General features: G+C 33.3%; 15 protein-coding genes, 1 non-coding gene and 2 pseudogenes across 29 annotated transcripts; 8 read left to right on the top strand and 10 right to left on the bottom strand.

The window, feature by feature from the left end:
- Positions 1–1,245: 1,245 nt before the first annotated feature.
- Positions 1,246–1,812, top strand: LOC100809855 (uncharacterized). Its single transcript, XM_003523683.4, has one exon. The coding sequence runs from the start codon at positions 1,246–1,248 to the stop codon at positions 1,810–1,812; it is 567 nt and encodes a 188-aa protein (XP_003523731.1).
- Positions 1,813–2,397: 585 nt separating this feature from the next.
- On the top strand, positions 2,398–6,765 carry LOC100807180 (uncharacterized). Of its 2 annotated transcripts, NM_001254996.3 has the most exons (13): positions 2,402–2,570; positions 2,670–2,743; positions 2,816–2,902; positions 3,013–3,144; positions 3,253–3,339; positions 4,027–4,080; positions 4,227–4,317; positions 4,398–4,468; positions 4,558–4,627; positions 5,036–5,088; positions 5,333–5,426; positions 5,692–5,789; positions 6,419–6,765. In NM_001254996.3, the coding sequence occupies exons 1-13, from the start codon at positions 2,483–2,485 to the stop codon at positions 6,506–6,508; spliced, it is 1,089 nt and encodes a 362-aa protein (NP_001241925.2). In that variant the 5' UTR covers positions 2,402–2,482; the 3' UTR covers positions 6,509–6,765. The 2 variants fall into 2 exon arrangements, with proteins under 2 accessions (XP_040870472.1, NP_001241925.2); XM_041014538.1 differs by having other exon boundaries at positions 2,398–2,570; positions 2,670–2,902; positions 6,419–6,748.
- Positions 6,766–9,789: 3,024 nt separating this feature from the next.
- LOC100806291 (protein PEROXIN-4) lies at positions 9,790–13,882 on the bottom strand. 3 transcript variants are annotated; one of them, XM_003522651.5, is made up of 6 exons: positions 13,612–13,882; positions 13,485–13,522; positions 13,097–13,216; positions 12,887–13,015; positions 10,859–10,988; positions 9,790–10,156 (listed from the first exon to the last, which is right to left on the bottom strand). In XM_003522651.5, exons 2-6 carry the CDS (start codon positions 13,488–13,490, stop codon positions 10,068–10,070), a joined length of 474 nt encoding a protein of 157 aa, XP_003522699.1. In that variant the 5' UTR covers positions 13,491–13,522; positions 13,612–13,882; the 3' UTR covers positions 9,790–10,067. The 3 variants fall into 3 exon arrangements, with proteins under 3 accessions (XP_003522699.1, XP_003522698.1, XP_040870801.1); XM_003522650.5 differs by having other exon boundaries at positions 13,485–13,506; positions 13,612–13,865; XM_041014867.1 differs by having other exon boundaries at positions 13,097–13,506; positions 13,612–13,867.
- Positions 13,883–15,557: 1,675 nt separating this feature from the next.
- On the bottom strand, positions 15,558–22,719 carry LOC100805762 (TOM1-like protein 9). 3 transcript variants are annotated; one of them, XM_041014864.1, is made up of 10 exons: positions 22,515–22,719; positions 20,515–20,593; positions 19,897–19,995; positions 19,687–19,800; positions 19,272–19,432; positions 18,241–18,322; positions 18,020–18,105; positions 17,667–17,864; positions 16,577–17,058; positions 15,558–16,277 (listed from the first exon to the last, which is right to left on the bottom strand). In XM_041014864.1, exons 1-10 carry the CDS (start codon positions 22,613–22,615, stop codon positions 15,679–15,681), a joined length of 2,001 nt encoding a protein of 666 aa, XP_040870798.1. In that variant the 5' UTR covers positions 22,616–22,719; the 3' UTR covers positions 15,558–15,678. The 3 variants fall into 3 exon arrangements, with proteins under 3 accessions (XP_040870798.1, XP_040870799.1, XP_040870800.1); XM_041014865.1 differs by lacking the exon at positions 22,515–22,719 and adding an exon at positions 20,691–21,293; XM_041014866.1 differs by lacking the exon at positions 22,515–22,719 and adding an exon at positions 20,802–21,293.
- Positions 22,669–29,524, bottom strand: LOC121174820 (D-amino-acid transaminase, chloroplastic-like; annotated as a pseudogene).
- A 7,851-nt stretch (positions 29,525–37,375) lies between these two features.
- Positions 37,376–40,729, top strand: LOC100805225 (uncharacterized). The gene is made up of 3 exons (XM_003522648.5): positions 37,376–38,142; positions 39,823–39,903; positions 40,055–40,729. Exons 1-3 carry the CDS (start codon positions 37,764–37,766, stop codon positions 40,471–40,473), a joined length of 879 nt encoding a protein of 292 aa, XP_003522696.1. The 5' UTR covers positions 37,376–37,763; the 3' UTR covers positions 40,474–40,729.
- Positions 40,730–41,828: 1,099 nt separating this feature from the next.
- On the top strand, positions 41,829–45,885 carry LOC100804691 (eukaryotic translation initiation factor 3 subunit L). The gene is made up of 6 exons (XM_006578151.4): positions 41,829–42,841; positions 43,663–44,002; positions 44,625–44,773; positions 44,888–44,981; positions 45,462–45,533; positions 45,635–45,885. The coding sequence occupies exons 1-6, from the start codon at positions 41,997–41,999 to the stop codon at positions 45,677–45,679; spliced, it is 1,545 nt and encodes a 514-aa protein (XP_006578214.1). The 5' UTR covers positions 41,829–41,996; the 3' UTR covers positions 45,680–45,885.
- A 3,333-nt stretch (positions 45,886–49,218) lies between these two features.
- LOC100804162 (aspartate aminotransferase) lies at positions 49,219–53,913 on the top strand. Its single transcript, NM_001369271.1, has 12 exons — positions 49,219–49,411; positions 49,838–49,909; positions 50,116–50,177; positions 50,276–50,359; positions 50,459–50,558; positions 50,666–50,786; positions 50,900–51,063; positions 51,333–51,470; positions 51,684–51,805; positions 52,174–52,268; positions 52,573–52,693; positions 53,500–53,913. Exons 1-12 carry the CDS (start codon positions 49,325–49,327, stop codon positions 53,582–53,584), a joined length of 1,251 nt encoding a protein of 416 aa, NP_001356200.1. The 5' UTR covers positions 49,219–49,324; the 3' UTR covers positions 53,585–53,913.
- Positions 53,914–55,380: 1,467 nt separating this feature from the next.
- On the bottom strand, positions 55,381–62,110 carry LOC100803634 (transcription factor MYB3R-1). 2 transcript variants are annotated; one of them, XM_003522645.4, is made up of 12 exons: positions 61,900–62,110; positions 61,006–61,204; positions 60,526–60,580; positions 60,085–60,142; positions 59,718–59,812; positions 59,474–59,577; positions 59,139–59,267; positions 57,334–59,062; positions 56,979–57,256; positions 56,513–56,627; positions 56,200–56,433; positions 55,381–55,729 (listed from the first exon to the last, which is right to left on the bottom strand). In XM_003522645.4, the coding sequence occupies exons 2-12, from the start codon at positions 61,080–61,082 to the stop codon at positions 55,607–55,609; spliced, it is 2,997 nt and encodes a 998-aa protein (XP_003522693.1). In that variant the 5' UTR covers positions 61,083–61,204; positions 61,900–62,110; the 3' UTR covers positions 55,381–55,606. The 2 variants fall into 2 exon arrangements, with proteins under 2 accessions (XP_003522693.1, XP_006578213.1); XM_006578150.4 differs by having other exon boundaries at positions 56,200–56,370.
- A 2,916-nt stretch (positions 62,111–65,026) lies between these two features.
- On the bottom strand, positions 65,027–68,827 carry LOC100803099 (la protein 1). The gene is made up of 10 exons (XM_003522644.5): positions 68,588–68,827; positions 68,416–68,494; positions 68,152–68,301; positions 67,785–67,924; positions 67,190–67,338; positions 66,699–66,800; positions 66,149–66,620; positions 65,750–65,897; positions 65,397–65,475; positions 65,027–65,273 (listed from the first exon to the last, which is right to left on the bottom strand). Exons 1-10 carry the CDS (start codon positions 68,636–68,638, stop codon positions 65,177–65,179), a joined length of 1,467 nt encoding a protein of 488 aa, XP_003522692.1. The 5' UTR covers positions 68,639–68,827; the 3' UTR covers positions 65,027–65,176.
- Positions 68,828–70,797: 1,970 nt separating this feature from the next.
- LOC100802228 (coiled-coil domain-containing protein 25-like) lies at positions 70,798–74,137 on the bottom strand. 3 transcript variants are annotated; one of them, XM_006577772.4, is made up of 7 exons: positions 73,824–74,137; positions 73,156–73,283; positions 72,783–72,886; positions 72,539–72,626; positions 72,251–72,312; positions 71,998–71,999; positions 70,800–71,397 (listed from the first exon to the last, which is right to left on the bottom strand). In XM_006577772.4, the coding sequence occupies exons 1-7, from the start codon at positions 73,934–73,936 to the stop codon at positions 71,328–71,330; spliced, it is 567 nt and encodes a 188-aa protein (XP_006577835.1). In that variant the 5' UTR covers positions 73,937–74,137; the 3' UTR covers positions 70,800–71,327.
- Positions 74,138–76,465: 2,328 nt separating this feature from the next.
- On the bottom strand, positions 76,466–82,204 carry LOC100809318 (sulfite exporter TauE/SafE family protein 3). The gene is made up of 12 exons (XM_003523682.4): positions 81,373–82,204; positions 80,048–80,207; positions 78,912–79,112; positions 78,770–78,834; positions 78,494–78,521; positions 78,325–78,392; positions 78,163–78,249; positions 78,018–78,071; positions 77,623–77,844; positions 77,178–77,271; positions 76,927–77,067; positions 76,466–76,822 (listed from the first exon to the last, which is right to left on the bottom strand). The coding sequence occupies exons 1-12, from the start codon at positions 81,583–81,585 to the stop codon at positions 76,737–76,739; spliced, it is 1,419 nt and encodes a 472-aa protein (XP_003523730.1). The 5' UTR covers positions 81,586–82,204; the 3' UTR covers positions 76,466–76,736.
- A 6,133-nt stretch (positions 82,205–88,337) lies between these two features.
- LOC100801697 (signal peptide peptidase) lies at positions 88,338–94,033 on the bottom strand. 2 transcript variants are annotated; one of them, XM_014774537.3, is made up of 12 exons: positions 93,888–94,033; positions 93,529–93,636; positions 93,125–93,240; positions 92,868–93,019; positions 92,696–92,781; positions 91,806–91,933; positions 91,485–91,535; positions 91,011–91,097; positions 90,808–90,877; positions 90,042–90,178; positions 89,836–89,913; positions 88,338–88,569 (listed from the first exon to the last, which is right to left on the bottom strand). In XM_014774537.3, the coding sequence occupies exons 2-12, from the start codon at positions 93,566–93,568 to the stop codon at positions 88,489–88,491; spliced, it is 1,026 nt and encodes a 341-aa protein (XP_014630023.1). In that variant the 5' UTR covers positions 93,569–93,636; positions 93,888–94,033; the 3' UTR covers positions 88,338–88,488. The 2 variants fall into 2 exon arrangements, with proteins under 2 accessions (XP_014630023.1, XP_003522689.1); XM_003522641.5 differs by having other exon boundaries at positions 93,741–93,888.
- Positions 94,034–94,847: 814 nt separating this feature from the next.
- On the bottom strand, positions 94,848–102,350 carry LOC100808772 (proline-rich receptor-like protein kinase PERK1; annotated as a pseudogene).
- Positions 102,351–102,485: 135 nt separating this feature from the next.
- On the bottom strand, positions 102,486–111,548 carry LOC100801153 (beta-adaptin-like protein A). The gene is made up of 11 exons (XM_003522640.5): positions 111,213–111,548; positions 109,974–110,490; positions 108,822–108,946; positions 107,971–108,169; positions 107,132–107,360; positions 106,824–106,990; positions 106,451–106,660; positions 104,832–104,942; positions 104,553–104,729; positions 103,597–104,052; positions 102,486–103,218 (listed from the first exon to the last, which is right to left on the bottom strand). The coding sequence occupies exons 1-11, from the start codon at positions 111,266–111,268 to the stop codon at positions 102,928–102,930; spliced, it is 2,538 nt and encodes an 845-aa protein (XP_003522688.1). The 5' UTR covers positions 111,269–111,548; the 3' UTR covers positions 102,486–102,927.
- Positions 111,549–113,888: 2,340 nt separating this feature from the next.
- Positions 113,889–119,698, top strand: LOC100800610 (GTP-binding protein At2g22870). 5 transcript variants are annotated; one of them, XR_005891128.1, is made up of 7 exons: positions 113,889–114,543; positions 115,072–115,141; positions 115,602–115,764; positions 116,875–117,122; positions 117,373–119,228; positions 119,384–119,412; positions 119,516–119,698. XR_005891128.1 is itself a non-coding variant. In XM_006578147.4 (5 exons), exons 1-4 carry the CDS (start codon positions 114,114–114,116, stop codon positions 117,091–117,093), a joined length of 882 nt encoding a protein of 293 aa, XP_006578210.1. In that variant the 5' UTR covers positions 113,927–114,113; the 3' UTR covers positions 117,094–117,122; positions 119,516–119,698. The 5 variants fall into 5 exon arrangements, 2 of the variants coding, with proteins under 2 accessions (XP_040870797.1, XP_006578210.1); XR_005891127.1 differs by lacking the exon at positions 119,384–119,412; XR_005891129.1 differs by having other exon boundaries at positions 117,373–119,412.
- Positions 119,699–122,769: 3,071 nt separating this feature from the next.
- LOC100800084 (uncharacterized) lies at positions 122,770–127,328 on the top strand. Its single transcript, XM_003522638.5, has 7 exons — positions 122,770–123,874; positions 125,136–125,186; positions 125,271–125,378; positions 126,319–126,414; positions 126,585–126,683; positions 126,758–126,817; positions 126,916–127,328. The coding sequence occupies exons 1-7, from the start codon at positions 122,861–122,863 to the stop codon at positions 126,979–126,981; spliced, it is 1,494 nt and encodes a 497-aa protein (XP_003522686.1). The 5' UTR covers positions 122,770–122,860; the 3' UTR covers positions 126,982–127,328.
- A 6,490-nt stretch (positions 127,329–133,818) lies between these two features.
- TRNAF-GAA (transfer RNA phenylalanine (anticodon GAA)) lies at positions 133,819–133,891 on the top strand. Its single transcript has one exon. It is a non-coding gene; the product is annotated as a tRNA-Phe (tRNA).
- Positions 133,892–140,612: the final 6,721 nt, after the last annotated feature.

Raw genomic sequence — 140,612 nt, 5'->3', positions numbered from 1 at the left:
TCGAGGGTATTATTTGGGATGTTATAAAAGAAATTCCAAATTTGGATGACATAACGCGTTTCAAGACAGCTGAATTGTTAAATACTAAAGCAAAAAAGGATTTTTTCTTGAAGATGTCACCGGAAGAACGCTCATCTTGGATAAACTTTAAGTTAGGGAATAATTAATATTTTGATCATCTATTATTAACATATTATTTTAAACATCGTGAGTTTGTTGAACTATATCTTTTGGGTCTCTATTTTGGTTGAATTATTTGGTTTGTTTTTTGGTCGAACTATTATGGTTGTATTTTGGTTGAAATATTTGGTTTGTTTTTTGGTTGAACTATTATGGTTGAAGTATTTAGGTTATATATTTTGTGAAATTGTTGTGGTTAAACTTTAGTTATATTTATTTTATATATGAATTTGTATTAACTTTGATATTGACTTATAACCATGACCATGACATAAAGAACGAAGAAATGGATGGAGATATATATAATGAAGATACAAATGATGAAGATATAGATGACGAGGAAACAAATGAAGAATTTTATGAAGCCACATACACATATGTGATGGCAATTTATGCTTTAATAGATATATTAAATCAGTTTTTGAATATGATGCGTGGTGAACATATTGAACGTCCATTACTCGACGACAAATTACTAGTCGGGGATATGACTATATACACAAAGCATTAAACGATGATCCTGCAATCTTTCGACAAGTATATAGGATGTATCCTGATGTATTTCGAAAGTTGTGCACGATTATAAGAGAAAAAACACCTTTGGAGGATACAAGATTTATTTGTGTTGAAGAAATGCTTGCATCATTCCTACAGATTGTCGGCCAGAACACTCGATATTGTGTAATCCGCAATACATTTGGCCGATCACAATTTGCTACAAGTGAAAATTTTCACAAGATTTTGAAAGCTCTGAACTCATTAGCACCTGATTTAATGGTTAGACCAGGCTCAACTGTGCCTGCAAAAATAAGGGAAAGCACAAGGTTTTATCCTTATTTTAAGGTATGTGATCATTATCTAATTATAACAAAATTATAATTATAATTGTGATTATTATAATAATATTTATGATTATTGATACACACACTTTAGGATTGCATTGGAGCTATTGATGGTACACATATTCCCGCATCAGTAAAAGGACGAGATGTAAGCAGTTATCGTGATCGTCATGGAAATATATCATAAAATGTATTAGCTGCTTGTAACTTTGATTTAGAATTCATGTACGTTCTTAGCGGGTGGGAGGGTTCAGCACATGATTCCAAGGTGTTAAGTGATGCTTTGGCAAGGAAGAATGGACTTAAAGTGCCCCAAGGTAAGTATTATCTGGTGGATTGTGGATTTCCTAATCGACGCAAATTTTTAGCCACATATCGAGGTGTACGATATCATCTACAAGATTTTGCAGGTCACGGTAATGACCCTGAAAATGAAAAGGAATTATTTAATCTTCGGCATGCATCCTTAAGGAATGTGATTGAGAGGATATTTGGTATTTTTAAATCGCGGTTCACAATTTTTAAGTCAGCACCTCCATTTCTATTTAAAACACAAGCAGAGCTTGTGTTGGCATGTGCAGCACTTCATAATTTTCTTCGCAAAGAATGTCGTTCTGATGAATTTCCAGTGGAACCTACTGACGAGTCTTCATCTTCATCTTCAGTGTTACCAAATTACGAAGACAATGATCATGAACCCATTGTTCAAACACAAGAGCAGGAACGAGAAGATGCTAATATATGGAGAACTAATATAGGTTCAGATATGTGGAGAAATGCTAATAATTAGGCGAACATGAAGTGAGAATCACTTTGTTATTATTTTTTTAGGCAATAATGACTTTGTTATTAAAAGGTTTAAAATTTCTATCGTTTTTATTTTCTTTATTCAAACATTATAATTTATTTATCATTATTTTCATTCACTTTTGTAACTTCCGTTATTTTTTTGTTTAAAATGTATTAATCTTTCAAAATCTTAAAAATCCATAAAGTACTTTGAAATCTTAAAAATCTGTGTTAGAAATCCATTAAAATCTTGGGTTAAGAATTCTGATTGTAAAAAGTCTTTTAAAAAAAATCTTTTAAAATCCCACAAAATCAATACAATCCCACATAATCTTTTAAAATCTTCAAGATTGTTTTTATCAAAATATTCTCTCAAAATCTCAATCCAATACACCCCTGTAGTTAACTAGTCCTCTATTCCTAATAAAGAATTAATTGGGAGGCCGGGTCGGGAGTACCCTTCCCGTCATGACCTATTTCCGTTGACATCCCTACCTACGAGTGCTGTTCCCACGAGGCACGTGCAGATTCTGTTTGACCACACGTGCCTTGAGCATTCAATAATCACCACCAACCCGCCAAAGTGACTTAATTATAAACGCGGAACACATTTCACAAGGAGAAGCAGAACCATCGCTCAAGCTCACACTCACAGTAAAATCCAAACCAAAATGGCGGAAAAAGAAGCCGTTGAAGAAGCTCAGAGCAAGTTCCGATCAGAGTTCCTTCAAGTCCTGCGTAGTAGGCGACCCGCTCAAGGTGTAGAAATCGAAGTTCACTCACTAACTTCCCTAATCTCGCTATGTATTGCGCAACGATTCTTTTAGTTAAATCTCGTTGGTTATATATATGTTTCAGTTCCACTAACAGTCGAACTCGCGAAGCCAGTTGCGAATCCTTTGCATCAGGACTCTCCTCCATCGATCGAAGGGGTATCGTATCAACATTTCTTTTTTCAATTTCTACTTAATTTGCTGGTTCAATCGCATGAGAACCTTTTACAGATCGAGATAATGGAGTCGTGTCCGAAGGCTGATATAGAGAACCTTGAAGACTTGCTCGAGGAGGAGAATCTCTACTTGAATACAGAGGTAGGTCACTGATTAATTCGATTTTTCCTGGAGTTGAATGTTGCATCGATAATTTTGTTATTCCGATTCGATTTTGAGCGCCAGAGAAATTCGTCGATTTTGAATCGTAGGAAGGAGAGCAAGGACGGTTGCCTTTGTTGGTTTTGAAGTTGAAGGAAAGCGATAAGCAGAGAAAAAGGCCTGCGGTTGTTTTTCTTCACAGTACGAATAAATACAAAGAAGCCGTGCGTCCATTGCTTAAGGTTAACTGTTAACACTTAGCACTACGTCTTCTCTGCAACTGTACTGTTCTTTTGTATGCCTGTTTGAAAACGGATTTTCTTTCTGGCTTCGGTTTCTTGGTGTTTTAGGCATATGCTTCGCGAGGATATATAGCAATTTCTGTTGATTCTCGTTACCATGGAGAACGTGCTACCAGCGCAACCGCCTATCGCGATGTATGTGTTTGCCTTGCTCTGATTTATTTTTAGGTCTAGTCCTCCTGATAAATTGCGCAATTTTATTTAGGGAAAAGTTTTAGTCTGAACTCGTACTTCAAATTCTTTATTTGAAACAGCAAAATTTTAGGAAATGGTTTGCTTTTGAAATCTTTTTTATTTTAGGTTGTGTAACTCAAATTTATTTGGATTTGATTGCAATTCAGTTTTAATTATTTAACTATGCTCCCCTTATTAGTTGACTCATTTACATATCCAGAGTGATGGTAATAAAGTAAACTACTTAAATAAAAGGAACTGTAAGTTAAAATAGAATTCTGGTCTGTAAATTAATTCAAATAATTATTTTTAATGAATTCCAAACATAATAATTTGATTGTTAAATCAAATCAAACTTGTATTTTTTTTTACAGGAAAATCAAATTTGTATAGTGGTTCTGAATAGTGTATGCAATTGGCCCTGAAGAATGTAGGTTAAGCTTTAGGAGAAGTAATTTGTTTTATAAATTTATTGGTTTTATGTTCGTATTGTCCTTATATGAAGAAGAAATGGACTTTCTTCTGCTTACATATTTATTCAAGATTATTAGGAAAGTTAAAAATAAGTCATCTATATAAAATGCAAAACTGATCATGTTTTGTTTTACTTTTGTTTTGGCTACAACCTCCCCGACAAAAAATGCACAGGCACTTATTTCTGCATGGAAAACCGGTGAGACGATGCCATTCATATTTGACACGGTAACTTATTATTTATCATGCAGATTTACCATATGGAGCCACTTAATGCTCCAACTGATTTGTTTGAATTGTAATTATGAGTTATGATAGTTTAAACTTACGATTAGTTTGGTTCAGAAATGGTGTATTATTCCTTGATCTGGCAGGTCTGGGACTTGATTAAATTGGCAGATTATCTAACACACAGAGAGGATGTAGACCCTTCTAGGATAGGAATCACTGGAATATCACTTGGAGGTTGGTCGAGAGAAGTTGAAAATAATATGTCAGATGGCATGTTTGATGTGACTCATCACTTATATAATTCCTTGATGCAGGAATGCATGCATGGTTTGCTGCAGTTGCTGATACTCGCTATGCTGTGGTTGCTCCTCTGATTGGCGTTCAGGTGGCTTTGAATGATTGAGTGAAGCTTTTATTTAGCAAAATGTGTTTCTGAAACAACAATTTGAAAACTTTTGTGCTAAATGCTTGCAGGGATTTCGATGGGCCATGGACAATGATAAATGGCAGGCTCGAGTTGATAGTATAAAGCCTCTTTTTGAGGGTAACATATTGTCAAATGAGTTTCTGAAGTTTCTTTCATGTTTTACTTGTTTTTTTATCTTTGCTTAAGTTACTTCTCCTTGTAGTTCAATTTTGGTTTATATAATTTTGGAATCACTATTCATACAAATCCTGTAATCTTGTAGGTAGCAGTTTATACTTGTCGTCTATAGTGTATGATTTCATATGCAACATTAAATAAATTCTTAAAATTGATGATGCCAATGGATTAAATTAAATGGTGAAGTTGGAACGGTGTTTCAGATCTATAAGGGAAAATATGATATGAATCCTAGTCCTATCTGTTGGGTTCTGTTCATTCAAGCATGCTAACAGTGGAAAACTGAACATATATTCTGAAGATACTTTGGTATATCTATCCCTAATGCTGTTAGTTTTGCGGATGCAGTGGCTCGTGATGATTTGGGTAAAGGTGCTATTGACAAAGAAGTGGTGGAGAAGGTCAGTCAAGTTTTTATGAATCCAACTATGATTCCGTCTCCAAATGAATCGCTATAAGCTTTGATTTATTGCTTTAACTAAACATGATTACAATAATGGGTACCATGATACGTATCCCATAATTGCTAGTTATTCACCCACTGGGCACAATTTCCATCTAGAGAGCTTTGTTCTTGTTATTCTACAGTGTTTGCAGTTGATACTTGATACTATATACTAGTCTCAATTTTATATTTCTGATCAGGTGTGGGACCGAATTGCTCCCGGTTTAGCTTCCCAATTTGATTCACCTTATTCAGTTCCAACTATCGCACCACGTCCTTTGCTTATTGTTAATGGTAAGACCCTTGTATATATAGTACATTAAACATTTTCAAATTGAATCGTGCTATCTTATTCATATTCAACTGCATGTATTGACAATTCAGGGTAACCACTCTGCTGCAACGTAAGTTTTTTGCTTCTTTAGGATGTATCAATAATATCATAGACCCCTGCATCCATCCGTATTGGTCAATTTAGTTATTTCGTTCATTTAGTTTTTGTGAATTTTTTTAAGCTAACTTGGAATTGAAGTATTTGCTTGGGTTTTGGGAACTCTAGGTGCGGAAGATCCTCGGTGTCCCATTGCAGGCTTGGAAATTCCAAGGGCAAAGGCAAGCTGGGCATATGGAGAGTTTGACTGTTTAGATAATTTCAAGGTATGAACTTGTGTAGTTTGGTCACTTTGGTGAGAAATTTAAATTTGCTAGTGATCTTCCGTAATGAGTTTAATAAGAATAGATTTAACCGTTGGTTGAAACGTGCAATTCTCCAGTTTCAACAAAGCACCATTTCATAAAAAACCTCTCATAATAGAAGTGGAAAGGTAGTCCCTTGAATTTAACATGCGCTTTCCAAAGTATGGCAAACACATGAGAGTGCATGTCTATTGTTGACTTTATTTGTTCAGCTTGATTTTTAAGATTTAATCGACATAACATCTCAAGTCAAGTCAGAGGCTCTTAAAATTTATATTTAAGTCTAACTGAATCCTACAAAACTACTTTGTAAGGTGAGAGTTACCTCTCATTTATATATACTTTAATTTCATCATATCACTAGTCGATTTTCATGTGGAATTTCCAATATGAACACCATTGAAGGTGCAGCCTCTTATATTGGATGTGATTGTGAGGAGCGCTTAGTCGGGTGTTTGGTTGGGGATTCTTTTTGGGTATGTTTGGAATTAAGTTTTGGAGGGAAAGAAAAGAGAAATATTTTAGTTTTATATTAAGATGGTGTTGATGAGTGATTGTCCTAATTTATGATTGGTTGCTTTGAGATGCAGATTATTACAGAACCTGGAGTTGGACACCAATTAACGAGGCTTCAGGTGAAAGAATCATCTTATTGGTTTGACAGGTTCTTGAAACCTTAGCCCGTGCCCTCATATGTGTTCTTCAAGCCCTGTGTGGTTGTTGCTCTAGCTCATTGCCTCATTTCTGTTGTCTTCGTATGATTGTGTCATGATATCAAAGTCAATAAATTGTCAAATAGAAATCATTAGAAATCATTATTAGGATGACTCTTAACATAATTATTATAAAAATCAATAAATTTATTATGTATAATGGTGTATAATTGAGTGATAGTTCAAAAAATTTGTATATTGTCATTACATAATATTATTTATGTCCGCCCCATAATCAATAGCATGTTAATTTATCATCATTGTTCGAGGACAAAATCAATTTTCTACAAATTTGTCAAACATGGTAATACTGGTATTCAAAGCCCGTTTTTATCAGAATCAATCCTCCAGAAGAGGCGGAAAACAGGGTACTCAAAGGCCCAAGCCAATTCACACTAATTATCGTAATTGCACTTAGTATTTTCCAAGCACTTTTTTTTAAGGCTTAACTACTTTTTTTATCCTATAATTTAGTGTTTTTTTATTTTCATTCTTTTAATTTTTGTAAAATATATTTTTTATTTTTCGTTCTTAAAATGTTTTAGATAGTATTTTAAACTGTAAAAAAAAAGTGTTTTGAATAGTGTAAACAAACACATTTTGTGATCACATAAAACCATCCAATTAAATGAATATTGCTACTCAAAATATTTTCTTTTATAAGCATCTACTTAATTTGTTTTAAAAAATTTCGCAAAAAGCGAAAAATGATAACGCAACGAGAAAAGCCACTGCCCACTGGTGAGTACCACCGTAGCAGCTGGAAAGCAATGATGAAAGTTGCATTGCACCTGCGATGCGAGTCCGCTCCCTATGAGGCACGTGCGGATTCTGTTTAGCCGCACGTGCCTTGAGCATTCAGTAATTACAGCTAACCCGCCAAAGTCACTTACAGTAAGTAGAACCATCGCTCAAGCTAACTCACAGTAAAATCCAAACAAAAATGGTGGAAAAAGAAGCCATTGAAGAAGCTCAGAGCAAGCTCCAATCAGAGTTCCTTCAAATCCTGCGTAGTAGGCGACCCGCTCAAGGTAGTTTAACAATCAAAATTCACTCACTAATTAACGTCCACGATTTCGCTGTGTATTGTGCAATGATTTTTTAAATCGTTCGTTGTATATGTTTCAGTTCCACTAACAGTCCAACTCGCGAAGCCAGTGGCGAATCCTTTGTTTCAGGACTCTCCTCCATCGATCAAAGAGGTATCAACAACACTCATAGCATTTTTTTTTTCAATTTCTGCTTCAATCTTGTAATCTTGTATGTACCACTTTATATATGTATCGCATGGTGTATGATTAATATGCAACATCTAATAAATTCTTAAAAATGATGATGTCTTTTAGAATTGGTAATTTATAATAGATTGCCTATGGATTAAATTTCACGGTGGTACCCTCGGGGACATCCGATATATTTACATGGTGAAGCAGGAATGGTTTTTATGTAAGAGCTAGAAGGGAAATAGGAGCTAGATGGGACAGGATTATTTTAGTCTCCATCAATATCTGGGACAAATTAAAAAATTTTGTTATATGTTATGTGAAGATTAGTTGAGACTATTGATATATGATGGTCTCAAATCATGTAATATTTTCTTGTAGCAAGGGTTGTCTTACAAACTAAAGTGCCAGAATTAAGTCATTATGGCCTTGTCTCAATCATGTAATATTTTCTCGTAGCAAGGGTTTTCATGAGTGAAATTACAGTGTGTTCGAAAAGGAATAGGATGCGAGGTAGCAAGGGTTTTCATGAGTCAAATTTCAGGGCGTTCGAAAAGGAATAGGACACGAGGTAGCAAGGGTTTTCATGAGTGAAATTACAGTGTGTTTGAAAAGGAATAGGACGCGAGGGAGCCGGTCGAACAATGATCAAGGTTGCATGTGAGGCTCACAAAAACTCAAAATGTTGGTGGCACAAGGATGGTTGGTTTGGAGGAGGGTCATGATAACCTTACCAAAGGAAGGGACTAGAAGAGGAACTGGAATATGTTCATAATGTGGTGGCGACAGCCGGATGGAGGTGGTGGCAGGCAAGGTGGTCATTGGTGAGAAAGAGGGGCATTGTCCAAGGACAAACGGGAAAAAGAAGAGAAAAACAGAAAAGAAAAACTTCAACCATTGATTTAAAAATTAAGAAATCAAACAGTCCTAAATGGCTTTTCCCACGTGGGAGACATAAGGTGGCTTCGCACCTAAGCCTGCGTCTTGATGGTAAAAAGTAGTGATATTTTATTATGTTGTATTGTTTGAATTGATAAAATTGTAATGAAACAAAGTAGGTTTATGATGAAATGGATTCCATCTAATCTCTTTATTTTTGTCTCCCCCTCCCTACCAATTTGCGGTATAAGATGGAACCAAAATCAATAAATTATTAATCTAAAATGATTTTTTTAGTGAATCCAAAACATATCCCAATTAAAAGTGAGAAACTAAGGAGGTGTTTGATTTGCCTATCTTCTGTGTTTATTTTCATTGAAAATCAAAAATGATGATAAAAATGTGTTTGATTGAATTTTTGAAAACATTTTCAGTAAAAATAAAAATAGAAAACAACCAAAAAATGAAAACAACAAAATTTCGTTTTCAGTGTTTTCAATTGAAAACATGAATCTCATTTTGGGTAAAATGAAAATGAGATAACAATGAATGTAATTTTAAGCAAATTTAAAAATACAAAAAAGACAAGAAGTCAATATATCATAAATTTTCAGTGTTTTTATTTCCTAAAAATAGAAAACAAATCAAACCAAACATATTTTCAGAATTCTAATCTTTTAAAAATAAAAACAGTTTTCAAAAAATGAAAACAAGAAATGAAAATAAAAAATGAAAATCCAAACCAAACACACCCTAATGTTTCTAGATACTAAATACACTAAGACTGAAAATCAAACCCCTAATCACATGCTTAAAAGACATGATTAGTTGCAATGATCCCCAAGAAGCTTCTTCCTCCTAGATCACAGCCATCAGATATAAATGAATCCCAGTCCCAGTTATATTCAAATGGCTAGTCCACAAGGAAGAAGTAAAAGACTTCCACCAAAAGAAAACAAAAATTAGATCGTGAAATATATAGGATCAGTCAAGCCATTAAAGAAATTGCACAGCACAATATGCTACTACTTACTTCGTACCCCATTACCCATAGGCTCTTCGCTATGCGAAGGTATGGAGGAGGAATATTGTACGCAGCCTTACCCTTGCATATGCAAAGAGGCTGTTTACTACGAACTCAAATTATTGAATGCAACCTCAAGATATGGATTTCATAAAACTGAAGCAATCAAGGATTATTTGAATATTTGAGATCATTCTGGCACGAATCCAGATATGCGAGGTCACACCAACACTTTGTACATTGTGTACAAGTCACTACTTTAATACAAATCATCAAACAATTAATATCATGTCTTAAAATGTATACATTTCAAACAAATTAAGATTGGAACACAGAACTGATGTATCTACTGCTAACTTGTTGCCTAGACTAACATAGGAAACAAGTTATCTAAAATCATTCAGCCTTTCTTTGGCATAGCCGCGAGTCTCGTGTACATTCTTGCCATGGATTGGTACCCTCTAACATCCCCTGAACGCAGAAGATTGCCTATAACAACAAATGAATATAAGTGGCTGAAAAAAGGTCTCCTTTCGTACATGCACAATCTTTATGTTTCAGTCCCTACACCTAGAAACTATTTGTTTTAGTCCTTACACATTTTTTAACTCACTTTAGTCCCCCCACAAATGCACTTTAATCCTTTTAGTCCCTACAATTTTGGAAATAAAGAGTGTATGTGTAAAGACTAAAACGAGTGGTTTTTAGGTGTAGGGACCAAATGAGTAGTATTAAACCTTTCATTAAGAAAAAAGGGATGAGGGCATAGATTTGGAATGGGCTGACGGCGTAAGGATTTGAAGTTCTTTATTTTCCCAACAATATCAAAATTTTATTGTAGATAGTTTTATAATCAACAACAAAAATCTAGAAATATATATGTAAATTCAACCATCACACACAGTTAAAGACAACAAATGAAACACCAGATTCTATAGCACCACCTCCCCATCCATTCTCTCAAGCACGATCGATAAGCATGTGGTTGTATAAAATAGTTAATTGGCGTATCTTTGGCATTTCCTCAATCCTCAAATCCAGCTTCAATTTGATCATCCATAATGAGGTAAAGTATATAATATGAAAGAGTATCATATGAATTCAAGTTTCTTTTTCTTGCATTCTTTCTTTTGATTCCATGCAACTAGAGACAAATGAGAAAACAATATAAAGTGGAAAAAGTTAAACAACCTGAATCACAATTCAGTGGGCTGTCAGGTTCTGGATGGGCCATCAACGCAATTATAGCCCTACAGACAGATTGAAGTGTCCAAGCGGGGCTCCAAGCATTTTTCAAGATATCTAGGCAAATCTCCCCAGTCTGGAAAATTACTAGATGTTTAAACAATTGTCATGAAAAATTGTCAAGAACTCCAAATCTAAGAGAAAAATGTTATCCATCAACTTATAAAGAACAGGCAATCAAACTCAAATCAAAGACTTCCAATTTTCAATGAGTTCCTTATGAAACTGAAAGGGGCTAATAGTAGGCATACAGCTTAGGTTTCATTTACTTATCAGCCTTCCATAAATTGTTGACATTATTGCACTTTCCACCATTGAGAAGGTAATCATTTTCAAACTGACACCAAGCACAAACATTCATCATTTTCAAACATCATACATAAGCACTAAGTATATCTATAATAAAAGTGATAGAAATTATTTCATTTCAACATTGATAATTCATAGCAGGGCTGCTACCAGGATATATAATTCCATCATTCCCCATGCAAACAACTATTTGTGTCTGTTAGATGCACAGAATCAGACATTGAGTTGCGGCTTGGAATTGGAATTATGACATTTTTAAGTTCATCTAGAATGTTCAATTCAATGGAATTCTAATAAAATTAATAGTTAAAGCTAACAATTCTCAATTTCTAATCTCTGCCCTCTGAATTACAATTCCTAACCTCATTCTCACTATTCAGTTGTTCTCCCTGTCTTTGTTTCTCCCGGCAAAGTTATCAAATCAAGAATCAAATTGTGAATCACCAAGCTTATTTTTGAATCATGAATCTTAATTTGTATCGAATAGTAAGATTCCAAGACAACAAAAAGTTATTTCAAATATATCATATAGATGATATATGGTGTTCAATGTGGTAATTTTAAACCAGAAATAGATAAAACTTAACCATAAGTCTTATAAAACAAAATTATTAGTTATATATGAGTTTGGGAAGCTTTTATTTTAGAAGAATAGAAACACAGCAATGAAATAGCCAAATAAAGTGCATGCAATGAACGATTGGATGACAACTAAAGTAGAGGAATAATCAAATAAGTAAGTTCAAAAGTGCTACTTCAATTCCTTCTCATTTAACAATTTAAACTTATATGATTTTCAAAAAAAAATCATGACAATTAGTGAAAGTAAACAAAAATAATAATAATGAATCATGCGATTTGTATCAATGATACAAAATTGCACAGATTCATTCATGTACCAAAAATACAAAGTCATTTGAGATTCATCTTATGATGCAAATCAATAGGTAGCCAAATGGTATCAAATCATAGGATTTGAATCATGAATTGTAGGATTCTAGTAACTATGCCTCCTGCTACCACCACTGTCATTGCCACCCCCACCATCACAACTCCTACCACCAATTTTTGCCACTGCTATCCATCACAACTGCCACCACCCTTGCCCCACAGCCCCAACCTCACCCTCACACCACCTCTGTTGTTGCCACCAGTGCCATAGCCATTGCCGCCGCCACTACCACCACCCCGCCCCATTATCCCTGCCACCATTGCCACAGCCGCTATCATCACCAATCACCATTGTTGTCACCTCCATTGCCACTACTGCCGCCACCCCTTCACCATTACTGCCACCATCCCTTTGCCCACCGTCACCACTGCCACCTGAGGACGACATAATCCTACCCATAACTACCACCCATTTAAAATGAAGGTGTCGAAATGGAATTGAAATTCAACTTAGAATAATAATTCTAAGCTCTAATTCCTTACACAATCCAAACATAGGATATATAATTCTCCAAACCAATCAATATTGGAATTGCAATTACAATTTTGAAACAATAATTCTAATTCCATTCACAAAACAGACACAGATACTTTTTTAAACTGTGCATCACTTTAAAAAAATCAGAAACCATTCTTCAGAGAGAATTGTGAAATAAATTAGGATAATATAACTCTCTTCAGAAATCATACAGTTTACATGGGGATCCATCCTACCTTAAAATGCACATTTGGGTGAAATATTTTAGTCAAAAACCGGACTTGAGGTGGCTGTAGAGGATACTGCTCCGGAACAGAAAACGCAAGCTGGAACACACCACCCTCATAAGGAGTCTCAGAGGGTCCCTAATTGTGAACAAAACAAACCAGAGCAAATTTCAGAATCATCACCAACAAGTTGTAATTGACAAGCCTTAGTTAGCATACCTTGATAAGAGCGGTCCATTTAAAAATGTTTGAATCATCACAAACTAGTTGAATATCAAGATCAACAGCCTTTTCCCGCTGCACCTCTTTGTACTCCTTGAACAGCCTTGCCCGCGATGCCTGCATGAAAGACACAATCCAAAGCCAAAATGGCCTTATTGAAGAATCAACCTCAATACAATTGCAAGAGAAGGCATCAAAATCAGGAACAAACCACCACCTTGCAAAGTTAATAATTCAAAACACCTAGTCCTAAAGATAACCCACAACATAACAGTTACATCCATTCAGATTCATGACCCATAAGACAATTGCGTCCATCGCATCAACTCTTAACAAAAAATAATAATAAAAAATTAAAACAGAACAATAGTGAGTGGCAACGAACCTGCATGCTGGATATGCGCAACCTGGAAAACAATTTAACTGCAGTTTTAAGAGATATATTTCACTATACGTTTGTGTGAACAAAATTGAGAAACCGTAAACAAATTTCAAGGAACAAAGAATGGTACCGTGTCGCAACTCTTTGGATTTCACGAGATGAAAGGAAGGAAGAATTGGTGTATCGCGTTGGGACAATTATGGATCGGAAATGAAAAGTAAAATGGAACTGTGCAAACCCTAGAACAGTGGACCCACCAAGAAGATGATAGTCTCTATAGCACAGTTGGCACCCGCGTTTTTTTCCCCCCGCTGAGATTCAATGAAGCCTTTAGTTACCAACACCGATGGGAACTAATCAGTAATATTTCCTTATGAGATTAGAGCGTCCTGGTTAGAAATGGTACAAACACTCAAACACATTCTTTAATACTAGTTTTTTAAAATATATTTTTATGATTGGCCAAAAATTACTAATTTTAATAAACCTCACTTCGTCTTTCTCCAATACAGTGTGATCAAACAAAAAAGTTTTGATAAAAAATGTATTGCTAACATTCTCATAATTAGATTAGTTTGGATAAATGTCAACAACACACCCATATATGTTTATATTTATTGAATGAAAAACATTAAAATCAATATGATAAAATAATTAATAAAATAAGTTTAATGATTATGCATTAATGATTTAAAATAATTTATTATTATTTGATTCTATAGGATAATTATTATATTTGTGTGTATAATAAAATATATATATATATAAAAATTACATAAAATAAAAATGAAAATATTTAATAATGATATAATTTAATAATTTATCTGTATGTAAATAAATTTATTTAATTTAACAAAAAAATTGTAATTTATAAATTTATATAATTAAATTAAAACTATTTAATAAATATGTTTAGCATTTTAACTTATTTTTCATACAATAATTATAAAATACACTTATTCTCTCTTTCATCTTCTTTTGTTTTTCATTTTCTTCTTATCTTTCTATTCCTATTTCATCCCATTACTCATATAATATTATTTATATTATTATGATTTTTATGTTATTTTTTAGTTTATAAATTACAATAATAAATATTTAATATTAAATAAAAAATAATTTCACACAATTATGATACTTAAGAAATCAAAAGTATAATAAACTCGTGCAGAAATAATATTATATATAAAATATAAAATATTTTAAATCGAATAAGCAAAATAGTTTAATAGTTGTTGGAGAGGTGATGTAATCGAGTCTCAACTCTCACCCCTGCACTTTTATCATTTTCTAAATTTCCAATGTTACAACTTACACGTCAATGACACCTAAGCTACCCACGTTAGTACCATATCAGTGTCTCGGTAGCATTATCATCAGTTGTCCATGTTAGCATAGAGCATCACGTCAACCGTCCATGCCAATGTCAACCCATCATGTTTAAGTCAAGTACTAAATTTTTGAAATTAGGAAACTAAATTCGCCCATTTAAAAAGGTGACCAAAATCACGGGTTAAATAAGAACAAAAGTGTAATTTAAACCTATTTAATTTTCCATGTTGTCTAGATACTTAAAAAGTAGTGGTATCTTAATTGTTTGTGTTGTAAATCATTTTGGAATTAATTAACTCTGTAATATTCTTCAATATAAATAAGACCATTATGCTGGATGGAAAACTAACTAAATCAAATTCAAAAAATATTTATTTCTCTCTTCTCACACTCCACATCTTCAGCAAGACCAGACCCATCATCCGTTAGTTACTGCAGCCACAATCCCTACTAAAAATTTTCTATTCGACTCAATATTCATTGTTGTGCAAGGCATGCTTTTCTCCACATTTCAGTCAGCATGTAGGGTTAACTCCTCTTTTCCTTTAAAAATGCAGGCGAGAAATTAGGGAATAGAAATATTGCGTGAAATATATTTCACGTAATTTCACTTAGGGAGCACAAACTTCAGTTCAACCCATAGGATGTTATCTCTATTTTTCTCCCTATGTTCAGTATTTTCTCTAGAAAAATGTACATAATTTATTGCCAATTGCCAAACAAGCAACACTATATGGAGCAATAACAATAAATAATGTACATATATTATTATATTTTAATATATGTAAAACTAAAATGAAAAGAATGAAGAAAAAAAAGGAAAAGATTTAGCAAACAGGTGAAAAATGCAAACCCAATCACAGTTTTACATGCTACCAGTTGGATCAGGAGTAAATTTTGGTTTCACTTTTGCCATGTTAACAAGGTCCCCAAATAACTCATCTTCTGGCTTGGAAGGCTTCCCCGGTGGCACATAGGATGTAGAAGAAACCTGGTTAGAATTTCTCAGAGCACCATCATCTCTGACAGATAAACCATACATTTGCTGCTCAACATACTGAACCCTTGGTTGCTGACCATAGCCATATCCTCCGAATTGGTTGCCATACATCTGTTGAGGATACATGGAAGCCACAGGACTATTATGCATTTGATGTGAAACCATATCCATATAGGAACCAGCAACACCCTGAATATTTTGCGGGTACAAGCCTAATTGATTGCTTTGAACATGGTTATTGATGGTTGACATATGGACAGCATTTGGCTGCATATACATTCCAACAGCTTGGTCATGCCCCATTGCTTGAGGTCCCTGAGGATGTGCACCGCTTTGTAAACGCGTCATAACCATTTGAGTGACTTGCAGTGGTTGTGGGTATTGACTGCCTGCTACTGGACTATCATTGTCTGTAGATTGTGCTTCCCAGGGTGGTGGCGGAAATGATCCACCACTTGCTGTACCTGTAAACCAGAAAATAAAAAAGGGTGAATGATGCAAAAAATCCCAAATAAGAGAGCACAAATGCTATACATTGACATTCTCCCTAATCCAATCAGTCACCAACCCAGCAAATTACAGCCTGTCAGTTGGGAAAGAAAACGTTGAAGACCTATGAATTTGCCATGAACCAACTTAAAAGCAGCAATCAGGGATCAGAAATCAAAATTCATCACAGCAACTGCTAAAAAGAAGAGAATGCAATTGCAAAAGGATTTGAGTCAAACAGGAATTAAACACAATAAAGAAGCATAAAGTGCACCATAAACTGGTGAAAGAGGCTGTTGCTGTTGCGCAACCTGGCCATTCCAGGAAGGACCTGTGCTCTGCACAAAAGGTGATTGCTCATACCGAGGTGACCCCACATTTGGCACACTTCCGTTGGGGTAAAACACCCCTTGAGATATGAAAGTCTGTTGTTGAAATTGAGGAGCTAACGGACTGGTTTGGCCAACAATATTAATTGGCTGGGTATTAACAGAAATAGGTGCATTGCTTCCATTAGAAAACATATCAAAAAGAACAAGGGCATTCTGTTGAGACATAGGGCTGGCTGGCTGCTGTTCTCCAAGAGGAACAAGAGCAAGTGAAGTCTCTGCTTTTGGTGAGTTATAGTCGTCACCACTGAGTAGGTCCACTTTGGGATCAACCTTTGCAGGGGGGGCTGATCCATTTGATGTTGGGGGGGCAGGAAGCATTAGCTGATTTAATGTTTGCGACCCAGCTTCAGCACTAGAAGACGATCTGCAAAAATATATTAAGATGAAAAGCCATAAAACCAGAAGACACCAGACAGGTTAAGTCAACTTGGAATTAATTTCATACACCAATCTGTTTCTGCATGTTTATACATGAGTAAATAACATAAGCAAGTCTGCAGCCAAATCTAGGCTTATTACTTAGTTCAACAAAGACAAGAGATTCAACAACCATTACCAATATATGAAGCAAAACACGTTGATGGAAACTTCTGAAGATGGCATATTACACTCCCAACTCCCAAGAATGACAAAAAACTAAAGCATCCGAGATAAAATAATAGCACAAAAATTCACAAAGGTTAGCTTTAAAGCTTACAGCAAAAATTCATCTTCAATATGACTCCTAACAGCAAAGACACCATTCCACTAGAAACAATACAAACAGGTTTCCAGGGTTCCATTGGCACAAAGTTTAGAATTTATTTTGAATTATAAAATTTACTGGGTCAAACATACCAAATGGTAATGAAATACATGGATTCCAATCGGGTATAAAAGGAATTATTTGAATTTTCATTGGGTAGGACTCATAAAATCATATGCCAATGAATGCAGAGCAGTAGTGCAGAACAACAATAGACAATTGACAACCTCACATCTGTTTGTTTACTTGTGTCTCCAATATCAACCAAAGGACCATCAACATCTACAAGTGCTCCAGTAGGAACAGGCTTCGGTTTCTCAGTATGATTTTGAGCAGAAGTTCCTGAAGCAATGGATTCATGCTTGGCCAGGACACGCTGCAGATCATCATTCAGAGCTAGGCCTTGGCAAAGCAGTGACTCATCCCTGTAAAAGTACACAAAATCATTCATGATTAATGGTTTTTGGTTTGGATTAAAAGAAGAAAATTTATTGAGAGTAGAGTTAACATGAATCAAACATGTAAAGAATATATAATATGACAATAATTACATCGTAATGAAAAGGGAACAAGGCCTTACGAAGTTGAATTAACAAGGTGCACCACTCTCTGCTTGTATGTTCGACATTGCTCCACTAAATCAACAATAACTTCCTGCTGAAGCCCCTGAAAATAGAAGGTCATAAATGAAATGTCATATATTCAATAGAATCAGTAGTTCTGTTGATAAAAACCTTAAGCTTCACAAAATATTTTTATTCATTTACATCATAATTTGAAAGTTTGGATTGAACAACTTACTTCTTTGTTACCAGGGTCTAATGCATTGAGCATTTCTGCAAGAACATCCATAATACCACGTGCATTCTGAATTTCGGACAAACTGGCAATAGAAAGTTCAATCAAAACAAATCAATGCATGATTATTGACGGTAGTCTGTACCATGTAGCCTAATTTTGCCATCAACATAATAGTAATTAGAGAAATGATGACAATATACACTCTATTATTGGGTATATTTTATGAGTCCCATTGAAAAACCTTGGCCCACTCTCTAGTTTCTGTTTTGCGAGACCCACATGAAATTCTCTAAATAAAAAAGAATAGGGTCATGCTAACAAGCACCCTAAGGACACTAGTTAGGGAGCATTTAGTACACCCTATTAAATGCTTTCAATTACTTTAAAAAGCAAGTATCAAATGAAAGATGATGCAACAACCATCTTAATTGATAAAAACAGTACCAAGGCTATTTATAAAAGAAACAACACATGGCTTCAAAATGTGACATCTGAGCTACAAAGAAAACCTAGATTGGTAATAGATATGGTTATGGCACTGAACTATACCAGATTTATACCACCTCCGTTCCTAAAAATAATACTCTTTTAACTAATTTACATCCTTTAAGAAAGTTGGTTTAGTTAGTTAGTAGCATTAAATTTGTTAACAATTTATATTATTTTTCTAAAATTACCCTTAAAACTATTGGGACTCATCATCTCATTCTTTCCACTTAATGATTTTCTATCTAATTAATTAATGTGTGTTGGTCATCTTCTCCAATCCTCATAAGAGAGATAATGAATTTAACAGTATTTTGGTGAAAAAATAATTACTGCAAGAGGCAATTTGAAAAAAGTCTTACAGACAAACAAATTCAAAAGAGTCTTATATTTAGGGACAAATATAATTAACACATTCCATCAAAGAAAAATCTGAAGATAGCATCGAATTAGAAGCCAAGAGATAAGTATCCATCAATATCAAGTTATCAACAATGAAGTCAACTTCCTTATACATGATGACAAGAAAAGAGATAGAAATATACCTTAGGGCTGGAAACTCAGACTCCACTGAGGACTCAGCTGTGTCTTGCCGAGCAACAGTGTCTCGTATATTTTGAGGGTATGATGACAATGGCTGTGTTTGTAGCGGTGTAAATACAGGTGTAGATTGCTCATACCTCTGAGGGAATGCTGTGCCAGCATGCTGAAACAAACAAATCCTTTATAGAACAAAAGGAATAGATAAACAAATTAAATTTAAAAAATTTATGAAAATACTGAGTGTAACCATCAACATTCAAAGTCAAAAAACCCATATAAGCAATCAGATGATGAGCATTATGTCCAAAAGAAAAGTGGCAAATGCTTCTTTTAAGAACTGTATCTTTCCTGTTTGTAATGAGTGGCGATGAAATACTTGGTAAAAAAATCTCAATGCAAATAACTTGATTAACATACCAAAAGCTCCTGGTATGCTGCATAATACTGTGGATATCTTGCCCTTGACCCTCCAAAAGCTTCTTGCCAAGTATCTATAAGAATCAATATCTTCTCTCTGACATGATAATCAGGCTACAATTTGCGTGATAAATATGATAAACATATTTTTCATGATGAAATCAGGTATAAAATAGGAAGGCTATGAAAACATCCAAGAAATATCAATACCTTCTTCTTTACTATTTTCACCATCTCATGAAGAACATCTCTCTCGGCAACATGCATGTGGACAATGTCCCCACAATTCTTTATGATTGTCTCCAGCAGCTAAAATATAGCAGTCAAATGGAAAACAAATGAGCTTTCTCAATTATTAAAGATGATACAGAAATTTTCTTTATACACAGACTAGACAGAATCCTCCCTGTCTGAGCAAACCTAATTTATACAGATCTAAGGTATTCTCAGACGGAAGTAATGAACTAAAACATCCAGGCAATCTGAACAAGGAACAGCAACTGCATTATGGAACATTCAATTTCCATATAAATCACACTACTGACTTTACTCCAAACTAGTTCAGAGAAAAAACTTCTATTTCAAACATCAAAAAGAAAATGGCACACTAATAGTCAATAGATAACAAAATCTTGTATTGACTTTACTCCAGCTATTTATCAATCAACATTGAAAAGATTAATCCAAGGAATCAAATAAGTTAGTTTCTTCTCTTCTAATAATTTTTTTATTTAATCCACAGGCATATATGGTAGTTGTGGAATGTTGCATCTATTATTCCTTAAATATATTAAGGAAATGTCTATTTCAGACAAGCAGAGAGCTTACCGTCAGTGCAAGAATTTGAACTCTAGGAACTTTACTTCCAATCCGCTTCTTTATACCTTTAACAACATCCTTTGCTTGCCTGATAAATCATAACCAAACTGAGTTAGCAAACTCTCAAAGACAAACCAGGAAACAAAATTATACTTTTATACATAATATTCCAGTTAAACATTTACATATGTTCCAGCCCATCCCAGATAAGCATAAATCGGTGGGCCCCACGCAGATGTCCCCCACAATCGAGATACAATGCCTCAGTTAAGACAGAAGGAACCTGGAAACCCGACCTCTAGTTGGCTCAAGCAAACATCTCACTACGGATCATCTAGAGGATTCATTCCAGCACATGGTACGCAGGAAGGTACAGATTGCATTTATGAGGTATTGCCCACGCAACAACATGAGTTACGCCTTGTCATATAAGAACCTCTAGATGGCCCCTGATCGTTGATCTTAACTAGGACAACATTAGTCCCCCATCTTTATCGCCGAAATATGGCTGTCTATCACCCCCAACCCACTGGATTTGGTAACTATAACGCATCCGAAACCCACCATCTTCACCTATAAATATGTGACTCCTCCCCTTTACTAGTAAGATCTTAGATTCAATATATATTGTTACTCAGCCAGAATCACTCTTTAATTCGAGCATTAGAGTCTTTACAGGCACTGCACCACCTTCATGGTGCTCTGCCATGTCCAACCTTCTTGAAGCCACTCGCCATCAAGAGCGGAATTGATCTGAGCACGAATATACATACCCCGTTCTGAACCACCCCAGACAATATCCATTAAAAAAATAATTTTGATTTGCATTTTCATTTTTGTTATTTTTTTAAAATTATTTTTTTTTTAAAATATTAAAATTTTGAAAATATGTTTAGTTTTATTTTTTGTTTTCTTTTTTTAAGAAATAAAAATACTAAAAATACATTAAAAATATGTTTTCAAAAAGAAATATATTTTAAGATTTATTTAAAATTATATTTTTTGTCACTGTTTTTATTTTACTTAAAATAAGATTTTTAAAACAAGATTTTATTGTTTTCAGAAAATATTTTCATTTTCAATGATCTAATTAAACGTATTTCAATCATCATTTTCTATTTCCAATAAAAATAAAAATGAAAACAGAAAATAACCAAATCAAACACTCCTAAAAATTCTAATTCCAAACTGTATAAACTCAGAAATGCATAGAAACGTAAATAAAGAAATAAAATAAGATGTTCCACCATTTTTTCCCATTAGCAAAAGACTGAAACAACTCACAATCTCTTGGAAACAATAAATACTATAATCAGATATAAGATTTCCAAATTATGAAACTTAACCTAATGGACACAAACATAAGTATTAGCTCCTAGAAGGCTCATAATGTCCTATAGAAAGGAACTGGCAACTTATAGTGACCAGAAGCTAATTAGACATCACAAGCATCAGCATAAACAAGTGGATCATGCACGAATTAGTATAATCCATAATAGCCATCTACTATCCCTATTCCCTAATTGATCAATGGAACAACATCACTCAATCCCCAATATCACCAATTCAAAAAGTAAAAACTCAAGCCCAGCCTCTGGCTCGAATTTGAAATACCTTATTTCAAATTTTCTCTGTTCCATTGCTGTTTCAGTTAATAAAACAATGAAAAAAGTGAAATCACAACCATCAATATCATCATCATGAAACAAATAAGAGTATAAGAAACGCAGAAGGAATTAGGAAACGCCAATCTTCATCCATCGACACTAACTCCACTCCATAACCCAGCTACCATCGTCAGAATTAATCCATAACATAAAACCAAAGAAATCTCACTCGTGCATTTTTGTCCGCAACAATTCCGCCATAAACCGCAGAAACAAAAACGAACTGTTCGATCAAAACACACAACGAGGAGAAAGAAGAAGAAAATGGCGCATAAAAAAACACGTGCACTCTCGATTACGTCAAAAAAAGAAAAAGCCGCGAAAATCCGAAGGTATACGCACCCAAGGTCACGATTGAGTATGTCACAGATCTCCATGTTCAAGGCCCAATCAGGGCCCACGAGCATGCTGCTCGTGGCACGTTCCACCAAGGGATTCACCATGGCCTCTCGCCGGCGAGATGAAAGAGCGATTCTGGCGATAGCACAGAGAGATATTATAAGTAACGGTCTCCAACAACAATAACAAAGGTTGCTGCTACTACGTCGCTGAATGAATTCCGTTGAGGTAAAGTAGGGGTAGAATTGGAATGAGAAATAAGGGACCAATAATTGGAGTGCACGTGGTAGTGTGAAGGCTATGCCACATCGTCACCTGGTAACAGTCCAGAAACAAGATTTGCATCATATGCAGTCAAACAGGATTTTAATATAAATGCGGACGTTGTTTCCGCAAAACCGTAAAATAGGAAACTGAATCAAAATTTAATCATATTTTTATCATTTTATTAAGAAAATATTTCAACCAAATCTTTACCCTTTTTTTCCTGTATTTCAACCAAAACAAAATAACTACGTAATGAATCAAAGTCACATTAGGCCTAAAAAAACATTTGGTAACACTTTTTTTTCTTTTCAATCCATATAGAAAAATAAATAAATTAGTTTTTATACATATCAAAACACAATGCAGTGGCCAGAAAAAAAAAACAATGTAACAAAATTGAAAATAAATAATATATATATATATATATTTGACAAGCTATTTTAATACAGTAAGTTTATTTAATTAATAATTTGATTTCAGCCAAATAAAACAAGTCAATCCGATACACAACCATTTCTAAGTAAATTTTAGCTTATTTTCTTACATAAATTTTATAATATTTGAATAAACTTCTCAAAACATAGTTATACTAGTAAACAAAAATAAAAGTGTAATGATTAAATTTATCATACTAAGATGAAAAAAGTGTAATTATAAGAAAAAAACTCTATAAATATATTTTTCGCGTAGAGATTAAGCATTGATAAAATTTCTTGATAGTATAAATCACTTTTAACTTCAATCATAATTCGTTATTAATATGATTTTTAAAATAATTATTATAAAAATTAATAAATTTATTATACATAATAAATATGTTATAGTTAGATAATAATATATAATTTTTTACACATTGTATATACATAAATTAAAATAAGATAACTTTTACAAATTCACTAATAAGAGAGAAATTTATTTCATTCCCCTTTCTTATCTTCTCTCCATCGAAACAAAGCCTTTAACAAAGTGTTTTATTTTAGAAATTACTAACTTCTTATTTTGCTTTTCCATATTTTACCAGCACTAATTTACTTGAAACCTTTTTTCACTTTTTTCATTTTATAAAGAAAAATAATTATTCTTTTTAAAATGGTACTGTATTATTAAAAATTATTCAAACATTAAAAAATTATTTAAAATAATATTATAAGTTTTTTGTGAACAAGAGGAAGCACATCACAAAAAAAAAAAAAAAAAAAAAAACAACAACATTGAGCGGTCAATTGCCCATTTGTTTCAAAAGTAATATATTGATATACTTGAGAACAGTTAAGCAAAATAATCAAATTTTCATCGTTCCTTTGTAATATGAAATTTAAGATTTATTGCTCTAATTTTTAAGATGATGAACTATTATAAATAAATTCAAACATGGAAAGTGATATATCCATGTACCTGACGTATAAGTGAAATTTTTTTATCATAAATCTGAAACACATAATGATACATAAATAATCAAAATTAAAAATTATCAATCATATGATAACTTAAAAAAGTATGTATATTTTTCTTCTTTTAATCTCAACTATTTAAATGCGATTTAATGATATATATTTACCATTCTGATTTTTCGTAATAAAAAAGTCCTCATTATTATGAATAAACAAAGTTCTCATTTGATATATTGCATATATAATCATACATCATATATCATATATTATTTTGTAGTTATCCGTTAACTTAATAACTAATTTCACTAAATAATTTCAATTTAATTAACCACCTCTTAAAAAAATTAACTTTTTAACTCTTAATTTTAGTTTATAAGTTTCCGGTTAGTTTCGTCAAATGCACCACAGAAAGCAAATTAATCAAAGGTTTTGTCCTATAAATTAAGGCAAAGTACTTCCATTATTTTCTCCACCGGAAAACATCAATGGCTTTGACACTCGAAAGCTAGTTCAAATTCTCTTCCTTTGATGTTCTATAATGAGCAAAATCAAACATTTATTACTCATATTTCAAACACTTTTTTTGGAATAAATAATTTTCATATTTACCTCAAGTTACAACAACTTTTTCGAAGTCAACCTTCATAACATGTCATGAATCACCGTAATCATTAAGCAAAACTTACCATATGATTAAGACAATGCAACTGTCACGAAGAAAACATACTGTACCTTTTTTTAGAAGAAAACAGATACGATCACCTCTTTCAAAGCAAATCGGCTTAGAGATAACCATCGACCATAGCCAAGCGTATATTCTCTGCTAGGATAAGAAACCTCAGTATCGAATGAATTGTATTTATTTTGTATATTTCTTACTTGTTAAAAAATTTAATTAATTACTTTTAATATAAAAAAATTCTCCTAATAATTTTTTTTATATACAAAACTTCAATCTTACATTTTAATTAAGAAAATTGAGTACAGACCATTCACTTGTTAAGACTGTTTTATATAATGAAATTTGATGAGATTTATGTACGTTAATTATAATTTACGCCTAATCCCCTGAAAAACCACAAAAAAATTGATGTAAAAACACCACAAATTAACATATTTAGATTATAAACATCCTCTTTTTTTTTTACTGCAGATTATAAACATCCCACAAATCTTGTGATAATAATTTTTTAAAAAAAATCTAGATAAATGTACTATCTAGTTTGTAGATAAATTGTAGTGATAGAGTATGGTTAGAATTCTACACCAAAAATTGCCAAAGTTATCACACAACGATCATAATTTCTGTCAACTACTTTACATTGGTGGCTCCATCATGTCGCTATTGCCATCGTCATTTTGGTGCCCTCGCTCAGCAGGCAAACCGGCCAGCTAATGGAAAGGACGCCGCCATGTGAATTTTTAAGGATATTTCTACTGATAAACAACGCTCTTGGTCGGTGCTTCAGTGGCAAATAGCATGTCTTGGAAAGGTTGTGGAAAATATAATTACATAAACTAAAATAAAGAGACTGTGCAATTAATTAACCAATAACTTAATATTTTTATCAACAAACTAATTATATTAACTTTATTAGTGGAAATGATTAATTCTATGATTTTTTTTCTTTTTTCTTTACTCTTAATCATCCAACTCATTTTATATCTTCAAATATTTAATATAACTATATACTCAAAATTTGAATTTAATGTCTCTAATTAAATTAGAATAGTTTTACATTCTGTAACTTGATTTACGATTGTCTTTAATTAGACTACCTGTCTTGTGATTATATGCTGCATAGTAGTATTTGCTACGCAAATTCTCAATATTGATATTAGGTCTCGGCAAAATAATATGCAAGTAGTTGTTTATTGTTACTTTACTATTCAATATTCTGTTATGATGATGTTTGATTATGGATTATACCTTTATACAATCTTTGTTTTGCCCAAGATATTACTCCAGTTTTCGAATATTTATTTCTTAAATTTAACTCTTTTAAAATGAGAAAGTAAATTTTAAAGAATAAAAAATATTGATGAAAAGATTAATAGTTAACCAGTTTTAAAATTAGATATTATCTCAATCTTTATTTTTTAATCAATAATTAGTAATATATTTTATTTACTTTCAGGGAGTTAAATTATATTTTTTAAAAAGATGATTTTTAGTTTTTTTGGCTGTGTGTATAATGAAAACAACAAAATTTAAACTTCGAACTTTGTAACAAAAAGCAGTTTGGTCCAGCTAAATTTTAAATTTTTTCTCCTTAAAAGAAAAGGTTGAGCCAAACAGAATTGCATAATATAATTTGTAACAAAAAGCAGTTTGTGCTTAATGTTTATCCGTAACAAGAGACGAGCTACGTTAACTAATTTGTAACCATTTGAATGTATTCTCGAGGTAAATTATATTTTATACTTTTGGTTCCGTGTGTTAATTGTGATATATATATATATATATATGCCAGTAACGTCAATATTAAATAAACAAACAAAATAGATTCATCAGCGCGAGAAAGGATATAAAAATAATGTAGACAAATACATTAGAAAACTACGTACATGAATATGTTGATTTGTAGTTAAAAATGTTCCTTGTATTATTTGAATGTAAATTCAATTGATAAAAGTAAAATAAACAAAAATAAAAACTTGATCCATTGATAAAATTATTTTTGCCTCAAACATAACTTTGCAATGGAATCCGCTCAATAAAATTGCTTATTTTATTTAAAAGCACTTATTTAAAAAATAAAGTAAACAAAATAATTTAGAAATGATAAAATATATAAGTGAAATTTTAGGATTGAAAGTTTGGAAACATATATTCTTTCTTCCTTATACATATACTTCTTATTTTAAGTGCAAGAAATATATATAAAAAAATATTATACCGACTATTTTATTCTTGTGGGGCCAAATATTGACCTAATATATATGCCAAAAAGCATTGGAGTTTCATCATAAGACACAGAATTCTATGACGGTTTAGGATAGAGTTTTTTATAGTTTATCTTTGTTGGCTGACTTTTCTCATGTAATTTTTCCAAGAGGAATATAGTTAGTTCGGCCATAAAATAAAAAAAAATAAAAAAAAAAAAAAAGTTGCCTCAATAAGGAACAGGTGTGCCAACAGCTGGCATGGGAGGGTGGATTTCATGTCCTCAACAACTAGATTCAGTAGAGTCTGGCTTATAGGGCCTTCTTTACCTACAAGAAATGATTAATGAAATCAAATCAACTCATAAAATGGAAGAACATTAATTTACTAATGCTACATATAACTGAGTGATGAAATGTCTATGCACCCAAGAAATGCACAATGAAAAAATAAGAAGAAGAACATAAGCTTCATTAAATCTATTGATGATTAATATACAGCATGTCAAATGCCCACAACTAAATAAGCCGAGACCAAGAATATTAACTATTAATTGTCGGGAAAAAAAATTGTAAGCACTATGATAGCAACTTAATAAGGAGTCACAAAAACAACATTTTCTATCCAAGCTTATTATTAGTTGTATCTATTCATTTAGGCAACTCGAGTCTTATACATCAGATAATGATCTATATATGAAAAGAAATGTCTATTCAGTTAATGAGCACAAGTACTGTTTTTGTTAATGATACCAAAAGAGTTACCATTTTGTTTCTACTTTGCTTTTCATTTTCAAGAATTTGTACAAAAAGTGGTGAAAAAATTAGGAATCAATTAGAATTCACATTAAAAAGTGATGAAAAGTATTGACCACATCCAATGATCTGCTCATCCCACTGCACAACAGGGCGATCGAACAAGAATTCCACTCCCAAGTAGCATCATTTCATCTGCATTTTTTCCCTTCCTCCACGTTCACATTTTTCATTCTTATCCCACAAAGCTTACCCTCTTTAACCAAAGACTCGGCAAGGGTTAAAACTCTCTTAGCCGTGCAGCCACTTAGAATGTTGTCACGTAGAGGCATCACAAACTCATTCTCCTTGGAGACAAAAGCCACGTTCATGCTAGGCCCTTCAGCAACAAACCCATCACTATCAAACCAAATGGCCACAAACGCACCAACGTTCGGAAGATAATTCACACTCTTGGTGGTTGCAAACTGAGGCTTAATGGGAACATTTGAGGTCACAACTTTAACTCCCATAAAGTTGATTGGTGACGGATCACGTATTGCGATTGCGTAAAGACATGATTGGATGGCAGCCAGAGGGAGATAGGTCGAAATCTCCTGGTCCTGCTAAGACCCAATATCTTAGAGTTCCGTTTCTGCATTTTGAAGCACTCACGGTTTGGATAAGTATTCTTCGTGTGGTTCCACGATCATATGGGGGTTTATTTTGGCCGTGGATGCTGATCTTAGGAAGCGGTCAAGGTGTTGATCCAGCTCGTAGAGGTATCTATCATGCAGAAAATAATACATCATTTGACATCTTAAAAGGTAGAAAGAAGAAGAAAAAAATGAGATAAGAGACTTTCTATTACATCATAATTCATAAATAATAATCCTACTTTGTATTGTAATTAACTTTGTGTTAGATATGAAATCAATAATGTTTTAGTCACTTGAAGTTTATATATATATATATATATATATATATATATATATATATATATATATATATATATATATATATATATTATAATTGAGATGGTGGGGGAGGTTAATCTTTGGGGTGTCAAGGATCCTTTGATGTTTTTGGATAGTAGTGGTTTTATATCTAAATGTCAGCCACATACTTTCTAATACAATTTTTTAAACAAATTCTTTGATGTATATATATATATATATATAAACCCTTATTGTTATTCGAAGTTTATTTGGCGAAAACAATTTGCGAGTCATGTACCAGATGGGGTATCTGGCTATATCATATTTGAGGATGGCGTTAGGCTTTGGCGTAGGGATATTCATCCTAGGCCGAGGGATAGAAGTCGTACTCCTAATTTAATAGTTTCATTAATGATTTTGTAAGTTTTGTTAAATTTTAAACAAAACGCTCGTCTTTCTATATATATCTAATACCTAGCTTGTTGATGAAGTAAGATTTTTAATGGCATATAGAGTAGTAGATCAGAAGACTCATCATATGAAATCAACATAAAGTACTAGTATTGAGATCTAAGAGATCTTCTGCAACAAAGTGGGCTTCTCATGTTGAGTTCAGAATACAGTGTCCTTATTATGAGGAGGAAATGGCTAACCCGTCCATTATTGCTGAGTATCAAAGACACCATGGTCCCTGTGGGCTGTGGACCATGTGGTCATCTATGGGAATAACCATAGCGGCAGGGTCTGTTGTTATCCCACCAAAAATGCTAGAATACATAGCAAGGAATTGCTGCTTGCCCTTTACCTTTTCTCTGAATGATTTTAGTTTTTCCATGGCCTGATAAATGCAAAAATGAAAAGAAAAAAAAAAAACCATTAGTAACCTTTTTGACTATGTCTATATGTGTGGCTAATTAAATTGCCAATGCGAAATTAATGAAGAGGTTGAAAGGTAGAGCTCTGGACAAGACAAAAGTGGAACATCAGATATTTCAGTTCTAGAATCTGCAACCTCAAACCCGTTAGTTATGATTTATGAACATCAATATTTGTTAACCATAAAATCATGTAACTTGAATACTGTGATATATCAAAGTTGGTACATAATTAAGGTATGATGGAGGCACGTGGAAGAAAGCAGTGGTCGAGTCCCTCAAATGAGAGATTCTGCTGGGCATGGCAAGGCATGTCGGGCCCAAGTTTTCCCGCCCCCGAAATCCGACGGGATGTATTTTTATCCCCCTTCCCCGTTTCCGACAGGTTAGGGTTCCCGCCTCAGATATGCTTATAAGGATTATATATTATTTTTAATTGTTTGATTTTTTTTCAAAAAAAATATTCAAATAACTAAATTATAATTTATTTTTTTAAAGTAACTTCAAATTTAAGAGATTAAAAATATATCTAAACTTTTAATTAATGATATAAATTCAGTAATAGAATAATAATTTCTACTCATTTTATAAAAAATATAAATTTTCACATAATCAAAAAAATAATTTTAAATAACAATCACAACATAAAAGTTAATCCAGCCGTAACATAAAATTTAATCCAATAATTTTAAGTTTTAATGTGTTATATATATATATATATATATATATATATATATATATATATATATATATATATAAAAGAATATTTTTATAAATTAATTAAAAAAACTCAAATCTGACTCGGTTAACTTAAATTATCCCGCCAGAATTGGGACGGATCGGGACAGATCCTGCGGGTTCAAACCTCATTTTCATGCCCAGATTGTGCATTCTTGCATTTGAAGCTATACAGGGTTATCATGATTCATGATCAACCAAATAGAGTGATCAATTAGCTGCTGGTTTGTTTTGTAATAAAACATTAGAAGTATAAATAATGTCAAAAAATTTAATCGTTAAATCAATAAGACATTGTTTTCTTGCAATACGAGAGAATGCATGTCATATATAAGCATACCAACGGCTTGAAGGCTATTTGGTTTCTGACGAAGCAGTATGTTGACTTCAGTTATTATGCTACTATAGTACATAACACGGGAAAATGTATAGATTAAGATAAATCAATTAGTGTAATAATGAATTGTTTTGACAATCTTTTAATTATTTTTTATTTATTACTTCATTAACTAGTAAATTTAGTACACGGGAACATATGCACCTTTTATTATTGCTTTTGTTCAAGCTACACTTAAATTATTTCTCACTTTTTGTCATTAACCTGTTATGTTTCGAGTCTTTCGACCATCTCTATGGTTCAATTCTAGGTGCAGCATGAGAGGACAACACTGAGAGGACACAACTGGATTCAGGGACTGGAAGCATTCGAAAAAAAAAACATTAAAGTTATGTTTACTTAAGTGTTTCAAATGGATTGTTTTAAATATATTTTTTTAATTTGTTAAAGTTAAAATTTATTATGTTTAATAATTTAAATAATTTTCATTAGGGAAAAAAATTGAGTGTTTTAAAAGTATAAGGATTATACATTTTTTAATTGTTTGATTTTTCTTAAAAAAATATATTCAAATAACTAAATTATAATTTATTTTTTAAAGTAATTAACTTCAAATTTAAGAGATTAAAAACATATCTAAACTCTTAATTAATGATATAAATTCTGTAACATGCAGAATAATAATTTCTACTCATTTTATAAGATACTACTATTAGGTAAAATTGTGACACTTGATAGTATATTATTATTAATTATATTTTTATTCTTCTTATTATTAGAATAAGTTATAGGTGCTTGCTTTGGTGCGGTTTATAATTGACGAGTTTGGTAACGTCCCATTTTTTTCAAATATTTTAAAAATAAGATAGTAGTATTTTAAAAAACGTTACAAATTCTAGGAAGTTTAATTTTTACATTATGCAATTGTTTTATTTTGCTTTTTACACATCAATTAAGTACCACTTTTTTTATCTTTATTGGTATATTTGATTTTTTTAACCATTTATCTGTTGTTATCTTTTTACATGTTGTTTATGTGCAGTAATATTATTTATATGCATTAATAGTTTTTTATTTATTTTATATTTGTTTCAAAATTATATAATATTGCTCAACATTATTATTATTTTAAATTTTAAATATGTAATATATTATATATATTATAATATTATTTTGCAGTTATTAAGAGTAATTATTTTTTCATTATTTTAATTTTACATTATTTTAATTTTCTGTTTATGTGCGGTTATGTTTTTATTATTTTTTTTAATAATTATTTATTATTATTAAATGTTATTTTTTAAATAATTTAGAATAAAAAAGAAATTTACTTTTATATAGTATTTATCATTTTCTATTCTGGATAATTATACTTTTATAAATGTCCTTTATGATTGTTCTTGAAGATAACATAAATTAAAAATGATCAAGTAAAGAGGTTTAGGTCTTCCAAACAAAACTCCGGTTGTTAAATTATCAATATCTTTCAGGTAAATTCCTATGTAGTTATATTATATGTTATAATGATCTTTTTGTATTTTTTTTTCTTAACAAGATTTTATATCCATTGAATTCAATGAAATTTTTGGATAAAATAAATCCCAAAAAAGATCACAAAATTACAAACGCTGAAAGTATATCAATTAGATATGTCCAACAACCTGTTCAAAAAATATTCATGACAAGTGAAAATCATGCTCAAACAAATTCTAAAGAGGTTGACCACATCAAGCATCAAGTAATGAGATATATTTTGTCTTTTTATTGTTAGATTTCTTACAAAGTGTGTGACAAAAATTATTTCTATAGTGTTTAATTTTTATATGAATAAAATCATTCTTAATTTTTATGCTCTTCCAATATGAACAGGATGATATGAAAGAGTAAAAAGAAAAGCATAGATGATCTTTATGAATTGGTGTTGAATTTAACAACACATGTTACTATTGACACACCATTCAAGACGCCTTACAAACAAGGATGTCGACTTAATCTTTATGCAAGTGGTGACGGTAAATGCTTTGAGAAAAAACAAGTGGAAAAAAATTATTCCCACCTTTAAAGAAAAATATGAAACCCTTGAAGGTTTTGCAAACCATAACTTCTAATGCAGGGTACTATATCAACGATGGTGTGAAAACAATGCTTTCCAAGTTTATTTTGATGATGTCAAAGACTCAAGTCAAGAATCAAGATTCAAGCAAGTTTCAAGAATCAAAGAATACGTTGTTCAATCAAGAATCAAGATTCAAGAGAAGACTCAAGATATGCAAGAACTTTAAGAAAAGCATCAAGATAAATATAAAAAGATTTTTTAAAAAGAAAAGATTGAATAGCACAATTTTATTCAAGAGAATTTTTCAAAGAAAAATCTTTTACCAAGAGTTTTACTCTCTAGTAATAGATTACCAGAAGGCACTAATCGATTACCACTAGCCAACATTCTTTTCAAACTAATTTACAAAGCTGTAATCGATTACCATAATCATGTCATTGATTACCAATGTTTTAAAACATTAGATTTCAAATTTCAAGAGTCACAACTTGTGATAAAACATTTTCAAATCATTTTAAACTTGTGTAATCGATTACACAATACTTGTAATCGATTGCCAGTGTTTCTAAACGTTTTGATTTTTAAATTTGAACATGAAGAGTCACATCTGTTGATGTGTAATCGATTACACTATGATGGTAATCGATTACCAATGACTTATTTTGAAAAATAAATTACTAAAAGTCACAATTCTTAAAGTGACTAGTTTTTGAAAATTTTTTAAAAGTCACAACTTTTAAAGTGACTAGTTTTCAAAAAGAGTCACAACTTTTAAGTGACTAGTTTTTAAAAGAGTCACAACTCTTAAAGTGACTAGTTTTGAAGAAATTGCCAAAAGTCACCAATCTTTTTCAAGAGCCATAAAATGGCTATAAATATGTGACCATGACACGAATTTCAAAGAATGCATAACAGATTTCTTTCATTCATTCATTCATCTTTCTAAGAGTTTTTGTTCAATACTTTTTTTGTAAAATAAGTTTATTAGCCAAAAACTTGTGTTATTCTTCTTCTTCTTTCCTTCTCCCTCTTACCAAAAGAATTCAAAGAACTAGCCATCTAAAAATTCTTTTGATTCTTCCTTCTTCCTCTTACCAAAAGATTCAAAGGACTAACCGTCTGAGAATTCTTTTGATTCTTCCTCTTCCCTTTAAACAAAAGATTTCAAAGGACTAACCGCCTGAGATATATTTTGTTTTCCCTTACAAAGATTCAAGGGACTAACCGCCCAAGAATTCTTTGTCTTAACACATTGGAGAATACATCCTTTGTGGTACAAGTAGAGCGTACATCTACTTGGGTTGTAATAATGAGAACAAGAGATGGTACATCTCTTGTGGATCAGTTCAAGTGGAGTGTACATCCACTTGATTGTTCAAAGAGAGCAAGGGAGGGTACATCCCTTGTGGATCTTTGCTTGTAAATGATTTTACAAGGTTATTGGAAATCTCAAGAACCGGTGGTTGCTTGGGGAGTGGACATAGGCACGGGTTACGGTCGAACCAATATAAATCTTATGTTTGTTTTCTTCTTCCCTATACTCTTTACTTTTTCGTTGTATACTTTTTATTTTCGCTTTACTTTTATCTAAGTTATTGTTTATGTTCTTTACTTTCTCATAACTCAATAATAAAACCTAATTGAATCTAGTAACATTAAGAAGGACAATTTTTAATTAGTTAAGACACATTCATAATTAATTCAACCTCCCCTTCTTAATTATTTCGATACCACTTGATTCATCAGATAGATACGATATAGAGTTGACATAAATGGTGAATGTAATTGTTAAAAAAATATTTTTTTAAAATATATATTTGACAATATTTTTTTTGCCCGTACATGTAGTGGTTAAGTGAATTGCTTGAACTACACCTACTCTAAGTCATCAATCTAACCACATGAGCATTTTTCGTTTTATCATACAGTTTTGGAAAATCAAATGTAGATAAAATGGATAGGTAAATTTTTTTAGTTAAAAATTAATGATAGTTGCATTGAATATGAATTAAAGCTAACAATGATTGTTGTTTTTTTAAATAAAACTTGCATAATTGTTGTTATTGGATTATAATAAACTTATTTGTAATATATCAACAATGAGATTTTAATAACTACATCCGGAGATTTTTGCAGTGGTAGTAGGAAAACATTAAAAGATTTGGTGCCCAGAAAAGAAATTTGTCAAGAAGTAATCATATCTATCTACCTTTCTTTTGGTATTAATTTTATTTATTTATTAATTAACATTACTAATAGGTAATATTTATAGATACTTGATTTGGTGACCTGTATGATGACTTATGAAATTAGATCAAAATTTAACCACCCAAATGTTTGGTTCATGCCTACCCATGTTTCAGTATTTTTTTTTTCATCTGACACCATTCTATTTAGTTAATTTGAATATTATTTTTACTTGACTTTTTGTTTTTAAAAAAATAATATTAGTGTATCTTTTCACTTGGTAGCATTGTGCTATTGATTTAATTAAGCCCAGCAAAAATGAGAGAATGTTATCAAGATTCTTTTATGGGTAAAGTTGAATTTTTGATAAAGGTGAATAACATCAATAAACTTTCATTGTTATTTCATCCTTACATTTTGATAGTCTAATTTTTTACTTATGTATAAATAGATATTTGTCCTTGTTAATGAAGAAAACTCATTAGTTTTTGGTGGTTGTTGATGTGCCAAAGAAAAAAGTTGTTGTCCTTGACTTAGTTTTTACAACATCAAACACGGATGAACTAGAATTTAATGCTAAACTACTGGTAAATATTATCCATTATTATAATGCTTAAAATGACATTAATTTAACCACCATTGTTAATGTAATAAATAAATTTTGTGTAGAGTCGATATATAGAAAATTTTATGGAGCATAAATTCTTCGATCCTTGACAAAGAGATTGTTAATTAGCAAATATGAAATTGTGCATCTTGAAAAGTGAGGCATACAATAGCATGACTCATTAGTTTATTTATTATATTTACTTTATTGAATATGTATACTAATTAAATTACAAGTTAAAAATTGATGATTTTAAAAAATAGGAATGACTATGGTATTTGGGTGGCAACTTGGATGACGCAAATGGTTACATAATAAAGTAAGTTTAAATATTATTTTTAGTTAACTATTTTATATTGTTAAATTTTACAACTATATCCCATTAACAAATGATTGAAAAAAATTGTTTATAGATGAATAATGGAACAAGAATGTAGCTCACCATAAATTTGACTTTGAATCTTGAATAGTAAAAAAACTATTGAAAGGTCATTTGAACACCTGAGCTGACATAATACTTAAACAAATTATGCTACAATGCTTTTTTATGATATTTTTTTTGTCTCAAAAACATTTTATTAGATGTAATATTTTAATTTTATTAACATTTTGGATATCAATGTTTATTCATTAATATTTTAATGTTTGTGGAAATTTCTTATATAATGTTTTTAATTTTGTTGTACACATTTTACTAAATGTTGTTACACCTTAATTATATTGCAATTTCTTATTATTATTATTATTATTATTATTATTATTATTATTATTATTATTATTATTATTATTATTATTATTATTATTATATTTTCAGATTAAACATATTTTAAGTTATTTCATATATTTAATTTCTTAAACTATATTATTAAATATTGAATTTAATTGATATATATTGTTACTATAAAAAAAATTATTGGTTAACAATCTAAAAAATCTTTATACTACCGGTGTATAGTAGTTTTTTTTGTTATCAAAGTGTATATCAATTAATTTCTTAATATTAGTGTTTTATTAATTAAATATATATATTAGAATTAATTTGTATAAATAGGAGTTTAATTTTATTTAATTGATAATATTTATTTGTTTTTTTATTGTTTCGGAATAAAATTTCTCCTAGAGTTATAGATCTCCTATTTTAGAATATAAAATGTATTATGTCTTTTGTAAATTAATACACGTGATATTATATTAGTATCCTTATCAAGGTATTAAAAACCCTTCATGGCACGTTAGAGTTTACCTAAATTATATTAATCATTTTTGAGTTTTTTTTGAAGTTACACAAATTCTTCCGTGGGAGTCAAGAGACCCGTGACCCATGACCCGTGAAGCAAGACTTTTTTATTTTTATGAATTACTTTCTCTCTACTCATTAATTGTTTATTAGTAATATTTTAATTTTAAAATAATTAGTATAAAAGATGATATGATTACAAAAATAAACAAATATCACTTTTAATTTGGTCTTATGAATGAAATTATATCAATAAATAAAATAATTATTTTGCCTAGGGGGACTTCACATATTTTAAATAAAAATAAGAAAAGGGAAAAAAGTTAGAAGTTAAAAATAATCTAATAAAAACTAATTAAAAAAACAAAAAATCACGTAAAATTTGTAGACCAAAAGGAATATTTTCTTTATTAATAGTAATTAATAGTATAGATAAATTTTGACAATAATTATTAGAAAAATTAATAAACTTATTTTATTTTAGTAACTTGTGATTGTATAAGTGTAAATAGAAAGAAAAGTTATAATAAAAATATAGAAAAAGAAAATAAAAGACGTAATTATAAAATAAAAAGTATAAAAGGAAAAATAATTATTCATTTCATACCAAATTATGCATACATGCCCCTTGTCTCGGTGCACCAAATCCTGAAAGCAGCTTGGCGACCGTCACCTAAAAAATAAAAAGCGTAGTTCAAAATCATTAAAGAATTTACCAGAGCACCGAAATCGAATAGTCTTTTTCATCTCCTTCACGTTTAGTTTCAACTTCCAATCTGTTCATTCACGATTCAAACCCTAAGCAGTTACAAGTTTCTATCACTGCCACTATTATCAAGTTTCTTTACCATCGTCCAAATTCCATTTTCTTCGAAGCCATACACTTTTCACTAAAACAAAATTGATTAATGTTAGGGTTTTGGAAAGCCAATTTCAGAGCAGACTCGAAACCCTAGATTCCACAAATCCATGCCAGCTTGATCTCGCAGCTTCCGTCAATGGCGATCATCGGCGACGCGCTTCGCCAGGCGTTCATGCCGAAGCGCGAGTACGAGAGCCTCAGAGAAGAAGACAAGGCGTGGGGCAAGCTTCAGAGGCCCGTGACGGTGGCTTCCGTTGCCGTCATCGTGCTCGCAATCGCCGTGTCCACTGTTATCAGTTTGAAAATCGTGTTTCCGAGTAGCGATGGAAGAAGAGCGTTTTGCGTCGATCGAAGGCTTCAACCTATTCAAATAGGTATGAAAGGCGGTTCCGATTCGGATCTGTTTCCTGGTGCTTTTTATCTCACGGACCAGGAGATTGCTGATTATTACTGGATGCTTGTGTTCATTCCCTCCATGATCGTTTTCGCGCTCTCCGTTGTATATCTCGTTGCTGGTAAGGAAGTCAATTTCATTGGTGCTTTTGGTTAAGTTTTTTTTTTTTAGAGATAATTCACAATTTTTTTTCCATTTGTTTATTTGGTGTTTGATTTTATGCATTAATGGGGAAAGGCGCCTAAATATAGTTACATAGACTGTGTTATATGTAATGTACTAATGTCACTTCGGTGGCTTCTTCTCTTGGTTCTAAGTTTGATTTAAAACATTTATAACTATAATATAATGATTGAGAGAATATTATGCGTGGGGGCTCATTTGAGGTGCAGAATTTTTTGGCATTGAGAGAACTCAGGAATGGGGGCCGCTGGGAATATTTTTCTGGAGAAGCATTGTGGGAAGAGTTGCACTGTTGATGTTGCCTTTTATAGTGGAAATTCATGATTGCCATCAAATCTGAAATTTCTATTTCGAAGAGAATTGATACGTGAGAGTGTCTATACTATCTTAGTAGAGTAATGCTACATTATCAAATCTTGGATTCACAATCCTGCACAATTTTACTGTTTGATTCATGGAAGTCTAACGTTTTCAGTTTTAAACTTAAGAAAACTGCACAAATTTGGGAATCCAATAGTCGCACAACCGTCCATTACTCTGTTTGAGTATTTCTCATTTATATTTTCAATACAACCCCCTGACCTTTTACTGGACTTTTGGATAATGCCACAGATCTAACTATGGGAACTCTTTCCACAGATTTGGTAAATAATGTGGATGATTGTCAGCCACATAACTATGTTTTGAAATATATTTCATATTTCATTTCTATAGCTTAACTTTTTGCAGAACAAAGGCACTTTGTTCTGGAAATCCTGATGTTGAACTAATATAGATCAATGGTTTGTGGTGCCTACAGAGTGGTCTCTAATTCCTGTATCTTACACCACCTCTTCATACAAAACTTGTTTTTAACTGTACTGATTACTGACCCTCTATTAATAATTCATCTATTCTTTGGTAGTGTGGATGTGGATTGTGTGCAATTTTGGTCTCCTAAGTTATTTTTGGAAATTTGGTCTCTATCAATTTTTCTTCTACCTACAACCCTCAAATTATTATTTTCTGTTCAAATATTTGAGGATTGATGATGGATTTGGGATATGAAATAATTCAAAAATTTAGAAGTTAGAAAATTAGTACAAAGTACAAACATGATAAAATTTGAAGGATTTTATAAGATAAGGGATTAGGGTTTGAAGAGAGATTTTTATTTTATTTTAATATTTGGTGAAATCTGATTTTTTGGTAGGTGAATTTTAAGCAAAAGGCAGAAATTTAATTGGCATTTTATTAGGATTTTTAGTAGAAAATGAGCATTTGAGGGTTTTAGTAAAAAAAATTGACAATAGAAACAAATTTGCTTAGTTTAAAGTTTAAACATAGAGATTTAATTGGCTCCAGCAAAATTAGAGGGACCAAAATCGCATAGTCTGAACTGAAGGGATAAAAAATGCAATTTAAGTCTAATATTTAATTTTTTAGAAACACAAGTTGCATAAATACCCATTTGATTGTTCCTGTGCGTTATCTTGTCTCACAGGAATTTCTGTTTTTGGGGTTTAAATAACTTGTCTTATTAGTTCTAAAAGCTTTGGGCCATAATTGTGGAGATTATCTCATTGGTTATGCTTGATTTTTTTTTTAAAATATGATGATGATGATAATTATTTCACAGGCATGACTGTTGCATATTCTGCTCCAAATAGGCATGGATGCTTGAAGGTGGTTGAAAATAATTATTGTGCTTCGAGACGGGGTATGTTTTCTTCTAAATGATTTTTTCCTTTGTGTGCTTTTTCTCGCTTTCAAATTATGGCATCAGTTGTAATCTTCATTTCTTCTGATATTTGATAATTTTATGTGTCCAAAATTGATTTAAGTTTTTTATTTCTTTGGATAACTTACAGGAGGTGTTCGCTGTCTGTCCATCTTAAACCTTATCTTTGCTATCGTCTTTGGTGGTCTTGCCTTGTTTCTTGGTTCAACTCTCTTGACATTGATGAGCAACTGCTCTAAACCTCTGTTTTGGTGCTATGAAATTGCATGTTGGGGACTGGTTGTACTATATGGTGGTACTGCCTTCTTCTTGAGGAGAAAGGCAGCCACAATTCTTGACGAGGGAAATTTTAGTGGTCGAAATCTAGGGTTGGAAATGCTGGAAGCGAGCCCCCTGGAAGTCACACCAGAGGTGGAAAGGCGTGTTAATGAAGGGTTTAAGGCATGGATGGGTCCATCCCTTCTTTCTTCTGATGAAGAAGATGAACCTGACAGCTATGATGAGGCACCTCATTCAACACATACTAACTTAAACAGGCAAAGACTCTGAACTGGATAAATTCAGTGTGAAACATCATCTTTTCCAGCCTTCATGCCTTAAAAGAATGCTGTATGGTATGGAAATCAGTTTTGGACAAAAATGTTGACATGTATCATATGACAAAAGCAAATGTTGATTAAAGAAGGATGGATTTGATGCTCAACTTTGAACTACGATTTCATCTGGTCTGGTCCAATAGGTACAGTTTGTGTAGTTTAGCTTGTGAATAATAATTAAATTGGGAATGACCAAGCTTTGCCTTTCCTAAGGTGGATGGGTTGCCGAACCGCACTTGCTGGTCTTCTCTCTATGGGCCTGCCTTTTCTTAATTGCTTTTTTAGTCTCAAATTATTGGGTATGTGCACTTTTATTTAAATTTAGTATTTATTATGTCCCAAATATGATTGTTTCTAAAGATATATGTGAAAAAAACTCAAGAAGAGTACGAACCTTAAAGTCTATTTGATTTCAGAAAATATTACTATCTTTTTTAATTTAAAAATGTTACTTGATTTTTAATTTAATTCTTATTTTCAGATGTTTTGTATAAAATTTGAAAATAAAAAAATGTTTCATTTTTCATGTACAAGTATTTAAGAATAAAATAAAAAATAATGTGATATTTTTATAATTAAAAAAAATAAAACAAGAAAACATCTTTCCAAACCGAATAATCCTATTACTAACTCAAAATATTAAAGATAAAAAGTTTATAAATAAAAATTTGAAGAAAATAATACAAGTGCATGTTTGTTGTTTCGTTGGAAACTTCAAACTGATGTTGAATTAAAAGTAATAAGTTGAAGCTTCTCACAAAATGTACATTGGAATGTGTGTCCATCCATCTAAATGTAAAATTAAATACACCCTACCCTAAGTGTTTAAGTCATCTATTAAAATTTGAAAATTGATAATATCACATTAAATTTAGCTAAATGATGACCTTCTTCTTTATAAATGGATTTATGCACATTAAAATAAACTAAAATATAGTACATAATTATCTCTTAAGAAAGGAAAGTAATTTTTAAAATAAGAGAAGTTGGTGATATAATATAAACACTTCTTATACTTATTTTAATAAGAGAAGTTGATTTTTTTTTATAAAAAATATGTAAATTTACAAAATTTGAATTAATTGACTCTAAATTTACTGTTATGAAAAACTTTAACAATTTAGAGACAAGATAAGAATTAATTTTCTTACCCTATTGCTTATATAAATACAAGAGTTAAGATAGTAAAAACTGTATTTTAACTCTTCACTTTATTATTTGGAGATATTTCCATATCTTTTTTCATTTTTTTTATCCAACCTATTAAACTTTGGATATATACAAGAAGCCCGATACTTTAGTTGTGGTGTCCCTGAATAAAATATATTCTGAGCAATTTATTCATTTATTTTTGTTACGGTAAATAGCGTTTCGTTAACTTACTCAGTCCTCTATGACGGTGTGCGTGCGCAAACCCTAACCTAGTTCTTCTATATCGGCACCTCTATCCCCTGAACCCTGTTCCATCTTCCAACCATGGCGAACCAAGACTTCGAAGAGCGCTCGCAGCAACCGCAGGAGCTAGGGTACGACCCGAACTTTGTCCCCGACTCGGTAAAATCTTTTGTGGTTCACCTGTACCGTCACATCCGTGAAAAGAACGTGTACGAGATCCACCAGATGTACGAGAGCTCCTTCCAGACCCTCTCGGAGCGTCTCTTCAAGGATACCCCGTGGCCCTCCGTGGACGCCGTCGCGCACTACGTCGACAACGACCACGTCTTCTGCCTCCTCTACCGCGAGATGTGGTTCCGCCACCTCTACGCTCGTCTCACTCCGACGCTCCGCCAGCGCATCGACTCGTGGGACAACTACTGCAGCCTCTTCCAGGTTGTCCTCCACGGGGTCGTCAACATGCAGCTCCCCAACCAGTGGCTATGGGACATGGTCGACGAGTTCGTCTACCAGTTCCAGAGCTTCTGCCAGTACCGTGCCAAGATGAAGAGCAAGACTGAACAAGAAATCGCCCTCTTGCGCCAGTTCGACCAGGCCTGGAATGTTTTCGGGGTCCTCAACTTCCTCCAGGCGCTGGTGGAGAAGAGTGCCATTATTCAGATTCTGGAGCAGGAGAAGGAGGGGCTCGAGCAGTTTACCGCGACCGATGGTTATGATTACAATGGGGGGAGCAATGTGCTGAAGGTGTTGGGGTATTTTAGCATGGTGGGCTTGCTTAGGGTTCATTGTCTTTTGGGGGATTATCATACCGGGCTCAAGTGCTTGCTTCCTATTGATATTACTCAGCAAGGGGTTTATACCAGTGTTATTGGGAGTCACATCACCACCATTTATCACTATGGTTTCGCCAATCTCATGCTCCGCAGGTAATCATTTTATTTTTGTTTGTGTTTTATGTCATCACATTCTTGAATTAATAGCTTCATAATGTTGTTAGTGACTGCTGTTTTGTGTTGATAGTTGGGGGTGAGATTTGTTTTGGTCTTTGAACAATGGTGGCTGGTCTTTTGCCTCGTATTTTTCTAATTGTTTCACAGTCATATAAAATTGAATTAATGAAATTCAATTTTTTCTTGTTCCATCTCAGAATAGCCTTTTAGCTGAAACTGATCTACTTCTGTATTGAATTTCCATATTTGGGCCGCGGCTTTTTCCAGCTGTTCAATGGCTCCTTCCCATACTTATTCTGAATTTTGGATAGTTCTCATTTCTCAAGATTCTGTTTTTTTTTTTTATCTAATAAATCACTTAATGGAAGTTATTCTCTTTCTATTCATCTGAAAATGTCTATGATCTCTTTCTGAATAGCATGAATCTCTTCCAATCCATGAGCTTATAATATGTAAGTGTGTTATGGGATTTGTCTTTTGTCTTTCTTGGTTCTGTACTTTATGAAGTACGATTGAGCATCCAAAATTTATTAAAAAAAGTTAGGAATGGGTAAATACTCAACTATTTTGGAGTACTATGCACTTGCAATATTTCTTCTGATTAGAAGACTAGACCAATAATCCAACATATTCCCCCATGCATTGTTTTGGATGAAGTTTGTTGCATGTTGGCTTAAAATAATGCTCCATTTAAGAAAGGCTGTCTGAAGGTTGCGTCTCTATTGAAGAATTCTATTCCACCAGATGATGTTTTGTATTATCTCATTACATGACCTAACCTGTAGCCTCTTTTACAGATATGTGGAAGCAATTCGTGAATTTAACAAAATTCTCTTGTACATCTTTAAGACAAAGCAGTATCATCAGAAATCACCCCAATATGAGCAGATACTGAAGAAAAATGAACAAATGTATGCCTTACTGGCAATTAGCCTTTCACTCTGCCCCCAAAGCAGGCTTGTTGATGAAACTGTGAACTCTCAGTTACGTGAGAAGTATGGTGAAAAGATGGTTAGAATGCAGAGGTATGATGATGAGGCATTTGCTATCTATGATGAGCTCTTCTCATATGCATGCCCCAAGTTCATTACCCCTTCAGCACCTAGTTTCGAGGAGCCTCTAGTAAATTACAATCAGGTATGCCTTTGATGCAATGTGCGTCACTTAAAAAAGCATTTGGAGTGAGTGCATAACCCCCCAAAACTTCAAATTTGAAGTTAGCTCCATTTGAACCGAAATTTGAAGTTCTGTTTCTCTTTATTGAGCTTGTAACTAATTTTTTCTCCTTCCACAATCTTAATGGGTGAAATGTTATCTGGTCAGGAATATTTATCCATCCCCTAAAAACTAAAAACTGTACACCGAAAAAGAGAACATGATCAACTAAAGGACAGTCAGCTGAGCAGTTAGCGAACTACATTGAAGTGAATTTTGATATTTTAGAGTTCTTGTGCCCATTGATTTCATTAAAGAGGATGTTAGATACCTTAATCTTAAGAGTGTGTATTTTCTGTATTTGATTATTTAATTTTACAGTGAAGAGATAAATTTTTATTGAAACTTGGTATTCATTTTCATAATGTTGTTCTTAGACTTCTATTTACACCTTGGGCCTTCTATGTTTATGGATTCATTAAAGGTTTGCATTGATCTGGCAGAGTTGCTCAACTTGTTAGAAATAATTGTTTGGATATTCTTTTTGCTCCCTTAATTCCCCTTTTTTTCCATGTGAATAACTAAATATTATTTGTTTTGTCAGGATGCCTATAGACTTCAGTTGAAACTGTTCCTTTATGAAGCAAAGCAACAACAGTTGCTATCAGGTGTCCGCACCTTCTTGAAAGTGTATTCAACAATCTCCCTCACAAAACTTGCAAGTTACATGGAAGTGGATGAACCCACCTTAAGGTTGCAAGACATCCAATTATTTTAGCATCCCCCTTGATTATCAGGAATTTTGTTTATAAAATGTAAATTTTGTGCATAAGCTTATTCATGTATTTCCATTTTGATGCTTGGCAGGACTATCTTGATGACATACAAGCACAAGACACATGCTGTTGATAGTGATGGGAAAATTACATCCAATGCCGATTTAGATTTCTATATTGATGATGTAAGCTTGCTCACTAGTTTTTCCTGAATATTCCTTTTCTCTTATTTCAAATGCTATTTGGGGATGTTAACAGATTTTCCAGGCCATATTGGCATGAATGTCTTTTTCAGTTAAAATCGTTTCTTTGATAATAATAGCATTTCCTTGCTCTCTAAATCCTTGTTGAATTAAAGATAAACCCCCAAATACATTACTGAGTCAGCAGTACACCAGTGATTGTCTTTTGATTGGTCTTATCCTTTATGTTTTAATTGGCTTATGTTTTACTTCTATTTATATTAAGAATAATCCAAGTGCACAGGGATGTCAGTGATGAATGGACACCTGCTTGACTACCTTGTGCCAATGCTGTAAACATTGGACAAGGGGTTCATAGTGTCATGCAAAAGTTAGGTTTTTGGAATTGAACTGTATGGCCGTTCACCAGTTTCTATCTTAAATGGTGCTGCAAATTTTGAATGTCTTCTTCATTTGCTGCAGGACACAATTCATGTTATGGAGTCTAAGCCTGCCAAACGTTATGGGGATTACTTTTTGCGTCAGATTGTCAAGGTATGCTTCGTATGCATTCTGTTGCATAATTTTCTTATTTGCTAAGATTTCTTCATGTTTCTTGACTCTTGTTTGACCATTTTGTTGTGTTTTGTTTGCAGCTTGAAGGGGTGATCAATGAGATGGACGGTATAAAGCTGGAGTGAGTTACTGCCTGTAAGACGCTAAAAGGATTTGATAGTATTCCGTTGTAGGTTTCCCTTTCTACTTGCTTGCCAGGCCGAGTTTTTCCCGAGGAGTCTGTGTTTTTGAGGTGGAGGATGTAGTTAGCTTTCTACATGTAATTCTAAAATTTTCTTTCCTCAACTTGATTTTATTTAACGAATTAACTTATCCATTTATTGTTTCAAAAGAGGGCTTACAGAAGTTAATAATTCTTCATGTGTTGCTCGTTTTAATTCATGATTTATAGCTTAAACACTGTGTTCTGTCTCCCAGCAACAAAGTTATATTGTACTAGTATAGAATTATGCAATAATTTAGCGGCGAAATAAATTGACAGCCGAGCAAGATCGAAAACCTGTTTGCTACTCATCAAACACAAGGCTCTCAAATCCTATATTCTTGCGGTTTATTAGTATATTACAAGAAATGAGGTGTGCGTTTCAGGACGAACGGTGTAGACGTACAGTCTTCGGATAAATTTTAGACGAAACTAAATGGATTTTTTTTATAATATTAAAATTAACCAATCTAAGTATTTATGATAAGATCAAAATAGGATCATATTTGGATACGGAGAAGGCCTGAGGTGATATTCGACTCAAGATTAAATTAAGGTCCAAACCTAATGAGGAACTTAAGGATTCAGGTTGTGGTTTTGAGTAGTAAGAGTCATGTCCCATAGAAGTCTCAGAAACCTTGAGTTTAGGCCCTTGCGATGTCAGGCCAAGGCATCCTCGTCAACCCAAATGCTTGACTGTGTGAGATGCTGCTTATCACAACATCACCTTAGTCCGAAGGTGTTTGACAATAACCTAGTTTAAAAGGTTTGATCAAGGTCAACAATTATAAACAAGTTATTAATGTTTACCTAATTTAAATCTCATATGATAATTTATAATTATCTTGTTAACTTTTTTTTTAAAATAGGACTTAAATTAATATTTTTATTTGTTTCATTTTTTAATTATTTCGGGATCCATCCCTATGGCCAAATTGCAAGCCAATTAACATGTGGACTGATATCCCAATTTTTTATGCGTTTCATGATAATTCATTAACTTGAATAAGAAATATGCTAGGGTAAACTTAAAAAGAACAAAACCACTTTCTTGATAACTTTTGTAGAGTTATTGTCACGACTCACTCTTAGACCATAATCGATGCACAAACTATAATTTCTTTAGCCTGGCTAGTCTAAGAGTATTTCATTCCAAATCACATTTAAAAGATTAACCAAAATGGGTTATCGAAAATTCGATAGAGTTTCCCCTAAAAACAAGACAAACCCCATATTGAATAACCTGTGAAAATATATCATATATCCATGCAAATCTATATATACATATATTAAGATCCAATAGTTAGATATCAAGGTTATAGATCACAACATAAACCCTTGACATATTATCCAAAATATCAATTAATAGTGATGTTGGTCATACATACTAATCATCAAAGTGTCTCAAAACTTCATAATTACACCATAAGCATATCTATAAGATAAGATCATCTACATCTCAAAATAACGGAATTTTCTCTATATTTATTCTTACCCTATCCCTATAGTCGCATTATACTGGAGTCACAAAAAAAATATTTTCCATCAAACGCAATGGAGGCCTACCAAAAAGATAAACAAATTCTTGGGTAAGTCAGCAAATCCTAGGAAGTAAGCTGACTATCTGTGTGTCTGAGGAAAAAAATGAAAGAAGGGGGTAAGTCTCGAAGACTTAGTGAGAGCATAAAATATAAACCGGATAGGAAGGAGAGCACAAACATAATACAAGTCTTTACATCCAAAAAGAATTTAAATGACATTAAATAAAAGTGAAATAAATACAACTTACTTTTAGAAACTATTGTATACTCCCTTGAAAAATTTTAGAACTACATATAAACTTGTATTCAAGAATAATAACTTTGTAAAAACTTTCATTTTACTATGTGCACATAGATCACATTACCTCTTCATTGTGGCGAACGCTAATTATAGAACAACGACACTTTGCTCGTAGGTTGCATTATCTCTTCGTTGCAGCGAACGGATCTTTAGAAACTATGAATATTCAACCCATAGGTTACATTCTCTCTTCGTTGCAACAAAAAAAAAACATATATATACTATGAATTTTTGACTCATAAGCTACATTATCTTTCCGTTGTAGCGAGCAACAATCAATTATAAACTCACAATAAATAAATAAATAAATAATCCAATATCCACTCTTAAATACCTTATAAAAAATCTCAAGGAATAAATTCCAATCAAGCGAAGATAAACATTTTACTTCATTCTCAACTACTCCTAGAATTTCAAAGATCACAAAATAATATATTTTTGGAGTTTACTTGCTTCTCCTAAAAGAATTTAAGAAATGCCGCTAAGTAGATTAACTACTCACACAAAAAAGAACGCAATCAATGCCTTCCAATGCTGTTGGGAGGATCAACCGTTATATTTTTCATAGAATCTAAGCATTTAAAATAAAAAGAATAAAAAATTAGGCAAAATTTCCAAATTTAACATACATAAGATTTTGAGGAAACCACAATAATTCCTAATACTTAGTTTTCTAACCCTTCTCACACAACTCATAATGTTATAAAATACCCATCTAACTCAATGGTTTATAAATTTACCTTATAAAAATTTTAAGAAAATGAGTGATATTTCCTTTTAATCTAACCACATTCCCATGCTTGAGAGTGTCACAAGAATGTAATAAATTTGATGAATTTTGAAACAATGAAGAAAAATAAGTGGAAGGCTGAGAGATGAAAAATTAGAAAGAAGATGGAGGATAAGAAAGTGAAATGGTGTGTTTCAGCTATATTTTTTAAATAAAAAACCTATTTTTTTAAGAAATATATTAAAGTAATTTTTTAGGTTTATACTATATTTTTCTTTTATAATATATATTTATAAGATCTTTTAAATTTCTATGACTTTGCTATAGATAATATCTGAACGTACATAATTATAAGATTAATATGATGTCTGTCTAAATTATTGACAAAGTCAAGATCGAACTAGATTTATGTCTAAAAGGTTAACTATAATTAAAATATTTGGTCATGACTCGTGAAGGTGAATCTAGTTAAGTGTCACCAATACTATAATTCTTTTTTAAACGATGGATGGTACAGAAAATCTTATATATTCATATTCCTGCTTACCATATTGTTATTTACAATAAGATACATGTCTTGTCGGCTTGCACGGTGTTAATTTCAATAACTAGTTATAATAATAGCTTATGTTAGAAAGTGGTATGTATCATGTCTTTATTGCATGATAAAATGGAAGCGACGAACCGTAATGAAGAAAGCGATAACGTTACCCACCGACTATACCATACAAGTCACCAAGTACAACTTTACCGCTGCATCAGAACTCGCCCTAAGTAATAGTATAGAAAATAATAAAAAAATAACAAATTCATTCGTTCTTCTTACATATATATATATATATAAAAAAGTGAATTTGTAATTTGTGGAGGGAATACTTTTCTATTCTATTAATTACAGGGACCATCAAAACCAAAAAAGCCAATTAATAGTTATTCTTTTGGATTCTTATTGTTCATCGCAGACTCAACACTCTCTCCAGACACTTCCTTCATCAAATGGCTTCTCACGACGGCATCTCCGCTGCTTCTTCAGATTCCGTCTTCAATCACCTCGTTCGTGCTCCCGAAGATCCTATCCTCGGGGTATAATATTCTTCTTTTCTTCTCGCATCACTCTTCATTCAAATTCATCTCTATTATATAACGCATGACACGATATCGCCATTTCATCTTCTTTTTCTTTTTTTCTTTTCGTTCTTCGAGTTTCTAAGATCGCGCTCTCAACGATCTATACATCATTTGAATATTTTTATTTTTGGATGATTATTCGAGATCAATTTTGTTTAATGAATCTAGGTGTGGTTTGATTATTGTGCAAATTCTTTGTTTCCTTGCGTGATCGTAAGCTGCGATTATGTTTACGTATGAATTTTGAAGCCGCACGGCACGATTGAAAATTAGTTCACGTAAATTTTATACCGAAGCGGTTAATCTTAAGCTACTTTCATACGAAACGTTTTCAGTTTTTGCTCTGTTTTATTGACTCTCGTTGCGTGTTTGAATAAATAGGTAACTGTTGCTTATAACAAAGATCCAAGTCCAGTTAAGCTCAACTTGGGAGTTGGTGCTTACCGAACTGAGGTCAGACTGATATTTGATTACACTTGTGTTTATTTCTCACTAGATTATGTTAATTCATAAATATAATCGTTAGTTTAATATGATTTGGCTGCTGAAAATGCTAGCGGATGAATCACGAGAATGACCTGTAATGTAACTAAAAATTATCGAATATAATCATTCAGCTGGAAACTTGTGAGTTTTACTAATACTGAGAATTGTTCCAGGAAGGAAAACCTCTTGTTTTGAATGTAGTGAGGCGAGTTGAGCAGCAACTCATAAATGACGTGTTAGTACCTGACTATATATATATACTTTCTTTCTCGTCATTTCCGGTGGCATTGTACTCTGAACTTTTTATGATGTTCTGTTCTGCATTATTTTCAGGTCACGCAACAAGGAATATATTCCGATTGTTGGGCTAGCTGATTTTAATAAATTGAGTGCTAAGCTCATTTTTGGGGCTGACAGGTTAATAATAAAAACAATATAAGTGCTTTCTTGTTTGTAAAGATTTTTGCTGATCAGTACCTAATTTTTTGTGCTTACATTTTTTTTTTTTTGTTATAGCCCTGCTATTCAAGACAACAGGGTTACCACTGTTCAATGCTTGTCTGGAACTGGTTCATTAAGAGTTGGGGGTGAATTTTTGGCTAAACACTATCACCAAGTAAAGTGCTTTGTCCTTGATATTTTTCTCCTTCTTATCCTCCTTTTTAACTGATGTTAATTTGATGATCCCACCTTAACATTTTTTTACTGCACTTGTCTGCTCAGCGGACTATATACTTGCCAACACCAACTTGGGGTAATCACCCAAAGGTTTTCAACTTAGCAGGGTTGTCTGTCAAAACATATCGCTACTATGCTCCAGCAACACGAGGGCTTGATTTTCAAGGTTGGAAATTATTTATCAAGCTGTGAAGTGTTTGTTACTTATTGTATCATGATCAATTTCATATTCATCAAGTTTATTTTATTTAATGTTACCTTCTCGTTTGTTCCTTACAGGACTTCTAGAAGATCTTGGTTCTGCTCCATCTGGATCTATTGTTTTGCTACATGCATGCGCACATAACCCCACTGGTGTGGATCCAACCCTTGAGCAATGGGAGCAGATTAGGCTGCTAATAAGATCAAAAGCTTTGTTACCTTTCTTTGACAGTGCTTATCAGGTAAGCTCTCTGCATGCAACTAACATCTTGCTTCTCACCATTGTGAAATTTGTGTTCGTGCATTAAAATTACAAATCCGTCCACTTGAAATCCCTTGAATCCTGATGTTTTGCACAGGCAGAAAAAATCAAACTTCGAGTGTTAAGCTTCCTTTTTCTTGGCACTTTCCTTGGTGGTTCATGTCCACAATAATTTTTCTTTACTATGTCTCAGATGCCCATTCTTTGATTAAAAAATATTTTTTTAAACTATCATTTTTTGTTCTGAAGGGTTTTGCTAGCGGAAGTCTAGATGCAGATGCCCAGCCTGTTCGTTTGTTTGTTGCTGATGGGGGTGAATTGCTGGTGGCACAAAGCTATGCAAAGAATCTGGGTCTTTATGGGGAACGTGTTGGCGCCTTAAGCATTGTAAGAACTTTTAAAGCATTAAATGGAGAGAATGAAGTTTTTTATCAGTGCCAATAAGTGAATCGTGCATGTTTTTTGTCCCATTGAATCTTATTATTTTCTTTGTATCCTAAGCGCATATAATGTACTTTATACTTTCATTTTTCTTTGATGACTAAAAGCTTCTAGTGTTTTGATAAGTTTCCCCATTTTTTTAAAAATAAACTCACCTAGGTCTGCAAGTCAGCTGATGTTGCAAGCAGGGTCGAGAGCCAGCTGAAACTAGTGATTAGGCCCATGTACTCAAGTCCTCCTATTCATGGTGCATCCATTGTGGCTGCCATTCTCAAGGACCGGTAATGAGCCAAACTTCTGCTACACAAAGAAGGATTTGTTGCTGACTATCTTATTATTCTTTCCCCACTGCTTTTTTTTTTCTCTGATGAATACTAGTCTTGAATGGCACTGTCAAATGGTAAAGAATATGATGGTACTTCGATATTTATAGAGGCCATTCTTCCAATATATGTTTGATTAGATGGGAGATTCTAGTGAACATTGTCTATATCCAAGATGATGATTTTACTGGTTGTGATTGTTTCGTCATATGCGTTGGTTGTGTCGATATATTTAATACTGCCAAGGAGGTGTTCCTTGTACACATTCTTTTGCTAGGTGACTTTTTTCTGTTAAAATTTCCCACTTGTTTTTTCTTCTCTTTCAGGGATTTGTTCAATGACTGGACTATTGAGTTGAAGGCAATGGCTGATCGCATCATCAATATGCGCCAAGAACTTTTCGATGCTTTACGTTCCAGAGGTCAGCCTTTACAAAGCTCCTTTTACAATTCCTTTAGTTTTGTCTTTTTGGATGGATCTGTATCATTTTTATTTTTTTATTTTTTATGCTTTACATTTCTGAGGTCAGCCTCTACCGAGCTCCTTTTTCAATTCCTTTAGTTTGTCTTTTTGGATGGATCTGTATCATTATTGTTGCACTTGCACTAGTACGCAAGAAGCTACTACTTGTTTGCTCATTCTTTACCATCTTACTCTGTTCTTTTTAGTTTTGTTTTTGTGATACATTTACTGCAGTTATAATAATTTCTCCTTTAACTGGTCAGGCACACCTGGTGATTGGAGTCACATTATCAAGCAGATTGGAATGTTTACTTTCACTGGATTGAATGCGGAACAAGTTTCCTTCATGACTAAAGAGTACCATATATACATGACATCTGACGGGTAAGATACTCTATTTATTATGACTTCATTGAATGAGTTCAAATGAATATGACATGCATTCTCTTTTTTTTCTCCGTGTTCTATGCTCTAGTCAATTGTGAATATGGCAGCAATGCACCTTGTTATCTTGCTTACCATGCATTTGTCAAATTCTTTTTTGGTGTAAAATAAACATGAAGTTGAATATGCCTCATGTACGGGGGTTACATTTTTAAACCCTTTTTGACGCTGGATGATAGAAAGAGGGGGGAAAAATAGTCATTACACGAATAGCTATATCACTAAAAGCAAAAAACTATTATTTTACTAACTGTATACTTGAATTTGAAGGCTTCACAGTAGCTAGTTTAAGTCTATATATATATATATGCCTCTTGCACTTAACTTTTCCTAACACTAAGGAACAAGATAATAGATGTTAACAACTGAACTAAATCATCTTTACCAGAAGGATAAACCCAAAACAAACATTATCAGATAAACAACTACGTATCCTAGCAACCATTGTCTAAAACAAATATTATTCCACATCAATTCTTCCCCTCTTCAAAGAAGAACTTGTCCAAGTTAGATTCTTCTTGGTACTTGGATAATAAAGAGAAATGTCAACTATGTTGAACACGTTTTTCAGCAAATCTACTACATAGGCATTGTCATTAATTTTCTTCAGGATGTGATTTATATATATAGACACATATTTCATCTTCTATAAAAAGAAATGTCAACTATGTTGAAAACATGTTTGACAACCCTTATGTTTTATGCCGAAGTTCCAGATGACTTAACGTGCACGGTTTGTTTTGCAGGAGGATTAGCATGGCTGGTCTGAGTTCCAAAACTGTCCCACTTCTAGCGGATGCGATACATGCTGCTGTAGCTCGAGTTGCCTAAAACATGTTGTTGACCGCAGTTTTCAACATGCTCCCTAGTCCCTATAGGAGAACTTCCATTATTTTTGTTTAATAACTGTCAACATCACCAATGAAACCTTTTCTGCATTATACATTTTTGTTCTGTTTCTTAATGTGACATAATCAAGTGTTTCTTAGAGGGATTTTTTTTTTCTTTTTTCCCGGGATCCTTGTTGGAAAGAAACAAACAACATTCGATGGATTAGTTTCGACTCAAATGTGGCAAGATAGATTTGTGGTGAGGTGTGTGAAACGGAAGGTGTAAAACTCTCTAAACTATATTAGAAAAGACTCGTGATGTCATATGGAGCCAAGTCTTAAGAATAAATATAATGTAAATATGAGAATGGTGCATATAAGTGAATATCTCATATAAGATTAAGAATGAGTTTATTAGAGAGAAGGTTGAAGTGATGAGAAAAACCGGTTGTTTAGAGATGAGTAGAGAAAGAGTATATTAGATGTACGATAGTTCTATCATCAGAGTTTGAAGAGAAAGCAGGAAATATTGATAATAGTATTTAGCATTCATTTTATGTTAAGATTGTTAAACTAAGTGTTTTACTCAATTTATAAGAGTATTTACTATTTATTTTATGTTGAGATTGATAAACTAAGTGTTTTACTTATTTTTTTTAATTTCTTTATTAATTCTTGGCCTAGAAAGTTTTTTTAGGGTACTTAGCCATTGGTTGAACACTAACCAATTCCTTAATTCAAAAGACAACAATCAAAGTATCAAGACTTGAGGAACATTCCTCAAATGAGTAAACTAGTAATTTATAGACAACCCTGAAAGGAGAAGGAGGAAGGGAGAGATCATGAATATGAATCTCTCTTACCAACATTCTAACAAAAATTAACAACTAACATTTGTTGATAAAAAATAAAGTTGAAAGGAAGTTAATAACTACTGTCTTTGGGTACTTAACATTGCTTATAGAAGCAGCTATGCTTGTATAAGAAAACAACAAATTTTAATAAGTAATTTGTCCTACCTTTAATCAATTCGCATAGTAATTGTGTTGTAGATGTTCTAAGAGAAACTATGATGACTTAAAAATTGATAATTCATTTATAAATACGATTTATAAAAATATTATTTCATCATTATAATTGATTGTTGAAAACTTACCTAGTTGTCTTTCACAATGTATGATAATTTTTTAAGAGAGAAATATTTTCTCAGATTTAAGAATTAAGATGGAAATATTGTTTTTATGATAATTTGCCCAAGTTTTTGACAATGTCCTTTTTTGTGTGTGTTTTCTATTCTCTTAATATGAAAATTTTGTGAGTAGAATTGTCAAAGTATATGTGAAGTGACTCGGCTCACTACTAAAAAAATAGTTATTTTTTTATAATTAACTTCCCTAATTAGCATAATTAGGACAATGATTTGATCGCAAGATTATAGGATGAATTAAGATTTGCTTTCATTTTTTTTTTATCTAAGCTTGACTTGTATGTATACATTTATTCCTTCCCCGTTCTCGTTTCTTACAAAAATCTTTTTACTTAATGAGATCAACCTCATGATAATCTTAAAAGTAAAGATTCCTCTTATATTTTTATCATATTTTTATCATGCACGTAAGTTTTAAGGTTGAATTCAAGATTACTAAGGGGTTCAAATCCTTTTTAGTTTAACAAATGTTGGTTTTGTGAGCAGTGCTTTTTGAAAGCAAGATTTTGAACTTTCCCCTACCTTCATAGCTGTTAGTAATTGTAGGTGCCGCGGACAATTGGTTTGAGAGAATATAAAACTAAGAAGAATGTTATAAATCCTCTCATGTGTATTTGCTTACTATAGAGGTGACAAATTAAGAATCCAGAATCGACACAAGCTTAAATAGAATTCTTTGTTACCATTACAAATTCAAGTCTTATCACTATAAGCTAGATAAAGAAATAAAAAAAAATAGTAAACTATATATAAAATATACTTGGAGACGAAAAGTACATCAACCGAAGGCTTTATAGCATTTCAGTGCACGATCAACTATCTACAGCCCTTCAACAAATACGAAGAAGGGCTTGAGAAGCTCATAGCTGAGGATTTGCTGCTGCTATCACCTCTGACCGGAGTTCCACATTCGCTGAAGTCAAGTACACGTCGCTCCACCTGCAAACGAATAAATTCCTTTAAGCCATAAGCTATTGACAAAACTAGAGACCTGAATTTCTTGCATAAGAAAATAACTGCAGTGCAGGGTTCCTGAAATCTCCAAAGGCTCAAAATAATCTTGTAAGCTTTATCAAAATTTAAAGTGTGAAATAAAAATTATTAGTGAAGATTTTGTGTGTCACTTTTAACACCAAAAAAGAAACCACTCAAAGAATTCACCGCCAAAAGCCAGTGAGGGGAAGGGAATTGAGCTGCAGCTTTTTAACTAGGATAGTTGTGTTTCTCTTGATGGTGAAATATTCGGAGATCTATTTTCTAAATGTTATTTGTGTTCTCTTGCCATATGATGAAATATAGATCTAAATATGATGCTTCAGCTTTCAAGAAAAACCCAAGGGCTATGACTTATGGGAAAGGATCAAGTGAATATGTCGATCAAAGGACAAAGGAACTAAGTTAAGCTTTACCAAAGCACTTGAAGCCAACTGAGAATGGTTCCCATGCTGATCATGAGCATCGATATTTTCCTGGTCTCCATCCCTGTCATTTCTGGACGCCTCTTTTGGTAATGCCTTGGGAGTCTCATTTCCTAGAATCTCTTGAGCACTGGCATATTGAGCAGCAGTTTGTTCACTGATCTGTTTCATCAACCCGATTGCATCATAGCTTCTGTCACAAGGGCTCATGAAATACCCAAAATCCTATAAAAATGCTCTGTTTTAATTTTGGTGAATTAAAATCTACTTCAAGGAAATCATTATCCAACAGAACCTACAGTACCTCGATTGTAATTTCAGTATCAATCCTGGGGCTGGACAAAAAAGTGTTAATGAGCCAAGGAGATTTCCATGCTGAAGGCGATTCAATGCTTTTCCTAAAAGGTGTTCCACCAAATCTGAAACCAAACAAGCAATCGTCAGAACCACAGCGAGTTGACACTGAATAATTTGAAAAATAAAGCAAAAATGGAAACAATTGTCATTGGAGTCCAAAACGTTGCAAATAACATAAACTAGACAAATGAAACCTATCACAAGTGCCACATAATGAGAGAACTTTCCAATGCAGCAGAGCTTAAACCATTAACAGTAACATCAAATAAAGCTAAATGGATGAAACCTCACAACTACCTTATTGGAGGTTGATCAAATAACTCAGCCTCGTTAATAAAACACCCGAATAAAATAAATAATGGAAAATGGAAACAGTTGGCAAATGATAATATAATTAGTTTGAAGAAAATTACATGTTACATGTTTCAAGACCACCATCGTTTCCAGTGTGATCACCCGAATTCTCCCCTGAGCCTGATGAACTGATAGACTGTACACAAGTAACAGCAACTGAAAGTCTTTCATGCTCCTTTACCCAAACAGATGGTGAGTTAATCCTTGAGCATGGATTTTTTTTAGTTCTAGCACTTAAACTAAGAACTTTTTCTGATTTCAAATTAACCTGATCAGGTGAATACAGTAACAGATCATTCATATCATGTTCAACCAAAATTTCAGATGGTTGTTGCACCTGACAAACAAAATAACAACATAAGTAATCATTTACAAATTTTGGTTAAAAGCTTATTACAAGAAAATAATACTTACAATCTCAGCAGCAGCACTAGCATCATTCTTTATCTCAGAATCAACATCAAGAGGTTGCTGCTTAACTTTATCCTGAGAATTATTACCACCCGAATCGTCTTCTGATTTTTTGTCGTCCAAAATTACAGACTTCTTTTTATCCTCTGCTCGTTCCACTTTAACTAAATCTTGTCGACAACTCCCTTTATCACCTTCAACAGAGGTACCAGAGTCCCTCTTTTGCATTGAAGATGCAGGAAGCAAATCTGCTACCGGAGTTTCATTGTCGTCAAACATGACATCCAATCGGGAAAAGTTTTTTATCAAGGTTGATGTCATTTCAATCTCAAGTCTCTTGTCAATTCTTTTATCTGATAGTGGAGATAAAAGGTCTCGGTTTCGTTTCTTTAATATAGATGGTGTACCTGTGAAGGTTTTAGCTGCACTTTTTAACAGAGCATCTGGACTATCATCACGAGAAGGTGAGTCCCATAATCTAAAAGGAGTTAGGTTCATGTTCATAGAAGACATCATAAATTGGCGGATACCTAGGGGACTGAATTCCTGCTGCATATCACCTCCAGATTGTATAAGATCACAGCTTAAGAAAGGAATGTCCAAGCTTGGAAAGCGGGGAGGTTCATAACATAGAGCACCTGTGTCCTCTTGTTCTGTAGGCACATTTGGCTTTTCATCCGTTGGATAGGAAGTTTGCTTAGCGTCTGATCCACAGCCAAAACTATTTACAGGGACCAATTTTGAATCATCTTTCACAACATCTGATGGCTCTTGCATTTCTGTGCTGTCTATCCTATGGATACAAGGAGAACTGGACAAGTCATTGGCATAAATTATGTTGTCCTGTGTTCTGGAGACAAACTGCTGATCCTCAGACCCAACCAACTGATTGGGTTCGACCGTATACGTCAACCTATCACCAGTAGAAGAAACTACTGATTGGACAGATGGTAATGACTGACAAAGAAATGAGGTGCATCCTGACAAGTTAACCATGTTAACACCTTTATTATAATCTCCAGAAGAAAAGCATTCATCACCTATTGCTTCTGAAATTAGGATTCTGCAACATTCATCATCAGACATCAATATGTGTTCTGGTTTAACAGATATAGATCCCATGGTCGTTGCAACACCTAACCCCATCGAAGTCTGAAACGGAATATTCACCATGTCGTGACTTTCACCAGGAACTACCCTATCATTTTGCAACTGTGATGATTCCGGCCCAAAGTCCATTGAGGAAATATGGGTCAAGTCAAGTAAATCAAGCTGGCAGTCCCCGTTTGTGGAGTTTCTAGGTTTGTGTGAATATTTCTGTTCAATGAATTGAGAAGTGCAAATCCCTTGGCCAGCCATGTCTTGAAGGGATGCAGTTACTTCATCCAGAGACACGTAATATGGCTCTGAACAGGATGCTTGACTAGGTTTTTCATTTGGTTTGTATTCCTCTCCAGTTTGTAAAACAACACTCCTCATCTCTCTGGCTGACGAAAAGTGACCAGCTTTAGCTGACTCCTGGCTACTCTGTGAAACTTCCTCCCCTTCAGCCCCCCTAGGACCATTATCATCTCCACTCTGCTGCAACCTCGAAGAGATGGAAGCAATAGGTTGATTCGGATTTCCAACAAGTGGTACATTTTGTAACTGAGTAAGCAAGCCCGATGCCAAGTAAGAATCCATTTTTTTTTTTACAGAACTATTCCAATGGTTTTTTATAGAATTGTCTGTCCTGTTGCCACATAAGCAAGCACAAGTAATTCAATATGTATTTACCTTCCAAAAAAAAGAATTCAATATGTATTTACCTTCCAGGCAATAACTTCGCTAATTCTGCCCATCTGTTCCCATAAATCTGATGTGCGCGTATAAGAGCCAACTCCTCTTCTTGCGTCCATGCTTCCTTATTTATAGTAGGATTAAGATGATTATGCCACCTATACATTTTTACAAAATTATATAAACGAGAATTAACTACATCCATCGAAATTCTCCAATATGATGGTATGAGGCAACAGGGATAAAGATAATCTGAATAAAATATTTTATTATTATATTCTAATTTATCATTTTTGGACAATAAAGATACATTAATGATGCTTGTGTCCTACACAAAACAATAGAAATCCAATAGCCCCCATACCTTTCTCGACATTGCTTACCAATACGTCCAGGTAAGTGTTGTGCGATAGTAGACCACTTTTTAGGTCCATATCTATTCACCAAATCAATAATTATTTCATCCTCCTGTTTGCATTCAGATTCGATAGGTGACTTCACATTAGATATGTAAACAGAAAATTTATACATTCTAATATTACATCAAAATAAATTCTAACATGTAGAGATAAGATCAACATGGGCAAGAAATGGAAAGTAGAGTTTACCTCTTTAGACCATGGACCTTTGACGAGTTCTGGATTTAAGACTTTCTGCCACCTATGCAAGCATTGTACATCAGTTCTATCCTTGAAACACTCCGCTACAAACAAATTTGGCAATCAGAACAGGTCACATAACAAAATATTGCATAATTAATTTGTGTAAATTAAAAGTGCTTAATGTATCTGTGTGTGTGTGTATGAGAAATAAGTAGAATTACAAAACTGCTCAAGGGGACCAAAATATTGAACCCCGCGAAACGCAGTCCTTTTCCCCCCATTTATATCTCCCTGTTAAGCATATTAAATTTCAAGCATATAACTTAATCAAAATTAGAAATCAACACTAGTGGGTCTGCTACCAAAATAGTACCTATTTTTTTCCAGTTCTTTCCTTTGAAACGCTGAACAGCCTTCCGCAAAATCTCGTCCTGCAAAAACAAAACACATGAATATCACCTAATAATATACAAGATAATTATCAATCAAACTTTATATCTTAGAAACTGTTAAGTCTTAAAGTGCTAAATGCACAAACATATCAAAAAGATTAAAAAAAATGTATTATAACCTTTTTTTGTGGTAAAATTCAAAAAGAATAACTATAACTGATTGTAAGTAAACAAATTTTTTACATGGAAAAATCATTTGAATAATTCATAAACTTGCTTAGTTTCACAAGTTACAGGATTTTATAGTGCAAATAAAACATTACCAGCCTATAAAAGATAAGTTAAAAAAAATTTGTAGCACAAGCAAAACATTACGAAACTTCCAAAACATGAAATAAGTTTTAAGTGTTAAAATAACTCACCTCTTCAGGTGTCCATTGTCCTTTTGTAGAGCGCCTTGTAGGGCCAGTAGTCCTCCTACAGATATGTATTTCATCGTAAGAAAAAACTCACTTCATCTCTTCATAGAAAAAATTTACTACGGTTACCTACAAAAGGTTTCTTTGTCTTTCTTTATTTTTATAAGTGAAACATTATTTGTTCAAGAGAAAGGACAGGACTTGGAAAGAGCAAGAGTTGGAACATAAAAAAATATTAGCAATACCAATCCTCAGCCCTGTTAATAATTAATAAATTATTCCCAAAAAGAAAGCAAGTAACAGCTTCACATGTAAACATGTTAAGCATGTCAATTGTTAAGTGTTAAAGGTGTTAGACACTAGAGAGAAACAGGCTAAACACCAGTATTAATTTCACTTCACTCACGTATCACGCCAATGATAAAGGCCTGCCTAGTATTAAAAGAACGAATGTAGTTAAACAAAGATGATTTTGAGAATTACCCATTCAGAGATCTAATTTTCTGAACACCTTCTATCACCCCTTCTGATGCAGCAAGGATTGTCTGGTCACCTTCCATAGTTTGTTGGCAGATAACTAAAATAGAATACCCCAATTCCCACTGGACTGCAATTCTCTCTCCAGTTGCTTCTCCAAATCATTATAATCCCCCCTCAATTAAGAGATCGCATGAACAAACTTCTGCAAACAAACACAGGAATCAGGAGAAGTTCAAAGAAAAAATGGAAGGAAAAAAAAAGAATCAAAGAATTTTTTCTCAACCAAACAATTGAATAAAAGAATATTCAAAATGTTCAAAAACAAATCACATTATATCACCATTTCAGAAGATTTACCACTTGGATCACACGAGTCAACATCTACCTTATCAACCAAAAGCTCAATTACATAATTCGACACTTTCAACATCACAGATAATTTTCAAAATTAAAAAAGAAAAAAGCACACACAGCAATTCCAATTAAAGTTGTTCAAAAACACAAAATCCAATAAAGATTCCTCAAATTCCACAGCGAGCAAGATCGAAGGTAAGAAAACATGATTTTAAGAACGGACAATTTTTCCTTAACCAAACACATCACCACTTTTGAAGCTCCACCGCTTGCATCACTCAAGCCACATCCACCATAAAAACCAATAGCTCAATTACATAATTCGCTACTAAAATCCCAGTCAAAGAAAGCTAATTCAAATTACGATTTAATTTTTTTTTTTAAAAAAAAAAAGACAGAGCAATTCAAATTAAAGTTGCGCATAAAACTCAGAATCCAATAAGGACTCGTAAAATTCTTCGGCGAACAAGATCGAAGTTAAGAAAACACGATTTGAAGATCGGAGAACGAACATGCGAATGTGACCGTTAGAGGATAACTCACCGGACTGAGCTTCAGAGAAAGATTAATGACGGACGAAGCGATCGAAACGGTGCGCATTTGCAGATCCACGCGCAAGCGATGGCGAAGTAAGATCTGCAAATGCACATCAACCACCACCACAATCCAGAATTGAAAAATGGAAAGAAAAAACGAAAAGAGTTAAACTAAACGGTCCTCGTCTCTATTCAAACATAAAGAGGCGGACTCTTGCGTTTCAAACCCTATGCTTAAAGCTCGAACATCTTTGGCAAATGAACGGTCTAGATCACGACACGCCGGATAAACGTTTCCATCTCTGCACGGTAGCGTACATTTTTATTTTCAAAATGTACAACGGGCAAATTATTATTTTTAAAAAAGATACTATTCTCTCATTTTTATTTTCTTTCTTTCTTTCTTTCTTCAAATTTCTACCACTCATTATTTTATTTATTTAGAGCGGTCCTGCTTTTTTTTCCACAAAAAAGATAAAGATTTTATTTTAAGGCTACAATAAAGATAAAGTTAGCTATTACTACTAGTACTATTAAATTTACATTTAATAAGTATAAATATTTACAATAAAGATAGCTATTACTATTAAATTTACATTAAATAACTATTAAAAATCAAAGCGTTTTTATAATTTGTCAATCTTACGTTTCACGACAGTTGATGTAATTCTGGCAAGTCAACTATAACCACCCAGATACAAGAAAACAGTTGAAATAATTTACTGTATCTTTTATTCATACATTTAATACTTACTTCAATAAATAATATAGTATTATAATAAAAATTTAATTTTTACATAAAAATTAAAATGATTAAATCAATTTAATATTTGAAACTTCGGTTATTTATAAAATAGTGTTTATCGTAAAATAATAGACAATTTTATTAGAAAAATAAATATCGTATTAAGAAAATCCAAATAAATATATCGTGGCGAAGTGCGTAGAAATATTGATAAAGGTCTAAATCAAAAGAGACGGATGAACTAACTTTGAAATATTTCAATTGAAAAATGGGTCATTATTGTTATTTGTTAGTAATTTATTGTTCTTTAATGCATATAATAGTAGTTTTATGTTAACGTAGATTGTGTTAATAGTCAATTGATAGTTTGATACTCGCATAGTAGCATCGCTACACTACTCGGAAATCGGAATGCAACATGGGAAATATTAAACATGGCATATGTGATTGTCGCGTTTATTCCAGTATTATATACCAACGAATTTACACATAAACTGATCAATCAGTTATAGTAGTACTACCATTCAAATTGACCATACAATTTGGGTAATGATTGGCTACTGTTCCAATGCTACTACTTAAGTTTATTCTTATACAACCAAAGCAAAGTTAACCTGTGGTGATTCATTTATTTAAAATTTAAGGAGTGATTACTTTATTAAAAAAATTAACAAACAAATTACAGGCCCATATATATTCAAAAATAAAGTTCCTAATGTCTAGTCTACGTAGCTCAAAGTAAATTTTATTCACATATATTTTTCCACTCATTTGCACACTTTGAAAGGTTTGGTCTTATCTTAATAATCATCTTGTAAAGAATTAATTTATCCCTTGAAACCTCCCCAAAAAATTGTGTTAAGATCAATACAAATAGATCATGGCATGAATCTAGTAACAAAGCTGTTTGTGGAGGTTTAATTGGGAATTTTGATGGCTCCTTCACCCTAACATTTACATCTTTTGTTGAGCATAACTTCATTATTCATGCAAAATGGAGTATTTTATATGGGTTTAGATTCTACCCACTAATTAGAATTTTTAATAGGATGGAGAAAGATACAAAGCACCAGGTGGGTCCCACAATCTTCGAATTGCTTGGTTAGGCGGTTTCAAATATGTGATTACTCGAATTTAATTATTATAGGAAGGTTGTAACAATACTCATCAACACAATATTAGTTTATTGGCTTAAATCTACATTTGATCCCTAATAATTTCATAATTATATAATTTTGATCTCTCAAAAAAATTATTGTAAATTTGATCCTTCACATTCTTAAAATTTAACAATTTTGATTCACCATTAATTTGTCATTAATTTTTTTAACAAAAATTACTAACGTGACAGACATATAACTTGATAGATGACAAGATAGTTTTACACATTATTAGTGTCACATCATCATCAATATATCGGTCAATAATTTCTATTTTAAAAAAATAATAATAAACAAATAATGAAGCAAAATTGTTAAATTTTTAAAATTTAAGACCAAATGTGCAATAGGACCAAAATTACGCAATCATAAAGCTAAAGGACTAAGGCATGGTTTGGTTGCGATCAAATGCTAGAGAAGAGCAAGGAAAGGTAGAGAAATGCAGGTGAAATACGGGAGTGGTGGTGGTTTGGTTGAGACTTGGGATGGTACTATGTCCGCCAGTTTTTGATGTGCTTTTACTGCAAGCATTCTCCTACCACATAATAATAATAATATATTTTTACTTAATATTAATTTTTCTATCTTAATATTGACTTCTTTTTATACCTACTAAACTATTTAATTCAAATATTTCTTTTCTATTTCATATCAATTATCTTCAGCCAAATCATTCATTTCTATTTTTACTTTATTATACCTTATTTTTCTTCTCACATGTTTTCTTCCTTTCCTTCATTTTATCTTCTCACAACCAAAGACACCCTCAATGTGAATTTAAGCAAAGTTTATTATATTTAATCTTTAGAAATTCAAGCAATGCACATCAAGGGAGCATGGCTACAGAGAAGCAAATCAGCCCACTGACCTTTTCGCTAAATTCACTTCGAATGAGTAATGACCTCTCGTTACGCAATTTTATGTAATTTCTGATTGATGATATGCTACTACTGTTCTGTTTCCTAGAGGATTTTTGATTTTTGGGCTTTTAGCTCCTTGAGTAAAAAAAAAAAAAAAAAAAAACTCAGGACACAGGACAGGGATTAAAATCAAGGCTTTATTAAATTAATGAGTAAACCGAAAGAATCAAGTAAAATGCTAGAGTAATTAATTTACCATATAAAAAATTGTCAACTTTTTTTTATCGAATCATCTTACTCTACGATCTCATCTACATAATTAGATTAAGTATGAACCTCAAACAATAATAGACTGAATAGAGAGAAATATATGGAAGCGATAAATTATAAAGAAATATTGCAAGTAATGATAATGTGCCATGTTACAGCCGAACCATAAAATCAAAACTTGAGTATATATTAGCGGAGAATACATCAGGCAAGTTGATCTCAAAACTGCTGTATCTAACCAACCCAACATTATGCACCACCAACTTTCTGAGCCTTATTTCGGCGATCTCTAGACCCATTATCTCTAGAGCGTGCATGTTTGCCCCCTCTCCCATGCCATCCTCCCCTGCAAAGAGAGGTATAATTAATATAAGTTCCACCCTTTTTCGAGCATCCAAAAACGCAAAGTAAAAAGGTATAGACAATTGGTAAAGTTAAATGCAAGGCATCGTTGAATCCAGCAACGTACCTTCCTTGCTTATTCTTGAATTCTCGGTGTTTGCCTTGATTACCACGAAGCAGGCTCCAGTATTCTTTTTCGGCCTCACCTGTGATCACCATAACAAATAAATGTGGCTCTCAACTTAACCAATCCAATTTTCACTGACAGAAGATACCACTTTAGTTCTAATCTCAGCAACTATTCTCTCCATATCCAAATCCCTTCCCTCCTAGTTAAGCGGTTTTGTTCATCAGGTGCAATATTTTTTCAATTTGGGTACAAGCTTATATCATTAGAAACTGGTGAAGAGAAGTAGTATTTTAAGCCCACAAACGAAATCCAAACCTGCTTAAGAAAAAAGAAATTGACGTAGAACTAACCAGTCACTGGATCTAGAATAGCAATATAATTCTTTACAACCAAGCCATCCTTTTCTGAAATAACTGCAGCAGCACGAGCTTTCTGAGCAGCTTCAGTTTCTTCAAAGCGGATGTATCCTGACTCTGCTCCAATCTTGAAATCAATGTACTAAACAGGAAAAAAAAAAATTTAATCAATTAAGAAAACTGACTATAGTCTATTTTTCAGTAACAGGAATCTAGCCTGCCATCAGGATAATCAAACAAATTTAAAAAAGAAAAGTATCCCCCTTCCAGAAACAGGAAAATAACTTCAGAGGGAGGGGTGATGAGTTATAATAGACAGCTGCAAAACCTCAAACACAAATTACCAGAAGGCATAAAGTTCTACAGGCTGGAGGAAGGGGGAAACCCAATTACCTTCACGGTACCAAATTTCTCAAAGACACTCTTCAAATCCTCACGTGAGACAACATCCATGTTGTCCTTGTAAGCAGCGGCAGAAAATTTTTCACCAGCTTGTTGTTTCTTTTCTTCATCTTTGGTTACCTTTCCTTCTTTCATCCCATTGTTGTCTTCACTTTCAGTTCCCTTTGCTTCTTTCATGTCAGTGTTGTCTTCACTTTCAGTTTCTTCTGCTTCTTTCATCTCATTGTCCTCTTCATTTACAGTTTCCTTTGCTTCTTTCATCTCATTTTTTTCTTCATCAACACCAACATTTTCTGTTACCTTTTGATCATTTTCCCCAGAAGTAATTTCAGAGCGGGGGTTTTCATCTGTTTTGGAGACAACACTATTGTCCTTGGCTTGTTGATCAACACCATTTTGTTCAGACGGAATTTCTTCTGAAATGCTCTTTAATTTGAAGGCAATAATTAAGCCTTTAGGGTAGCTGTTATGGAAATGAATGTAAACTATCAGTTTCTATATATACTTTCTTTGGGGGGATTAAAAGTTGGCAGCTTCTTACTCTTCTTCTACATTTGAGCTATTCTGGTGATTTGAACCCACAGGTGGACGAGATTTTTTATAATCTTCTAATTCTTTTTCTCTCTCTGCATCAAAGTCCTTCCTGAATTGGGCAAAATATAAGCATCACAAACTTCCATATATATTATCAATAGTCACTGAACATTAAGACATTTTTGTCTGACTGTCTCAAATACCAAATTTCTCAAATTTTAGTAATGCAAGCACAAGTTACAAGCAGCAATGAAGTGAATTTAAATTCTTCATAAACGATGCCAGGAGAACTTGGCACCAAAGGAACTCCTTTTATTTATATTTTTCACAAATATAGAGAATAAATGTGCAATTCCTATTGCAATACTTTCATTAACATAAAGGAACCCGTCATAGCACATATTTTAGAAATTATTTTTAGAAGCCAAATATTTGACCTTTTTTTAATATAATTAATTTTCAGGTACAGGTGTTGAAATGCTATAAGAATTCTCTTACTTTGGTTTTAATTCTAACTCAGCCCCAGCATATACCATTTTTTCCTTCATAACCTTTTCTACTTCTTCCTCTGAAGAGAATTCTACAAGAGCAGTGCCACAGAACAACTTTTTGTCTCCAACATGATGGGGAAGCCGGACACTATTAACCTGAAAACCCAATATATATATATATATATGTAAATTATTATAAAAAGAAAAGTATAGGAAAAAAAAAGATCTCACACAATACTTCGTGGATCATACTTAAAGAACCATCAGTTAGACAACAACCGATTACATACTCATTGAAAGTAATACATATTACATAAATCTAAAGCACTCAGATATTAACCAGAGGAATACAATGTCATGGTTTATCTTTAAATGATGCATAATGTCTTGAGTTTATGAGAAGCATTTTGTATATAGTCTTAATTCCTTGTCAATCAAGAGCATTAAGAAACTTCTTTTATGCAGATGTGACTCCAGTTGGCTTCTTTTATCTACACGTTGACAACTCAGGATAAGTAAAAGAAACATACTGCTTTTAAACTAAAATGTTAGCATGTAGATCATGATACAGGCCCCGGACTCCCCCGTGTTAATATTATTACCTTTGCATATTGACCAAAAAATTTCTCCACATCTTCAAGCTTCAGATCATATTCAAATGGTGATACAGCAAGTGTTCTTATCTCCACCTGCTCAACATCTTCTAGCTTTGGAAGTTCAGTTTTCCTGCCAACTTTTTTCCCTGAAACATACACATAAAAAAGAATAAAAAGCCAGGATATAATTAATCATTCTTCATATAACCTATGAACATACAATTAGTAGCATGCAAAAAATAAAAGCAAAAGGCATTTTCATCCAGAAAACCATTGATTTGACAGTGACAAATAAACAGCAAATAAGTTCATTTATGACAAATTCATCTCTGAATCACCAAAAACAAAAAGAGCCTGAGTTTAGGAAACTAACCATCTTCGGAGACCTTGAGTGAAGCCGAATTTCTCAAAGTTTGAGCAACAGTATTCACGGTTTCTTGGGCCACTTCATCGGGCTTAACATCACCCAAATTAAGGTGTTTTCGCATTCGATTAAACGAGCAAATCAGCGCCAAACTAATCACTGTGAGAGACCACAGTCAAGGCCAGCAATGATAACTTCAAATTATTCTACAAAAGCGCTACAGTTAAAACAAAAAAATAAATAAAAACAGGTAATACTGAAGAACAAGGATACTGCCATCTTCGCTTTCAGTGATACTCTTCCTCATGAAACCATCGGTGAGAAGGTTGCTGTCGCCGAAATAAAACTCGACCTGAGCGACAAAAGAATCGAAAATTGAATGATGAATGATCATAAGAAAAATAAAAGTTGAAATACAAAAGCAAGATTGGAGTATGAGTCATACCTGTCGTATGACTTTCTTAGTTGTTTCTTCGTCTAACGATTGCGTCGCCATTGATGAGTACAGAGTCGCGGAGAGAGAAAGAGAGGGTTTAGGGTTTTTGCAAAGTACGTTGCACTTTGGGCTTCAAAGTAGGTTTGTGTTTGTTTTGCACTTTTAAAAGCTCAGTTTAGATTCGTAGAAATAAAACACGAAATAAGATATCTGAACGCACTACGCCAACTCTACGCAGTCCAACTCCAAACCGACCCCATCCACTTTTCTTTTTCGGCAAATAAAAGGAGGGATGAAAATGAAAGTTATCTCTTTCATAACGAATAAATGAATGTATAAGGTAAAAAAAAAAAGTGTATATTTATTGTTAATTTTAACTAACGTATTTCATAATTTAAGTTACTTTAAATTCATAATAAATATATATTTATTCACTTTAAAAGAATCAAATTCATAAAAATGAGTTGGTTACATTAAGTTTGAGCTTAATTTTTGGGACAGAAGATTATGTATTTTGTAGGTGTAATTTACAAATAATTAAAGATCATTATCAATATAAATTTTAATATAATTATTATAAAAATATATGATTTGTTATGGGATAAAAATACTATTTAGTCATTAACCATGTGTTAGGTTGCACATAAATAGAATGGAAGGAAATTAAAAAAATATGGACATGAAATATAAATAACAAATTTTTATTGTTTGTTTGAGAAGAGAAATAAAAAAGAAGAGAGTTATTTATGTTGGACACACCGGAAAATCATTGGCCAAGTTAGAATAAAATAGGAAGGAAATAATTTCTCTTTTTTTTTTTTTTGTATTGAAGTTTGGAAGTGCATGGGCGAACAAGATTTCATTTGGCTCACTAAGGTCCTATTTGGAGTGTTTTTCTATTTTTAGTTTTAAAAATTTTTAAATCCAAAATCAGTTTTTAGTTTCATTTTTTTTCTTAGTTTTTAGTTTTTAAGAAGTTGTTGCAAATTGAAATTGATAAGAGTCCATTATTTTATCTTATCTCACTCTATTATGAAAAAATGTAATATAAAAAAAATACAGATACATTAAAATAATTTTAAAATTAAAAAAAAAATTTACTAAAAATAGCAAAAAGGTTGAAAAAAATTACAACAAAAATAAATATATTAAAAAAAATAACACAAGAATGATGATAACAATGATAATAAAGTTAATGATAACAATGACGATGGTGGAGTGACAATAATGAGAATATATTTTTTAAAATTGAAAATCAAATTCAAAAATATTTTTTTCTTGATTTTTTAAAATGAATGTAAAAGTATTTTAAAATTGAGTTAAAAATTATTTCAGCTACAATTTTATTGAACACATTTTGTTTAAAAAGTTACATTTGCAAACAAAACCAAAAGTTCACAATCACCCCAAATGGATCCTAAACTTTTCAATGAGAATTTGAGATTTAAGAAAATGTTAGATGAGTGGAAGAAGTACACTTTAGTCCTAGTATTTATAAACACATGGGATATCTAAAATTGTGTTGGTTACATAGGCATGAAACTTATGAGATACATATGAAGTCATGGAAAAATAGTGATTTAGCATAGATTAAGATATGAAACAAGGATGGCAGATAATCAATTTGGGTTTGTCAAAAAGTCTACAAAAAAGATTATCTTTTGCGAAAGTTAATGGAAAGGTACAAAATTAAAGAAATTACATATATTTTTTATTGACTTGGGAAAAAAGCCTATAACTGGGTACAAAGAGAAGTGTTATGAAAGACTTAGGATACAAAAAAAGGTGTATTCATTGCATATATAACAAGCTATATAAGATTTGTATGAAGGAGTAACTACTAGTGTGAGAACTCCAAGAGGTGAAAGTCTAATCATTTAAAACAAATATTTTCTTAAAAAGAAGTATTGTCCTCACCCATTTAATAAATAAACCTAGCTTATGCCAAACAAACATCATTTAAAAAATTAAATTTGTAAAGGCAACCCTACATTTTCTTCAGTTTCAAAGTGAGTTTCAAGATATAGTTGAGGAGGCAAACTTCAGTTTACAATCGGATCTAATTAAAAATCAAACAATTTTTTTTCCATTTCACTTTTTGAACAAATATTGAAGGTCCCTCAACTAATAACAAACATTACCTAACTCTTCACCCTCGAGAAGTGATTTGCCCAATTTTCACTCCTAAATACAGGGTAACAATATTAGTATGTATCCTATATTCCAAACAGGGAACACTACATAATGTTCCCAACAAGAGTATTATCATTGCATGTAGCATAAACACTACATAATGTCCCCAATAATTTCGCAAGCAGTGAACACCAATTCAAAGAGGGAAACAAATTTCAAAACCCGACTAGCGTAAACGACCACGATAAAAATAGCACGAAATTCCAGTTTTTGACTCGACTGTGAGAACATTAAATAACAAAAACCATTGTCTCAAGCAAGGTTATAGTTGTAGATAAGGTATATTGACCTTATCAGGATTCACCTCCCCACCCGGCATCCCTCAATCACAATTTGTGTACACACTACTTGGTTTCCTCAACCAACCAAGATAATGCAGCTTCAAAATCCAAAGTAGGGTTGGTTAATCAAAAACATAAATCTGCCAGGTAGTAAGTTGACCACCAGTCATCTGTCCATAACCCAATAAATGATTACATGAAATCCTCCTCCAGTTCCTGTAATGATTTGCTTCCTGATGCAATTTGTTTGTTGGATGTCATATTTTCTGCAACCATCAAACCCTTGTAGCTCCTAAGCTCTGTTTGTTTCTCCTTTTCAAGCCTTCCCAATTCCTCCCGACGTTTCTGGATGGAGAAACATGTGGGTAAATAAAAGAAACAATTGTTCAATAAAAACGTTACCATTTTCATTCCAGCATTTTTCATCATATGCAGATTGAACTATATAAACCAAGCAAGAAGACACCAATACAAGTTATCAATTAAAGCATAGTAATTGAATTTCAAATATGTTACACCACAAAGCAGACATTTCATTGTTATCATACAAAGTTTGCAGAGTTGAACATACTTGAGACCTTGGGTTGGATCCTCTAATTCTTAACAAAGTTCACAAACAAAAATCCTAAAGAGCAACAAGCTACAATGTGACTCAAAGAACTAAAGCAGTGGATGAGGCCAGACAAAGATATAATTTAAAAAACTATGCGTCAGAATGGTATGCAACTTGGAGGTTGAGTTTAATTTAATGCTCCATCAGTATAAAAAGTTTTCAATTAAATCCATTGAAATTTGATATGATAACAAATCATCTAATGAGTTTAGGACCTTGTTTTGATAAACTTCTCCATAAGCACTTATAGGAGACAAAAATAAGATAAAACAAAATGATTAGCTAAAATCAATTTATGCACTTCAGCTTTTGGAAAAGTTAGATGAAACAACTTCTATAAAAGTTAAGAGTATAAATTGATTAGTTAGCTCTTCAGTTTTTGTTGGGGGGGGGGTTCAAATCCACGATTGGATGAAAGTGTAAAACATTTTTGCACTGACAAAGCATCAAAATTAAATTACACTATTAGATCCAAGTCTATTTCACCATAATTTACCATGCACAGATATTAAGGGCAATGGCAGCAATGGGGAATTGGGGGGGGGGGGGGGGGGGGGGAAGAAAGAACAGTCCAGCAATACTCACTTTTTCTCTCAGTTGTTGTTTTCTCTCAGCTCTCTCAGCTGCATTAACTGCTTCTCGCTCAGCTGCAGCACATTAGGTATATTTATTATACATGAGATTTGTAAGCATATTATTACATATCAAGATCGGATATGTCAAATCAAGTTTGTAAGCGTATGATAGCCCAAAAAAGATAAAGAAGGTGCACCAGTTGCCTACTTATCCAGCAAATAGCATTCTTAGCTATTAAAACTTAAATGCTCAAAAGAAAACTATATTCAACGGAAAGAGAGCAAACTTATTAAGTACCTTTCAAATCAGGTTTCCTTTCCACTTTTGTCTTGTTTAGCCTGTTAACAATCTCATTTATCCTCTTCTCAACTCTTACAGTTCGAACCTAAAATACATGAAAACCAGAAAATGATACTCTGAAAACAGAAGCTCAACCATTCATCTACCTACCCACTGTGAAAAAACAAAAAGGCAAAATAAAAAAGAACTGGAAAAAAAAACTGAAAGAATATGGAAAAGATCCAAATGTAAAAGAAATCACCATTTTTGAGTTGTGAAAACCAACTTGGCCAACATCCATTGAAGCAGTTTTCTTTAAATTAGACCAGGGTGTGTAAACAACATCGACATTGTTCACTTTATTTCCTGCCATGAATAAAGTAATTGGTAGACACAGAATTTAGTAATTGGAAGGAAATACATGAATGTGAAGAAAAATTAACTACATATATGTATCTTGAAACCTAGTACCGGAATTTTTCTTTCCAACTTCCAATTGTAAATAGAATAACAAAAGAAACCTAAATAAGGGCATCGTGACATACTATTTACCAGCTTTGCAATGATATATAAAATTGGCTTTTAAATCAATTAAAACTAATAAGCCAAAGGAATATAATCAGTCAGGCTTTTACCTTGAATTGAATTTGCTTTGACAAGCTGAGCACAGTCTTCCAGTAAACCCTCACTCATGTCATCGATGGTCTGGCCTTTGTGCAACCTGACATAGACATGGGCTGAAGACATTTTATCGACATGGAACCTACAATGGATAGATTTTATCATTAAAGAACCTCATAGAAAGCAAAAATAACAATACAACTATCTAAGCAAAAGCATCAAATCAAACCGAAATATAATGCAGCCACAATTCCAGGCAATGCACTTTCGAAAAAATGTGTGAAGGGACTTCTATCTTCCATAATAGAACAACTAGCCAACAAATAATACCATATCCCAAAAACTGATTTGATTGCTTCTTAAATGAAAACAACCAAACTTTTGTGACACGCAAAATAAAAAAGATAGTGTTCCAATAAGAATTAGTTGAATCACAATTGTGAAAACACCTGACTATTATTACATGATAAGATTAATCACCAAATTAACAAATGTTCACCTTCAACTTTCTAGGTGATGCAAAACATCGAAGCGAAACAGCATAAAAATCTTCGCTACACAAACAACTGATAAATCAAATCGAGTTCCAGACATAGGTCATGTGAATAATCTGTGTCGGGAGCAGAGAGTTTGCGGAAACGAAGAAGAAAAATAAAATTGGAGATGGGAAAATTAGGGTTACCAGATGTCTTCGGGAAAACCGTATTTGATGAGTTCCTCGTTCTCGTACTTGTCAAGGCCCATGAAGATGGTGAAATCGCCGGCTTCGGGGCGCGCTTTGAAGTAGAACACCATCGTGTCGCGTTGCTTCGCTTTGACGCACACGGGAAGAAAGAGAGAGGTGCGGTTAGGGTTCCAAGACCTGTCCTTTCCTCGACACAAATCAAAATTAGGGGTGGGGGATTGCTTTCGCTATCCGAATCGCTGCGAAAATCATAATCACGGAACCTTCCCTACACCTTTGTGGCGTGTACAAGTACAAATACAATAATACCTGCTTTAGAATTTTCAGCTTCTAATAATAAAATGCAACAAAGTGGAATATCCATCCACTAGCAAAGATGATTATTTTCCGCCTAACTAACCTAATTAATCATTTTTAACAGCTATTTTCTTTTTATCACATCTCTTTCACATGCTCAAATTTGAAAATTATTAAAAAAAATGAGTTTAATAACACCCGAACTAATAATTTGTTAATAAGATGCAAACAAGTTTAACAAAAAAAAATATTAACGATATATATGAAAAAAAAAAAGACAAAGAGATATATACTTGTAAAATTTAAACTAAATTGTAATTTTGATTTTTTTTATAATTTTTAAATTATGATTTAAATTTTTTTATTTTAAAAAAAATTCATAATTTTAGTCAGTAATAATAGTTAGACTAGTATAAAAAAATATTAGTGCATGTTTTTTAATTCCAAAAAAATATATATTCAATTTTATTGAACATTTGTTGTGAATGTTATGGCTTTCATTCTTTTAGAGTCATTATCATTATATTGTGCATAAAACTAATTCTCTACTTCTTTAACAAACAAAATTAATATATTGCTTTGATTAAACTATTTTTGAAGGAATAGGATTGGATTCTCGAGAAAAACATTTTATAATCTAATTTACTTTATCTCAAAATATTCTACCATTGACTAATACAATGATATAACTTTTCAACATGATTAAAATGTGATTGAAAGATATGGGTATGAGTACCTATATTGTGACACTTAGATCAATAATAATTTTACCATAATGACATATATATATATATATGCGTGTGTGTTTTTATTTACTATAGTGATATTTGTTGTGTTTATAAGAATCCAAAATGAGTTGGATTTTGAACTCTCAAGAACAATAAAAATATTGTCATGGTATAATGACAAAGTATATTTTTTTTCTAGACCAAAATATGATTTATTGTCCGTGTGTGCATCTTAAAAAAATTGTATTTGGACGTTGATTTTGTTCAATCCTTGCACTTTAAATTGATGTAACACTTCACGTCAAAATAACCTATTTCAATAAGTTAGTCATATGATTGAGGACATAATAGTACTCATTTAATATCAATTGTGCATATTTATTATCATTTTATGTTTATATTTGACACGTAAGTTGATTTGAATTAAAGATAACAAAATAAATTAAGTTAAAAGGATCAATATAAACTTACCTGATTAGATATGGGGATTAGATTTTAAATTTTGAGCCCAAATTAAATTTAAACATTTTTAGCCTTATTCAACCATTGTACAATATGGACTTAACCTAAAAAAAAACCCGTCAAAAAGCCTAAAAAAACAAATTTTTACAAGGCTTGTACTTCATTTTTGAAATCCAAATTAATTTTGAATTTTTTTACTCGGCCTCCCATGGCATGTAACCCACATTTGGTCAGGTAACTCATTTTGCTACCTCTAGTTTGAACCAATGTGTTATGGAAACTTACCTCATTTGGAATCAATTTTGTATAGATATTGAAAGTGTTATAACCGCAAAAAAGATAACACGGAAAAAATAGTATGCAAATTCAACCTTGCATTAATAATTTATGCATAATGATTAGATATGGGCATTCGAGTTTGAATATACAACTATGTCTTTTAAATTTTAATCGGTTGTCCATTTAACCTTCGGATTAAATGAGTTGAGTTCATGAGTTGACTGACCAACTCACAAATAAAAAATATTTTAAATATTATTTATTATTTTATTATGTAAAAAGTTAAAGGCATTGAATTTTTTATATTTTATTTAATGTTTGAGAGACGTAAAAGAAGTTTTCTTTTGTATTTTACAGATTTATTAATTTTGCATATTTTCTTATGTTTTTTCGTTGATATTATGTTAGATATTTTTCAATATTTTATATATTTCTTTTTTTTTAATTACTGGGCCTGTAGAGTTGTCCATTAACTCGTGGGTTAAGTACGTTAGTTAGACAAAAATATGATCCATTTAATGAGGGGTTTAGTCCAACCCAATCATTTAAATGCAAAATAATTTGAATTAATAAACCATTAATATTTTTTGATATAACAAAACAAGATAAAAGAAGCTGGATTAACCCGAATTTTCACCTATAATAAATTAATAATTAATAATGACCAGTAAACTTCAAGCATTATTCATTATGCATGCTCCGTATGAAAATTTTTCCGTGATCACAGCGCGAGTGGTACAGAAGTTGACCCCACGCCTTGATTCCTCTTTTATAAAGGATTGGATTGGATCCCCCTACGTTTTCTATTATAATAAATAATTGATACTTTAATATCGAAATTATTGTGAAGTTGTCATTAAATAACGCAAAAAATGAAAGATTAAGATCACGCGTACTTATCATTAAAAAAAATCAAGATGAGACAAAAGCTCAACACAATGAATATTCGGAATAATTCAGCATCTGAATTCCCCACGGAATCACTCCATGACTTGGCAACAAACAATACAATAAATGACACCTAACTAACACGATTGAAGCCATGACACGTAATTGAAGTCAATTTTGGCGACCTCGGTTCTTGGCTTTGGTAGGGACCTTGAATAGTAATGTAAATACGAAAAAAATAATCTTCCAATATGTGCTATGACCCGTATTTGCAAAGATCCTCAAATCCCATGTATTCATGATTCTGGATCTTGTGTACCATATTGACAATGCCAACTCCACCTAACACGTGAGTGAAAAACGTTTCAGAATTCATAAGCACGTTAATATTATGTCACCCCATGTAATAAGATTTGAGCAAGAAAAAAAAAAGTTACGACGCTCACCTAACGAGACGGCACTGACAAATATTGTAGAGGCTAGAATGAAGATTATAAGAGATGCTCTCCCGAATAGGATAATTAGTTTTCTCACAATGTGCTGTCCAACAAAGGCAGCAATAGTAGCCACAAGAATGAAGTAAAGAGCTGTGTAACATTTAACAAAACACATAAGTTAGAGGCAAACAAGTAATTAATTGAATAATTGCATCAAATATACACAGTTAATTAGAACTTAGAAATTCTTGGGCACTAACCATAAGGAACTGGAAAACGTTTCAACAGGTAGTATTCTATGACAGACATAGATGAGGAGAAGGTCATTGCAAAGGTGGCTGTTGCGCTTGACACCTGCACAAGACATTGAATCCTGTTAGTAGCAGAAGTTCAACTCCTACACCCCACTTCTCCCCCAAGAACCAAATGCAAAACAATTCAACACTCACAAATACTGAATAATTTCACAACAAAAAACTAATAGGGGACTATTATTACGTGAGAGTGAGAAAGGTAAATTATAGTCATGGGGTCAAATCATAAAGGGTTAATATTAAATTACAAAATCATGAGACATTTTTAAGTAATCCTGTGCTTATTAAATAAGTGTAGATTTATTCCTCTCACCTTTTCATATAAAAACACTTTCATTTGATATATATTTAAATAGTAAATACTACTTACAAAATGCAGTTTAAAACTCACCTGAGGTGGGACTCCCAACTCCAGAAAAAGTGGACCCATAACGAATCCTCCTCCTAGTCCCAACATGCCACCAACTACACCAGCCAGAACACCAAAGACACAATAGATCATTAACTGGAGAACAGTGAAATCTTTCCCTTGTTCTCCCGTGGAAGCAATTACTCTACGTCCACTGAACAAGGCAGCTGCCTCATATGCAGTTACTCCAACTGAGACTGGGACCTGCATGACATGGAAAACAAACATGCTTCAAACAGTTTCAAGATATTGTTGTAACAGACATTCGGATCCATTTTTTAAAGAAGCACTAATAGCATATCATGTGCAATCAAGAAAAGCAACGACACTTATTGTATAAGGGTAATGCTCTGGTGCCAATTCTTGAACAGAATTACCTGTAACAAGTTCAGTACCCAATATAATGTTGAACAAGTAGTCGTATAGTTTTCCTGTCAATAAGAGATTATTGGTCTCGAGTTAGATAAATAGCATGGTATAAACTATTTTTTAGTACTAGTAGATATGAAAGAGCAAACAAACCTTGGCAATCTGTAGTGCAAGGAATGAAACCCAAACGAACACCAGAAGTCCAAACTCCTTCCAATATACATTTTCAATAATACTCATCTGCAAAATCCACATTAGTTAGATATGAAAATCACCCCACATCCATAAGAACTCACTAGAGTAGAGAATAATGACCTCTTGTTCCTTGGTGTCCTTTTCTGGTCCACTGGGAAGAGGTTTGTATTCCACTACAGCCCCAGAACCTACACCAAAAGGAAAGTTGCATGTACTCCGGCATCAGGAAGAAATTGATCTTGTAAAACTTTGATATGATTTGGTGTGCTAATGAATAATCTGAACTCACCGTTTGATTCTTGTCGTTTAGCAGCCTCCTGAATTGAAACAAGATGTGTTCACACAATTAGCCATAAATTCCAGATTAAATATATACAAAACACACACATCATTACACTATTAATCAGAAAATCTTCATAAACTGATCTTTTATGGTCAATAAATTCAAAGACACAAAGTTATTAACAAAACATTACTTTCTTTTCGTTAAAATTCTGTTGTTTGTTATGGTAACATGTCAGTTAGAAATATGCAGTGAAAATATAAATGATAACTTAAAGGATACCTTTTTCATTATGGTTTCCTTTTTCCATGTTTCAACCCCTTTAAAGAATGCTTTTGTTGATGTGCCTGCAATACAGTAAAATCAGTTAGGTGTAGCAAAAAGAAGAATGCTTAACTGAAATCACAGCTACATTAGTTGTTACCTAAGAAGAGAACAATAAGCAATATAGTCACAATCCAATCAGGAAATACAACGTTAAAGACCACTCCAATGCTGATGCCAAGCATGAGCATTGGTTGAATGAGAAGTGCCAAATCATAGTCAATGATGGGCATATTCAACGTAGGATGCCTTAGCTTAAGGTTGTAGTAAACAGTTGACACAGCTGCACCCATGATCATACCTGTCACAAAACAGAACACCTGGTAATTAAATGTGGTGGGGACTCTTGAAATGTGCAAGTCTTTTATGAAAAATAGTACGAATAGTGTAACCTTTTTTATGAAAAGAAAAGACAAGGAAAACTTTATTTCTAAAAAAATAATGCTTTTTTTCTTTCATTTTATTTTTTAATTCATATTTTATTTTTCTGTCTCATTTTTCTCTTCATCCTATTAATCATAGGATTGCATCCAGTCGAACATATTATGCTAGCTTTGATGATGTTAGAACTTAAAATAGTTAATTTTCTTAATATCAGTTAAATGATTGACTTTAATAATTAAAAATTAAATAATATTTTTGAAAAAGAAAATATTTATTGGGTAAAATAAGTTTGGACTTTGGAGTCCCTGTGACATTTAAAAAATATTAATTTATGTGACAAACAAATTTACACATGTAAATTAATTACAAATAAATTAAATAATTTGTGATGCTTAAACCCTCAAAATAAATTAAACAATTTCTTTAACTAAAATTTTTCAAAAATTGTAATTTTTTGTTATATCTTGAGCGATCTTCTTTCGCTTTCCAATGAAATAATATGAAAAAAATAATGGAGCCTAGTTTCTTTTAAGTGTATTTAAAAAAATAGAAAGAAAAAATAATTAAGTTTATTAGTTACAAAAGAAAATCATCTAATAAAATTATCATTAAAAATCATCAAAATTAAGATTTATTTTTATAAGAATCAAATTAATATTTTTAAAATTTTACGGGTGCCCAAACATATTTGACCCATATTTATTTTATCCAACTATATGAGTGTAAGAAGTATTTTTTTTTTTCAACTAATCGTAAAACTAAAAAAGGGAACCAATTAATTGTGGCCATCATCCAAAATTACGGCAAACTCATGGTAATAAGCACGTTTAAAGCGGGTAAGTCAAATCTTACATTTTGAGATAGCTGTGGATGATTTTGGATCAAATCCAATGATTAGGCTAAGCATAGGGACGAATATGCCACCTCCGCCTACTCCACCAACACTTCCAAACGCGGCACCACAAAACCCAACAAAAGTACCCAACACAATTTCCCATCCAAATTCCATATCCTGCAAAAGTAACATAACATCCGCCATAACTTTTACTTTTCGTTGACATGCATGATATCTATCCAATCAAAATAGTGACAATAACACAACCAAACAGGATATAGCAATAATAAATTCAACCACAGAAAGCCAACAAAGCCATTATCTCCAACTTTTCAGCCATATCCTCTTCCCCATGTTCACTTTACGCGAGGGGAAAAATACATGAAATATAATTTATTTTTCTTTAATTTCCTTCTATTTTCTCTTTCATTTCAACTCAAAATGTTCTCTAGTAAATTATAAATTTTATCCTTAAAATACTTCTTCTCTCTTGAGTGGTTCATAAAGTGAAAAGAAAACTAGTTAGTTCAGTAATCTTAAAAATATTGGAAATCATATTAAATAGCCTCTAAATATTGAACAAACTTTTTAAGATAGTGTCTAAGTTTTATGGAAATACATATTATGAACCAGACACTAAATTTTAAGTTGTGCCCGGTCAGGTTTTTTCCTTTTGAAGATTAATCATTCACTAGATATTTTACACATATAAAATTAAAAACAAAAATGGTAAATATTTAATTCTTCATAAATTACAAATAGAATTTTATTACTTTTAAAAATCATTTAAGAAAACTCTTATTCATCCGATCCAATCAATGCATTACCTTCCTCTTTTGCCATTGTCATTCCTCAAATCCAGTCGAAACATTAATAAATAAAAAATATCAATCAATAAAATGGAGTAAAGAAAAAGCACATCAAACAAGTCAAATGAACTTATCCCCTTCCCCGTCCAAATTCCAACTAACTAAACATAAAAATAAAATAAAAGCAAAGAAACTTCCATAGTTTTCCTTTCCCTTAAAGAAATCCAAAAGCAGGAATTTCAACACGGAAAGGATGGAGAGAGAAGGAAATAGACTAGAGGTGGTAGGTTATATATAGTTAATAAAAATTAATAAATTAACAAACATTTAAGGAAACTTGATTAATGATACGGTTAAAATTTATTAAAAATTATATTTTTAAATAGATTTTATTTTTATTTAATAATTTTCTCTTCTAATTTATATTAAAAAAACATAAGAAAATCATATTAAAATTAATAATTTCTAATAAATTTTAATTAATCAAAGTCTGAGAGAGGAAAAATAATTTCAACGCGAAAGGGAGCGCTTACCGGCCACACGTGTTGGTACCCTGATTCTCCAGATTGCCATAAGAAATTCAAAGCTTTGGTGAGGAAACTCTGTTGAGGCTCTCGGCTGGTGACATTGAATCTCGGCACTTCCATTTTCACAATGCTTCGTTCTGCAGAAACGATCGCGAAAACCGATGCAAAACAAAACAACACCGTCCATATGGATCCCATTCTCGTTCCAAACTCGACCATCGTATTATTGTATATTTGCTTTGATTGAAATTAATTTTCCTAATGTTTTCACCTTCCGGTGATTGATGAAATCTCTTCTCTAATCAACAGAGTCTCTGTTTGACCGGTAAAGAAGACTCGGACAAGGAAAAGAAGAACCGAAGAAAAAAAATGAGAAAAATCTATTACTTTTTTCTTTTTACAGAGAAAACGAATGAGCAACCTCCAAAGGACTTTCACTTTTGCGATATTGAAGATATAATAGAAAAAAAAAAAAAAGAAGGATTTGTTGGCTTGAAACGAAAAAAAGAGATGGAAATGAAGGATGGGATCACAACAATTCGCAGTGAGTGGGTTTGTCAGAACCGTCTTTCTTTCTCTCTCTGGTGATATTCTGAGTCATCCTTGCCATGCTAGTAGCTCCGATTTATAAGGAATGAAAATAATTGAGGTTCACTATTTCCTTGTTTACAATGCTTATAATAAATGTTTATTTATTATATAAAAAGAGGAGCTGCTCTCTCAACAAATATAAGAGAAACTACTCTATTATTTCCCTATAATGTTAACAAAATCATAAACAATGAAACAGTTTGAGATAAAAAATATTAGGAAAATGTTACTTTTTACATTGTCATCTAATATGAAGATGTAAAGTTATTTTATAATGTTAATATGTAACACATTTTTTTTCTTTTAATGTTTACAAAACTAAATTTTGATGAGATGTTTAAGAAAAAAAATAAGCTTTTACTGTATAGATTAACAAGCAAGGATAGACATAAAAAAAACCTTTTAAAATTATTACTTAAAACTTAACCTTTTGAAGCAATTTTTTATATTAAAAGTCTATCTTTTTTAGATAATTTTTTATTAAAAGTCTTGAATTAGTTATTTAGTAAAAAAATGCGTCTGAGCTAGGCTCCTTCAGGCTTCACGGCTTCAGGAATTGCTTTTTTTTTTTTTAAAGGTGAAATGACTTTATTATATCATATATAATTGGTTAAAGAAGTATAAATCAATTGATTAAATAAGATATATAAGTTATTATAGATATCTTACACTGTTTTTTTATCTCGCAGATAAAAAATAACATACACAATCCTATCCTATTTCAATTAATTATGTTCACAAACTAATTTTTTCTGGTACATTGCAAACTAACATATCAATAACATTTTTTTGTCTTTAAAAAAATGGAAATTGAATTTAAATCTTTGTCCACCTATTTCAATCTCCCACCACTTGGTCAAGTGGTACATCATCATATTTAGATATTAAAAAAAGTGTTTATACCCCAAAAAAAGAAAAAGAAAAATATACATAAAGATTCACTGATAGACTAATTAAATTCATTAAACCTATCAATCAATCTAACTTAATTAGTTAATTATAATATATATTGTTATAAAATTCTTAATACTTTATTTTAATTCCTATGAATAAAAAAAAATCACTAAACCTGAAAGATGCTGAAATTTACTAAAACCATAATCAGGACCACGCAAACGTATTAATAGGGGATTAAACATTAGGTTTTCCATTTTCGGTGCCCTACGACACTGACGTGGCAAAAATTCAAACGCCTTGTGCAATATTCTCTCGTCTTGTTGTCCCTTGCATGAAGATGATATGATAATCATTGTTACTTTATTAGTCAAAAACAAGATTGGATCTGTTTTTTAAAAGGTACTTTTTACTAAACTTTTTAGATAAAATAGTTTTTAAGTAAATTAAAATTAAGTATTTTTTTCACAAGATAACAAGTATATTTTATTAAAAATAAAAATGTTTTCATTTTTTATGAAGAGTAATAAAAATGTTGCCGTAAAATTAAAATTTAAAAACTAGATGAATGCTATTAAAATAATAATGAATATAAAAGTTTTTCATATCATTTAAATATTGAGTATAGCAAAACTGTAAATTTAAACATCGTAAATAATATAGATTTTTAAATGACTTTCCTTTTAGCTAGTATGAGATGTTTAAATGATTAAATATACTATTAAATTTGACACTACACAAATTAAAATGTTATTGTATTTTAAAATACGAATTGATAAAATGATTTTTTATTTAATAATGATATTTCAAACAAAAATAATTTGTCATTTTCATAATATTTTCAGTTTATAAAAATAATTTAAGTATAAAAATAAATAAATATTAAATTCAACTATTAGCTAAAAGTATTGTTTAAAATATATATTTTTCTACGCTGAATTCAATAGATTTCAACATATTTAATATTGAAAATAAAAAAAATATTATTTTAATTTATTTAAATGCGAACTTAAAATGTTTTTTGAATGCCTTAAAATCTGAACTTTTATAGGTTAAATTATACGCCCTTGTAAAACATACTACTATAAACTATTTCCAATTTTCCACGCCTAATCCTCGTCATCGCAAATCAATTATCATCGATAAGTCCATATCCATACACGTTTATACATAAAAAAAAACCCAGAAAGCATAGATAAAATCCACATCCGAACACGTTTATTCGATTAAGAAAACATTATTTATTTGGCAGATTTAATGTATTTTGGATTTAAGAAAGAAAAAAGAAACTTTAAGATATAATGTTTTAATTTTATTTCTTCGTTCAAACAAAGGGAAAGCAAAGATTCCTCCTCCGGTAGTTAGAATGTGAGGAATATTCTGTTATATTCACTCCAATAAGAATTTCCGACGTTAGTTGCTTGGTGGAGAATTACAAAAATATCTATTTTTTAATTTCCATCGTCGGCACATAAAGAAATAAAAAAATTAGGGAGGTTGGTCCACCCATGACATATCCCACCCAACTATATTGATTTGATTTTATAAGCATTTGTGGGTCAAATTTAATCTGACACGATTAAAACCTAATCATAAAGGAATTGAATAACGAATTTTATTTTTTTAATCCGATTCAACTTATATTGTAAAATTAAATTTATTATTATATATAAATTAATTATTAAATACAAAACATATTAATTTTTAACTCACATAACTTATTAAATTATTAAATTAAATTACTTATGTTTTTATTTTCTTTTTTAAATTGTTATTTTTTATCTTTATTTTTATTTTAATTATGTTTTCTCTTACTAATACAATGTTTATTTCTATCTAAAATTAAAATATCACATTGACATTAAAATTATTAATTTTATTAGTGAAATATTGTCATAATTTGATCTCTTTAATTACATTTAGGCATTATATATTTACAAAACTTAAAAAAAACTAATTTTTTTTTACAAAATAAAAAATATTTATTTAAATTTCTAGACTCGATTAACCTAACTTAATCTAATTCGTTTATAATTAGATTAATTTGGGTCGGGTCTATAATTTTTTTTTTATAAACTGCTGTAAAACTTAAATCGAGTTTAGTCAAATTCAATTTTACCTGACCTGTGAACAACTTTAATAAAAATATTTGTCGTGTTTTTAGATTATATATATAGAGAGATGGATGGGTATCATGTAGGAGTATATTTGAATGAAAGTTGATAAAATTGATTTTAAATTAAATTAATTTTATAAAATTAATGTTGGTTAAAAATAATTTTAAAGTGATATAATTTATATTTAAATATTTTTATTATAAAATAAATTAATATTAAGATATAGTATAATTTTTTTGATCCAACGCAAAAATTATTTAATTAAATTTAGAATCAATTATGGATCTAAAATTAATTTTTCAACATAGAATTAAGATATACAAATAAATGATAATGAGAAGATAATCAATCAATGGTTTAATATTTTCAAAATATGTACTACATATGCTACACCCATTAACTTTTCTTTTCAGCATTTTTTGAAATTTATATAGCACATCTAAATATTATGTTAGTCTAGATTCAAATTTTTAAAAATTCCGAATTCAAATTCTTTAAATGAAGAAAAAAAAGTGAAAAAAATCTCACTGAAAAAATCCAATCAATTTCTGTAAAAAAATCTAATCATTAACAAAACCTGCACTGAAGAAAACCATAACCTATCAAAATTAATTCGACGTAGGACCTGTACGATCAATGATAATCGCAGTTTCATATCATTTAATGTGACGCGTGATAGGGAAGAACAGCGCAGCATAGCGTTTTCATTCTATTTTGTAACAATTATTTCTATTTTCTCCAACACCCAAAAATCAATACAATCATGATGTTCTCTAAATAATAAATTATATATTTCTGTATTATTCCGTTTAATTATGTTATATCCATGTATTATTGTTTACTCCCTTGCTCCCAAAATAAACATTTCTGCTGTCTCGATTATAAGAAAAAATATATTTTATATTTATAAAATTAATTAATTTTATTAAATTGTATTATTAAAAATTAAAAATAAAATATTTTTTAAATTATTATTTATTGAAATTTGATATATATAATTTTTTTGCCTTACTAAATGAAAAATATTTTTAAAAAAAATTATTAAATAAAACATAAGTAATCGAGATTTATTTATATTTAAGATAAAAATAAAATAAGACTTTTGTTGTACTAAAATAAGGATGAGACTTTCTAATACAGAAGAACATAAATTGTTTATAAATTGAGAGTAATGTCATATTGTCAGAAACTCTTACAAATAATTTAACTAAATTTTGTCAGAAACGATGGCTCCTTGATAAATTTAAGTGGTTAAAAATGAAAACCAATCATTTTTTAAATAGCAAGCAGTAACTACGTACAAAGATATGTAGTAAGTACCTTTGTTGCGTCCTCAAGATTCACATTATTATAATCTGCTGACGCATATACTAAATTATTGAGTTGCAACTTGCAACTGATTGAAAGATGAAAAGAAAAAAAAAATGTAACTTTAACATGTGCTACTAATTGCTTAAAAAAAAAACTAGTGCTACTAATTCCACAGATATTTATAGTTAGGATGCTGTTAAACAATGTGTGAGATATTTATTAAGAATATGATAAAAAATATTAAAAATTATGACAAAGGCACATTAGCAGCAGCACATAATATATTTTTTTTCTAATAGTTAATATTTGTCTTATACTTACAATCTTCCATTTTAAATACTTTGTGTCTAACCATTCACAACGCGATTGATTTAGTTAAATGACATATTTTAATAATAACGCGCGCGCATATATATATATATATATATATATATATATATATATATATATATATATATATATATATATATATATATATATATATATATATATATATATATATATATATATGAATAAGGAGAGATCAAATTATTCTAACATTTTTATTATTTATCTTTTAAAAATCTAAAGGTTAAAATTGACTACCCATTATAATAATTAAATTTTTAAAAAATAAACGATGAGAATCAGAAATAATTCTTTTATGTATGAGATTTTTGATAACATACATTTTGTGTTTGTGATTTTGTAAGTCACTTTTGAGTTTAAAGTTTAGATACTTTTCTTATCTTAACAGGGACATCTTCCCTTAAAAAAATTTGTAACAAAGAAATTACTTTTTAAAAAAATGTTAACAATACAATTTTTTTAACACACGAACTCTTATTTGTCTCATTGAGATGAGAATTCTGTAAATAGTTTTTTAGTTTAAAGACTTTTCTTATTTTAATCGAGACACATTTAAAACTTTTGTAACAAAATAACATATTTTAAAACATGTTAACAATACAATTTTTTAATGTACTCTTTTATTTCCTTTCTTCTAACTTGGAGGGAAAATAAAAATAATAATGAAAGAATTTCAATTTCTCTAAATGCTTTCGTCCCTTTTCTTTAAATTTTTAAATCCAATGATATAAAATAAAATAAAAAATATATTTCCCGTTCACTTCATTCTCTCATTCTCCTCCAATCGAAATTACTAATAATCTGGTTTGTTTTCCTTTCTCTTATCTGTCATGTTTCAAAGTGAGTTTTGACTTGAAAAAAAAAAACTTAAGTCTAAATGACAAGAGTCAGAAAATATTAATCAATGAGTATTTGATATATTTATTAATTATTTTTTTATAATAATCGCAACAGAATTTTGTAAAATTACCTTAACCCTTGTCGTTAAATTGATCCTAGTGGGTATATCTATTAGTTATTTTAATCATCTTTTAAACTATAAATAATTTTTACTTTTTATATAATTTTGTTTTATTTTTCTCCATGTATTAAGAACATTGTTAATATGTTTTTAAAAGCCAACCAACAAGTGATTACTAATAGTGACATTAGGCTCAGGTCTCGTAAATATATGTTAAGGGTTTAAGTCCTGACTAATGAGTAGAAAAACATTGGTTGGAAAGAGTATGTAAAAATGAGAAAACGACGTATTTACTTGTAAGATTTTCAGGGATAAGCTACGTACAATCAATTAAACATAGAGCATGCACTATACAAGATTGTATAGAAATGATTGGATTGGAAGCAAACTAACGTCAAATAAAACAATTGCAGATGCTACAGAATATTAACTAGCGACTAGATTTCAGAATTATTCAGAACACCGCTGAAAAAGTGTCATGTTCATTCTCTAAGGCTGATTATTATTGTATTTGATGCAATTTCAACATAGATATACATTAGTTTTTGTCTTTTCCAAAGAGTATTACACTCACTCAGGCAGAGCATAAGTCTTCCAGAAGAAGCATCATAGGCATAACTAGTAATACTAGCACAAAAAAATTGCATGTGTGTGCATCTGCGAGTGCTGGCAAGAGAGAAGAAAATTCTTAGAAAGTTTGCTATGGAAACCCAGACTGGGGCAGTCAGCCAGTAAAAGCAAAACGCCAATTTGAAAAATAAGTAATACATTTTTTTTTAATCACAATCAGTTACAGAGGTGTGCTGCTGAAATAAGTTAGCTTTAAAAGAAACGGTTTTCTCAGAAAAAAGCAGTATTTGTTCTGTGACTCGGAAGTATTGGTATTGGGCATGCTTCAACTTATTCAACCTTTTTGCTAGACTTGTCGTCAGCACTCTCTTGAGGTGAATTGGCAGTCTTTGACTCATCGAACTCCAACAACTGCGTTGATAGCAAGTAAGAAAAGATGTCAGAACTAGCTAAACCACATTTTGGAAGCATGCATGGTAGTCATAAATCCTAACCATCTTCAAATCTTAACAAGTAATTGTTTTCCATTCCAACAAAAGACATTGCATGGAACCTTTTAAAACTGTGTATAACAAGCAAAGTTTCCTTTAGAAGGTAGTAAACAGAAGTCCATCTTCTACATGTTTGCTTAAGTTGCTGGCAATGGTATCCTTCATAACTAATTTGAAAACATGGATACATATAACTTGGTGCACCTTTAAATGTAAAAAGGTTGTTCAGCAATCTACTTGAAGGAAAATTTAGTACATATTGTTAATGGTACACTGGTGCTAAGGATCATGTCAAATAAGGGGGCGCTTGTTACACAGACTAAATTATACCCTGGGAATGATATTCTTAGAAATATTATTCCCATCAACATGTTTGGTAACTACTTCACATTTCTTGGAATATTTTAAAATTTATTTCAAATTTTCAATTAAAAAAATAGAATAAAGTGAAAGTGGGAAGTTATTTTAGAAAATAACTTCCATTCTCATAGGAATTTAAGTTTCCCACCCTTTTACATGGGAATAGAAAGAAGAGAAATCATGTGTAGTATATATTCCTGGGAATATATCATGCCCGAGAATAATTTTTTATAAGTTGTACCAAACATGGTAATGATCCATTCCTAACTCACATTCCCGGGAATAAATTTGTATGACTTGAAATAAACAAACTCTAATATTCTATAGAATTTAACTTCGGTCTGTTGTCAATGACTGAGGGCGAGCCCTGGTGCAGCGGTAAAGTTGTGCCTTGGTAACTTGTTGGTCATGGGTTCGAATCCGGAAACAGCCTCTTTGCATATGCAAGGGTAAGGCTGCGTACAATATTCCCTCCCCCATACCTTCGCATAGCGAAGAGCCTCTGGGCAATGGGGTACGAAGTTTTTTTTTGTTGTCAATGACTCAACTTCCAATATTAGTGACTATGTCATGCCTCCTAAAAATTATCAAAAGGTCTACAGCAATATTATAATGATGTGGCACCTTATTGTTTATTGATGGCGTAAATAGTTTAACATGTGATAAATCAAATTTACACACTTCACTATACATATTATATGATACAAAACATGAAGCATTATACTCAAGTAAAACTAATGATTGAAAGCAAACTAGATGCATAAAAAGGATGATTAACATTGATATGAGAACAAAGAAATCAGAAAACTAAGCAATGAAAACAAACCTGTTTGACATCACCATTCCATAAGCAATGAGCAGCCAAAAATCCAATTACAGAAGGTACAATATACAAAAGAGCAGGCTGGCAAAAGAAATACAATTAGAAGTGTGAAAAATAATAGAGTAGATTGATCACCAAAAATCAATGATAGTTCCACAACCCCACACCATCCCTAACAAGAAAAAAAAAAGATGAAACAGATCAGTTACCTGTGCAGCCTGAAACCAGTTCATCACAACAATTGTAAGGACCAAGCCAACAGTGTATCCTACAAATGCACTCTTGAAATACTGGGGCTGTTTTCCTCTAGATACATCAAATCGCAAAGCCAATGCTACAAAAATACCTGGAGGAAAAAAAATATGTAGTCAAAATAAATAGAGGTAACAACCAAATGATTATAATGAAACTTTTTCTTCCACATGCATGCATGGGTCTTATACATCAATTGGCTGCAGCATAAACATTTCAAATGTGGAAGTAAAAACACATCAAAATTGTCAAAGATCCTCATAAAGCTAAGGACAAATAGTTATTTATAAATCTAATTCAACGTTGTAATTGTAAACTAAACCAGCAAAAGCAAGAAGTTGCATCTGCTATACCTGATTGGATTTATAAATGCAAAATATATTTATAAAACCCACTTTAAAATACAGTCACCACTGCCATATGTTACAGTTAGATCAGTTAGGCAAACTCAACAAATTTAACAGTTTAACTCAACAAAGCAGTTATGCACAATGAGAAAAATAAGGGTCAGAACAATGTCTCTTACGAAGGAGTTTTTAATTGGGGAGTGGGATAGTATCACCACAAGAGTTTTTAATTTTGAAATTTAGCTTTAGGAGTCTGTTATTATTTGGATAAGGAGTTATTCATGCATTGAAGTAAGAAGGTAGAAAAAGGAATAAGTCTCCTTAAATGGGAGTTCAAAAACTTGTGAAGGGGAATAGAGTTTGAGGGTCATCCTACCAGGGATAACAATATCACCAAGGCCAAGCATTGAAAATGGCCTTGCTGAATCTGCTGTGGGGAACAAAAGCTGCAAAATAATTTGAATGACAATATTAGGAATAGATTTATTACATTTTTTTATCTGATATCATAGTAAGTACACAATTAAAATTCACACAAAGACAAACAGAAATCTCCATTTCATTAGCAAAAAAACTAACCTTTATTGGAGCATCAAATGATTTTGCAACGCTGACCATCACTGGGGTGAAGAAAACCCAGAAAATGTCATACACAAATAGACCAGCCTGTAAAATACATGAATGTAAGAGAGTCAAAGATCATATTGAAAAAAAAAAGGAGTTATACAATGAAAAGCATATGCTTAATCTTTTAATAACTGACTAATTCTATTATATCTACAGGGAATAAAATAAAATTTGCAATCAGTGACATTTTATGAGCTCGCATTTGATTGAAAAGGTCAAAGAAACTTAAGATATCAGATGAGAGAGCAAGTTGAGATGAAGGCCCTTTAAATGTATTCTATTATGAACAAAATGTTTGTCTTGATGAACGAGACAAAGACAATTAGTCTGGTTAATCTTCAGCCAAAGGATTATTGGTATACATGTTTTCTTAAAACGAAGCTTTGAGCACCATTAATTACTAAAAAAAGAAAGAAAAACACCTACCAAGAGAATAGCACCAGTCTTGAAAGACCCAAGAGAAAGCATTTCAATTCCCTGTAAGTGATAAATATGTAGCCATCGGTGTCAAATACTGTTTAGTAATCAAAACTGATTCACAGTATTGCACAAACATTCACAGCAGAAACGATAGAATGGTTTAATTTATTTTTAAAATTCATTTTCTTAGCAATAAGCTTAATTCTAAAATGGTATTGCTTCAAACCATGGAAATGGATACCAAAAATTTAGTATAAAAAACATAATCAATTGATTGGCTCAATTGACAAAAAAAAATAACATTTATATATAGGAAAAGCAACAAACCTGAATACAGAAAGCAAGACCCAATATATTATTTGCTAGCCAATGCTTCTGCAAAGCATACCAGGCACAAAAAAATGTCCCAGGGATTCCAGCAACGACCTGTGACTTTGTAAACTCAATCTCCAATGCTGTGTAAGAAAATTGTAAGCAAAAGTATATCATTCTGCATGATACAAGCAAGTTAATGTCAACTAGATCAAGTGCAAACAGCTAAAAGTAACAGAACAATACAAACAATTCAACACAAGAGGATAATCATATCATGGTAGTAAATAAGGTATTATAAAACCAACAGCATAGATAGTTAAGCATAATAATTAGCCAAAGAAATTACTGGTCACACTTGACCAACAGAACTTAAAAATAAAAAAATCATGCAATTAGTGGGTGTCACTACAACCACCAACTAGTCAACCATTTTTACAATGACAAATTTGCAATAATCCATGTGGGATCCGTGAGGTATGAGTTATTTATCATTATTTTGTGTTATACTGGGTTAATTTCTAACCCCTTCTCTAGAAAATAGTTCAAATTTCAAAATTCATTCAATAATGCAAGCAGAAACTACAAGATGTGAATGTTGTGCAAGTAACATTATAAGTACATGCAAATACACCATAACCCACTCTTCGATATTAATATCACTAAATGGAGGGTTAAAACTTACATATAGTTAAAAGAGGAAAATATATTCATTGTCAATTTGACATTAAATAAATAACCCAAACATTTTGATATTTCATCAAGAACATCACAAAACTAGTAGCAGTCAGTGTCATCAGTGGTAACTGGTAATAATAGCCAAAGGCTAGCTAGATACACCACAAGTTCAGAGCAAGAATATTAACATTAAGAAAAGAAAAAAAAGGAGCCAGGGTGTCACATACAACGGAAATATGGAAAACGCCAGACTATGAGGTCCTCATTCCAATGCTTTGGCAGAAAACGTTTAATAAATGGTAATAATGTTGCCCTGTAGACATAAAATAGCAAATATGTTGAAAAAGATTCTATTGACTCGAAATGATAAGCACATTGGACGTGAGAAAAAGAACATACGAAAGGGCAACAATCCCAAGTACAAAGAAGTAGCCTGTCAATACAGTGTTCACCAAGTCCTTGGATAGAAACTTGAAGAGTAAGAAGAGTGACAATAACATTGCACTCCCAACAAAGGGAAAACGCATGGCATGTTCATTGGACATTGTCTCCTGCAAAATCGTTAGCAACATATCAACAATACGATTCACAGAAATCATATCTTGAACCATGAAAAACACAGCGCAAAGAATAGGATAAGCAGGATCACTACTTACAGTTGGTGGGGTTGGTTTAACGGAGCGGTAACAGCCCACAAACACAGTGAGGGAAGCAGTCAAAATAACATTTAAATTCGGATCTACTTTCACAACAAGAGGCGCTAAGGTTAAACCTGTGATTACAAATAAAATGCCATCAACATTGAGAAACAAAAACCCCCCCTCTCACTCATACACTGACATTATTAAACAATGCATAACCACCAAAATCCGATACACCTTAGTATTTCAGAATCAAATTTCAAAAAACATTTAATCCATCAGAAAATGGATGATATAGCATAGCAGCTACATTGCACTAGAATGCCGAAAAGGCTAGTTACGAATCCCGCATAGGTTTGAAGGTTTTACTTATAATCAAATTTGAGTATCAACTGAAGCATGGAACACGAGAAGCAAACCTGCTAAAGCCAAATTGGCAATTCGTTCCGTATTCTTCATTCTCCTAAACCTGTTTTCTGAAAAATTCTGGATCTGCTGAACTCAAACGTTGCGAGAATGGCCTTCCACTGCGATCAAGAAACAGCAAAAAATAAAAAAATATTCGTCGATCAATTTCGTGAAAGAGAGATAAAACGTTGATATTGTTGGTGAATGAAAGAAAGTAAGGAACCTCCAACCGCAAAAGAAAACTGCAGGAGCGGGTGGCTCCTGAAACAAAACAGATCAGAGAGCGAGAGAGAGAGAGAGAGAGAAATTGATTTGGGAAAAAGAAAATAAAAAAAAAGAAGAAATTGAAGAGTAGGGTTTTAAGATTTACCTAAAGAGTCAAAGAGAGAGAGAGAGAGAAGGTGTTTGGTTGCGAACGTGGCAAACGGTGAATTGGCAGTGACCGTGATTGTTACTTATGGTGACGATATATCAAACTTCACTGTTCTGCTAATTGCTAAACCGACCCACGTAGTTTGAGCTATCTCAACCAATCAAATTTTCGCAAGCTTCCACGTCAGGTTTCGGAATTTCTGTCTTTGTTAAATCCTAATCACGACGCAGGTTAACAAAAAACAAGGACAAGTGCTAGATATTATTTATTCAATTCAATTTTATAAATATTATATTACATTCATTAAATATCACATTTAATATATTATAAGAAAAATTGACTATGCAATATCATATTTATTAAATATAATATGTAGTCAAACTATTTTTTTTACTCATGTAGTCAAACTATTAAGTAAATAAAAACTAATAAATTAGTGTAGAATTTTTTTTAATATATTAACTCTATATTAAATTTAATATATTATAGGTAATATTTACGGCACAATATCATATTTATTAAATATAATAGATAGTCGAATTAGTAAATGTAATGTATTAAAACGTATTGTTAGTTTAAAAAGAAAAGTATTTATTGTTAGTGTAACATCAATCACATTAACAAGCCTTCCATCCAAGTATAAACAATCAGTTCATGGTAAAGCACTTAATATGTAATTCAATTTTTATGTGTACATAAATAATTTAATTAATAATCAAGTATGTAAATAAATAATTTAATAATATTATATGATTTTTATTGATTCAAGTGACATTAGACTTCTTTTCTTTAAATAAATTTTCATGTTTAAATTTTGTGATGATAAAATATAACTGAAAAATAAAATTTATTAAAAATGATCAATTTCAGATTATTTATCAACAAAATTGATGAATAATAATAATAAAAATTAGGCCTCTCGTAAGTCTTAATATAAAATAATAATGAAGTGAGCCATAGCCAAGCCACGTTTTGTGATATAAACCCAACTAATTAAAACACAGGTATATGGTAATAGGAATAATAAATACAAAGCAGGTTTATATGTAAGAACATATGTGCAGATTTTTATTACCAAAACATAAATAATAATAACTGCAATGAAAAATAATAATAACATTTACAAGAAAAGAAAACGGTCATAATACTAATGACAATGACAAACAGAATATTTGTTTGAAAGGAAAGGAATGCCTTAAAATCTAGATAAAGACCTAAAAGAATATTGGGTGAATAAATTAAATACTAAGCAAAGAATTATTATAATGGACGATAAAGTGATACCTTAGGAGAAAGAAAATTCTTTACTTAAGGAAATTCTTAAAGAATAATAAGAATAATTAGTAAAACATCTTTTTCATTTCTTTATCGGTTTTAAATTCAACATTAATATCACTCGTTTATGAATAATTACATTTAATTACAAGGTGTAAAAAGTGAAAATTTAGTATTGATATCTCCATTCATGAATAATTACAATTAGTTAGAGTTACAAAATTGAAGCATTTTTTTTTTAATGAAGATCATTGGTGGACCTATCTACAATTTAGGGTGTGTAAATGTATGACTTTGATAAAATTACAAATAAATGTCTTGAATTTTGGTATTTTGAGCTCTCTAGTTTATTACATTTGAAACTACTAGTCCCTAATTTTTCACTCCCCTTGATGACAACAATAAGGTTCAAAGATCTTATGCAAATTGACATAAAAAAAGATAAAATTATAATAGTAGAGCAGGTAAGGATGCCACGTAATGGGTAAATTGAAGCATTATAATTAAAGAAACATTAATGTAAATAAGAATTATAATAGCAGGAAAGGACGAATGACATGGTTTCATAATAGAAAATGGTCTTTTTTTTTTTAACAAAGAATGATCACGTTAACATGGTTTGATAATAGTGAGTGTCCATAGATATGCCGACTCCACATCTTGCGCATCATGTTTTATATATGATGATGATGATATATAGATAAATAAATAAATTGATAGATTGATTGAAACAAATAAAAAAGAACCCGCAAGTTTCATAAAATCTATTGGTGTTGCTGTCTTACAGTGTTGAATCAGAAAAAAGAACTTCAAATTTCCTATAAGTGCTTTTGGGTGCCTGCTAGTGTGGTTTTGGACCCACCGTTCAAAGTGTCAATCCACATCATTTTGCCAAAATATCAACTCTAATTAAGTACGCTGAGGAAGCTTTTAATAATTTGTTAAAAAATTGAAATCTGATTAAGAATTTGAACATCTAGTCACTCTAGTCTGGACAGTACGAGCTTTACATCTAGAGCAGAACATAATTACCATAGCTCAGAATGCACAATACATTCACTATCTTTGACCACTTTTATACTATGTCTCGGATAGATTGCTGAGCCTCACTGCTTGAGCCTTATGAGTGAAGACCATAAGCACTAGTGGTTTCACTATACCAGTTGGAGCTGTATTTATGACATGACAATGCCTAATTGAAATTTCTCATGTTCTGCTGGTAATGGCTGGCATCATAATCTAAAATATTTCACTATACTGTGTCTGTGGTAAGCCCCGTTGTAACATCTCCAACAAGATCGGTTAGAGAAACCACTCCTTCTAAGGCTCCAACTATCTGTTACAGATTGTGAACTTTGTGTTCAGAGACTCATGTATTTATATTTCTTCCAAACATACACTATGTTATGGGATTTTAACAAAGGAAATCTAGCTATTAAGAATTAATTGTCTACTTGTAAGTCCGAATAGAAGCAAATATTTTACACTCATAATTTTTTAAGAGGATTGGTTAGGGATATATTTTATTTAGGGATGTTGAAGCAAATCCATCAAAAAAGTAGTTCCAAAGAATTTCGCCAAGATATATTAATTTATGGACAGAACTTAGATACAGTTGCACAAGTGTTTTTGGTATAATTAGAGTTTTACTTTGGTAATCTATGTTGACCTTTAATACAAATTTTTGTGACACAAAATATTGAAGTGAAACTTAATTTTGATAGAAGAACAATATAAAAAAACACTTAACGAACTGCATCTAAGATTCTAAGTGTTGTCCTTAATTGATTTCTATGAAGAATTTTGCCTTAACTTCCATATCTTTTTTCTATAACGATCATTCCGTCAGAATTACTCTCGTGATCTAGCAACGAATTTAGAGAAGAAGTTAAATTAGCTTCATTCGTTCATCTTTCTCCCTTTATGAATTACTGATGTAAATGAAAGACAACGAACAGATTATTACTTGGCTCATACGAGGTCGAAGCCTGGCTGAATGGCGCACACAGGCAGCTGCACAGGTAATCATTCTTTCCATCTCATCAGCTTCGTAACTTTTCCACAACCTTGGATCAACAAGATTGTCAAAGTCACCATCTTGTAGTGCTTGAGCAAGCAATGGCCTAGCCTGTTGTGCCAATACACAAACATATTGAAAGGTCATTTTAATACTATGAGGGTCAGCAGCAAAAGAGACCTTGTGAGCAACAAAAAAAAATTGTCCCTCAAATTCACTAATCACTATTGCTTTGAGTTGTTAAAAAATCTATTATCATCCTAATGATTGTCCACAGTTCACACACATGAGCATGAAACTGATTGAAAAATAAAATTACATTTTCCAACATGATGACTCTAATATACAAAGAGGTTATTGGAAAGAACTCGGTCAACTCACCCAGTCAATGAGGCTCTCATTCCTTGATCCTGCTGTTGTGATTGGTGGGCGTCCTGTTATGAGTTCTAAAAGCATGATGCCATAGGAATATAGATCTGATTTATCTGTCAGCTTACCACTTGATGCATACTCCGGAGCTAGATACCTGCAACGAAATTCTAAAGTTGGCCAAAGCTGCTCTTGACATAGTAGTACATTAATAGACAACTTTGGCTACACATCATTGATGTATAGGAACATACAAAGTGTGCTTTTTACCCATTTTTATTAACACCTATACTCTGCACACCTGATTTTAAAGTGTGAGGTGCTTATTTACATAAAAACAATTCCATTAAGGAAACGATGAGGACCAATGTCAAGTAGTGCATTTATGACACGTGTAGTGCTGTAAGATGGAAAGTGGCCTTACCCAAAGGTTCCCATCACTCGAGTGGTGAGGTGACTAATGCAACTATCGTTGTTAGGGAAGATTTTTGCCAAGCCAAAGTCAGAAACCTAAACAAACAGAAGCTCATCATCAATATATTTCCACAAGTATTAGAGAAACATACGTCTCAGACCAAAGTATTAACATAGGAACACTTCATCTGCTGTATGATGCACTGGGAAAAATATAGAAGACAAAAGTTCTGTCTAAGAGTAATAAGCAATGTGAATAAGATGCATAGCTGAATATAAAAGGGGGAAATGGGCATTATCCAATTAAGTCAAGCATTCTGATTTCCTGAAGGACTAATTAGGTATTAAATATAATAAAAATGTTACTATTATTTTCTACATTTGCCTTTATCTCTTGCGTTTTATTGGAAAGAGGACACAAAAGATTGTTGTAAAAGGAACGGCATAGAAAACTGTATAAAAATAACATTACCATTATGGGAACAATGTAAGGCTTACCTTGGGTTCAAACTTAAAATCAAGAAGGATATTAGATGCTTTAATATCACGGTGAATAATTGCCGGATTACCTGTGGACATGATGATCATAACTAAAACCAATTGCCATTTCTAATACCCATAACAGAGTGTGTTTATATGAGACATAAGTATGTAAACTTCAAGGGATCCATGTGAGAAATGATTTTTTTTTTCTTTCTGAAATTGTCAATGTAATGAGATATGCAGCAACAAATTTTAGAAGATATAGACTTCAGAAAGATCAAGAAATCATAAGACTAGGGAAGAATTCTCACAATCTTCGTGTAGATATGCCAGCCCTTTTGCAGATCCCTAGGCAATTTTAATCCTCGTTGACCATTCTAAGAAGGTACTCCCCTCCCCTGCAATACATTTTTATGTCATGTTAAGGACCAGGCAACTGTAAAATGGAACAGCAAAAAAACCTGTCCACTCTAGACACAACAAAGCAAGGGTACTTAAAATAACATTATGTCACAAGAAACCACTAGTGCCATTTCCATGCATCATTTATAAGGTTACCTTAAATTAGACTTACCATGTAAGTGGAATTCCAATGTGTTATTTGGAACAAATTCGTAAACAAGCAATCTTTCTGCCCTGGTATCGCTGTATCCAACAAATTCAACAAGATGTTTATGATGCACTCGGTTAATGGTCGCAACCTCTGCTTGAAACTCTCTCTCTCCTTGTTGGCTTCCTGATTTTAGCTGCTTAACTGCAATTTCCTTTCCACATGGGAGAACTCCTTTGTACACATACCCGAACCCACCTTCTCCAAGAAGGTTTGACTCAGAGAAACATTTAGTGGCCAGTAACAATTCATCATACGTGAAAATACCATTCACGGGACCAAAGGCACCTCTTGGAGCATTATTTGGAATTGCTTTCACAGACACCGAATTAAAAGAGCAAGAAGCTCCACCGCCCTCAGTGAGAGGTCGTGGTGGCAGCTTTGGATTTGATGGCACTCGAATAACATGAGACCCTGATGATGAGATAATTAGTGTGCTAGCAGCTCAATAATGATCCAACAAATCTAATGAAACATGAAATGCATTGAACTCTATTAACGCATCACTTTTTTTTTATATATAAATAGAAGGGATCATATAAACTATTAAATTATGCTTTTCAATATAGGGAAAAAAGTTTGATACAACCTTTAAATTCTATTAGTATCATACTATTATTCTCAGAATTGAAGTTTCGTCTTGCTAATCACGCAACAAAGGTTTGCATTAGAGGTTAGCACGAGTTATCCAGATGAAACTCTAACTCTGATTAAAGAATGGATAAAACCTAGATAGAGTTCTAAGTATTTTTTGTAGAGTTTTCTATTAGAATTTGGGGGGTGTTTATAGACGGAAAGTTTTTTCTTTCCCAAAAATCTTAAAGTATGAAATTATGATTCTTGATATGTAATCAATAAAAAAATTATGAAGAAATTATGATTCCCAAAAATCAATTTTAGTTTATTATTTTAAAAAATATTATTAAGAGATGAGGAATCTAACTTTTTCCATAAGTTTTTTCATATCTGGATATCATGATTCTTAAGAATCGACTTTTCCACTTAGAATCATGTTTTTCGGATATAGAAAAAACTTCTCTCCTATCAAACTTACTCTTAAATTTTATCTCAATAATTCATTTAAGAGGATAATCCGCTTAATAAAGATTTACATCAAAAATTAACTTAGATTATCAAAATAAAACTTTTGAATAACATTGCAAAAAGTACTTAGCAAACTGATGTTAAGTTTTCTCCATAAATTAATCACAAATTTAAAAAATTGAAGAAATAAGATTTTCTAACCCTTGGATCCAAGAGAGGGAGATGATTCCTTACAGTGAGGGGTGGATAGATTCTTGTGTTTGTTTTTCTTCCTATTCCATCGTAGCACTGAACCAACAGTAAAAACAAAGACGAAAACGATAGCTCCAATTACAAACCCAACAATGAGACCACTTGACACGTGGAATATTGAAGGCTTCTGAACATTCACAGCCACCGGCAAACTTCCACTTCGTGTTGTTGACGGCAAATTCACTTCCGGCGCCGAGGACTGCAACGCAGGAAACCACGGCGTTACCAGCGTAGGTTCCGTCATGAATGGTGGAGGAACAGTCACCGTCGCCACTGTCGCCGGCGGTCTCGAAGGCATTTCTGGCAATGCAGGTGGAAAAGTGGCGGTTGGAGTTGGAGGTGATAGTGCAACTGCAAACGGCGGAAACGTTGTCGTTGCAGGCGCTGTGGCAAATGGTAATGGTGGTGGCTGAGATGCGGCGGTCGGAGTTGAAGGAGATAGTGGAAATGGCGGTGGCAGAGATACCGGCGACGGAGACGGCAACAACGGCTCCGTCAGAGGAAGTGGCGTGACTGCAGATGGTGGCGGGGTGACTGGGGGTGCTGGAGGAGTCGGATACATTGAAGGTGACGGCGGAGGAGTGATGTCAAACGGCGGCAGTGGTGGCGAGGCCGCCGGGGAATAATATGCAACTGCAAACATGAAATTTGTTTTCCTTTTCTTTGTATAATAAAACAGTGGTTATGGCTTGCTGGATGGCGAAGAAGAAATTCATGCACATGAAGCAGCGCAGCAATATGTGACTATAATAGTGGCCATTTTGCAATTTTTAGAGAAAAGTGAAAATTAATTAATGAAGAGCTACGAACGCTACGGTGCCAGCCCCACTGGTTCACTAATAGTTAGTGCAATCCAACTCTAGTTAGTAGTTAGTCACCCACATGTATTAGCTGGAAGGAAGGCAATCCCTACTTGGGTGGGATAAGTTTATACAACAAAATTCTATCTTATGAATATTTAATATAATTGTATAAACTTTAATAATAATAATAATTTCTTTTTTAAAGTTCAATGATTATATATATCGATGATTTTAGACTGTCATTCGTTTGTATTATTTTGACTTAGTTATAATAAGAATAAAGAAATGTATTATGTAAGAGTGACCAGACTTGCTACACATTTTTTCTTTTCTTATCATCTTATGTATAAACTTAGTACATAAAGAATAAGAACGAATACAGTTATTGAAAGAAAAGAAAATTACTTTATAACCAACTATTAGGATAAATTCATAAACATTTCAAATTTTATTTGGTATCATAGTAGAGACAGACTGACCTGCATGTGGTGGTTGACCTTTACGAAAAATATAATAGTATTGGTCCCCGTAGATCGAGTGACCTTTTTCAGAATCAACTAAGATAGAAGAGTAGTTGAGATTGAAAAAAATAAATGAAGGAATGCACGAGAGCAATAGTGATGGAAAAAAGATGTGTGGCAGACTGGCAATGAGGCACCCTCATCTTCAATGCTCACGCACAAGTCTAGTATTTACCAAATAAAACTGAATAAAGCTGTATTGCATTTGGATTAGAACAGACAAAACAAAATATAGAACAAAGATGGAGACACTTAAATTAACAATAGTAACATCTCATCATCCCAGGTGAATATTTCCTTAATATTTCCAGTATCCCAAGATGTCACATGTACCTCGGAACAGCCGCTCAAAATAAAAATTATGATTAAATAAATGAAGGGGAAATGTTTCGAGCCACTAGCCGGATTAACCGTTTCTCGTTACCCTGGGTTTAACATGTTAGTTCAACTTTCTGGCTTAAATTTACCCAAAATTAAAGCAAATTTCTTCATACACATGAGCAAAGACACATTCTTACCTTTACAGTTCTGTTTAAAGCATGCAACATATCCGTGCAAAGTTTCACCGGAAGAATAACTTACAGAGATGTGTTTCAGGTTGGTTTAATTGAACTGGCATCATGTACTATTCTTTTAAACAGAAACATGTTTATAAAAAAAATAAAAAATGATCATGGTCACGATCACTTGAAACAAAAATTAAGTGAAACATTGTGTGTTAAAAATATCTTCAGTTCACAGCAGTAAATTAAAGATAATGACAGACAAAAAATCACCTAATGCAAACTAACAAGCAACAACACTACAGACATCGAACATCATTTGTGTATTAAGCAATCAACTAATAAAGGGTCCAGATTCACATTTCAGCACCAACCCGGCACAGAAATTAACCACTAGTCAATCAATGCCTATGACCTAGAACACAATGAACACTTGAATAAACGTCAGAAAATCAACATAAAACCTCTACAAACTTACAACCCAATGGGTTTTCTACAACTGAATATTTGATGGATCATCACGATAATTTGGATACTGAACAACTACAAAATCTTTTAGCCAATGCAATCCCCCTGCATTTTTCTGTTATACACCGATCTGAATTTTCTTTCTTTTTTTTTTTTTGGGGGGGGGGGGGGGGGGGAGTGTGTATGGAGTCGATATTCTCCATTCCCTTATATAATCATTCTAGGATTGCAAAATTTCATAACTGCCGATTTGTAAGCTCTGAAGACACCATAAAGATTCAAGGTAAACCAAATTTGGACAAGGCTGATTGGAATAAAGTAGAGAATGCCTGGGATGAACTTTGGTCATCAGCTTTTATTTTAATCTGTGACTTGGCTGACGATGTGTTGATTATACACTCTACAAGATACATTGATGCTGCTTCTGCTTTCTGAGCAAAGAAAAAGAACTTGAAGTTGGGAGACTGACCACCGGATGCAATGCATTGTATTGAATGACTTTGCATGTGCCGCAGAAGTGCATGAGGAGTTGTCAACGATGCAACTCCTTGAGGACTTAGAGAATATTCCTGCACCAGATAATGAATTATAGACCACATATAAACAAAAGTGCTCGACATTTTTTTTGGTTGGGAGTGGCACAAAAAAAATGAAGAGAAAAGATACACACTAAGACATTTCTATAGTTCAATTTTTGAATTTTTGATGAATTATCAATGAAAATTGTATATTACAGTTATACACAATCATCCAATTATTTGCTATGTGCTGCTGCACATCCTTTAATAAGCTTTACAACTTTAAGATGTCAAATTCATTAAATGATGTGGCAACACATCATTGGATGATGTAAAAACTTTTTTATAATACCAATGCGTTCAAATTAAATATATATATTTTTAAGCCAAAGTTATCACATTAATAAAACTGATAATTTCAAAGCAAACCTCAGATAAGGATATTGGCAGTTGACGCCATTTCTGCTGAAATGTACCAGGATCCAGTACAGCTTTTGGGTTTAGGTTCAATGGAGGAGGTGAAGGTGTGACTGCAGTCCCAACTGGAAAATCTAAACCAAGTAGATCATCAATTGCCAAGCTAGAAGCAGGAGCTTGACCGGATATGCCAGTACTTGGAAATGACAAATCTGCAAGTGGTTGTGAAGTTGTAGAAGGGGCAGAAGAACCATTATAGGAAGGAGCATTATAGACAGAACCATTGCTACCAGGATCTCTTCCTTCATCTTTTTCTGAAGTACTTAGAAGCAGATCCTTGTCATTTGCTTCCACTCTCTCAGCTGGAACAACAGAATCTGAAGATTCTGCACTAATAGATAGATTTCCAAGTTCATCTGCAAACTCAAATGTCCCTCGGTGTTCCTTATCAGTGAACATATAAGAAGGCTGCATGAATTGGCTATTGTTAGTTTGACAGATTTTAATATACACAAGCATCACAGTAATATAAACATGTTTCAACTTTCAAGTAGCGTTACTATAAGACAAGGTGTTTAATTTAATCTATCACACCACAAGGTGTTGAGGCAGAAAGTTAGCAGTACAATGCTTTATATTTTTAAAATGCTAAAATTGAATTCTAATGTAAATAACAAACTGCAGCATATTATTTAGAATATCTCAGGTGATTCAACAGCTGAGGCAAGACTAAACATAAAACATTAAGAAGTCAGACATGTTTTAAAGGGAAGAAACAGAAAAAACACACTTTAAATGGTAAGGTGAATTATTTATTATTTTCTCCCCATTTTATCTTTAAATTTGTTAAAAATAGTAAAATATTTCATTAAATTTAGAAATGGTGCGAAACACTTCAAATTAGTCCAAACTCAACGAATAATTTGTTTCATTAAAGCCACTGGGAAGGAAGCGGGTAGATTAGTTACCTTTTGGTATACAACAGACAAACTGTTAAATTCATCAAATATGCGATCTTTGATTTCACTGCTCTGAGTATCAGCAAATACTGAAACTGCTTGCTTTGGAGGGTTAACCACACTCTCTGCCACTGATACATTGTATTGCAGAAGCCTGTAATAAAATAAGGCCCTATCATGAACATCCTGCAATCAACAAAAAGCTCATTTAACATACCACAAAGCAAATATTCAAACAATTCACTGTTTTGACAATACAAAGTAGTAACTAGTAACAACAATTCAAACCTGGTGAAAATCAGCAAGCCCAGCAGCCAATGCAGCTCCTAATGCTTTTTGAGTTTCAGGTGGTCGCTTAAAGAAACACTTCATAACTGCAGTAAGAAGATGTAAGCGAACCTGCATCATGAGACAGCATTTATTCAAAATATAAATAAGCAGGCATAAATACAAGCTAATACTCCATTCATTGTGATACGTAAATATAAACAAGGAAAGAAAGCTGCATATGTTAGTTAGTCAGCTAGCTACTATTAGATAAGATTTCATAGCTGTTGAGTAGCTGCCTATAAAAAAAGAAGGGCTGTTGTATTTTAGATAGGCTGGAATAATAAGAACAGAATTGCAGTGCACAGTTTCCTTGATCTCTCTGTTTCTCTTCTCTTTCTTCTTTCTTCTTTCCTAATCTCCTCCAAGGGTTTCCCCTTCACAAAGGATTTCTCCTTTCACAAAGAACTAATGATCAATCTACAAATGATACCAAATCCCCTCTCTCCTATCCTTCTTCCCCTATTTATATCTAATAAACCCCTCTAACCAATTAACTAACTAACTAACTCATTAATAGTCTATCTTAACTAACTCCCCCTTCTCCTTATTTCCTAACACAACATTCCAAAACCAACTCTCCAGGGTGATTATCCTTCCAGCCATATTAGGTGGAGCCCTCATTAGAAAATATTTATTTGCAACTAGATTCAGGCTTACTAAGCTTTATCTTGAGAGGGAGTGTTAGAATATATGAAAAATATCCAATAAATATGCTGATTATATCTAATGTATCATAGAGATTATCTCTTATGGCTAATTTCCCTATTTTATTAGTTTCCAAGTTTCCTAATATTTAATGATGTGTTTGTTCGCAGTAAAAAATAATTTGTTTCTTTATTTAATTAGGATTATCATCCAGTATTAGCATAAATAAGCATTAGTGCTCTATGTTTTATCATCATATGTAACACATGACAATACACAAGAGAATATTATTCAGTTTCTCCCTCAATACCTAAAAGCCCATAATTTCAACATAGGCTGTTTACAATGTTCCTTCTGCAATCCTTTCAAAGGAAAAAAATGAAGAAACTGGTTCAACTACAATCTTAGTGTAAAACAATGGTTGAGTTTTACCATCCAAATGATCCACTATAATATTTAAATTTAAGCTTTCATATATACAATTATACATCATTGAATGATGCACAGGAACTCTTGCTATAGATGGCTAGATGGGAATGAAGCACTTGAGAGTTGACACCTCTTCTAAAATGTCAGAGCTTGATATAAAAACTTCGTACCCCATTGCCCAGAGGCTCTTCGCTATGCGAAGGTATGGGGGAGGGATATTGTACGCAACCTTACCCTTGCATATGCAAAGAGGCTGTTTCCGGATTCGAACCCATGACCAACAAGTCACCAAGGCACAACTTTACCGCTGCACCTTGATATGCTGAACGAAAAAGGTTGAATCCCACCATCAAAGAATATAAATTCAACATGGGCAGAACTGAATATATAACTAAGATTACACTGTCCCATGTTGTTGGGCATAAATTGCCATTCAATATGAAAATCTAAATCTCAAATGCGGAAATTGCACCACTGTAAAGCATAAAAAGTTATGTAACTACCTCAGCAGAATGCTCCTCATCCCAGTTTTCAACTAAACTCTCCAAGACATATGGAGCATCATGCATGTCCTGAGAATATTCCCCCAACATCCATATAAGAGCTGCCTTAGCCTTGGGTTCTTGGACATTTTTACTACTGATATTTCCAACAACAGCAATACAATCCTGACTCCATTGTGGATATTTTCTTAGCAGATCTTTCACAAGCACCTGAACAAATGAACTTTCAAACTTCGCATTAGTCTACCATACCATAGCTAAGTCAAATCAAAATGCCTTACTTTCAACACATGTTTGCATATAATATAAAACAAAGCAATACTACTCTTAAGCACAAATTTCAGGGTAGCTAGCAGGCACTTGTCATGTTTACCAGAGCTTCAGAAGTAACATAGTCCTTTTCCATCTCAAGAAACTGGAGAAGTCGATCAACAATAGCATTGACATCATACTGCTGCAATGCTATCTTCCCAACAGCTCGAATTGATTCCCTTGCAATGGGAATGTCAACATTTGCAGCATATTCACATAATTCTGTCACTGAAATGAGATCCAAGAAGTTCATGAGTAAGTCATAAGACGGGCAGCCTCAGACCAGGGAATAGAACACCAAATGCAAATCTTACATCAATTACTCCTTCCCCTAACCATTTCTCTCTATAGCAAATTGAAGTTACTTACCTATCTCATAGGTGTTAGTTTCATTTGCAACTGCAGTCAGCATTTCAAGCTTCAACTTTTTAACATATGATGGCTCATTATACTGGCAATAGAAGTGTTTGTAGTCTGAGGAAAATATATAAGGTGCACGCATGACCAAAATATGCAGGTGACTTAAAACTGCATAAGATTGTTCTGGACTTCCTGAGCTCACTTGAGTTAAGAGAGGGGCTTTGATGCGCTCATATACCTAACAAGAAGAATGTGCAACATAAATCACAGAGAAGCAACCAAAGCTGACAAGTATCAAGGCAAAATAATTCAAGATCAAGAAAAAAGGTTTAAATAATAACAATGATAGTTTCAATAAGTATGTAATCAAAGGGAATTGTCATGAGTTATGACTGAAGGTGATGTAACATGTTGACATATGGGTAAGGGCAAAGAGGGATTGCGTAGGCTATAACAAACTTGCATATGTGGCAACGAGTGTGGGAAGCATTGTCAGGCTTCGTGGGATATAAGGGAAAAGAGGGGTGGGCTATAATCATTGGGATAGTTTTGGGTGGCTGTGCCACAGGGCAGAGAAGAATACCTTCTCTGCTATTTTTCTTTCTTATATGAGTCCATATATGAATATCATAAGCCTAATCTTTCAGCTGAAAAACCTAAATGCCAAATATATGTCCTCTGTGAATGATTGAGCAAGATAATAGTTAAAAGTAAAATCATTATGAGATACAAAGCAAGCACGATTCAGACCAAAGAACTTTATGTTAAGGGAAAAATAACATGTATAAAAAAATGTTGCAATGAAAAACAAGATTAAATGAGATGTTTACACACAAATCAAAGCATACCTGCTGATGCACATCAGCCATAGACAAAGTCAACTGCAGAAATACTTTAATAGTTGCCAAGACAACAGCACCATTTGCATGCTGGAGCCTATCTTCAAGAAGATTCATTATATCAAATATTTCACTGTTATCTGATGGAATGTACTTGGACACCAATTCCAGCACAAGACACTGAGCCCATTCACTAAATTCCTTAATGCTGCAGGTGAAAAAAGAAGGAACAGATAAGTTTTATTAAAATTGGTAATTTTGCAAAATATTACAGGTGCTTTCTTTTTATATCTAATGGTTGCTACTAGCGTGTTTGGGCTGGCATTGCGTATCCACATCAAAAAAGAGTAGAAGACACAGAAGCTAATCTTTGTAGCGTCTGCTTGATCCACGTCCGTGAACTTCAAACGTGATACCAAAGACACACTAAAATTATCAACACATTTTATAGTCTAATAGGACAACAGTTAGCACTTATAATAAGGTAATAAAACATTTTTTAACCCATTTGTGAAGATACTACTCAGTCAACCATTACTCCCACAATCATACTACATATCACTGATTTATAATTTCCACAAGGATGAAGCAGCTATTAAACTACCAGATTATATGGTAGCTATAAGCCTTTTTGCCAAGGAGAAATGGAAAGAGACAAAATTCCTATGTAAGAAAATCCCAGAGGAGGGTGGTTGAGAAAATTCAGTTTATCTATTGTGTTTTGATGAATGTTAGCTTCCCCTAAAAAATGCTAAAGAAAGAACATAACAGAGCTGTCCTTTAGGGAAAGATAACTTAAGCACCACATCTTTCCCAAGTAGTGTTCATCAAAGTATCAGAGAGACTTAAGAAAAGATTACCGATTCAAAAGGTAATATACAACTGGCTTGCTAAGTAGAGTTTCTCTCTCCCTGGCTGCTTCCTCTGATGTGGATGACTCTAAGGTCCAAATTTCTTGTAAAGCAGACAAACAATTTGCAACTACCTGATGAAAAAAGCATGGCCATATAAATGTGTAAAGTACAATTTATTTGGTGACTCCTGTTGTTTTAAATTTGTTCTAATATGAAGGTGATTAGGTGAACAATTGAAAAACAATAACAAGAACAAAAAATTAACACACACATATGTGGGTACAGGGCATATTAAGTGAGAGGAGTGTTTGTATGAGGGCGAGAGGAGTAAATCTGAACCATATAACCATACATTGATCATTAGGATTAAAAGTTGTTTAATAATCACATTACTAATTTAAAAGTCACATGACTTTGTCTTTTAATCTTCAGATTTCATGATTTCACCCAATGGGCAAAATTCACTTCTTTCACTATCTCATAATAAAGCATTTTAACTAGAAAAAAGTAAACAAAATGAATTGATTTTTTAATAAGGTAGAAATACATGCATTATGCCAAAAACCATACAATTAACTTCTTAAGCAAACAAAAAAATTATTAAAATGGGACCTCAAAGGACCAGCTCATTTAAAGTGTGACTACTCAAGGAAATTATACTGTTTTGAAATTGAAATCAATCAAAACACTAGTTTGAATCAAATTGATAAAATAAAAAAGTCATACCTTCAATAGAACTGGTTCTCAGAGTATTTATTATTCACAGGTATCCTAACCAAACCTTGATCAGTGCCATACAAGCTCTTTTGTATTTTTATTTGCTTATAAGTATCATACATGATGCTCTTATCAACATGATATAAGGTACTTGTAAATGTCCAAAGACATCGTCGAGGGACTCTAACAAAATTTAGGCTAACAAGCATTTGAAAAATAGAAAATGAATGAATTCTTTATCAAACAAGAAACCAAAAAATAATCAAGCATAATATTTTTTTAACTTTTAAGCAGCCTATTTGCTTGCAATTCATTAATCATTGGACAATTTAGATTAGCTTGGTTCTAAGTGAAACTCTTAATTCTTTACAAAAGTTGAACGAAGCTGTTATGATTTATCATGGATTGAGGATAAAATTTCCACACAGATAGAATCCTCACCTGAGCATCAGGGTCATTAAGCAACAAATGCTTCAGTGTTGCTGGAAAATCAGCATCAATACAGGTGGAAGCTGATATATGATATAGTTTCAAAACCCCAATAACTGCCACCATCCTCACATAACTATTATTGTCCTTCAATCCAGATCCTAATGGCCCAACCAAATACTCCACCAAGTTTGCCACCCGGAGCGAACACAAACTCCTCAATGCTAGTCCCCGAATCATTGGATCCTCATCCTTGCAATCTCTTTGCAGAAAATTAATCGTCAAAAGCGCAAGATCAGGATTGACCTTAGCATAGTTCCCAACATATAGGTAGCACATTTTTTTCAGAACAATATCTGACGTTGCAGAGCACATTACCATCTCGCCAAAGAGAGATGAGACATCAATACCTATAGTCATGTTGGAAATCACCTTCTTGAAGAGATCCCTCTTAGAATCATCAGCGCCCGGAGCTCGGCTCCCAGCTAGCTGCCGGAGCTGCGATTTCAGATCGGAGACTTCACTCTTCCTGGTAAAATTAAACATTAGGTCAGTACTTGAAGTAAAGGTATTACACCACAACGAAGAAATAATCAACCATGTAGACAGAAGAGAATTGGGATATCAATATAGACAAAAACTTTGGATGCAGTTCCCTAGATATTGCTTTTCAATCAAAATCAGAGTTTCACCTCGGTAATCTGCGTAATAAAAGTTTGCATTAAATGTCAACATAGATTAACCAACGTGAAACTTCAATTCTGGTTGGAGAACAATATCAAGAAAACATTAGAGGTTAAATATATGTATGTGTGTGTGTGTGTAAAGCTAATGCACCAACTCAATGTAGTTAACATAGCTCCTTTCCTCATTCCAGAAACAAGTTTCTGAAATAGAAGAGATAGCGCAAGTTGATGAATCCGCGAGACACTATGCCATACAGAACTTAACTACTTAAGTCATAACACGCAAGCACTGTAGATTTCGTAATTGTACGCCAAATAAGACAAAACTCAACGGCATTGGATCTCTAACGTTAATGAGAACAAAGCGAAGCGCGCGTTCAAACATTTGAAGCCATGCTATGCTGTGAGGTAAAACCCAAAACATACGAAATTTCCTATTTGTCTAAAGCATGTTGCGAGATAAAGGCGGCAATTGCTATGTAGTTGCTTCCGTGGATGAGTCCAAATTGAAATTGTGAAACATTCAAATAAATAAAAAGAAAGGAAAGTGGATTTGGGAACTGACCCTGACGGTTGCGACGGTGAGGGCGATCGATGAGACTGCGGTGGCGGTGGAGCCATAGCCACTGAAAGCTGAGTAGAACGACAACGCGGTTAGATCGCCCCTTTGCTTCTTCAGAGAGAGTGAGATCTAAACGAAGATAGATACAAGAGTGATCGGTAATCGTAGCTACAGTGATGATTGAGATGGATATTAGAAATTACTAGTAGAAACTTTCTGGTGCATATACTTTCGACGTATGAGAAGCTGAAGTGGCGAGATCTGATTGCCTATGGTGTATGGGGTCTCTCTTCTCCACTTCTATGCCATGTTTCTTGCGAGTGAATAAAATAGAATCACGTTTCATTGATTTTTAGAAACCATGCTCAAAAATACTAGTAATTAGTAATAAATAAAATAATTGATATTTCATTATATTGGTACGTCAATATATATTGATATGAGGCTTTAATGCTTTATGCACTATTATATCAAATTATCTCAGTATTTTTATTAAATATTAAGTTAATAAATAGACTAAAATTATATAATTAAAATAGCTAGATAATCAAGCTAAAGTGCTCAACAATGAGGAAAACACATTGATTGCAAGAGAACTCAAAATATAATTATGTCAAAATCATATCATTTAATAATTTCAATTTAAATAATTATTTTTATTATATAAAATATCGGGGGAGCCTTAAATAATCAAGACATGAAAAATTTACATTCCTTTTATCTATTTATTTATATATGTACATTGTAACTTATAAGACCAAAATTTGTGAATTATTCTACAACATTTTGCTCACATTTGTAAAGAGGCAATAGATCCTATACCATTTTCATCCCAAAAGGATGACATCCTTTGTAAAAGCACTAGAAAAAGCCAAGACAATAGGTGAAAGTAATGGTTGAAGTTTATGGTGTTGAAGAAGTCAAGGTTGAGTATGGAAAATAATAATTATTTAACCAATAAGTGAGGTTAGTCCCAAAGATTGATTTTTTTTTTTTTTTTTTGTGGGTGGAGAGTGAGTTACCCAAAAATGGATGGTAAGAAGAATAGGCTCCCAACCAATTAAATAAGTTTTATTATTATTATTATTGTTGTTGTTGACCCTAATGTTGTGGATAAATAATGGGCAATGTGGTCTAAGCCATGGATGAAGACTCTTGAGGTCAAATATTTAGGAAAAAAAATGAACTTCGAAGTTTTTGAACAAAGGTTGGAGAGAAGTTAGAGTGTAAAGGGGTCCTATAAAGATTGCTGATATGTTTGTTGATTGCTGCTTAATGTCGTTCCCATCAAGAGTTTATTATCATTATCTCCTTTAAGGGTCCATGGATGGTGGTGGATCATTATTTAATAGTGTAGTGACAGAGACCATTTTTTATGGTGAATGTAAAGGAGATTAGAAAAATAGCAATTTGGGAAAAAAATCTCACACGTTCCTGTTGAGTTATACAATAATAGGTCTAAAACAGGTTTAATCTCATTGGGGGGCTGATGATGACAACTAACAACTTATGATTCTGGAAAGCACACACAAGGTTGTCCATTCTATTGTTTATTAACGTCAAACCTGAGGAAGGGTAGGAAAGCACGATCGTGTTAGGGGAGTAAGGCCAAGACACATATTGACCCTTAAATGATCATCATGAGAGGTCATTGGAAAAAAGGCAAAGGGTAAAGAGAGGGCGATAGGTATGTTTAGAATGTTCATACATGACTAAATAAGTTAAATTGGGAGGACATTTGTAATTTCATGGGCCTTAGGATTTCTCACCATAAGAAGAAGAACATATGTGTTACTCTTACACACCAAAATGACAATCAAAATTCAAAAGCCACACTTGCATACCTGGCAAAGCGCCCCATGCCAAAAGCAAATTCGCAACACAATCATTGGGGAAAATCAATAAATAACCCTTAACTAGTTCTCATAACCTAATGTCCTATAATTTTAGTCTCAGTAACAAAATAAACCTAAAGGCACTAGCTCAAGCTAAATCCATCTTAAGAAGGATAATTGTTGCTCAAACCTCACTTCATGCGCATGAGGAGATAATGAAAGAAATAACAATCCCATTTAACCTCATCAATTTTATGGCCTTAATGACGCACCGTTTATTTCCTATGCAAAATTTGTGAGGTAATAATGAAACACACTTTGAGGGATTGGTTGCTTTTTAAATCTTATGCATGAATTGCGTTTTATACTCAAAACTTTGAGGTTTGACTAATCATGAATCTAAAGTGAAAAAATCATACAAATATCTCGTGGTCTACAAAAGTAAGAATTGTGATTGAGCTATTACAAAAAAATAGAAATATGTGATGAGACATAAAAAAAATAAAAAAAAAACTTATCTAGAGTGACACGGTTTTGTGGAGAAAAGAAAAAAAATATATTATGGGACTCATTAAAAAAACATTTATATTTTCTTTTAAATTATGAAATAATCACTGACATAATATATGTCTTTACAATACATATTTTTCTTTTTATTCTATTTTTTTTTCTTATTTTTCTAAATGCAAGCAATTTAAAAATCTACCAATTATTCGCTCGTTATTTTTCCTATTTTGCTTCTTTTTTTCTGCTCAATTTTTTTCCCTCCAAAGATTTTCATCATCCAAACAAAACATATTATAATTGATCCAAATCTATTCTCCTTCGTCTATCTTTTTTTTTTTCCCTCAAAGTTTTTCATCGTCCGAAAAAAACATAATAGTTGATCCCCATCTTTTTATGAATAGTACTTATGCTGTTTGATTGCAAAAATCCCCAACCCTCTTTGGCGTGGCTAACAAAACGACGTTTTGAGTAACGCGGCAGCGTGTGCCGGGAGTGTCGTTTAATCGCCCGCCAAGACATTTTCCTTTTTCATTTCATCGCTGAGTCCCTAAAGTGCAGTGAAATGGTCCTTCTTCACCTCCCAAGGTTCCCTCTCTACCTCGTTACCTTATCTCCCTCCCTCACTCTCCGAGCCTACTCCAAAACCACCCTCTTACGGCCACCCAAATCCACTCTCACCGCCTCAGAACCCGTAAGTGTTAACCCTTCCCCAACAGAGCTATCCCTCGAGAAGCTCTTCGTTCCGCCGGAGACCACCGTGTCCCTCGAAAGTTCCAGAGTCTTGAACGGTTCCAACATTCTGTTGAGTAACTACGCCAATGATGCTCTGGTATTGCAGGCCGAGTTTGTGAAAAGCAGCGTGAAGACTGAGGATTGTCCCTCCGATGGACTTGCTGAGTTCGCTCTCGTTGGCCGCTCCAACGTCGGAAAATCCTCGCTCCTCAACTCCCTCGTGCGCCGCAAGAAGCTCGCCTTAACTTCGAAGAAACCTGGTTAGTCATTATTACAACGGTTCCTTTTTAAATAGTCGTTTTCTGTGCAGTGCAAAGAAAAATTGTGTTCTCAATGTCAGGCATGTGGTGATTTCTTCTGTGTTGAAGCTTGAAAGGTTGAACTTGAATGCGACTTATTTGAAAATAACGTGTTAGATTTAAGATTTACGTGTGTATTTAGGCATTTGAACCGTCTCTATGAGGAGGTAGGACTTAGGAGAGAGGATTTGTGACTCTAGATTAGGGTTAGGGTATTTTTGGAGGGATAGAGTTTTAGGAGTTGGTGGATTGAAATTGAATTTAGACAAATGTAAGGAAGTTTTGTAGGGTTTAGGTGATGTTGTATAAAGAATCAAGTAATGGCTAATATTGGTTATTAAGGTACTGGACATAGTATATAGCATTAGTGCATTCAGTGTTAAGACATAATAAAGGGATTTTTAATTTATTGGTAATTCACATTATTCTTTCTTCTGTGCATTGCCATTTATTGACAGTATTAAACTGTCTGTTTTCAAATTTTTGCAGGCAAAACGCAATGTATAAACCATTTTCGGATTAATAATAGCTGGTACCTGGTTGATTTGCCTGGATATGGGTATGACTTGCTACCATATATACTCCTGCTATACTCTCACAGTATGTTAGGCCTGTACTAGGTCTTAAAGATTGGAAATATTGACTAATATATTCGATATCAATGGACTAGTATGCTGTGCAAATGTTGTTGATGAAGTTTGAGTGTTAGACTTCAGAGCAGTAGGATTCCATTGTATTTTTACTTCTCTTAGGTTGACTGATTAAATATCCAAGGTTGCAAATAATTTTATATGTTGATATGTTGTCTTATGATTTTTTTTTTCTGTGTTACATTATCCACATGAGTTCTTGAAATGCTAAAGTTCTGTTTTAACATTTCTTTTGCCTTTAGGCCAGAGTTTTATTTTCTAAATGCTAGTTTATGCTGTTTTTTAAGGATAACTATTGACGAATAATTTGATCTTGTTCACCATTCTTGAGCCAATGCCATTTATTTGCCATTATGTTCTTTTCATTAGGTATGCATCTGCACCGCATGAACTTAGGATGGATTGGGAAAAATTCACCAAAGACTATTTCCTTAACCGCTCAACGTTAGTTTCAGTATTCCTTCTAATAGATGCTAGCATTCCTGCTAAACAAATTGATCTTGACTATGCCAGTTGGTTGGGTCAGAATCAGGTAATGTGTCAAATTTTCTTCATTAGCAGAATTAAGTTATATGCTTTATGTTTACTTACCATCAATCCTGCATGTGCTACCTGATCTGATGGTTATGGCATACCTTGTGTGGAAGTTTGGCTCACTTTTGTCTTCCTACCTTTTTTTGTGCAGTTGCAGCTAAAACTACATATTTCCTAGTAGAACTCCTTATAGATAATAATTAACTGGCATATTGGTGTTACTGCCACTTCATCTTTATGTCAAGTAGGTAATGTGCATGTGAGAATTATGATAGTATGATACCAAATATTTCATTTCAGTTATGGAAACTGGAATCACTGAGATGTTTTGGTTAGATGATTGATAATATCTCCAAGAGGTTGACTTTGCTCAGCTAGTGCTTGGTTATCTATATGGAGGACAAATATTAATACAGTTACAACTTAAATTAGTTATTATAATTTAAATGTTGTCAACTGAGGTTATTATAGACTTTGAAGATATGTGATGTAAATACTATATGTAAGAGCCCACTCCTGCCAAGTTGTCAAGAGCAGGGTCTTTATTTAAGAGGAATGCTAACAATACGCACTCTAATATATATATATATATATATATATATATATATATATATATATATATATATATATATATATATATATATATATTCAACAAATTTTTTACTATTGGGTGAAATTCATGTGGGATCCATTAAATTAGAAGGGGGTGGGGGCACATTGTATAATGATTCCCACTTGAATTTTACCTAATAATAAAAGAGCGTGTTGCTAACATTTTTCCCTCAATCCAAATAGGAGCTATATGTCTTGCATTACACTTGTGTTAGTCGTGTGTTGAATAGAGTAGCGGCAGTAGCCCATTTACACCAAGATGGACAACCAAGCTATAGTATCACTTGATGTATAGGAGAGTCCTCTCCTAAAGCTAAAGGTCAGGTAATTAAGCAGGGAAAACCTCTAGCCCCTACTTCTAATGGGAGCATCATAAAGTAGTTCTAGTTCATGTCTCACACCCAGCCAGATGGGACTTGTGCTGCTAAGAACAGAAGAGAGTTAATAATTTCTTTCGGTAACAAGAGTGGGTTTTTTAATATAATTTTTCTTTCAGATCCCAATGACATTAATCTTCACCAAATGTGACAAGCGGAAAAAGAAAAAGAATGGAGGCAAAAGACCAGAAGAAAATGTTAATGATTTTCAGGATTTGATTCGAGGTTTCTTCCAATCAGTGCCTCCATGGATCATGACCAGTAGTGTTACCAATCAGGGTCGTGATGAGATACTCCTCCATATGGCCCAGCTACGGAACTACTGGCTCAAGCACTAGTTCTGAGAAACATGATATCGTTAGAGCAGGTATGTCAATCTTGAATCCTCAAGTGATTATATAGATTTGAGTTGCTTTATATTTTCTCTCACAGCGCCAATTAGTAGGAGACTCTATCAAGCTGGTGATTTAAGTTCTAAATTCATCCAATATCTCTTGTTTTACAGTAATAGAGAAACAGCTTTAAATTAATTAACATTTTATATCGTGTCAAAAATAAAATGGCATGCTTTTTATGTCCACAAAAACAAATATTTTATTTAATATTTATCATCGCAGATACGCATTTCCAGATAGACTTGCTTGATTACCAGCTAATATGGTTATCAATTTATCTATTTTCCTGGTGTGCCTTCTCTGTATTGCCCAAGTACCTACAAGGCCTAAAGCTAGTGACATGAAAGCTGGATAAAGAAAACTATTTAGAACAAAGCTTGATACTGTACAACACCATGCCTGCGTGAGGTTCTCTACTCCCAGCCCTGTACGGTTGTTCTAATGAAGTTTGTTTTGGATGTTCACAAATGGTTATTATCACCTGTAAATTAGTAATGATATTTTCATTCAAATAATTGGATACTTCCAAAGTACTATTGTCGTTGATTTTAAAGAACTTATATGTGAGATTTTTGCCTCTCCCCCGAAGTGACACTTCATGGAAAACCATCACTTTACATGAGCGTTCATGATGCTCTTACTTTTAGCAGGCCACTGCATATTCATTTTTTTCCGGCTGTAGATGAGCTGAAGAATCAAAATACATGCAAGGATGCGGCAGGAAAACAGCTCCCATGTAAAAACTTATAACATTTTCCTCTTTATACGATAGTGAGAAGAATGAGATATCAGATAGTAGTATCATTTTTCAATTTCCGTTCTTTATCAAATCTATCAATTATCCTTTATGCTCTCGCTGGTTATATTTCCCTGACATAAAACTAAATACATAACTATTAACCAGATGACTCGAGCATGCTGAACAGCGATGACACTGAAGTGTTACTAGGCTCCTTAAAGGAATTGTTAATGAAGTTACCATCAATAACGATATCTACTACACTTGTGTGCACTGTAATATGTAATTGCCTCTGGTGATGGAATTATTGGTGCACTTCACTATGTTCCAACCAACCTATTGTAATATCTCTTCGTTGATGCATTTATTAGGATTAGACAAGTTCTACCAACTAATCTTGTTATCAACTAATCCTGTTAGCTTAGTTAACTTTCTGTTTTTGGTTAGTTTTATAGTTAGTTACAACTAACTCTAGTTTAGCTTGTGTATATAGTTAATCTTGTAAACATTCAGTTGGATGTATGAGAAGATCATTCCAAAAACAGAGTTTTCTCTTCAATTTCTGTTAGAGTTTCTTTCATGGTATCATCCCTGTACACGAAGTTATCTTCGTTCATCATTCTTCCGCTTTTCTCTATTTGAGATTGTTTCCTTTTTCGATCCTTCTTATCTTCTTCTTTTTGATCAACCATGGCTGTTAACAATCAACATTCAACTTCCGATCACCTTGTCAACCTTGTCAATCCCTATTTTCTTCATCCCGGAGAGAATCCTATCGTTGTTCTTGTTTCGTCACCTTTGACCAAAAACAAAAACAACTTTCATCAATGGGAACGTGATATGATTGTGGCGGTTGAATCCAAGAACAAAGAGCATTTCCTCTTTGGCACACTTCCCTTTCCTCCATCAACAGATCCAATGCATGAAGCTTGGAGGCGTTGCAATCACATGGTGATGTCATGGCTCACTCGTTCGATGAGTCCTTCGATCAAGCAATCTATGATGTGGATGGATTCGGCATTTGAAATCTAGAAAGATCTTAAGGATCGTTTTTCGCATTCTGACAAGTTTCGCATTGCTAATCTTCAAGATCAAATCCAGAGTTGTAAGCAAGGTAATTCCAGCATTTCTAAGTATTATACTCGTCTGAAGATTCTGTGGAAAGTTCCAGCAGATTCTAATACAGCTTCACAACATGGTACCTTGGAGGATAGTTCCAGCCGAGACCAGTTTCGTTTGTCCAAAGATCAGTACAATGTCATCATAGCCTTTCTTCAGCCGACCAAGGACTCTTCTACTTCTGTTAGTCACATTCAACATTCTGTGGTTAATCAATCAGGTATTATCTCTTCTCTTTGGATTCTTGATAGTGGTGCCACAAACCACATATGTCCTGATAAATCTTCTTTTTCATTTCTTAAGAAGATCAAACCTATTCATGTTCTACTTCCTAACAATAGTTCTGTTATTGCATCTTTTGTTGGTGACATTCAGTTAGGTGATTTGCTTTTAAAGAATGTTTTGTATGTTCCCTATTTCTCTGTTCACCTTGTTTTCATTTCAAAGCTTCTTATCACTATTGATTGCTTAGTCATTTTCTGGAAATCCATTTGTCTAATTGTGCAGACCTCCAACTTCAAGATGATGGGAGTTGCTAAGCAACATCATGGTCTTTTCCATCTGCAGGATTTTAGTGATTTGAATTCTTTTTCTAAAGATTTTATTGTAAATGCTACTGATAGTTCCATGTTATGGCACTCTAGGCTAGGCCATACTTCAAATAAAGTGTTGCACCAGTTATGTTCTCAATATAATGAAATTTCTTTTGATTCTTTTCATCCTTGTGATACTTGTCATTATGCTAAGCAAAAGAAATTTCCTTTTCCAATCAGTACTACTGTTAGCTCAAAGTTTTTTTGAATTAATTCATGTTGATATTTGGGACCCCTATTCTATTCCCTCTTTTGAAGGCCATCGTTTTTTCTTAACAGTTGTCGATGACTTTAGTAGATTTACTTGGATCTACTTATTAAAAACTAAAGCTGAGGTTAAAACTGTGCTTCCAAACTTTATTCTCCTCATTTAGAACCAATTTTCAATAAAATTGAAGAAATTAAGATCAGATAATGGTAAGGAGTTATTTTTAACATATTTTTTTGCCACACAGGGAATCTTTCATGAGACATCTTGTCCTAAGACTCCTCAGCAGAATGACATTACTGAGAGAAAACATCAACATCTTTTAAATGTTGGTCATGCTTTGTTGTTTCAATCTAAACTCCCTATTCATTTTTGGTCTTATGTTATTAGACATGTTGTCTATATTATCAACAGGCCGCCATCCTCCTTTTTAAATCATAACAAATCCCCTTTTCAACTTGTTTTTGGTTCTAAACCTGATTTTTCAAACCTTAGAACTTTTGGTTGTTTGGCTTTTGCACATACTTTGGATTCAGGCAAAACTAAATTTGATAAAAGGGCTTCCAAATGCATTTTTCTTGGCTACAAGACTGGTACAAAAGGCTATCTTCTTTTTAATCTCCACTCTCATTCTTATCTTATTTCAAGAAATGTGATCTTTTATGAGAAAATTTTTCCTTTTACTATTGTCAATACTGATACTGGTACTTTCAATGGTGTTTCCTCTGATTTTTCCAATTTTGACTCTCTTGTTGATGTTGATATTTCTACTCAAACTCAAGATTTTTATCAATATTTATCTGATCAGAATCTAGTATTAGAAACTTTGTCCAATTCTTCTACTGAATCTGTTTCTAATAATGACATATTTCCAATCACTGCAGATCCTGTTAGATTCTCTACTAGACTCAAAAAACCCCCTGGTTATTTGTCTGATTACTACCGTAGCACTATTTCTTCTTATTCTTCTCCTCATTTTACAACTCCTTATCCTTTGCAATTCTTTCTTTCTTATTTTAAGTGTTTTGCTGATCATACTTCTTTTTGCTTGTCCATCTCTGCTCATCCTGAGCCTCATTCCTTTAAAGAGGCAAACAAACTTGATTGTTAGAGAGAGGCTATGATGACAGAACTGCAGGCTCTTTAGGCCAATAGAACATGGTCTTTGGTTAAGCTTCCTTTAGGCAAACCTCTTGTGGGTTGTAGATGGGTTTACAAAGTTAAGTATAAGGCATATGATACTTTGGAGAGATACAAAGTTAGGCTAGTGGCTCAGGGTTTTACACAAATAGAGGGGATTGATTTTTTTTAAACCTTTTCACCAGCTGCCAAGTTGACTACTATGCAGTTTCTTTTGTCTGTTGTTGCCAACTTTTGGTATCTTCAGCAGCTTGATATGGATAATGCCTTTCTAGGAGACCTCCATGAGGAGGTTTACATGAAACCTCCACTTGGCATGCACATTTTTTATCTTAGCCTTGTATGTAAATTGTAGAAATCATTGTATGGATTGAAGCAAGCTAGTAGGCAATGGAATCAGAAGTTGTCTTCTACTCTTCTTCAACTCGGTTATGTTTAGAGTACTTTAGACTATTCCTTGTTTGTCAAGCAAACTGCTTCTTCTTTTACAGTATTATTAGTTTATGTTGATGATGTTGTACTTACTGGAAATAATTTAGCTAAAATCTATTCAGTCAAACAACAACTTCATGATCAATTTCACATTAAAGATATGGGTGATTTGAAGTTTTTCTTAGGCTTTGAGGTTGCAAGATCTAAGGCTGGTTTGGTTCTTAATTAAAGGAAGTATTGTTTGGAAATCCTTTCTGAATTTGGTCTTACTGGTTGCAAGCCAGCTAATTTTCCTGTGAATGCTTCTGTTAGATTGAATTCTGATGAAGGAGATCTTCTAAAAGATGTCACTTCTTTTAGGAGATTTATTGAAAGACTCTTTAACTTAACCAATACTCCACCAGACATTGATTTTGTTGTTCAGCAAGTCAGTCAATTTATTTCCAAGCCCAGAATTCCTCACCTACAAGAAGCCGCTTTAAGGATTTTGAAATATTTGAAGGGATCTCTAGGCTGAAATATCTATTTAAGTGGAGTAAATTTCTATTTTAGTCCTTAACATTGTAAGAATACATCACTTTAATAATTGATTTTACAAAACCTTTGTTTTATTCCTTGATTTTGTTAAAAAATGTTATTAGTTCTTTTCGTTGCATTTTTCATTGATGTTATAGACTGAAGTAAATGTTTGGTGAAGTTTAGAAAATGTTAAGGATTAAATAAAAAATTTATAAAACCAAACGGATTAACGTTCAGGACTAAAGTGGAGTTTCCTCTACTTAAGTAACATACCATAATCGTTGCTGAATACGACTAGGACCCGATGTGTGTAGTTTTAGATATTAGATATGAGCTAAGGTAAAGGTTGGAGCCATGTTATTGGGTGGGCATGGTTTTAAATTTTTATTAGGTTGTTCTGTACATATACACGTCAAATGGACCCACTTAGCTTTAATTACTTCAAAATAATTTAACTCAAATATAATTTGTTTACTTTTACAAATTATTTTTTATTTTTAAATTTTCTTTTCTCTGTTAATTTTAAACTAATGATATTTTAACTTATTTAAATTAATTATATAATTTTATTTAATTAAAAATATTCATACACTTTATAAAATGCTTATTTATGACTTAACAAATATTAAATGATTTTTAACATTTTATTATAAAAATGTAATTTATATACACAATCAATATAAAATACATATTTTTATTCATTAATATGATAAGACATTAAGATACATCTTTATTACATATCTATATAAACGTATTTTATACTAACAAATACACATAAACTAAATATGGTATAATAATAATAAAATATCTTACACCAATTATCTTTTTTATTTTCTTGAGGACTTGTTTAGTAGCATTAGTCTCAGACTCTCAGTGTCTCACTGCATATATGAATATACGAAATTACGAGAGAGAGAGAGAGAGAGAGAGAGAGAGAGAGAGAGAGAAGCGTTAATCTGAATGGGTTACATCCACCATGGAAGAACCGGTCTCAGGCACATACTCAGATTCAGAACCGCCACCGGCGTGGTCTCAAACTCCGGCAGATCGCAATCGCGCGCTGCATTCCCCTCCCATTCCCCTATCCTCGGCAACGTGCTTTTTTTCTCAACAGGCGATAAATACCTCAACGAAATTACCGCAGAGGTGGAACGCGACAGGCGCAGGGAGCGAAACGAGCGTTTGCGCCTCGGCCTCGACACCGCCGACATCGACACGGAGTCGGAGCAGGACTACATGGGCGTGGGGCCCCTCATCGCGAAGCTCGAGAAGGAGATGCTCAAGGAATCCCCCGAGCTGAACCGCTACGAGGAGCCCACCGACTCCGACGACGACTCCGACGAGGAAACCAAGGACGAGGCGGACAAGAAGATGAGTGACTTCGAGAAGAAAAGAGACAAGCACACGGACCTGCTCAAGAACTTCATCGAAGCCGAAACCCTAGATGACGCGTTTAAGTGCATGACCAAAATAGACAACTTCGAAAACAAGCATTTCCGCCTCCGGTCCGAGTATAGGGTTATCGGCGAGCTCATGAATCGGCTTAAGGTCTCGACGGAGCTGAAGGACAAGTTTGTTTTGCAGAACAAACTTAATAGGGCGTTGAGGTTGGTGCGATGGAAGGAGGCTTATGATCCTGATAACCCTGCGAATTATGGTGTGATTCAGCGTGAGCAGCCGACGGCGGATGCGAAGGAAGAGGCTGAGTTCGAGAAGGAGAAGCAGAAGCAGATCGAGGAGGGAGATAATGCTGATGCTGATGATGATGATGAGCAGGAGTTTGATGACATGAAGGAGAAGGATAATGTACTGATGGCCAAACTTGAGGCTATTGATAGGAAGCTCGAGGAGAAGTTGGCGGAGCTCGAGTATACGTTTGGGAGGAAGGGGAAGGCGCTCGAGGAAGAGATCAAGGATCTTGCTGAGGAGAGAAATGAATTGACTGAGCAGAAAAGAAAGCCTCTTTACCGGAAGGTAGTTTCATACTTGCACAATTCTCTGATTTTTAGCGTGTTTGGAAACCTGTTGAGAAGTAAGAAATCATGTCTGGGATGTGGAAGAGCTATAACTGTTTGTTTAAAAATAAATGTGAAAAATCATATCTGAGATGTGGAACAAACAAACTGTTTGTCTTGGCATTTTGGAGTGCATCATTTTTTACCTTGTTATGTACCATAATCAATTGCTCATCTTCTTTTGTGTCTAGTGTTCTCTAAAGTGAGCAAGCAAAGAGTGGATTAGTTCTTGAATTTTAGTAGGTTAAGATCACAATGCACCAAGGGTGAATTGAATACACTCTTACTGGCTCATTTTACAGATGAATTCACTTGATAGGAGCTTGCTCTTTTATATACGTTTAACCACTGCAAAGCTTTTATCATTGCCCTTTGTTTTACTTATTAGCCTAGTGATTCTTTTAATTGTACTCCTTATAGAAAGAAAAAATCATTATCTTTATGCAGATCAGTTAGAAATACGAAACAAAAATTTGTGAGGCACTTCCCCACTTCACTCTTTGACCAACTAAGAACAATTTATTGACCTATTGAACAGATCAGTTGACTTATTGTATGATTGGTTTTGGAATCATTTTGTAGAATGAATTAGATGGAGTGATGAATTGATAGTGAATTGAACTTATATTCCTGACAATCTGATAGAGTGAGGAGCTTCTGAGTTTGAGAATTCCTAATATTAATATTCAACAATTAAAAAAGAAAAAATAAGCAAGTTGTTAAAGAACTCCTAAAAATAGAAATTATATAATTTCAACTGGTTAGTTTTTATCTATTTTATTCCCTTTTCTCCTGCTTAATAATATATCAATTCTCCTGTTTCTTTACTAATTTTATGAAGTGAAAGGTCTGCCCATGTACGTGAGGTACATTATGCATTCATAGGAAGGCAACTGCTTGTTTAAATTTACTGACTTGTCTTTTCCTCCAAATCTTATTGGTTTTGATTTCAATTTATATATATTTAGAGATGCCTTCTTTGGTTGTTCGTGAAATTTTCTTTTTCTTTTATCAAGCGCAAAATAATATTTTGATTTTTTTCAAAGATATTGCATTCTTGTAGTTTGATCTTTTTTTGAAGTTCTAATTGATTCTTATGTTGTGCACTTTCATTGCCCTTCTTGTTTAAATAATCTTTGTTATTTCTCCCATATTCTTATTTTTGCTTTTAATAAAGCTGACTTATCAGTTATGATTTTGGTTTTTGTATATGTTACCAGGGTTTTGATACAAGATTGATAGACATGAACCGAACTTGTAAAGTCACAAAGGTATTTTATAAATCTGTGCTTCCTGCTGTGCTTTCCCTCTTGTCTTTTGTATGTTCTTAGTTTCGTTTGAATCTCTTGATCTAGGGAGGACAAGTTGTGAAGTATACTGCTATGGTAGCTTGTGGCAACTATAATGGTGTTATTGGTTTTGCAAAAGCCAAAGGCCCTGCAGTCCCAGTTGCCCTTCAAAAGGTATTCACATTATCTTATTAGGTCTTTCAAGTTCTCCTTAAAGTGGTTTGTCTGTGGACTGTTTCCAATTGTTCTGTGTTCAATGTAGAAAAGTTTCATGAGTTCATTACCCAACATAGATATGTAGAGATAGATTTGCTTTTGTTTCAATTACTAGTAGTAGTTTCAAGCTGATTGAAGTTTTGATTTATGTCACAAATCTTTTTTGATTTTTTATGGCAGTTATACTGCCCAGGGGCTTTGTCTTTGGCCAACATTCTGATGTTGAATTGACATAGGTTTTGGTTAATCCTTGAGATATCTTGGTCATAACTCATAATTAGTAGGAGGAGTTGGGATTGATGACTGTGACTTCTGTTCTGTTATTAGAAATGTTTGATAGAAAACATCTGCATAATGATTCCACAAACCTTACATGTCTTATTCAGCATGCACAAATTTCTTTCAAATTTTCTGTGTTTCAACAAGCTTGATACTAATTTCATTAACATATCTGGTTTGATTATTATAAAGATTATCCAAATAATTTCCATTATTTAATTATATACCGTTGATAATGAGTTGCATAAAGTGCATTAACTGATTTTACATTTTTCTAATCTAACTGAAAATCAGATATTGGTCGGTTGTTATTGTAGATTCTCTATTAACTATGTGATACTATGTTTTTATTGGTCACTACTCACCAAGTGCATTTACTTTACCAGGCCATAATCTGAAATCCAATTTTGAATGTTTTAAATTTTGTATTGGCATTGTGCTATTGAGTATGCCTTTAAAACATTGCTAAAACAATACGTATCAGTATAAAAGTATATTTATTTTATCTCGACGTAAAAAAAACTTATGTTATGTGCATTATGTTTAATGCAATTTAATATTTTATTATTCTGATAACAACATAGCATATTGAATTAGTAGTTGATTTGACTACAATCAGGCGTATGAGAAATGCTTCCAGAATTTGCATTATGTAGAGCGACATGAGGAGCATACAATTGCACATGCAGTACAAACGTCATATAAAAAGACCAAGGTATTACTTCTCCCATTTATCCCATGAAAGCTCAACTTCTGTTAGAAAAATTAAAATGTTTTGTTTTAATTGTCTTTGACAAGTAATGACTGAGTTTATCCTGCCTGTATTCATCCTGTATATTATATTATATATTATATAGATTTCATGCCTTCTGCATTATTCCATAGGTTTATCTCTGGCCTGCTCCTACTACAACTGGCATGAAAGCCGGCAGATCAGTTGAAGCCATACTTCATTTAGCTGGTTTAAAGAATGTCAAGTCAAAGGTAACTGATGCCTAGAAAAATTGAGCATGGTCTAGTAATTTTAGTGCTAGATCTAATTTTTATTGTCTTGATAGGTCATTGGTTCCAGAAATCCTCATAATACAGTTAAGGCTGTCTTCAAAGCACTAAATGCGGTTAGTAACTCATGTTGCCAATGTTTCAAATTGCAATGCAAGTATTTCAAACAACTTTTCCCTGTGATATCTCATGTGGCATTTCTTGTTTGTTCCAGATTGAAACGCCAAGGGATGTCCAAGAGAAGTTTGGCAGGACTGTGGTTGAGAAGTATCTGTTGTGATGGACATGGCAATGTGGTCAGTTCAGTTGCCGTTGGCGGTTGTCTTCCATTGGATCTCTTAATTTGTACTTTTTATTCACGTGCATTTACCAAGAATTGGAAGAGATTTTCCCGAATGCATTACAGGTGAACATTAGCTATGGAATTTTGGCTGTAACTTTTTGTTCGTAAACACAAAAGGAACAATAGTTTAGGTTAATGTTTGTTTTTCCTCACTTTTAATGAGGCATTCTACCCATACCCCTTTTAGCCGGATACAATTTACATTTACAATCTCTCAAACTCAAGCCTTGAAAAGGATAGTCAAAAGTTTGAGCACACAACTCAATGAATGATGTTTAGCAAAATAAGTGTTCCTTTGTCTACAGAGATATATAGATTGGAAACTTGGTTGAGTAGAAGTTGCAGATGATGTATTCACGGTTGCCTTTGGCTTTCTGCCTTGAAAATACACCCCTTTCATCTTTTGCAGTTCGAAAAAGGAATATAAAGAAACTTTCTGAACTCAAGGAATAAAAAGAATTATTTTGTTCATTCTTTTATTTAAAAATATTATTTCTTATATTTTATGTTAATAAATTTCATATTAAATAAGTTAAAATGAATCATAATTGAACTTTATTAAGTTAATTTCATAATGAAACCATGCTGAGGAGTGGGGAATTTTTAGTGGGATTCTATGGACGTATAGATTTTTCAACCATTCTGTTTGCAGAGCTCATGGCACTTTACCATGGTCTAGTTCAGCAGGAAGTTCAACCCCACCATAGGCATAGCAATGATATTTCAAGAATTAAAAATATCCTTGCTAGTTTCTAGAGAATGGAAATGTGAGGTTAGGCATACACTCCGTGAAGGCAATATATGTGCTGATATACTTGCGAAACGCGGGCCTCAGGAGAACCGCAGTTGTATGCGGATGCGTTAGGAGTAGTGATAGCAATATCGGTGGGTGTATAGATAGCAGTATCGATAGCAGCAATAACAGACCAAGGAGGATTAGCAGAAGACCCAATTACCTGAAGGAGTATGTACAAGCCTAGTACTTCGAAGGCAGCTTGACAGCAGTAGGAGCTCTCCTGTTAGATAGTGAAAACCTGCATTCGATTGTATAATGACAAAGAGTAATCAGTTTAAAGATTCAATTGTATAAATACTGCAGATGATTAATAAAATGACATGAACTTGCTGAATTTAGATTCCTTATCTTAGTTGCCTAGATACTCAGTCCTCTATCAACTGGTCCGACCTCCCTCTTCCTTACCCAGCCACCGTAACTACCCCACCACCACCGTAACTACCTCACCACCACCGTAACTACCTCGCAACCACCAAAACCCCCATGCCTGAGCATCATACACGCCAGGTAACCACAGAAAAGCTTGAGGAAGCCATTAGAACCCTCAATGCCGGACAAACCAACCTCGATAACAAGGTGGATTCCATCCATTCACTGCTCATGGCCAAGTTCGACTCCCTTGCCGAACGATTCGCCGCCATAGCTATCCCTCACCATTCTCCGTCATCTTCGCCCGTCCCCTCTCCGCCGACCACCCTTCATCGACATCACATGAAGCTAGACGTGCCGCGGTTCGGCGGTCACGACGCGCTGGGCTGGATTTTCAAAATCTCCCAGTTTTTCGATTACCAAGGGATCCCGGATCCAGAACGTCTCACGGTGGCGGCCTTTTACATGGACGGACCGGCGTTGTCCTAGTACCAATGGATGGCACGCAACGGATTCTTTCCCTCTTGGCCGGCGATGTTGCAGGCTCTTGAATCGCGTTTTGCGCCGTCGTATTACGACGACCCCCAAGGGGCCTTGTTCAAACTTCAGCAGACGGGCACGGTGAGTGAATACCTCACCGATTTCGAGCGTCTCGCGAACAGTACCATCGGTCTTCCACCCTCCTGTCTATTGAGCTGCTTCATGTCCGGCTTAACACCGGAGCTTCGCCACGAAGTGCAAGCTTTGCGGCCCCTTTCCCTTCCTCAAGCCACGGAACTAGCATGCTTACAAGAGGATAAACTTCTTGATCGCCGCCGCGGTTCCCGCGCACCCTCTTACAACCCTAACCCCTCTCCCTCGCACAGACCGCCAAACCCACCCTCCAAGGTTCCCATTAAACGCCTCACCCTGGAGGAGATGGCCACCCGCCGCGAGCAGGGGCTTTGCTACCAATGCGACGAGAAGTGGGCCCACGGCCATAGATGCAAATCGCGCCTCCACATTCTCATCGCCGACGAGGATCCAGAACCTTCCCCAGGCCCGATATCACCTGTGGTTCCCCCTAAGGTCGACCTGGACTCCACCCTCACCCCGCACATCAGCCTCAATGCCATGGAAGGCACCCCTACGCCGCAAACCTTTCGCCTTCTGGGTTCCTTGCATCGTCATCAGGTGGTCATACTCGTGGATGGAGGAAGTACACACAACTTCATCCAATCCAGAGTTGCCAAGTTCCTGACCCTGCCGTCAACACCGACACCGGCATTGCAGGTCATGGTGGGCAACGGCCACACCCTTGACTGCGATACCTTGTCGCGGCAAGTTCCGGTTTGGATTCAGGGGCACGAATTCATTCTCGACCTACATCATTTACCTCTTTGCGGGGCAGACCTGGTCTTGGGCGTACAGTGGCTAAAACTCCTCGGCCCAATAACCACGAATTATCAGACGCTGACCATGACGTTCTCACACTTGGGCCAACCAATTACGCTTAATGCTGATGCACCCCCCACCTCTTCATCAGCTTCAGCCCATCAACTAAAAAGACTTACGCAGACCCAGGGCATCTCAGCCCTCTTCCTTCTCACCACCACACCACTTCAACCCTCACCACCTTCTTCTTCGTCCTCTAATTCCCTATCCCCCATGATCACTTCAGTCCTGGACCGTTACTCCCACGTTTTTGCAGAACCCACTACACTTCCCCCACCCAGAAACATTCAACACCACATTCATCTCTTGCCCCAAGCTTCACCCGTAAACGTCAGGCCCTATCGCTATCCCCATTACCAGAAAACAGAGATTGAAAGGCAGATTTCCGCCATGCTCGAGGCCAACCTCATCCAACCCAGTCACAGTCCTTTTTCCTCCCCAATACTCCTTGTTAAGAAGAAAGATGGCTCTTGAAGGTGCTGCGTGGACTATCGCGCCTTGAACGCCGTCACGGTCAAGGATCGTTTCCCTATGCCGACGATCGACGAGCTTTTGGATGATCTGGGTCAGGCGTCTTGTTTCTCCAAGCTCGATCTGCGCCAGGGATTTCACCAAATCCACATGGCCGACGGAGATATACATAAAACAGCTTTTCGAACTCTCCTGGGCCATTATGAGTTTCGAGTCATGCCGTTCGGCCTCAGTAACGCGCCGTCGACGTTCCAATCGGCTATGAACGACACACTCAGGCCTTTTCTGCGAAAATATGTCGCCGTGTTCTTCGACGACATACTTGTATATAGCCCCAACCTCGACACTCACGTCTCTCACCTGGACTCCGTTTTGTCCACGTTATCGGATAAGCAGTTCCTTCTCCGGCAATCCAAGTGCCTTTTCGCCCAATCCCAACTTAACTACCTCGGCCACATTATCTCGGCTCAAGGTATCGCACCCGACCCAGAGAAGATTTCCGCTATGCTTGCTTGGCCCATCCCGATTTCTCCGACGGCTCTCCGTGGTTTTTTGGGGTTAACAGGCTTCTATCGGAAGTTTATTAAGGGTTATGCGGCCATTGCATTTCCTCTTACTTCCCTCTTACGCAAGGACAAGTTCAGTTGGTCCCCGGAGGCCCATACGGCCTTCACGGCCCTTCAGCAGGCCATGATTAGTGCCCCCGTTCTAGCCAATCCTAACTTCTCACTCCCATTCATCATCGAAATAGACGCATCGGCGACGGCAATGGGTGCGGTGCTACTCCAAGAGGACCACCCAATTGCATTCTTTAGTAAGGTCCTGTGCCCACGGTTGCAGAAGGCCTCTGCATATATACGCGAGCTTCACGCGATTACTTCTTCGGTCCGGAAGTGGCGACATTACCTCCTCGGCGCCCCATTCACCATTCTCACCGACCACCGCAGCCTAAAAGACTTAATGACGCAGGTCATTCAGACCCCGGAGCAACAGTTCTACTTATCAAAGCTGCTGGGATATGACTATACCATCAGGTACAAACCGGGGGCTGCAAACGTGGTGGCCGACGCCTTGTCTCGCATGACTCCACCGGAGGCCACGTGTTTGGCGTTGACGATGCCACACCCCCTTTTCCTTTCCGAATTACGACGGACACTCCTCCAGGACCCAAGGTATGTCACTCTTTTGCAGGACATCCAATCCACGCCGGCGAACCACCCAGAGTTCTCCCTCCACCACGATCTTATTCTCCGGAAGAAGCGTATTTGGATTCCTTTCCCTTGCGTTATTACCCAATCGTTATTGGAAGAGTTCCACGCTTCTCCAATTGGAGGCCATTCCGGCACGGCCAAAACTCTCCACCGTCTTCAACAAAATTTTGATTGGCCCACCATCAGGGCGGATGTCCGTCAATTCGTGGCCCAATGCTCCGTATGTCAGCAAACGAAGTACGAAACCCGTAAGCCCGCTGGGTTACTCCAACCCTTACCCATTCCGACATCCATTTGGGAAGATCAAGCTTTAGACTTTATCACGGGCCTTCCCCCCTCGCAGGGATTTACGGTCATCATGGTCGTTGTTGATCGTTTCTCAAAGGCCGCGCATTTCGCTGCTCTCCCCACACACCACTCGGCCTATAAGGTCGCCGTCTTGTTCCTCGACACCGTCTGCAAGCTGCACGGTTTTCCCCGTAGCCTGGTTTCAGATCGTGATCCCATTTTTATCAGCCATTTTTGGCGGGACCTGTTCAAACTTAGCGGCACAAAGCTCAGGATGAGCACCGCGTACCACCCGCAAACCGACGGGCAGACGGAGGTGCTCAACCGAACGCTAGAACAGTACCTTCGTGCCTTCGTCCATCACCAACCCTCACGGTGGTTCCGCTTCTTGTCCCTGGCCGAATGGTCTTATAACACCGCCATTCATTCCGGGACCGGTCTTTCGCCCTTCGAAGTGGTCTATGGCCGCCCACCACCGACGGTGGTCCAGTATTTGCAGGGTTCGTCCACCATTGAAGCCGTGGACCAGCTGCTGATCTCCCGACAGGACTTGCATACCCAACTTCAAAGGCGCCTCCGCAAGGTCCAAGATTCAATGAAGGCGTCCGCCGACAAGCATCGCCGTGATTTCTCCGTTGCGGTCGGCGATTGGGTCTACGTTCGACTCCGCCCCTACCGTCAGACCTCGGTGGCTCCGTCTTACCATAAGTTGTCCAAACGTTTTTATGGGCCCTTCGAGGTCGTGGAGCGCATTGGCGCCGTGGCGTACCGACTGTTATTACCGGCATCCTCTCGAATCCATCCCGTTTTCCATATCTCTCTCCTGAAACCCCACAAAGGTCCATTACCGGCGACTCTGGCGACCCTCCCCTCGGCGTCTCTTGATCATCACCCTCTTCCGACGCCCCTACACATCCTTGATTGGAAATTGGATCATTCGCTTGACCCTCCCGCCACTATGGTGCTCGTCCAGTGGGATGGTCTGGCTCCCGAGGAGTCCACTTGGGAACGCTGGGAAGAGCTCCGTCAAGCTCACAACCTTGAGGACAAGGTTGCTTTCGGGGATGGGTGTATTGATAGCAATATCGGTGGGTGTATAGATAGCAGTATCGATAGCAGCAATAACAGACCAAGGAGGATTAGCAGAAGACCCAATTACCTAAAGGAGTATGTACAAGCCTAGTACTTCGAAGGCAGCTTGACAGCAGTAGGAGCTCTCCTGTTAGATAGTGAAAACCTGCATTCGATTGTATAATGACAAAGAGTAATCAGCTTAAAGATTCAATTGTATAAATACTGCAGATGATTAATAAAATGACATGAACTTGCTGAATTTAGATTCCTTATCTTAGTTGCCTAGATACTCAGTCCTCTATCAAGTAGGCTCTTCAAGACCCTAGTTTTGTTTTTGTTTCTGCTTTTCCTTTTCTCTTTCTGTCACAGAAAAACAGCGTTTCCCTTCAAAGTTTATCAATGGTGAAATCTCCGATTATTTCAAATATTGTTATTTTGACAAATTTCAAACAATTTGGAAATATTCGATATTATTTTATTTTCCATAACTTTTACGGTAAAAAGCACGATCATATTGAATTATTATAACTGTATTTTTCACACTCATCAAATTGATTTGATAAAAATCCATAGCAACTTTCCCTTTTAATCTAATTTAGTAATTTACTTTAAGAGAGTTAAACTTGATTTTGTTAGAAATTAATTCTAGAAAGACAAATGTTATAACAGAACTCTAGTTTTGCTCTTTTAACTGTGATTTTTCAATGCGATTATTTATTTTTTCAACTATAGGCTTCCTTGTAAAGGCTTATTTGGGTTAACATAATGGATCTTCTTATACTGCTGGTGGATGTGGAGTAGTAGGGAAAAATTGAAATATCTAGGATCATTTGCAAATAATAATAATAAGTCTATAGATTACGGTGATCTTTTTCGGTTAGTATTATGCCATATTTAAACTAATTCAAACTTAACATGATAGTATATTATATTTTAAAATTTATAATTATTTAACAATTAATGATAAATGATAATATATATTACCTCTTGCATGATATGTTGATAAATTTATTTCAAAACTTATATTCAAATTGTCCATTAATTTCGTGAAATTTTGTGGTAAATGCAAAATTAATGCCTGATTCTGACTAACATTTAATTTGTTGTAATAAATACAATTTACAGATATCAGCGGGGATAGCTCAGTTGGGAGAGCGTCAGACTGAAGATCTGAAGGTCGCGTGTTCGATCCACGCTCACCGCATTTTTTGTTATGTTTTTTTCTTTTAGTTTTTGTTCCTCATTCTACAAACTGCAGGGCTACCGTATCAGTTGTTTTTTTTTTTTCTTTTCTTCACTTTTATTTTTTGTTCCTCCTTCTGTCAAACTAAAGGGCTACTACAGTAATCATTGAAAAAGGAGAAGAAATCATGCAAAGTGCAAGTTGGGTGTTGGCATCTTGAAACAGAGTCACAGATGGTACGAAAAGCGTGAATGATTTTTCTTTAATGTCTCTTGACATAGATCTAGTTAGATTCATGAGCAACAGAGTCAGAGATGGTACTAAAAGTAAAAAAAAAAAAAAAAAAAACTGATAAATATTTGCGTATAGATTCAGTGTCGGGTGGAACTGGAGCCAGCCATCAATAGCTAGAAAGCTTATCATCATAATAATTAAGCACAAATAGTGTGTAACTCTGTGTAGTGTGTACCCTTTTTCTTTTTCGCGTGTTTGTCCTCAACCCCAAAAGCTTACAATGAGTGTTCCCTGTTTTTACATCACTTGATTAATTATACTTTATCTCACACTATTACGCTCACATTATTTGATAACTACTTTGGTTGCTGTACCCTCGTTGAAAATCTCATCCCAGGGATAATTGTAAGGACAAAAAGGTGAAACAAGAAAACAACGTGTGCATGTTCCAGAAGAAATTTTCTTGTAAAAGAGAGATGAAATGAAGAGGAAATATGAAAAAGGAGGTGGAATGGAATATATGAGAAAAATAAAAAGGTATGGATCAAATATTTTTTCTATTGCTCTTCAAAAATGAAAAGAAATAAATAGCGATTATCTTTATTTTTCCTTATTTCTCTTTTTATTTTTTTTCTATTTATCTTAAATAGAATATTTATATTTTTTATTCTATTTTTTTTACTTATTTTTATTATGTCTATTTCTTTTTTCTCTATTCTTATAATCGTATATTTCACTTATTTCTTTCCGTTGTATCCAACATCTCAAAAAAAAAGCTCAGTGTGTAACATTTTTTTGATCGTTTAACTTTTTTGTTTGAAAATTTTCAAGTACTAAAGATGATCAATACCCCAAACGATGGTATCGCATAGGAGAGTATAAACTGTGGGTGATTATGAACATAAATTTGTTTGCTCTTCTATTTTTTTCCCCCATTTTATTCTCTTCCTATCTTTTTCTGGAATCCCGTAACTTTTGGGGGCTCATTGCGAAGGATTGTGGTCATAATAATCTGATGCTTTGATAGCCTTGTGCTTGTAGTATCCCTAATAAACTATAGGGAAGGTTCCCCACTGAAATGGAGTGTTAAACTGTTATCCATGAGATTATGTTTTGGGCTTTATGTTTTCTAGATCAACATGTTGGCTTAAATTGGTTATATGAATCAAAGTATTTAGCCCAGAACAATATTTGTAAGGAGGTATATAACAAGGTATAATAAGCTAATCACTGTTTAACTTACTTTATAATGATTTCTACTTTATTTTTCAGAAACGTTTTATTCATTACTGGCTGACATGGTTTTAACTATTTTTTTCAGCTAGTCAATTTTATGGGTTAAGTGCTGACTGACTTGTCCGTATACAGTAGGCAAGTGGCATGGTTGGCATGCGAAAGCCACCCTTTTGGCATCTCTAATTTGAGTTCAAATTGGCTAACATTGTTTGAATTAATTGTATCCATTAAAAGTATTAAAATTCCACTTCTTCTAAAACCAATTTTTTCCACCACAAAATAAGTGAAAAATCACTTACTATTATATTAAGGATATAGAGTGTCACTTTTATGATTTGATAGACAATTTTTTTCTAGAAGATTTTTTATTGATAGTTTCAATGTGTCATTAGTACTCTATTAAGTAATACAAGGAATATCTTTTCATTCTATCATTTTATTTAGAAAAAAAAATCCATACAAAAATATCACCGGGAGTTTAATGGGAAAAAATGAGGCACTTAATTAATTTTGGCCAGGTAGGAAATTTTAAATTTTCGTAAGTCAATTTCTGAAATTAAAATAATGTATAAGATAGTCTTGGGAACTTGTATAAAAGGTTATTTTCCTTCAGACATTCCAAGAAAAGCCAATCATTTGATCCAACCCTAATGATAGATTTGGACTATTGATAGATGACCTTTTCGTTGACTAATAATTATATTGCTTACCGTCTGACTTGATGCTGACTGTTTCCGATCACCATTCTTTCTCCATGGCTTCTCTCTGGTCTATACACACATGAACGTGCCTACCACCAAATCACCAATTAAATTTTAAAGAACAAGAAAGTGTATGTTTGTTTTACAGTCTATTTAGTTTAACGATCGAAAGGAGAGATGAAGGAAAAGAAAGAGGAATTCCTTTATTAGATTGATTTAAGAGAAGCCAAAGAAAGAGAAGATAGAGAAGGTACATATCGTTGTGTAGGGAAGGGATCGAAAATAGGATAATGTGTTATTAAATCATTTTTATAAATAAATTTAAAAAATTATAAATTATTTTATTCTCCTCGAAAATCGGAGATTTGTTAATTCATTTATTTCTTTCCTTCTAAATATTAAATCAAATTATAATTAAGGCAAAATTATAAAAAAAAATCCTCCTCTTCTCTCTTCTAATCAAATATACCGATCGAAAACCGAACATAATTAATTCCATAAAATTGATTTTATATTATTTAATGTAAATGGAAATTATAATTAAATTAATTTTAATCATGAATCTTTCTATAGAATGTGCGTCCGTGAGAGAGAGAAATTGGTTTTAATATGGAAGCCTTGGCTATAAAAACCGGAGAAAATTAGTTCCTACTTTCCTTATTAGAATAAAGAGAAATGAGAAAAGAATATAATGGTCCATAGAGCGAAATCCGCTACAAGACGTATTCATCAAAACTGTTAGGATAATCAATAATTTGGAGTTTTGGACCACAGACAATTAAGTTCTTTTAACCCTTCAAACTACGATGGTCCTGAATCCTGATTACTAGCTCTTATTAGCTTCCATGTGCACCATGTGTACGTACATTTTGAATTGCCCTATTAAGCTTGTGGATGCAATACTATACACCATAGCAGGACCACCTTAGTTGAGTCATGAGTGGCTTTTCCTAATTGTACAACTTTGAGTTGCAATTTTTGTTCAAAAAAGCAATTGCTTCAAGCAGGCTGATAGGGCCTAATCTCCCATTTTGCACTTTGATTGAAACCTGAAGTAGATTTCCAACACATAAACATCCACATCCACCGAACCCTTATATCATTTTAATTATATATAATGAAAATTTATTTCCCAAGTGGGTATCTTTTAAAGGAGCTTCGATCTTTATTAATTTTAATTCACGGGCTGAGTACGTATAACACTATGCATGTATATTTTAGTATAGAGCCTTAGGGTTAGGGTTAAGTAATATTAGTGGAAAGGCCAAACGATTTCGGTGAATGTTGTTCTTGTAGTAGCATGGAGATCGAAGAGAAGGACTAGGACAAAAGGGTAAGGTACGTATAAATTCTGCAACTTTTCTATGCCAATTGTTGATTTGGTTTCTGCGATTTAATTATTGCAGATATATTAAAGCACAAGTTTTGACTACCTTATGATTAATTAAGTTTGTTTGTGAAATAAATGTTTGATAAATGAAGGTATATATAATTTCTCACGCGTGACTTCAAATAGTGTTTAAATTAATTGCTATTATTATTTTATCATTTTTATCTTTCGTTCTTTAATTAAATTCTTGATTTGTCATTTCTTTTACTGGTGTTGTTTATTTTAATTATTAAACTAATTGCTCTATTTTTTTAATAAGACATTTGGTCCTTAAATTAAAAACCATGAAAGTTTGAAATTAACTAAAAAAATCAAAATTATAATTCCCGAAACACACACACGCACATAAATCTAATAACTTTTACCTTTCGATTAAATATTAATTTTCAACTAGTTTATCAGTTACTTTTTGCCAACCATATATAACTTGTTGGACAAAACATTAAACTTAATTATGGAAATTTAAAAGGTATATATTTTTAAACTTAAACGTTTGACGAAATTTGAAAGTAAAAATATAACTTGAGGCTGATCCTAACTTACAATTAAAATTTAATGAGTCTAAAGCCTTTTTGGAAGTTAAATCAACCACCATTAGAAAGAAGAGACAAGAGACAAATCAACTCGCATACTCACCTGACAATCACCATAAAATCACAACCAAAGATTCATTCATGTTGAATTGTGCTTAAATTTGATCAGAAGGTTCAACACATGTGATGATCAAAACATGTGCTCGCAGCAACATCTCTGTGTTGGGTATTTTCCTATCGTCTTGTTTCTAATGGATTTTCTCCCAATAATATATATATGCTCTTATATTATACAATATCTCTTATTTTTTTTCGTTATTATTAATGGTTAAATGAAGATTCGAATTGGAAGATAGATGTCGTGTAAGAAATAAATGATAAGGGGGAGTGTAGGAAATGATAAGGGAGTGAGGAATGGGAAAGGACAAGTGATGACATTTAAAGATGGGCCCAAATGTAGATGGCTCAATGATTTTTTAGGCAACATGTCAATTGGTATTAGGTAATCTCTCTTTTTCTGTTTTTTTTTTATTTCTTTTTTTGGGTGAATCTCACGTTCTGATTGTTTTGATTAAATATAAATATGCTGCATAAGACGAAAGCTCTTCAACGTACGTCTGCATCTGTCACACAACAACTATGCAATTTTTTCAAGAAATAAAAATCCTAACTTAACACCCATGTAATGTCATATAATACATGACAGAAGTATATGCATTGTCAAATTCTCGGACATTCTTCTCATGATTAGTACACATCATATATATACTCATTGCCCACTTCACAGTGTATGCATGCATCCAACAATGCATGAAATGACTCATCATTAAATTTTAGCAGCATTTCATGTATGCAACTAGGTTCCGTTCAAGGTCAGAAATGATATACTTTTCCCCCTTTTGGTTAACAAAAATGACAATGATATAAAATACTGCAATTTTATTGTTTCTATGAAATTTAACTTAGGAAGTATTCGGTAGACGAAAACCTTTTTCATATATGGAAAAAATGATTTCTGAAAATTATGAATATTAAAAATCATGATTTTGGTGGAAAAATATTTAAAATTGTTTTTTTAGATAAATTAAAATTTGTTTAGTTAGTCATATCTATGTTTCTTGAAAATCAAAGAATTTGATGTTTGGTTTTAAATTTTAACAAAACTCTTCTTAATATATATACTGTAAGTGTTTTTTTAGGAAAAATATCTTATTAATTAGAAAATAACTTCATTACATACCCATGTGTAAAAAATTCAATGTTTTCATTTTCATATTTTTTATTTATTATGAGAATTTGTGGCTATGTTTAACAAAAGTAATGGGTAACTAAGAGTAATTAAGTTCGTTATTGAATTATAAAAGTTTAATAAAATTATTTGTTGAAATAATTAATTAATAAATGTAAAATTATAGAAATTGGCATATTTATGTGATATTTTATATAAATTTTAAATGATCTGAATCAGTATAATTGTTAAAATTATGTAATAGAATAAAATAATGTGACGTAGTGGTTAAAAAAAACTGTATGATATAAAACATATTAAAAAAAAGAATATTTTAAATAGTATAATAGTTAAAATAAATATTAAATTATAAAAAATATAATAAAAAATACCTATTATCTATAATTATGAGTATAATATGTAATAAGAGGGTAAAAATAATTTATTTTCATAATTTTCATGAATTTTAAAGGATTATATTTGTGGACATAATAATTTATTTTTATAATTTCCCTTAATTATAATTTTCCTGAATTATAAACGTTAGTCTAACTTCGGAAATCTATTATGAGTGTAACTAAGTTAAATAAGATGCAAGAGTTATATTTCAGGATAAAACAAACAAAATTTCAGGAACCTAGACTGGATAAAGGTTAAATTTTAATATTTTATCCATATTATTACTGGAACACGAACCCTGTTTTACCCCATCATAATTAAATGCTCCCACATGAATTTGACATATGTTGAAGAACTTCATATGTATGAATATTTTCCTTGATTTTTGTTTTTCCTTTTCCAGTTTGTTTGGGATTCTTTAATTAATTTTGAGAAGATATTTTGATCGCAAAACTGAATTAGATTCGTGAAGTCAGCATTTGACTTCGAGGTTGTTAACTCAAGAATCGATCACCTATAGCTGATTTTTATTTTGGTGACTAATCTCACCTGGAGTTTAGGATCAAATAAAAAAAAGGCAATTTTTACCGTGCTACAATTTTTTTTCTTGAGGGTGCTACAGTTTTTGTTGATACATTACGCTGAAAAAAAAAAGTATACGCAAGTTTTTTGGTCTTAATACGCAAGTTTAACGTACAAAAGTGAAAAATTATATTTTTAAAAATGTATATGTATAATAAATTATGAAATTATTAAAATATCAAATCGTTAACGGATTGATGATGAAATTAATAGATTAATAGTTATTCACTTAAGAAAATGATTAATAGTTGTTAGTTAAAAAAATAAAAGTTAAAGTTACTCAAAAAATCTTTTCAGCTTATGAAAATTAAGATAAACATGATAATTCAAGATATACAAATACCCCCTCAAAGAATGTATTGCTTATATTATTAAAAAATGAATTTATAACAACCATTTTACTAGTCTAATACCTCCTTATGAATCATTTTTTTAAAAT

Source organism: Glycine max, chromosome 4, assembly GCF_000004515.6.
Source record: "Glycine max cultivar Williams 82 chromosome 4, Glycine_max_v4.0, whole genome shotgun sequence".
Lineage (NCBI taxonomy): Eukaryota > Viridiplantae > Streptophyta > Magnoliopsida > Fabales > Fabaceae > Glycine > Glycine max.
The sequence above is the reverse complement of the archived record's forward strand: the minus strand, read 5'-3'. Positions and strand labels throughout refer to the sequence as shown.

Excerpts from the sequence above, each read along its gene's own strand:
- LOC100804162 (NM_001369271.1), top strand. The coding sequence starts at position 49,325 with ATGGCTTCTCACGACGGCATCTCCGCTGCTTCTTCAGATTCCGTCTTC. Across the intron at positions 50,787-50,899 it reads ACGAGGGCTTGATTTTCAAG|GACTTCTAGAAGATCTTGGT; the intron begins GTTGGAAATTAT and ends TGTTCCTTACAG. Across the intron at positions 51,471-51,683 it reads GTGTTGGCGCCTTAAGCATT|GTCTGCAAGTCAGCTGATGT; the intron begins GTAAGAACTTTT and ends AAACTCACCTAG.
- LOC100803634 (XM_003522645.4), bottom strand. The coding sequence starts at position 61,082 with ATGGAAGGTGACCAGACAATCCTTGCTGCATCAGAAGGGGTGATAGAA. Across the intron at positions 59,578-59,717 it reads AAGGTCCATGGTCTAAAGAG|GAGGATGAAATAATTATTGA; the intron begins GTAAACTCTACT and ends GAATGCAAACAG. Across the intron at positions 59,063-59,138 it reads GCGAAGTTATTGCCTGGAAG|GACAGACAATTCTATAAAAA; the intron begins GTAAATACATAT and ends ATGTGGCAACAG.
- LOC100802228 (XM_006577772.4), bottom strand. The coding sequence starts at position 73,936 with ATGGTGTTCTACTTCAAAGCGCGCCCCGAAGCCGGCGATTTCACCATC. Across the intron at positions 72,887-73,155 it reads CAAAGCAAATTCAATTCAAG|GAAATAAAGTGAACAATGTC; the intron begins GTAAAAGCCTGA and ends TATTCATGGCAG. Across the intron at positions 72,627-72,782 it reads GTTTTCACAACTCAAAAATG|GTTCGAACTGTAAGAGTTGA; the intron begins GTGATTTCTTTT and ends CATGTATTTTAG.
- LOC100805225 (XM_003522648.5), top strand. The coding sequence starts at position 37,764 with ATGGCGATCATCGGCGACGCGCTTCGCCAGGCGTTCATGCCGAAGCGC. Across the intron at positions 38,143-39,822 it reads CGTTGTATATCTCGTTGCTG|GCATGACTGTTGCATATTCT; the intron begins GTAAGGAAGTCA and ends ATTATTTCACAG. Across the intron at positions 39,904-40,054 it reads TTATTGTGCTTCGAGACGGG|GAGGTGTTCGCTGTCTGTCC; the intron begins GTATGTTTTCTT and ends GATAACTTACAG.
- LOC100803099 (XM_003522644.5), bottom strand. The coding sequence starts at position 68,638 with ATGGCGACGCAATCGTTAGACGAAGAAACAACTAAGAAAGTCATACGA. Across the intron at positions 67,339-67,784 it reads TTTTTGGTCAATATGCAAAG|GTTAATAGTGTCCGGCTTCC; the intron begins GTAATAATATTA and ends TTGGGTTTTCAG. Across the intron at positions 66,621-66,698 it reads AGCTCAAATGTAGAAGAAGA|CTACCCTAAAGGCTTAATTA; the intron begins GTAAGAAGCTGC and ends TTTCCATAACAG.
- LOC100805762 (XM_041014864.1), bottom strand. The coding sequence starts at position 22,615 with ATGGTGAATCCCTTGGTGGAACGTGCCACGAGCAGCATGCTCGTGGGC. Across the intron at positions 19,433-19,686 it reads CAGCATACCAGGAGCTTTTG|CATGCTGGCACAGCATTCCC; the intron begins GTATGTTAATCA and ends TGTTTGTTTCAG. Across the intron at positions 18,106-18,240 it reads TAGACCCTGGTAACAAAGAA|GGGCTTCAGCAGGAAGTTAT; the intron begins GTAAGTTGTTCA and ends TTCTATTTTCAG.
- LOC100801153 (XM_003522640.5), bottom strand. The coding sequence starts at position 111,268 with ATGGCTCCACCGCCACCGCAGTCTCATCGATCGCCCTCACCGTCGCAA. Across the intron at positions 110,491-111,212 it reads TCACCGTCGCAACCGTCAGG|GAAGAGTGAAGTCTCCGATC; the intron begins GTCAGTTCCCAA and ends TAATTTTACCAG. Across the intron at positions 108,170-108,821 it reads GTATATTACCTTTTGAATCG|CATTAAGGAATTTAGTGAAT; the intron begins GTAATCTTTTCT and ends TTTCACCTGCAG.
- LOC100806291 (XM_003522651.5), bottom strand. Across the intron at positions 13,016-13,096 it reads AATGGACCGCTCTTATCAAG|GGACCCTCTGAGACTCCTTA; the intron begins GTATGCTAACTA and ends GTTCACAATTAG. Across the intron at positions 10,157-10,858 it reads CCCACTGAATTGTGATTCAG|GCAATCTTCTGCGTTCAGGG; the intron begins GTTGTTTAACTT and ends TTGTTGTTATAG.
- LOC100801697 (XM_014774537.3), bottom strand. The coding sequence starts at position 93,568 with ATGAAGAATACGGAACGAATTGCCAATTTGGCTTTAGCAG. Across the intron at positions 93,241-93,528 it reads TGCCAATTTGGCTTTAGCAG|GTTTAACCTTAGCGCCTCTT; the intron begins GTTTGCTTCTCG and ends TTGTAATCACAG. Across the intron at positions 92,782-92,867 it reads CTTGGGATTGTTGCCCTTTC|GGCAACATTATTACCATTTA; the intron begins GTATGTTCTTTT and ends TTATGTCTACAG.
- LOC100809318 (XM_003523682.4), bottom strand. The coding sequence starts at position 81,585 with ATGGTCGAGTTTGGAACGAGAATGGGATCCATATGGACGGTGTTGTTT. Across the intron at positions 78,393-78,493 it reads TAAACGACAAGAATCAAACG|GTTCTGGGGCTGTAGTGGAA; the intron begins GTGAGTTCAGAT and ends CTTTTGGTGTAG. Across the intron at positions 77,272-77,622 it reads AGTTGGGAGTCCCACCTCAG|GTGTCAAGCGCAACAGCCAC; the intron begins GTGAGTTTTAAA and ends TGTCTTGTGCAG.
- LOC100804691 (XM_006578151.4), top strand. The coding sequence starts at position 41,997 with ATGGCGAACCAAGACTTCGAAGAGCGCTCGCAGCAACCGCAGGAGCTA. Across the intron at positions 44,003-44,624 it reads CTCTAGTAAATTACAATCAG|GATGCCTATAGACTTCAGTT; the intron begins GTATGCCTTTGA and ends TTGTTTTGTCAG. Across the intron at positions 44,774-44,887 it reads GTGGATGAACCCACCTTAAG|GACTATCTTGATGACATACA; the intron begins GTTGCAAGACAT and ends GATGCTTGGCAG.
- LOC100800610 (XM_006578147.4), top strand. The coding sequence starts at position 114,114 with ATGGTCCTTCTTCACCTCCCAAGGTTCCCTCTCTACCTCGTTACCTTA. Across the intron at positions 114,544-115,071 it reads CTTAACTTCGAAGAAACCTG|GCAAAACGCAATGTATAAAC; the intron begins GTTAGTCATTAT and ends AAATTTTTGCAG. Across the intron at positions 115,142-115,601 it reads GTTGATTTGCCTGGATATGG|GTATGCATCTGCACCGCATG; the intron begins GTATGACTTGCT and ends TCTTTTCATTAG.
- LOC100807180 (XM_041014538.1), top strand. The coding sequence starts at position 2,483 with ATGGCGGAAAAAGAAGCCGTTGAAGAAGCTCAGAGCAAGTTCCGATCA. Across the intron at positions 4,081-4,226 it reads TGCCATTCATATTTGACACG|GTCTGGGACTTGATTAAATT; the intron begins GTAACTTATTAT and ends TTGATCTGGCAG. Across the intron at positions 5,427-5,691 it reads TCCTTTGCTTATTGTTAATG|GTGCGGAAGATCCTCGGTGT; the intron begins GTAAGACCCTTG and ends TGGGAACTCTAG.
- LOC100809855 (XM_003523683.4), top strand. The coding sequence starts at position 1,246 with ATGTACGTTCTTAGCGGGTGGGAGGGTTCAGCACATGATTCCAAGGTG.
- LOC100800084 (XM_003522638.5), top strand. The coding sequence starts at position 122,861 with ATGGGTTACATCCACCATGGAAGAACCGGTCTCAGGCACATACTCAGA. Across the intron at positions 126,684-126,757 it reads TAAAGAATGTCAAGTCAAAG|GTCATTGGTTCCAGAAATCC; the intron begins GTAACTGATGCC and ends TTGTCTTGATAG. Across the intron at positions 126,818-126,915 it reads TCTTCAAAGCACTAAATGCG|ATTGAAACGCCAAGGGATGT; the intron begins GTTAGTAACTCA and ends TGTTTGTTCCAG.